The following is a 121896-nucleotide window of genomic DNA, read 5'->3' on the forward strand; positions in this document are numbered from 1 at the left end:
CTATGTATTTCTTTACAAGGTCAAAGAGGGAGGCGTTAATGAGGGTAAGTAACATGAATTGTACTCTGGAGGGAGTGGGGAGCCAATGGAGGATTGTGCAGAGAGGCAAAGCGGAAGAGGAACGTCAGGAGAGGAAGATTAGTCGCGATGCTGTAATTGTTATTAATTAATGTCATTGTTTAATTATTGTAACCGCAGAAATAGGTATTGTGGGAGCTTCTGTAAATCCTAATAGCAGTTTTGTGAGTCTTGTCATAATACAGATCAAGTGGGAGCAGCTTGTCACAGCAGTGTGCAATGATTGTGGTAGTAACTTACAATGCACATAGTTATTTACAACCATACATCCAATAACTGCACTAAACACTATGGAGGTGTGCCACTGGCCAGGGGCAGGGTGTTTCTAGCTTAGCAGTCGCAGTAGTTTTGCAAGGCAGGGCAGGAACGAAATATCGTTTTGTGGAGAGAGACTATTGGAATTCAAAACAGGGGTGAAGAAGGAGCATTATGGGTGATCCTATGCGGAAAGATTCATTTTTTATAAAGTTTATATGGAAAAGAAAGAAAAGTGCATAATAATGCAATAATGCAAATATATTGAACACCAAACAATATTATAGATGCATCTGATTAATTCAATATGGTGAAAGTGTTTATCTCATTCTCTTTAGGTCAGAGATTAGGGTCAATTTGATAGCAGCCAATTAACCTACTATATTAGTGTCCTAAAAGAGATATTTTAAAGGCTTTAACTTTTGTGACCTGCTATAACTGGACAAGGTGCTCATCCTACCCATGGGTATGGTTTTTTTATCTGCAAGCACCATCTGGGGAGGACAGAGAAGTTTAACATAATCAAAGGGACACATTGATTTAGTTTCAGTTTCAAAGTTATAACCCCTGAGCCATATCAAGCTATTACTAGGAATTAATTCACAAACACATATTTGCAATTGTATATGCCTATAAATTAACTTTCACATGACAGTCTTCTATACGGGATGGTCTTACATGCTCCTCTATAGAGGATGGTCTTACATGCTCCTCTATAGAGGATGGTCTTACATGCCCTCTATACGGGATGGTCTTACATGCTCCTCTATAGAGGATGGTTTTACATGCCCTCTATACGGGATGGTCTTACATGCTCCTCTATAGAGGATGGTCTTACATGCTCCTCTATAGAGGATGGTCTTACATGCCCTCTATACGGGATGGTCTTACATGCTCCTCTATAGAGGATGGTCTTACATGCTCCTCTATAGAGGATGGTCTTACATGCCCTCTATACGGGATGGTCTTACATGCTCCTCTATAGAGGATGGTCTTACATGCCCTCAATACGGGATGGTCTTACATGCTCCTCTATAGAGGATGGTCTTACATGCCCTCTATACGGGATGGTCTTACATGCTCCTCTATAGAGGATGGTCTTACATGCCCTCTATAGAGGATGGTCTTACATGCCCTCTATACGGGATGGTCTTACATGCTCCTCTATAGAGGATGGTCTTACATGCTCCTCTATAGAGAATGATCTTACATGCTCCTCTATACGAGATGGTCTTACATGCTCTTCTATATGGGATGGTCTTACATGCTCCTCTATAGAGGATGGTCTCACATGCTCCTCTATACAGGATGGTCTCATATGCTCCTCTATACAGGATGGTCTTACATGCTCCTCTATACGGGATGGTCTCACATGCTCCTCTATACGTGATGGTCATATATGCTCCTCTATACGAGATGGTCTTACATGCTCTTCTATATGGGATGGTCTTACATGCTCCTCTATAGAGGATGGTCTTACATGCTCCTCTATAGAGGATGGTCTTAAATGCTCCTCTATAGAGGATGGTCTTACATGCCCTCTATACGGGATGGTCTTACATGCTCCTCTATAGAGGATGGTCTTACATGCCCTCAATACGGGATGGTCTTACATGCTCCTCTATAGAGGATGGTCTTAAATGCTCCTCTATAGAGGATGGTCTTACATGCCCTCTATACGGGATGGTCTTAAATGCTCCTCTATAGAGGATGGTCTTACATGCCCTCTATACGGGATGGTCTTACATGCTCCTCTATAGAGGATGGTCTCACATGCTCCTCTATACGGGATGGTCTCACATGCTCCTCTATAGAGGATGGTCTTACATGCTCCTCTATAGAGAATGATCTTACATGCTCCTCTATACGAGATGGTCTTACATGCTCTTCTATATGGGATGGTCTTACATGCTCCTCTATAGAGGATGGTCTCACATGCTCCTCTATACAGGATGGTCTCATATGCTCCTCTATACAGGATGGTCTTACATGCTCCTCTATAGAGGATGGTCTTACATGCTCCTCTATACGGGATGGTCTCACATGCTCCTCTATACGTGATGGTCATATATGCTCCTCTATACAGGATGGTCTTACATGTTCCCCTATACGGGATAGTCTCACATGTTCCTGCTCAGCAACAAAACTGAATATTACATTAGATGTAAACCCCTATACCTGGGAGGTGAGTTCATCTGATTTTAACTGCATTTTAATAGTATTTAAAGCACATAGGTCAGTGTAGGACCTGCATATAATGAGGTGCCCTTGACGTTGAGATGAAGGCTTAAGTCTTTTGATCAAAATATGAACTAATACCTCATGTTTTCATTTTGCTAGACACACACAGATATGCAGTTTAAAGGATAAGCACTGACAACTTTCTTTTTGTTTCATTATATTAAATGTTTTGCAACTATGAAACTTCCATGTTCCAGTGAATAAATGTTTAGTACTTCCTGGTGATTTAAAACCATAGATATAATGTGGCAAATTAAGAAGAGGTAATGTCAAGTATCTATTTCAGATACTAGGAGGTGGTAAATTAAAATTGAGCTGTTGCTACAGATCTCTGTCCTAAGAGAGGCCCATCAGCATCCAGAATATAAGTTAAAGCGGAAAAAGAATCCGCCCTTCCCAGTAACAGGGACAATTCAGCCCTAAAATGGAATCTACAGAACCATGAAGGTTTATCGTCTGGAGCTGATGCTGAGCAGGACACATGATTGGCGCAATTTACCCTGCGCATATTGCAAGATGAGTCCAGCTCTGCACCTGTAGCATATGCACAAGTGTTACGTCCCGCGTACATACCCCCACGTACGTATACACCAGGTCATAAGCACAAGAAAGGTTTAATAATATATGTACGATGAATGCAGGAAGCACCTATCAGCTTCAGAGGTGTATTCCCAATCAGCCAATCAGAAGCGGGAACAAGTGCTCGTGTCTGTCATCATCATCAGTGCGTATTAACACCTGTTCTCTAGCACCCGCAATATATATGGCTCGTATATATATACATCTTCATGCTGGTCTGAATTAACCACATTTGTGCCCTTACTGTACTCGGCCTATGTTAGAGCGCCTCTACCCTACCACATTGCGCCTCTCCATAATAAGAGAGAGGCGGAACTGGGGAGAGAGTAATGCGCATATATTCTTTGTGGGCATGCGCTGTGCAAAGTTGCATAGTTTTATCCCTTGCAAACTGGCGTTAAGTTTAACTCAGCAGCAGTCTCAATTTTCTGTTTTATTTCACGTTTTTTTGAGCAAAAATTACACTCAACTTGCGTCAAACTCCACGCCAGGCCCATTGTGTTCAGAGACGGTTTACAGACACAACAACACACTGGAAGAATTAGATACAAGTGTAAGAAAATCTATCTTAGTGCATCTGTAGGAAATTTCTGAGGGATGAAAGTTATTGCTATTCAAACCTTTCACATGTTAATGCCTAATCCCGGCCATGCTGCCCATGGAAGGATTTGCCTAGAGTGATGTGAATTTGATCTCTGGGTGAGAATGAAAGGTCACTGGGTCGCTGTGACAGGTCAGTGCAGTGTAAGACTGAGTGGGACCAGAACTGTCAATCACCGTACTGCCCGCCTCGGACGTAACGGAGCAGTACAAGTGCATACAGAGGGCCCTACAGCCGCTGATGTACAGACAGTGATTAGACCAATATATTCTCAGAAAAAGTGTTTGGCAAAAACATAATGAGACTGACAGCCATTAGGTGTTTTTTTTCCGCTTCATTTTATATAAAGATATATATTTTTGTACTAAAATATTATAATACAAAATATAGGGGCAGTTACAGTTCTCCTGTCCCCTACATACAGTGGAAGCAGCCTGAACCAATATTCAAGCAAATAGTAAATGATAAATATTCATGCACATGGACCAGGAGGGGCAGTGCCTGATAGCAGGATAGAAGATCACAACATTGGACTGTTGGAGCCTTTGGGGGTGATATTACAGATTGGGGTAACACAGGAGTGAAGGTAAGCGAAATTTTCCATTTGCTCTTATCGCCACTAAGAAGTAAATGTATTTTTTAAGTGGAAATGAGCTCAGTGATTATGTGTAAAGGGAAAGTGGTGGTCCCGCTGCTCCAAGTGACGTTAAAACTGCATTCGCCAGCTGAACGCAGATAAGACTGGATGCAGCACGGTACCCAAGTAACCGTTCATGTGTACACAGCTTTAGATTGTAAGCTCCGGGGAGCAGTGCGCTCCTATCTTCAATTTTATATGTTACTTGTGGCTGTGTCCCCCTCAAGCCCACGTGTTGAGAATGGTCATGAATTTATTTCAAAATGTATATTTCAAAATGTATAGATAATAAAATAAAGTATTCTTGCCTTGCCCTGGTGGTCCAGTGGGCATTGTGGCTCCACCAGCGGAGTTGTGGCCATCTCTGGTGGTCCAATTATTCTAGCGGTGGCAGATAGCCGACTCACTGTCACGCCCGTCGGCCGTCGCAGTACAGTGACTTGTGATAGTGCCTTCTAGATTCAAATGAGTCTCAGGAGGCAAGGAGTCATACTTGAGCTCAACGGGCTTGACCAGCGGCAGTCCGGGGACTGCTGGCCCGGGGATTGGGACACTCACCCTTTGGAGCGGATTTCGGCTTGAGGGGCGGCACCAGACCCCCAGTGCTGGTTGCCTAGAAGTATTTTAAGAGGAAGATTTAAAAAGAAATCTCCCATCCTAGACTCAGTAGCAACAGGGATGGAGAGCTGACAGAGCCTCCCTCCCTCTGCCAGTTCATGGACCAGGAGGACATACACCCTCCCACCCTCCCTGCCGTCACTAACAACACTGTCAGCCAGGGGTCAGGGAACTTTTTTACCTTTTACCCCCAAATATATTTAGATACGCCGACATTACCCCCTTGATTTGAAAGGAAGGAAATCATATATTATTAATTATTGGAATTCAAAATTTTATTAAATCTATTGAAAATTTCTTTGAAAGCTTCAACTTCAAAACTTCAGGTTTTGGAGAAATGATGTTGCTTCATTTTTGATACGAGAGCATCAATATTGGGGCATTTTGAGGTCAGAGCAATTTGGATACGGTCTTCAGCGTCCAATCGATTTCTCTGCTTTGTTTTTTTGTTCGTTAGAGTGGAAAATCCTTGTTCGCAAAGGTAGGTTGTTGCAAAAGGCAGCAACTTTTTGACTGCCTCCTCATGTGCAATTCTGAATGTCTTTGTTGCTGTTGACATCCAAAAATATGACAGATCTGCTTTGTTTTCAAATGCAATACGTGCTTCATTATTGCATCGAAGCTCAAGAAGTGCCTCTGCCAACCCTTGAGGCTCTTCTGGTACAACAGCAATTTCACATTTAAAGGGGTCTAAAATCCAACTGACAGCATGTGAATCAGCCGCATTACCCCCAGAAATTTCATTTTTACCCCATTTGGAGTAATTTACTCCTGTTCCCTGACCACTGCTGTAAGCAAATGTGTAACTCTTCCAGGCTGATTCATGTGCTAGCTGGATTGGTTAAATGGACAGTAGGCTGGATTCCTTCTGCCAGATTGTGGGTGCAAAATTGTTTAAAAAGCAGTATTGTCCATGTAATGGGTTATCCCAGTGTGTACTCCACCTGTACTTCTGGCTGGTCACCAGTACCTCTAAGCATCCTATAAGCAGGGCTGTCTTTCCCCCTGGGCACGTTGGGCAGTGGCCTGGAGGCCCCACGAGCATAGGGGCCCCATAGGCAGGGCCCAATAGAAAAAAAAAAATCTATTCACCCATGTATCAAGGCACAGCTGCACAGCATGTTTCTTAATGTTTAAACATTGATTTTTGTTGCAGGTACCAATAAATATAAACTTAATTTTATTGATAATTTACATTTTTATTCCTGTGAGTGGATGTGTAGGTAGGGGCCCAAGTGCACTGATATGCCCGGGGGCCCATAGTGTTGTTAAGCTACCCAGAACTAAGAGGTTCCAGGTGCCGGTGGAGGAGACTGGTGGAGGCAGCTACTGCTCTCCTACAACTAGTGCGCAGTTGCCCTGGCTGGTGGCAGGTGACACCAGTAGGAGATGTCAGTAATGATGGGTTACTGGCGTAAGAGGGAACATCAAATAAACTCATGAGAGATAAAGGACAAGATCTCAGCGTGAGCCCAACTTGTCACATTACTGATTTATATGGCTATATTCTATTGTCTCCCTTTCTGGATTGAGCAGCTGCATATGCTGTTACCATATACATTATAATAATGACAACCGTGTTTAGAATCCAAGAGAACCAAATCCATTATTCTATACTGTGTTTTATTGCTCTGATCTCTCTTTTGCTGAAATCGCTGTGAGATCGTTCGATGTGAGATCGCTCGATAGATAAAGCTGTCAGGAGTGACTGCACTGCTGAGTGTGGCCAGCAGGTGGCGCTCCGGAGCTGGATGCCTCAGTGCTGCAGTGTTGGAGCCTCCTCCTCTCCCTCTTGTTATTGCCCCTTCCCCTCACTCCTCCTATTACAAGCTGGCTGCCCCCTCCCCCATCACTGCCTATTCCTCCCCCACCTCCCCCTGGCCGTGTGTCTGTGCCCAGTCTCCAGTCTGTCGGCCCTTCATGGAGCCCCCCGGACTCCTGCGCTCCCCTCACTGCTCCTGACACAAAGCCGGGACCCCGCCAGCTGCCCTCCGCCTCCTCCTGTCCGGCACCCGAGCTGGAGGAGCCTGGGGAAGGAGGGAGGCTGCCCCCCGGACACCCCCCAGCACCCCGGGGATTTATGGTTGTTTCTCGGCCCTCCTCCGGCAACATGCAGCCCCCCCCCGAGAAAGGTGAGGGGGAGATGGGGGGCACATAGAGGGGTGGGGGGCTCTCCGGTCCCACCCCCTGGATGCATGCGGAATGTAGATGCATTGTTCTGTGGCCGTCATGTAATACATATTCTGCAGATCACACATGGTGCTGATACATTGTAACACCCTGCTGGTACTGAGTGTATGTTCTGTGTGTCCTCAGTACATGTGTGTGCTGTCTACCTGCATGTTCTGTGTCCCCTGCCCACTACATGTGTGTGCTGTCTACCTGCATGTTCTGTGTGTCCTCAGTACATGTGTGTGTACTTTGTACCTGCATGTTCTGTGTGTGCTGTCTACCTGCATGTTCTGTGTGTCCTCAGTACATGTGTGTGTACTTTGTACCTGCATGTTCTGTGTGTCCTCAGTACATCTATGTGCTGTCTACCTGCATGTTCTGTGTGTCCCCTGCCCAGTACATGTGTGTGCTGTCTACCTGCATGTTCTGTGTGTCCCCTGCCCAGTACATGTGTGTGCTGTCTACCTGCATGTTCTGTGTGTCCCCTGCCCAGTACATGTGTGTGCTGTCTACCTGCATGTTCTGTGTGTCCCCTGCCCAGTACATGTGTGTGCTGTCTACCTGCATGTTCTGTGTGTCCCCTGCCCAGTACATGTGTGTGCTGTCTACCTGCATGTTCTGTGTGTCCCCTGCCCAGTACATGTGTGTGTGCTGTCTACCTGCATGTTCTGTGTGTCCCCTGCCCAGTACATGTGTGTGTGTGCTGTCTACCTGCATGTTCTGTGTGTCCCCTGCCCAGTACATGTGTGTGTGTGCTGTCTACCTGCATGTTCTGTGTGTCCCCTGCCCAGTACATGTGTGTGTGTGCTGTCTACCTGCATGTTCTGTGTGTCCCCTGCCCAGTACATGTGTGTGTGTGCTGTCTACCTGCATGTTCTGTGTGTCCCCTGCCCAGTACATGTGTGTGTGTGCTGTCTACCTGCATGTTCTGTGTGTCCCCTGCCCAGTACATGTGTGTGTGTGCTGTCTACCTGCATGTTCTGTGTGTCCCCTGCCCAGTACATGTGTGTGTGTGCTGTCTACCTGCATGTTCTGTGTGTCCCCTGCCCAGTACATGTGTGTGTGTGCTGTCTACCTGCATGTTCTGTGTGTCCCCTGCCCAGTACATGTGTGTGTGTGCTGTCTACCTGCATGTTCTGTGTGTCCCCTGCCCAGTACATGTGTGTGCTGTCTACCTGCATGTTCTGTGTGTCCCCTGCCCAGTACATGTGTGTGCTGTCTACCTGCATGTTCTGTGTGTCCCCTGCCCAGTACATGTGTGTGCTGTCTACCTGCATGTTCTGTGTGTCCCCTGCCCAGTACATGTGTGTGTGCTGTCTACCTGCATGTTCTGTGTGTCCCCTGCCCAGTACATGTGTGTGTGCTGTCTACCTGCATGTTCTGTGTGTCCCCTGCCCAGTACATGTGTGTGTGCTGTCTACCTGCATGTTCTGTGTGTCCCCTGCCCAGTACATGTGTGTGTGCTGTCTACCTGCATGTTCTGTGTGTCCCCTGCCCAGTACATGTGTGTGCTGTCTACCTGCATGTTCTGTGTGTCCCCTGCCCAGTACATGTGTGTGTGCTGTCTACCTGCATGTTCTGTGTGTCCCCTGCCCAGTACATGTGTGTGTGCTGTCTACCTGCATGTTCTGTGTGTCCCCTGCCCAGTACATGTGTGTGTGCTGTCTACCTGCATGTTCTGTGTGTCCCCTGCCCAGTACATGTGTGTGTGTGCTGTCTACCTGCATGTTCTGTGTGTCCCCTGCCCAGTACATGTGTGTGTGTGCTGTCTACCTGCATGTTCTGTGTGTCCCCTGCCCAGTACATGTGTGTGTGTGCTGTCTACCCTGCATGTTCTGTGTGTCCCCTGCCCAGTACATGTGTGTGTGTGCTGTCTACCCTGCATGTTCTGGGTGTCTCCTGCCCAGTACATGTGTGTGTGTGTGTGTGCTGTCTACCCTGCATGTTCTGGGTGTCTCCTGCCCAGTACATGTGTGTGTGTGTGCTGTCTACCCTGCATGTTCTGTGTGTCCCCTGCCCAGTACATGTGTGTGTGTGTGTGTGTGTGTGTGCTGTCTACCCTGCATGTTCTGTGTGTCCCCTGCCCAGTACATGTGTGTGTGTGTGTGCTGTCTACCCTGCATGTTCTGGGTGTCTCCTGCCCAGTACATGTGTGTGTGTGTGTGTGTGTGCTGTCTACCCTGCATGTTCTGGGTGTCTCCTGCCAAGTACATGTGTGTGTGCTGTCTACCTGCATGTTCTGGGTGTCTCCTGCCCAGTACATGTGTGTGTGCTGTCTACCTGCATGTTCTGTGTGCCCCCTGCCAAGTACACGTGTGTGTGCTGTCTACCTGCATGTTCTGGGTGCCCCCTGCCAAGTACACGTGTGTGTGTGTGTGTGTGTGTGTGTTGTCTACCTGTAGACATTATTCTGCCTGTGTTACAGGTATAATATGCAAGTGTGTGTTACCTGGCAGCAGACAATGACCTGTCAGTATGATATGCTGCAGATTGGTTTCACAATATAAATGTATATTTTGTCTGGTTTATATTGCGCAGCACCTGACAGTGGAGGTTACATATATCACTAATATATTCCTCTCCCTGCAGCTTCTATTACATATCTTACTTCTTGCACCTGAGTGCTGTGACGTGTGTGAGCGCAGGGTGGAGATTTGTATATTTAGATTACAGTAATGGTTATTGGTGTGAGATATACTTATCACCCCAGCAGCAGAGCTGTGCAGCCCTGGCTGATGTTAGCAGAGGATGTATGGGCTCCACGTCATTAATATTGGAGATATACGTTGCCTGGATGCTGAGTTTGTTTTGTCAATAAGGGACTGAAAACTTCTCATTGATTGTCAGTGTTTGGTCAGAAAGCTCCTTAGATCATCAGTGAGACAGTGGTGTATACAATATATATATTGCATGTATTGTGATTTTCTTTTTTCTTTTTTTTTTTTTTTATGAGAATACTCTGTCTGATATCACACTAAATGTCTTGTGTTCTGATACACAAATCCAAACTGCGCTGTCTTTGTATTGGGTTTTTTAGATGGCAAGCTCTTCTGACTCAAACTATCAATTTATCATTCATTGCCGAGTGTTGAAATGACAGCGATCAAACGTTGTACACGCCTTACCTGTGTGTGTGATCCAGACACATTCCAGATGGTACATGGGATGAGTGACTATATGTGCTGGGCACCAGATGTGTGCCCGATAGGTGCCTTACACGCTGTGTGCATTATACCTGATTCAGCAGATATATGTGTGAATGTACCGTGGGTCCTTATATCTGTATATGTCATACCTGCAACTCTGTTAGAGATTCATAATTTGTGGTGCACTCTGTGTATACCAATTTAATATAATGTTCAGTGTAAGGATTGCACGCGTGCCGGTCACTTACATACAGCAGACATTGGGCATGCAGTGTGCTTGGTGTAGGAACGTACACGGTATATTCTGCGCAGGTGCTAAGTGTCCAGTTGTTTGGGTTCTTTAAACCAGGTTGTGAGACGCTCACTGTAATTGTCATGCTGGTGTTTTTCCAGGATGTGTTACAGGATAGTGTGATGTTTGCAGCACTGGAGTATATACTGCTCAGCTTCCTGCTTTAATAAGGCTAGGTGGATTTGTTTCCACTGGCAACCAATCAGAACCGAGCTATCATTTTTCTAGCATGTACTAGATAAATGACAGCTAGAATGTGATTGGTTGCTATGGGCAACACCTCCACTATTCCTTGTTAGAAGCTTTAGAAAAGCTGCCCCTTGGTCTTTGCAGAAATACTGACTGTTCTCCCAGTTACACCTTGAGTGATCTATCCTGTGTTTTATGACCTTGCATAGTACAGGCAGGTCTCGCCCACCACGCTGTTTACAACCGCGTGCTCACACCTTCTTGTCTGACACAAGCAGTAGCCTGGTGTAATTTATTGCTTCAAATTAAGTACGACGCTTGTATTACATTGTTTTGTTTTTTTTGTTTCCTATAGAGTGCCAATTCTCCTGTTAAGCATGCTCGATGCAATTCCTTTTCTGTTTGTATAAATGCACATTGCTACTACTGGGCATTTACTTTTTATGATTAGCCGGCTGGTTTTTAGCGCTGCGATCTGTTTCCATTATACTTCTGGGCACGGTGTAATTCTCAGTATCTGTTACGTTGTAGAGCAGGCCTGGTAAACCTGCGGATCTCCAGGGGTTGTGAAACTACAAGTCCCAGCATGCATTGCCAGGTGAAAGCCAGACTATAGCTGACAGGGCATGCTGGGACTTGTAGTTTAACAGCACCTGGAGAGCCACAGGCCTGTCGTAGAGCTTTTCTAGTCAAGAAGAGTATTTGAAAAACACTAATGTGGGTCCTGACGGTGACTGGATAGTGCCTGGTTTATAGCATAGTACAAACTTACAGTAACCGTAGCGTCCATTCCCAGCTTAGGTCCAATATCTGGTTTCCATGACGTCTACAGTGTGCTGTTATGTCCTTGGAAGTTGGGATCTGCTACCCCTGAGATCTGAAGCTGGTAACTTGGTATATCTGAATACTTCATGTCTATTTCACACCCCGTATCTGTCTGTTATCCATACCTGTGCTGGTTGTACACAATTCCAGTTATTCCAAAGTAAGAGAGCAGCACAGTGGCTCAGTGGTTAGCACTTCTGCCTCACAGCGCTGGGGTCATGAGTTCAGTTCCTAACCATGGCCTTACGTGTGTGGAGTTTGTATGTTCTCACCGTGTTTGCGTGGGTTTTCCTCCGGGTGCTCCGGTTTCCTCCCACACTCCAAAAACATACTAGTAGGTTAATTGGCTGATAACAAAATTAACCCTTGTCTCCCTCTCCCTCCCCCTCCAATGGGGCAGGGACTGATGTGAGTGAGTTCTCTGTACAGCGCTGCGGAATCAGTGGCGCTATATAAATAGATGATGATGATGAAGAGAGCGATAATCCAACAATTCTTTAATAGCAATAATCACAGCAATTTTCTCCTAGTTTTACAGCTCCTGGTAACAGGTACGATATAACCTAAGGCCGGCGAGGGGGCAACGTTAAAGAGGTGTAGAGACCAATGTGTGGCCCTCTAGTCTTCAAAGAGGCCACACAGAGGAAGGAGGGAAGAGCACAGTGCACTTACCGCCTCCATGTGTGCCGCGTGACATCCCTGTACTGTGCAGAGAGGTCACGTGATGCGGAATTCAGGGATAAGATCCGGCTGGGAAATCGTAGGCGAGATCTCGGCGGGTTGTTGGCGGGCCATCCGTTGCCCACTGTTGCCCTTGGCTGCCCGTACACGGTTTCATCAGCTGAATCCAGGGGCTACGGCCATACATGTATAAACACAATTACTGCAGGTGGACGGTGGCCACACAAGCGTTCTTCACCCTCTGCCCCAACATACACATAGTGGACCCTATTGGGATCTGCCATGTTTTTGGGCCAATAAACGCTACAATTTGATGCCAGCTGGGTCCTAATTGGATGACAAAATGGGCACTATATTATATTCTATGAAAGCTAAAATCTGATTGACTTGCATTAGAGGTTATTGTCTCCTGTGTGTTTTATATACCTTTTGTAGGAGTTTGGAAGTGAATTCGTAGGTCAATCCCTTCCTTGTGTGCCTCAATGTAGCCTATTTGTGGTACCTTATAGCGACCACTCATTACCCGAAGTTCCCATGATTATAATCTGCGGTGACTGTCCCGGCCTCGCTGCGACAAAACAGCCCCGGAGAAATGTTTTGTGTTGTACGTGTCTCGTCCTTTCATGATCCTTAGATGTAGATGAGACGTTGGCTGCCTTTGAAGTAGCATACAGCACGGACATCGGATAGCTCTTCCATGTAGATGGTTTGATTGTAGTGTTGACAATAGGTGAAAAAAAATAAAGATTCAAACCCAAATGGGGATTCTCTCCTACTGTATAATTGTTTTTGGGTCTGTAGGGATTACCTCTCTGTTACACTTAGGACCTGTTTACTCTTATTAGAATCTAGGAAACTCGTGTAAGAGTATAGTGTGGTCCGAGGGCGACCGATACTGAACACTCTACCTGTGGATGTCTGTTCCCCCGTTGTTGTGTGGATACATCCTCTATCTCGGTGATGGCCGGCAGAAATATTCTCTGTGTAGTAATTGGAGTGTTTATACTTGACTATATATATCCACCCGGCTCCCTTTTGCCCCTCTGCTGCTATTTTAGGAGAGAAGAGCTTCTGTAACGGAGCAGGCAGAGCATGACTGACAGGCTTGCAGTCTTCCTCTGCAAAAATGCGCTGAGTGTATTGGTGGATTCATAAATACAGCAAGGCCAGTGATGTCTCAGCAGCTGAAATGACTGCACTCTCCTTTGACCCATCTGTGCGCTGACCTAAAGACGTAGAAGACGTGTCGGCTGGAGTAGGGAGGAAATTATTTTGTTTTTAATAAAGATGAGGTGGTATATCCTTGTGACACTGCACAGTGTAATTTTACTGTAGGGTTAATGGAAAGTTTTGATTGTGTACATTTAGAGGTCATTTATTCCATGTCTGATCTGCATTTACCACCATCGTAAACACATAACTTAATGTTATTTATTAATACTGATGTCCACAATTGGAGCATCCTAAGATTACAGTATGACTTGAGCATTACAGCATTGACTCCCTGAGAGGAGCACGATTTTGGGGTCCAGTTGCCGCAGTTCCCTGTGGTACAACGTGTCTGAGGGATCGGAATGTTTGTATTCTGTGAGATGTGAAACTGTGGTTTTTAAGGAACCTCTAACCACAAGCTGTGACATGCTGCCATTGTGTATTGAAGTAAACTTTAGGGATTTTTGTTTCTTATTTGCTCATACTCCTGTACAAAAGCTCCAATTGTGTCTTCCTAGAGAATTAAGAAGTTTCTACATTTCCAAGCAGTAGTAGCACGTGTGCTCTTTTCCTGTCACTTTTAGAAATGTTGATTAATACACTTTGTTACATTCGAACAGTCTTCAGTTCTGTGATCATTCCTCGATCTTCGGTTCCATCCTGTAGTTGTATCTTTTATGGCGTTCTTTGTCTCCTGGCAGCGGATTGCTGAGGTAGGTGCGGACGGTTGTGGTATTGTCATATCTCTTTGATGGAATTAACTCTTATGCAGAAGTGGTTACTGTTTCCAAGTGAAAGTGCACTTAATTACTAATATAACGTCTTTCATGCTGTCGCTCTGTTTCACTGCTATGGAAATTAATTATTTAATTGCGTCTCGTTGCCGTTGGATACGTCCGGGGTGTCTCCTGCCTGTGAGACGGCCACCAGAAGCATTTATAAACGGGGTAAGCAGAGGAGAGCGCTAGGAATTCTGGGAGATGTAGTCCAGCAGTCAGGTGCAGACAACAGATTGGCTGCTGGAGTTTCCCACCTCAAAGGCTCACAATTTGTGTTGTAGGTATGCAGCAGGCTGGTTCATGTAAGTGAATTTCACTAATAATAAAACCCAGGGAGCCAGATGTTTAAGACCTACCTCTATCCAGCAAGTTTTTTTTTTTTATTTATTTTTCTTTAATGGAACTGTAAAACCCCTTTTATAAAGGAGTTTCCTACCTTCAGACACCTGATCCTTGCAAGCGATCCCATCTCCCCCTCTCGTCAATACATACTTTGCATATATAACCTTCAAATGAAATGAAATTGTATTTTCTTAGTATTAAATGTCTCACCGGTTCATCGAGTTTTAAAATCCGGGTGAGTTTGGTTTACGTGAACGGTTAAGGGTTTGGAACACTTGCTACAAACTTCATTGGCAAACTACTGTCCCGTCTGAGAGCCGTGTGGGTGAGCACATTGAAAAGAATCCGCTATATTCTGTTTCCACGGAGACTGGACTCTTCCCCGAGGCAATAATACTGAAATAATCCCATCACTAGTGATAGTCGGCTCAGGTGACTTCTGTAGTCTCGGAAGTACATAAATGTTTCACATCACAAAGGCTGCTCTGCAGTAGTCTTAATGTGTGCGTCTGTTTGCCGCAATGGGGGCAGACATTTTTTTCCAGGTGGAACAGACCTTTTTCCTTTTAAAGGCACAGTATCCGTTTTTAACGGAGTGGTGACCTCATTGCTATACTGGGCAGTAGAGGTGCCGGAATCGGTTTCATACTGTTTAAAGTGCAGTAATTTAGTCAGCCAGTCCCAGCTCTAGACAGATGGGGTAATGGACAAGATTTGAACCTTTGGGGTACCAACTTTGCTGCCCTGGTGGTCGCAGTACCCAATGTCTATGGTTGCACCTTTTCGCTAATGCCCCTCTTGCCTAGTGCTCCATATTTAAACATTTCAATGATGTGGTTTACTGGCCCTTTAAGCGCCGTCTGTTCACTTTAAAATCCGCTATGAGATCCACAGTGAGGACACCGGCTGACTTCCAGTTCTTAGAAGTAATGGTTTTGTTTTCCACTTTTCCGCCTGGCTGCGTGTGCAGCGTTTGTGTGTGTGTGTGTGTGTGTGTGTGTGTGTGTGCCTTGCCTTGCGCATCAGACTTAAGGCTTTACACTCATCACGGTAGTTTGCTTAGAAGGATTACGGTGTATTAATGTGAGATGAAGAATTCACCATATTGTTGAAGTCCCGTGTGATAACGGGTCTGAGAATCGACAATAACTAGACGGCACTAAGTAATCCACCAGATTTACCTAATGGTCTGCTTGTGGGCTGCAAAATATTTAATCTTTAGTAGATTTAATGGACTTCTTTTTATAGTGGTAAATGTTTATGGGCATATTCAATTACGTGCGTAGTGCTTTCGCGTCTGGAACGGGCGTGGAGACACTCCGCGTTGCTGCAACTTTGTGTGTTCCCCTTTGCCCCTCCACATAGGGTTGCGAAGGGAAATCCGCGATGTTATAGTACTGTATTACCTCAAGAAAAGTGCAGCCGTGACGTTCATCCGAACATTGTGGATAATTGAATATTTTTTTTTTCTATGGCCTGTTAAGAGTTCATAGGAGCTGTCCATCCTAATGAGAGATGTATCTTCAACTCTCCTCGAACAAGCAAAAAAAAAGGGTCCCTGTATCAGGAAACAGTTGGAGTGGATGAAGGTCATTTTGTTAAGGCATTTTGATGTTTTGGGGTCTATTACCTTAAGGTTTCCTGATATTCTATGAAAATATTAATGGCCCATAGAGATCCAGAGCCCCAAAAAAATTCTTAGTAAGGGAAAGATCAGTGAAGCTGGAGTACCGCCTAACCGATGATGGAGACGTAGACTAGGCCGTGCGTACGCTCCTCCAGCGAGCTGCCAGTCATTGTGTCTGATCTCTCCTGTAGCTGAAGCTTGATAGAGGTTACGTGTATTCCTGCCCGGACTAAACACTACTAATGGTGGGCTTCTCTTGGGTGTCACCCTAACTTGCAAACATACTGGTATTGGGAAGGTTTTGAAGTGAGTAAACTATTTGAGTAAGAGCTATTACGTTGTAGGTAATTGTATTTTACATAGTACTTTTTTTGTCATACGTTCCATTGAATGGAGGCAGCATAGAACATAACACATTTATAGCCCCCAAGCTACTTTTTGAAACTGAGCGTTAACTACAATATGACGGATTCTCATTAAGATGTGTGATGTTTGTTTAACATGAGGGTTGGATAGAGTCATAGAGTAGGCGGAGGTGGGGGGCAGATAAGTACTGATAGTTGCAGCATACGCTTTAGTGTTTGCACTAATGATTGGCAGGTTATTAGGTTATTTATTTTAAGCCCCTGTAGAGTCCTGCATGACATTGCTGTGCTCCGCTCCAGCTACCACCTGCTAAACATATACTGAGACGTTTTACAGATATCTCTTGTTTTACCCCTGAAAAAACGCGTTTGGGAACTGTTATTCAGAAACTGAGGCTTAGTTCCTAGATATAGTAACATGTTTAAATGTTTTATTTTTCCCAGTTTTCATTTCATATCTTATAGTTTCGTTTCTCTCCCTTCTACATATCCTGAGTTAATTGCAGTCCTTTGATCCAGCCGCATCTCCTGACATCAGCCGGGGTGAGGTACACGGATGACGTTAGACTTTACTACGAACCTTGGAAACATGCAAGCCGCGTGCTTGATCCTGCAGATAATGGGGATTAGGAAATGTTTTCAGCTCTCGCTCAGAATTTGCATTTACCTCTTTGATTTAAAGGATCTTGACAAGCTTCCCAGGTGCAAAAAAAAAAAAAACAACAAAAAACTTTGGCCTGGGGACAGAATGAGGGAGATAAGTATTTACTGTTCAGGCTGTCATGTTAAAGCCTCTATAATATAATAGGCACCGTTCCTGTTAACGTAATATTGCATCTTTTTTCTTATATATTTCTGTTGAATTTGGAAATTGGTGATGAGAACATTAATGATCAATAATTAAATAGATTAAGTAATTATGCAGTTTTCAGTGTTCTTGTAAGGATTTTGGGAAGGTGTTTTTGGACACAGGCGGTTCTTTTAAAACTGCCAGTAATTCCTTTCATTGCTCAGAATTGATCGGCGGAGAGGCTATGGCAAACTGGGACAGCCGTTCTCCGTTGATGAACTACATGTCCCAGCCTGCTTTGATTCACGCTACAATACTGGACTCTCAGTAATTCCAGCACCGTGCTAAGCATGCTGTTAATCCCTGTGGATGTCATATATAAAATAAAATTAAAAATGTTTAATCTCTGCTCTGTAATTTTAGGTGAAAGTTACACAAGAGCTGAAAAACATTCAAGTTGAACAGATGACGAAACTGCAATCCAAACACCAGGCAGAATGTGATCTGCTCGAAGACATGAGGTAAGAGACCGTTCTCCAGCACATACCGAATTCCTGTCCTGTTCCCACCACCGCCTCCTCTCTCTTTCTATATTTTGGAAGAACAGTTGGTTTTTAGCAAAAGTCCAGGAACTGTCAGTGGAATTTCCTCCTGCACTTCCTGCAGAGCTGTCGCACAGCTGGAAACTGTGGACGTAATGTGTAGGGGTGGCCATTAAAGCAATATCCCCGTTTTATTCTTTCCAAATGCAATTGACGTCTTACAGCCCCGTCTGCCGGGCGGCTGAGAGGTCCCAGTTGGTTTCCCTACTGTATAAACTTGCTGTGGACACATGATAATGGGCATAGATTATTGAAACTTATTCTAAACCAGTGTGTGAATCATGTAGGTGCTCCTTGCACAGTTAGAGAAGATAGCGGCGAGGCACCGTGTCACAAAGTGATATGAGATTTAAGCTGGCCGCTATACACAAATGTTGGGGTCTGAGAGCGGAGTGGCCTCGCGTGTAGTGGATGAGCCAGCTGATCTCTGGTTTGGACGGTGCCATAAATTTGTTACAGAAGTTTTCTACCTGAGGCAGGTTATGATACCTTTACAGGACGAGATAGGAGAGTCTGATCATTCTATAGGCACCTGAGGCTCCTGTCTAGGGCTCGGTGCGTACTGCTCCCACAACTTAATACAAACTGAGGGGTAGAAAGAGGTCCAAATGGGTATCCTACGTAGGACAGGATAATATTCAAAATTCATCTTTGCCGGGTAATATTGCGCACGGGGGATCTGTAAAATATAAATCATAAGGATGTAGACAACCCAACCTACAGGCTTCCTCCCCCTACCCTGCGGCCTATAGATAGGACTCCTCTACGACCCCTGTCGGCTCGCCGGGCAGACTGGCTCAATCTATCCAGCCCGATAGGTTAGTGCTTTATTCTGGTGATTACATTTTAAGAGTTCGTACATCATAACTATATAGTAAAATAATTATTCTTTCAGGGGCTCCTTGTTTATGGTGCTCACAGTGGGAGCCATGTATTTGTCACACATCGACATATAATGCTAATTCTCCTAGTAGAGGAATCTGGCCAATGTCAGCATCCGGGGGAGGGGGAGAGGGGAAAGGGGGGTGACATGACTTGCAGGCTGTCCAGAAACTTTTCGGGCAGATTACTACCTGTCCTTGGGGCGAGGGGACAAGGATCGTGTGGGCTTGTAGTTTTTATGACTAGTAGTAAAAACTTATCTCCTGTATATTCCTCTCATACCTAGAATTATCGTTTCTTTACTTAAGTATTGGGCTGATACAACAGGTTAATAATGAACTTCACAGAAATGCCGCTTTCATGGCCAGGATGCGTTTGTAGAACACTTTGACCTTGGCGGAGGTTGTCGGCCTCCAGGAAAAATATTTCCATAGGATAGTTATTGTCCTTGCGGTTGTTTTCTGCCCATACACGTTGCCATATTGCAGGCGTGTGACCAGCTTTTGACTAATAAAAGCCATTGGATGCAGCGGATCGCAGCGTATTTGTCTCATAGTCTTATAGTTGTTACCGTGTGTCACCGTGTCACCTGTTCGTACGGACCTCCAGATTACAGTACGTATATATAGGGCTCTTGTGATTAGATAATTTCACCAGGACCGATGCTTATTTCTGGATACCGGGCTGAGAAACTCCAGCTGCTGAACACATCAGGGCCGTCTGCTCGGATTTGGATGTTCGCTCGGAACTTTGACACTGGAAGCGGATGTAAAGCAAACACGAGAGACTATGCAAACAGTTAGTGCAGGAATGCAAAGTATTTCCAGCAGCCGGAGCGGGAGCCAAGCTACATACAATGTCAGATCTCAGGTTTTACACAGTCACAGTCTGCGCTATAACGTGGCCATTAATGCTGATTAATTCCAGGAATAGATGGATATAAAGTGAGCATTTCGCTCATCCAAAACACTGTACAAACTATAATTGTTCTGCAATTGCAAAGATGAGCCGCGGCGTTAGGATGTAAGCGCGAATCCTCTGTTAATACTATATTACGCTATGTGGAGGCAGGGGGACACGTGACAGAAGGGGTAATTGCGGGGATAGAAGGTATTCATTTCTACACTTGCCACGGTACAGTTAAGGGATCGTTGTAGATGGTATCATCTGTAAGAGAATAGGTTTTAAATGTATCCCGGTTTTGATGCCAACATGCCAGACCGTTAAACCTCTGTCTGACCATTAAACCTCTGTCTGTGTTCTTCATTAGATACAGGATGGAAGTCTGTTCCGCATAGGATAACATCTTTCCCCGCAGTCACAACTTTATCTTCCTTACTTCTCGGCCCTTGAATATTTTACGCATACCGTATATACTCGAGTATAAGTCGACCCGAATATAAGCCGAGGCACCTAATTTTACCACAAAAAACTGGGAAAACTTATTGACTCAAGTATAAGTCTAGGGTGGGAAATGCAGCAGCTACTGGTAAATTTCAAAGTACATGCGACAAAAACAATCACAGTAATAGCAATAATGATAGGCAGATAGAGCAGTATAGTGTCATCAATAGTCATCTATAGTGTCATCTATAGCAGTATAGATCATCAATAGTCTGTATGTAGGCAGACAGTTGGCTGTAATGTCTTAATACACAAAGCAGTCACTGGTGGATGTCAGAAGGAAATATGATTATGGATGCTGCTCTTGTTGTCCTCTGTATGTGTACAGCGATGTTGTGCAATTACCTTGGTATGGTAGTTAATGAGCTTTAACTGCCATAATCGAGAATGCTGCAGCTCCCAGATCTGGTTTCAGTGTCCTTATGCGCACCTCTGCCCGCTGTTGGCGGTGACATGGTGCAGCGTGTCGACGGTTAACGCGATGTTTAGGGCAGCTATGGATGTGCTCGGGACCACTGTGTGGCTGCTGTAAATCCCGATCATGTGGTGGTATTCCCCTGTGTAAGCGCTGTGCGCTCCGTGTCTGGCTCTGTTGCCGGATGTCCTGCTGCTGCAACCCGCGCATGCGCGGTAACCGGTGCTGGGAGTCCTGGAGCATCCCCCGAGTATAAGCCGAGGGGGGGCTTTTTCAGCACAAAAAAATGTGCTGAAAAACTCTGCTTATACTCAAGTATATACGGTATATTTGTGAAGGTTATTAGTAAATGTTTTACGCAGGGCTGGTCCTGGGATCCTGAAACCTTCTCGGTATGTAACTGGTTAAATCTGAGCGTCCTACTTAGTCGCAATCTAAAGTGGAATTGGCGTATGTTGTAACAATAACTCCCACTAGATTTATCATGAGTTTTACCGGATTGTCATGTCCGCCAGCTTGTTTTTCTGGTCAGTCACACGTGTCTGGTGAGAGCTCCATGGGGGAGTACTGAGTCATTTAATGCAATTTTTAAATCCATTTTTCTCTCTCTGGACGGCTTGACCCTTGCAGAATTTAATGAGTAAAGAAAAGTAGAATATCTTGTGTAAGTTGCCCCGCACATCCTGTGGCTACAGTGACCGACGTTGATGAATCTTCTAAAATAAAAACTGTTTTTTGATTGCATTTAAAACCTGTTAATACCTGGCAAAATAGCATATTTAAGAGGGAATTAATATATGATGCTAACTTGTAAAATAGCCAGAGAACTTATTTAATATACATAACCTGATATGTGACTTCGACACCAGTATAGCTATATTTTTTTGTGTGATTTGGAAGTATAATCTGTGTGTGGCACAATCCACTATGGATGTGGTCTCCTTGGTTTTCTTAGAAACTGTCCCAGGCAAAGGATTCTGGGAAACTGTGCAGATGTCCATGCAGCTTCCACATGTTCTCCTGAGCGAGTTACACATAAGTAATCTAACTGCGTTTCTTCACATGCCAAGCTATAAAATAAAGATTTTGTGCCGATATGTCTAAAATTTACCTTTTTTTATGTGGTATTTTTGGCCACGGTTCCACTCCAAACGATTGCCAGCAGAAACACCTGAAGAAACGGCCCTCGCCCGCTCTGCACGGTGATGTAAAGGTCACATTCACTCGTCGCAACTCTTGTTTACGTTCTTTATATCTGTTTTCCAAAACCCCTAGACATCGCTGTTTGTTAAACACGTCTGAAATGAACGGTATGTTCTGGAAGTGTGAATCGGTGTCGTGTGGGTGACGGATCGCTGCATTTTTGTCAACATTACAAGAGGAAATGGGAGTACGTGTCTCCACTCGCTGAGCCTTTTAAATGGTGTTTCTTGCAGTTACTTCTAAATGAGGCACGGATGCCATAGAGCCATGAAGTGTGGATTAGGAATCATGTTGCGCTCCGGCTGTTGTTGAACTACAAGTTAAAGAAAGTCCTGGGAGTATTGCATTTATGGGTGTTGTCGAACCTCTAAATTCAGGATTTCGCTACACATTCGCACAGTGGTTAGCATTGCTACCTCACAGTTCTGGGTTGTGGCTTTGATTATGACTAGGGCCCTATATTTATGATATTTATGTTCTCTCCATATCCGCTTTCCACCCACACTCCAAAAAAAACATACTGGTATGTTAGTTGGCTGCTGACAACATGGACGTGCGTTTGTGTTAGGGAAATTAGATTGTAAGCTCCTGTGGGGGCAGTTACTGAGGTGAAAAAGTATTTTCTCTGCACAGTGCTGCATCATATTATAGGCACTATATAAATAATAATGTTCTGAAGGCAGAGATAACGTAGTATAACACCTGTCGCCTACACACGTGGCAGGCGGCCATTTTGTTTGCTGAAACAATGGCTGGTGACATCCCTGAGGCATTAAGTGGCTCTCTATGGTTGGCTGTATCTTCATGAATGTTGGCTTATCCTACAAAATGGCTGCCTCTCTGTTCCGACGGGTATACGGAGCCCTAAAACAACCTTTTCTGGTCACTCCCAGGGATGTTATGAAGTAATAAAATGAGTGACGCTCGAGCACTTGTGAAATGTCATCCTTCTGAGTAATTGCGTTCCAAAAAAAGTTTAAACTGAGGACTTTTATGTAGTAGGAACATCTGTGAAAACAGAGCATGTTTATTTTGGATTCACAATGTTAAGAAGACTTTTCGAAAGCCCCCCATGTCAGCGTTTCTCAAAGTTTCTTGTTGGGTTTTTTTTTTGGTTTTTTTTAGGCTGCATTTCCATGAAGGTTGGTACACTAGGGCTGTGTGAGAGGGGAAATAAATACTTAATTTGGGTAGGGGCATTGGTGGGTGTCTGTCTTTTCTCCCCCAAGCGCTAGCATTTCCAATCCCTGCTCGGAGCCGCCGCTGTGCGTGGGGTCTCTTCTTCATAATTGTATGTCATGAGATATCTAACGTTGCTGTGAGATATAAAATGTTTTAAACTTATCTCCCCCCAGCTCCTGATTTCCCCCCCCTCCATCCCTGCCGTCTTTAGTTTTCATGTGCCCCGGATCTGCATGCTACAGTCAAGGTCACTGTGCAGGCTTCCTATCCCGGTGGCCGTGTATTTTGTTTGCTGACTCTGTGGAAAGGCTTCCAGCTTGTTATTCCAGCACAGACCCTGGTGCTTCTGGGCAGCTCTTGCTCTTCAAATGCCCCTCCTGCTAAGTCTTATAAATGTTTAGTTAGAGAACTTATACAAGACCTCTCCGCTGTAACCTGCTGGTTGTGTACAGCCTGATATGTGGCTCATTCCACCCACTGTGAGGGCGTGTTGGATTAGGACGTTGGCGATTATCGCTGGTCACGTCTGTTATTTTGCCCTTTAAACTGAAATCTCGTTTTTGCGCCGCTGCATAAAATGTAGCGCATTGTCGTGCCAACTTGGTACTTCACCTGGAGCCGCTTCTCAAATGCTCCTTTCTCTGTGCGCCAAGACGCAGGTGGTGGCGCATAGTGAATCCAAAGGCGCTTTTGCTGTACAGAGCTCTCGTTTTGCACTTTGTAAGTCACTTCCAGTGAGGTTTCTGTCACTAAATAAACCGCTATGTAGCAATGCAGCTGTATAGGTTCATGGGGCCTGTCTATAGCAGCATATGCCGTCACAATGCTCCGAGTCGGAGAACCCATGATCCACCGCTGATCTCCATACTTCCATTAACAAGTAACAATGGTGCTGGCTGATTCACTTTAGAGCTGTTTCATTTCAGTATTGAGCATATACTATCTCATACTTGACAACTTTTCCTCATTAGCTTCAGGGAGATCCCGGGGGAGGGGGGTGTGCAGTGGCGGGGCTTGACGAATCGCATCATTTCGGCCCCGCCCCTAAACAATTGTCACAATTTTGCCCAACTACAGCGGGACAGTGTCAGTCTTTGATTAAATCTTGGTCTCCATGAAAATGGCCACCTCCATAGGCATCAATACATGGACATAGGACACAACTTCTGAACTGTCATCATGACACAGATAGTGAAGCCAACCACGTCTTGTACTGGCTCAGCATCAGGGAGAATGCCAGACTCTTCAGGGAGGGAGGGAGATCACCCCTATTTCAGGGAGTCTCCCTGACATTCAGGGAGAGTTGGCAGTATGCACTATCTGTGTACTGGATAAATAATCGCAGCCTTAAATGTCATGACTGGATTGTGGGGTTTTGTTTTTTTGTTTTTTTTGTCAGGTGCTCTGTGTGATTTTGACTTTGGTCACCGTTCAACACAGTCCTCGGCCATGTTGACAGCTGGTAGGACAGGGACTACAGGCGGGCTTTGGCCCCGCCCACAAAAATGGCTGCCACCATTGTCTATAGGTGACCCATACACTTCACGTTTTGTATGTATGAGACGCCTCCATGAAATATGGGTCAGAATCCCCCCGCCCTCCCTTCTGTCCTCACTTCTCAGCTGAACTGGGAACAAAGTGAGATTTTATTTGGAGAAAACCAAAATTCTTCAGCTGCAGTTTTTGAACTCTGGGAACTTAATTTATTTTCCGCTGAGACGAACGGTAGATGGATTATGTCTGAATGTGCTGACTTGTGTAACTCGGGAAGTATTAGAACCTTTAGTGTCGGTCGTAAACCATGTTTATATGTGGGTTATTGACTACGAAGTGTGAAAGCAAAGGAGTGAGGAGCCATAAACGGCGCAATGTTAAGGCAACTTTCCACTGCACAATACACCTCTTATATCACGTTAAACTTATCACTCCAATAATGAAATAAACACACGGACACAGATATGAATTTGGCAAAAAAGGGTCGAAGTTTTTATTATAATTGAAACGGGTGGCGGAAAACGTAAAATGCTATGGATATCATCCCTTAACTGAATGACCGGCATCAGAGAACCAACACCACCTCTGGAATCACAGTGATATGTGGCTCAGTGGTTAGCACTTCTGCCTCACAGCACTGGGGTCATGAGTTCAATTCCCGACCATGGCATTATCTGTGAGGAGTTTGTATGTTCTCCCCGTGATTGCGTGGGGTTCCTCCGGGTGCTCCGGTTTCCTCCCACATTCCAAAAACATACTGGTAGGTTAATTGGCTGCTAACACATTGACCCTAGTCTGTGTCTGTCTGTGTGTCTGTGTGTGTATGTGTATGTTAGGGAATTTAGACTGTAAGCTCCAATGGGGCAGGGACTGATGTGAGTGAGTTCTCTCTACAGCGCTGAGGCATTCCCAGCAGCACTGTGACTTTCTAACAAGATAATGAGGGTGACTTGGAGACCGTACGGTTCAGAAAGGTATTACACTAGTTTGTCATTATCCTGCGTCCCAGATAGTAATACCCCGAGTGGGACTCACACAAAGCTGTGAGGGTATTGGTGGCAGCCTGTCAATACCTGTGTGATCTGTACACAGTTTTCAGCTGCTACTATTTATGAGGTATATGAATGTGCTCCAATGATCAAAGGCTTCATGTAAGCGGAGGAACACACCTCATATCCAGAAATAGCATTCCAGCTGTGTTCTCACCTTTTATTATTCCACTTGTTGACACAATGAAAACTTTGCTCTGCGATCTCGCTTGTGTAGCCACAAGACAAACACTGAAATGTCACAGTGATGTGTTCTATTATTGTACGGTTTCCCACACAAAGACAGTGGAATGCGGATTGAAATGGACGGGTTCATTTAGAACTCTGCGTTTGTCTTATTTTCTTCTACAATTAGTCCTCATCTCTCCAACTATCGAAAAAGAGGGGGGGGGGGCATGTTTGGGATCCCCAAGGTCTGAGATAACGTCGCTGCGGCCTACTAACAGACCTCAGTGACGCGGGACGCGCTGAGTGGTCCCTTCTACAATATAATTTAGCCTCCCATGTGTGCAAACAAATCGGGCAGTATCGCCATCACCTGATTCCTGGACCAAGCAGTGGGATCGGAGCACGTTCAGCCAACTAAACAATCTTTACAAGCTGTCTGCACAGGGAACCCTTCAATACTCTTTGACCATTTATATGTACCAGAGCTTACTAACCAAATTCTTAGCAAGTTTGGAGGAGGTGCACATCCATCAGATGCAGACCGTTTTTTGTTTTGCAGAAAGTGTAAACAGGCTGCTTATTTAAAGGGATTGTTTCAGTATCGGACAATCCATTACTAAACTAATCTTCTCTCCACGTATCTTTTACCGAAGAGCCACAAGGTGCTGAATAGCGCTAATTTTTGCATTTTTGTTTAGCGGAGTCCGTTCTGACATCTAGTATATAAAGCAAGTCCCAATCTGGTATATACTAGAGAAGTTCCGCAGCAGTCTGGTGGTTGGTGTGTCATACAGACTCCTGTGCGATGGCTGGTGTAAAACATAGACCGCACCCCTGATGGGCATTCAAATTCATGTAAATGCAGCCAATGAATTCACTGGGAACTAGTGACTGAGGCATAAGGCATAATGAACCTCATGCCTTCGTGATGTAAGGAGGTTCATTTTGTATGTGCTTCTTGTTTGTGACTACAAGAGGCCTCGTTACTCACTGGATAATATTTTATCTTCCACTGAGACTGTGGAAATTTGATTATTACAGCTCATCTTAATGTTTTTGTGCCCAGCCAAGAAGGGTTGGGCGATCTGTTGGTAGTGTTTGACCTACAGCAGCCATCTGCCGGTCTGTGTGTCCGCAGTGTTTGCTCAGTAATTTGTATTATCAGCGCACTCTGATAGTGAGTTACATGCTGCTTGTGTTGCATTTTCGGATCATGATCATGTGACTTTAGACCCCTCTGGCGGTCCATTGGTGTCCGTGTGTGTCCCTTAGGAGGGGGCTGCCTTGTATCCTCCTCTAGTTGGTTGTCTTTGGGGCTGCTCCCTCTTCCCACCTTTCGTCTTATGCTTCGGAGGATATTTTATTCCTGATCCTTCCTCCGGCTGTCCTGTGTTAAGCTCTGCATCCTGAGACAATGCTCTATCCGCTGCCCACAGTCCTGATCTGAAGTAAGGGGCCAGGATAAGCCAGCGGTGGCAGCAGCTACGCACCGCCCAGAAGCCAGCGGTCCCAGGTGCCGGTGAGGGAGCCTGGTGGTGGTGGTGGTGACTGCTCTCCTACCACTAGGGGGCTCCACTGTGGTGCGCAGTTGACATCTAGTTGGCGTTTGTCTGGTTTGGCCATCCCGCGAAAGCAGGAGTGATCCCTAATGCCCCCAAACAGGGTGGTAAAGTGACTGCTCAGAAGTGCAAAACCAAAGGAATGGACTGGATCCTGACTATTCATGTGGGATATTGGACACGTATAATTACCAAGGCCGACCGTAATCTATGTATCCACAAGGCATAATTGCAATCCAGTCCTTTTTAATGCAAAACAAAGGAAGAATAATTATTTTATCACCTACCAGCTACTAGATTGAGAGGGGAAGGGCTGATAACTCACTTTCTCAATCACAGGTAAAGATCCACAGCCGACTGGTGATTGGCCCCCAAGAACCTTTACGAGAAAAGTAGAAGTAATTTTGCAGTGATCACTCGTCTCCCGAACCCCCTCTTTCTCCTTGGTCTTCCTGACAACAAAATGTCTGATCCTTCCCATGTGTATCCTCACTCAGCCCCTGACCAGAACTGGCAACACAGGTGTTTTGTGGCTTTTATGTGACTTATGTCATATTATTCATATTTCATTAAAAAAAAAAAAAAAAAAAAAAGAAAAGCTAGTACAATATTTAGAAGGACTCTGGTATATTTGGGCTTCCACCATAACCAATTTATTCATCGGTGATGTCACTATATCTTAGTGAGCTGATAGAGACAGAAATCTCCTGGGCTGAGCCTATTTGTAGCAATGGGTAGACTTTTTTTAAAGAACCTTATACTGAAAAGAAGAAAAAAAAAAATAGTTGGTGTTAAAGAGCCCCCCCCATTGCTACAGAGCTTTCAAAAAAATTTTTTGTCCCTTACGAACCGGTGGATGCCAGTAGACAATGTATCTTGCATAGTTGAGAGGAATCAATAGACAGATATCGAACGACACCTACAAGTGTTTTGTTCTGCACTGTTAAAGGTTCTATATATTTGGATACTGTGGTTATACTATAAATTCTTAGATTCCGTGACAGATTACTGTGGTTTGTGGGAGAGTAGAAATGGTCTCGCAGTGTGGTCGGTACCACTGTGAGCTGGACTCGTAGCACCTTAGGATCGTAACTGTTGGTCTTTGAGTTCTGAACAATACTGGTCATGGAGATGGTGGTTTTGAGGAACTGGTGCTGAAGTCTCTGAGACTAGGGGAGGACGATACTTGTACATATGGAGATATTCCCAGGCTCAGAGGCGAGACAACCTATTTTGAACATTTTAGGGGGAAAAATGCAGGTAGTCCTATATGGGAGCGCACTGGGGTCCCCTCTGCCCCATCAGGAGTTGGTGATAATGGATTTCAGCAGATGGTTTGTTTTTGAGCAACCTGTGGTACTTGTAGTTCTACGACATCTTCAAACTCCCTCCGCTGAGCAGTATAGAGGAAGCTGTTCTGGTGTCCTTGGAGCTGTATGTGTTGTGGCTTTGAACACACTGGGTCGCTCTCCCGGCATCTGGGGGCCACAGAGAGCACTTTTTTAGTGCACTAAGTCCCCCTGGAGATACGTTCTCTTCTATCCATATGAATTATTCTGTATGTGATGTTTTAGTATAATGACCTGTTGAGGAACGGCATCCTCTGTGCTGTGTTCTCCCAGGTTCCTGCACTTCTGACGTTCCTCGTTTTAATATCCTGTCCCTCTCAGAGGAAGCTCTGACTGCTGGATGACCCCCGGGCCGGTAACTTCCAGACCATGTGTTGTGCTAGGATGTAAGGGAAGGCCGTAATACTTTTATATAGGTGTTACTTTTGGGTACGTTAGAACAAGCCGCCCCATCACCTCCTGTCAACACTTACTCTTTTCTTTTTCTTTAATCTTTTGGATACTAGGTGTACACTAACATCTGTGTGAATATCCTAACCCTTATGACCCAAAGGTAGCGTTCACCGGCACAGATCTGTTAGGTTTGTGGAATGTGGGGCGAGAGGGGTCTGGGTTTACAGCTGCAGTTTGGCTTATCCGGCCTCCTTCACTTGTTAACGGTTTATTCACTGGACAGAACACGTTTAAACGCTAGAAATTTGCGCAACAAACTCCAGCTACACTTGATGCGTCCTGTCGCTTTCCCCAGGATGCTGCACTTCTGCCCGGTGGTCAGAGAGACTGGCCGACACGGACTAGGAAATTTGGCTCCTAGAGGACCTGAGGTTCCTCTTCTTACCCCAAGGATCTTTAACAAAGTACCCTATGGTAGCATGATCCACAGTCGTGGCAATATAGCTAGTGTAAAATCGGTCTGTCTTTTTAATGATGTAACTGTTTGTTATTCAAAAGCAAGATCTTAGTGTATTTAAAGTAAGAGGTCTCAAGATATCGGAAATCCTCTTGGGATAACGCTGGCTGCAGCTTTTTTAAATGTCTGCTCCAAGCATCTACTACTTTTTGTTTTATTAAAAAAAAAAATAGTTTTTGTAACATTTTAGGTAGCACAGAGGAGCACTGTAAATCAGGCCTGGACAACCTGTGGCTCTAGGTGTTTGGGAAACTATAATGACCAGCATACCCAGCTATTTGGCTGGCAAAGCTTGCTGGGACTTGTAGTTTCACAACACCCGGAGATCCACAGGTTGTCCCGTCCTGCTCTAAATCTCCTGGATTCGCTGTGTTGATCACACACTGACATTTTATGTGACAGAACACGATTGTTGCAACACTAAATATTCTTTTTCTTCCACAGGACGTTCAGTCAGAAGAAAGCAGCGGTGGAGAGAGAGTACGCACAGGTAAGAGCAGAAACCAGTGTCTGTAAAATATTTGAAACCATGTCTGCCCCCTTTAAATGTATAATTTTTGCATAGTCGGGGAACACTGCCTGGATTACATTACAGTTGTATCTGTGGCTATTTAACTGCTGTGGCACTACAAGTCCTAGCATATCAACTGATATGACATTCTAAGGCTCGAATTCTAACAGCCTGTGGTTGTTAATCTCTGGATACATTGTGCAGCTTTCTCTTCATTCCACAAATATAAACCAGATCTGTATGTTTGTAGTGTCTGGTAAAATTGATGTGAAGTGAGTGCTTCAGATTGCTCTGGTTTGGAGATCTTGTCTCTGTGCCACGCTACCCGGCAGATGTTTGTTTGAGCTCTGGCTACATTCATCCGAGTTGGCTGGCGTTCCTCGGCTGGTGCACGAGCCCTTCATAAAGGGAAGCGTTGTTGACCTGCACTGCAGGGGAAACTGCTTCCTGAATTCTGCAATGAATACCTATGAGCCGGCTGAAATTAAGCCTTTGTGTACTGGATCAGAGCAGCGATTGTCTCTCCGCATCCTGATGGCTCCATGAGAAAGTGACAGCGCTGCAGGCCAGGAAATCGCTGCCAATGTCATGTGCCAGTTATAGATGTTACGAGACGGGTACGATGCGTGTACGTGGCGTCCGCACAATCATTTTGGTTCTTCGGCACACTATAGGGTTTATTTAAGAACGTTGCATTTGGCTTAGTTGCCAATTTAACCTAGTTTCCAGAACCCATTTGCTGCAGACCCAGAAATGATCTTAATCTGCTCCGTCGCCACCTCTAGGTCTGCTCTATGTCGCAGCTTTTCCCTGGTCTGTTCTTCTTTTTTCTTTTTTTTTTTGTTGTTGTTTTGTTTGCCCTGACCGAAAGTCATAGCAGTGGGAGGACTAATCCGGGGCCTCAAGCACAAAGATTGTTGCATGTGATTGGTCCCCCTGCTTACACTTCCCACCCCCGTCTGCAGCCGTTTTAGAGTGGTGAGCGTAGATGTTTTGCCTGCCAATTGGTGATGTAGTTTTCCACTTTTCAAACTGGTGGTTTCCATTATATATACAAGGCTTAAACATCTAATACATCATGGTTCCTGTAAACTATAGTTTTGAAGATCCAGTGATGCCTGGCCTCCTGTGGATTAATATTATTTAGTTTGGTTTGGCTTCCTGGTCCAGTCCCACTATAACAGTGTTGGCTAACCTGTGACACTCCAGGTGTTGTGAAACTACAAGTCCCAGCATACCCTTCCAGCAATAAGCTGCTATATATTGGCAAAGCATGCTGGGACTTGTAGTTTCACAACACCTGGAGTATCACAGGTTAGCCAACACGGCACTAGAACATCAATTTGTTGTTACCTTCTCTGCAGGTATCGGCTCAGTACCTGAATTTGACTAGTTGATGCAACCAGGCAGCTTGGTGATGTCAGAGAGAAAAGACAGATCATGTTTAGTACTGTTATTTGATGCATGTTTGCAAATAACTGAATTATAGTTTACTAATTGTCCCTCTTATCCACACTTATTACCTGCTCCCATCCCAAGTGACAGGACTTTGTGGAAGTCCTTCCCTCCCACAGTAAGACTTTCCTATAGCCTCCAAACCATCAAGCTTTCTCTGAAAACCCACCTCTTCAGGCAAGCTTATTAAATTCCACAACCAGCCTCTTAAAATCCATATGTTACCCTATTTCCACCCTTTACATAATTCACACAAGTGTAACACTCCTAGAGCTGAGTGTTGTGAGGATCGTACCTTGGGTGGTCCATGGTCCCTGAATGCTCTTCTTTCAGTCACGGCAATGGGACGGAGAACCTCAGAGTCCCCAATACCAGTAGGGCACCAGATGAATGAAGTGACGTCAGATGTATTATGAGAAACAATACACACCAAGCAAAAGATATCACAGGTAATGAATCCCTTTTAATGAAGTTCATCCACAGCAGATATAATTAACTGTCTTCACTGGCCAGCTTTTATATAAGATTAGACATTAGAACAGGAGACCTTTGCAATTATGAGGCTTTGTTTTGGCTGCATGCCCCTGTGAACGATCTTAATGGCAGACTTGTTACTTTAGTACAATTATTAAGAACTTTAGGTTATTGTCTCCGGTATAACACAATGCAGTGTATTGACAGGGCAGTTAACACTGCTTTCATATCTTCTTGCAGGAAAAAGTCAGGAGTGATGCTGTCCTTTGAGTAGAATATTTAGGTTATGATGGGTTGCCGGATGTTTCAGATACCCAGGTTACTAATTACTATCAGAGTGGGCTCAGGTGATTAAATCTGTAATTTAGGTATACCTGGGGGTCATACTGCGTGGAGGAGGAGGAGGTTGGATAAAGCTTTCCACTTGTTGAGCAAATGTCTCTGTAAATTTAGCTTACAGCTCTTAAAATGTAGGGTATACTGTATAGTGAGCGAGAATACACAGTCCGTTTGATTACAGACCTGTTTCTTGTTGTGTAGATAGTTTTCAGCCCCATCTTCCCTATCACTGGTGTCAGCTCTTGTCTTCAGTCATGGCCTCTCTGTAGCCACTAATGAAGTCTTTGCACATGCAGTAGTCTGGATGGCAAGCACCTCAGCCCTCTGCAGCAGTCTATCTCTCAGCAACAACAGTGGCCTCACTTTTGCTCACAACAGCATCCGTGTCTCTTTTCATAATGTCTCTTTAGCACTCACTCATTCTCTGACCACCATTGCTGTGTGACCGGATCATATAGCCCCCTAAGCACTGTCTCTGCGTAATCTGTCTGCACCAATATGCAATATGTAGCACTTTACTCTCATGTATCAAACTCCCCATTGGCCCATAGATTGTAAGCTTGCGAGCAGTGCCCTCTTACGACTGTCTGTCTGTATTACCAAGTATTGTTTTAATATGGTTGGTTCCCAATTGTAAAGTGCTACATAATTTGCTGGTGTTTTATATAAATAAATATTTATTAGAGATGTATGACAAGGCAAAATTATTATTTAATGGTGCTTTAAGTAAGGAAAAAGGGGATGTTGTGGAAAAATGTTGTACAGAGGGGAAAAGGATTTAATTGGAGGTAAATGTGTGCTTCTTGTACCTACGTGAATAGGTATAGGAAGCCAGAGTTATGGTGTGTGTATAATATATTTATATTTAGACTTTATATTTCCTTGAGCGACAGTTGTTTATATAATATTGTGATTATAGCAGTTTATTTTCCTTCATGAATTGTTATTTTCAGTCCCCTCAACAGACATATGTTGAAAATCACCATTAAGAAAACCAATCTGTGTCAACACGTGGGCAGCGTCTGTTATAGAGACAGAACGTGTGAGGATGTGCAGGAACAGATGCGTTGGAGTAATTCTGTCTGTGCTATCTATGGGGGGGGGGGGGGGGGGGGTCATTTGTGTGCTAAGGATCTCTTGTTTAGTACCTGTTGGATTTCTACTCCCCCTTTTAATATGTGCCTGTATCCTAGTGACCTGATAGGCTGCGTTATCATGAATATTAGTCATGTGACCCTTACACTGATTATTTTATAATCCCTGTGCCCAGGTTTTGTGGTGTCCTATAGAGTCCTTATGATCAGCAGTGTAACGGTAGCTTGTATTAACCCCTTCATTTCCACACGCCTCATGCAGACCCCATATCATGTCTGACGTATACATTATGGATCTCAGTGCGAACTGAGTGCAAATTCTTTGTACATTATATTTACATAGAAGAATGCAGTTATGTGAGCCTCTTCTGATCGCTTCTTCTCTTTCCATTTTTATCTCCCGCTGACTACCTGGGATGTAAATATTTAAGGGAATGAGGAATTTGTTTTCTTTGTTTGATGCGTCACACTTTGTAATTGTTATTGAAGAATCGTCCACGGTCTGTTACAGTGCACCTATGCTGTGATATGTCTACAATCTTAGTCTTTCCTGGCTTCTCACCATTGTAAGTGCTGCAGCCTTATTCTGAGATCTTACTACTTCTACTAACAAGATCTGTTCTGAGCCGTAAATGTTCCTAATTCTGCCCCACATTGATGTATTGAAATACAAATCTATAATACTATACTGTACACTTGCCTTTAATAAAATTGATGACCGGCTGATAGAAGAAAAAAAAACACCTTCATGTTGCTCTATTGATCCACAATCTGTCATACAAAGGGACATTAATAGTACACCCTGAGTAAAATCTTAATTCTGTTATGAATACACATACCATGCTTGGGGGGGAATTGTCTCTAAAATTGTGCCCTTCCCTCTTTGCCTAGGACATTATTTCAATTGGCTGTTTGTGTGGGCGGGATTCCCTGTGACATCTGTTGCCATGTGATCATCCACAGCCAATGTAATGAAAGCTGGCAGCTTGGTGATGTCACAGGATGTTTCTCAGCAGCACATGGGCTGTTCACTTTCATTAATACTGGTGAATATTCTTTGTTACCCAGGAGATGGGTAGCACCATGCTGGCATGTGAAAAGGTCATTGATTGTCAAAGTCCACAAAACGCGCTGTAGCCAATGGCAGCCTGTCGCCTATTACATTTCTCGAGGTCAAGTAAAAATTAAATCAATGAAAGCAAATGTGTGTGGGTTACATCAGTGTTAAATGTTAATAATGTTTTCTATCGAATACCCTTTTTCTAAGCCTGCTCCTACTAGAAGGGTAAAATAACCACTGTTGCGTTTATTACCACTGTCATTACCGCAGCAGGCTCTGCCCTAGTGGCTTGTTGTGCCACCTGTACAGATGCCCTGGTGGCTTGTTGTGCCACCTGTACAGATGCCCTGGTGGCTTGTTTTGCCACCTGTACAGATGCCCTGGTGGCTTGTGCCACCTGTACAGATGCCCTGGTGGCTTGTGCCACCTGTACAGATGCCCTGGTGGCTTGTTGTGCCACCTGTACAGATGCCCTGGTGGCTTGTTGTGCCACCTGTACAGATGCCCTGGTGGCTTGTTGTGCCACCTGTACAGATGCCCTGGTGGCTTGTTGTGCCACCTGTACAGATGCCCTGGTGGCTTGTTGTGCCACCTGTACAGATGCCCTGGTGGCTTGTTGTGCCACCTGTACAGATGCCCTGGTGGCTTGTTGTGCCACCTGTACAGATGCCCTGGTGGCGTTCTGGGCTTCCGACCATTCTGTGCTTTCCGGTCTCTTGAATAACATGAAAAGTTCCATTATAGTTTAATGTACGGTATAAATCTAAGCACTTGTGTTTTATGAGCTCTGGCTGTTCTGTTAACCGCCAGTCTGTCACCTCTCAGAAGCTGGATGTCGGTGCAGCAGGTGTTCTTTCCAAGAACTTGTGTTCCCCGTGTGAGAAATGAAAGTGAAAGTCCCTGACAAAAGCTTGGTGTAGGGTTCTGTCTCTGGTGTAATTCTATATGACAACAAGCCGGAGGAGTATTGTAGACTGGCTAAATGGCATGTTTAAGTACCAGAATACATTCCCAGTAATTAGATACAGATATACATTCATATATTTGAAGAACTTGACCCAACGGTGGAATTAACTAAAATTTTGATTCCACCCTAAATGAAGGATGACGTTTTGGGTTTCAAAGCTCCATTTGACCTATTAAATGTCCTGAACGGAAAATCCTGTCCGTTTCTGGGGCGAGCTGATTTCCATCTGATAGTGGGGCTGACAAATTAATGGAAAGCTCACAGGAGACGGCCTTCGTCAACCCAGTTATCAGTCTGAGCGAGAGAGAGGGCGGTCTGGTCAGGACCTTTTATAAGACGCGTGGGGCCTGTCTGTTTTGGGGAAGTGCTGGTAAGCTAGCCATTAACTACGCCCTTTTCTGTATGTTGATAAGATAAATTAAAAATACACTATTTATCCATACAGGAGACTTTAAAAGTCAGTCCTAGCATAGGTCGTTGTGTCACCTATACTATTATATATTCTATTTCAGTGTATTATTAACATTTGGAAATAACTGTCTGAAAAGGAAAAGTGGAGACGTTGCCTATAGTAACCAATCAGATTCCAGCTATCATTTTGTAGAATGTACTAAATAAATGATAGCTAGAATCCGATTGGTTTTTCAAACCCACCAGAAAACTCTCAGCTTCTCAGACTGTCCCCAGTGAGGCTGGTAGTATATATGTTATGACACATCCCAGTCTTACTAGATTACATCAAAGTTAATGATACTCTTGTTATGAAGCAAGATGTGTTCAGGTGACTGTGTAACCTTGTACGGCTCAGCAGAAAGTGACACTAGAGATAGATTAGTCACGCTGCTTGTGCATTATATCACTCATCGCATGTTCACTTACAGTTGAGTGGAGCATGGTACCTTGTGTATAGTATAGAGTTTTCAGGGAAAATTTATTGCAAACTTTTGACTAGGTGTCATGTTGTTTTTTTTGTTTTTGTTTTTTAAATCCCTTCATGTTGTCTGACGCCCGACCTGTTTCCTCAGCCATTTCTACCTGCAGAGCCGGCTCATCTGATGATTTGGTTGTTGATTGTATTTTTCAACTTGCAGTTCCTGCTAGTAAAGTATCGCTGGCTGCCTTACCACTAGTTACTGCACGGTTCCTATCTGCTCTTGCGCTGGTTAAAAAAAAAATTGCCTGGGACACTGTGGTTACATGAGAATTGTCTATGAAAGAGGGACCTGTATGCCAGAAGATTGTTGTTTTTTTTTGGGGTTTTTTTGGGTGGTGGTTGGAGTGTATGTAAAAAGCACTTGTTGTATTTGGGGGGGGGGGGATAGCCATAACAAGTCATGTAGCTAACACGCAGCGCCGTGTTTTCTTTCGCTATTGCTTTTGCCGATGTAGAGAACGGCCCCCTGAACAAGGCATGAGCTGTGTGGCAACGAAGTGCTGTATACATTCTATAGTGGAAAACTTGCAGGTAGGCTACTGGTTATGTTTGCAAAATGAAACCCCTTAGGAAGCGAGAATGCAGAAGTGGTGTAAGACTATAAGTGTCAATGAAACAAATTGGCTGTAATTCACTTGGGTTTTTAATAAACTACAACTTTTTTCAGAATTCTGTTTTTTATTGCATTGCAATATTTTAATTAAAGATGCTCAGGCTCGGTTCCTCGAGAAACAAACACACCCGAACTTAGGGGATCCGAGTTCTGAGCCAGCTCGGTACTGTCGCGCGCCCTCGGAATTGAAAACGAGGGAAAACTTCATTGTGACGTCGTCGGATCTTGCGAGTTTTTAATTCCTTTTTAAGATCCAACATAGCGAGGGGAGGGGGAGGGCGGACCCCCATTTTTCTTTTCTGCCACTGCTGTGTGCCACTGTGTCCTAGATGTGGTAGGAACTGCCGTGTGTTTGTGTCATTGCTCTGTCGCTTACCATCCAGCCAGGTCGCTGCAGTATTTGTCCGAAAGTGTATGAAAATAATATTGTGACCTGTGAGGTGGTCTAAATTGACTGCAAATAACTTGAAATTGGTGTTAGTGAGGTTAATAATAATGTAGGAACAAAAATAAGAGCAAAATTATGTGATTTTAGGATTTTTCCTAAAAAATTCCAAAACACACGAGGGTGGTTTTGCCAAAACCAGTTCACGGGGGTCAGTGAGCATCTCTAATTTTAATATAGGGGTCACAGAAATATCTGTTATGTATGATCTACACGTCTGGTGTCACAATTCGAAAAGGTTGGGAACCACATCGTTGGGATGATGCTGGGCTTTGCCTGTCTGAGTTTGTATCATCTACTGAGCCTTCTGCGTGACATTAGGGCTTATATAATAAAATAGCGCAGTAAGGGACACCTACTAACCTATTTGTTTTCACTATTCCGAGTATACTGGAAGCTGGTCATTTAATTGGTTGCTTTGGGTCACAGCATGTAATCGCCTCCTTCTGTTATTATAATTGGCACAATGTAAATGTGTCTCTATCACTCGTGGTCGTCACTTACATTCGTATGAAAGTGCAGTGACCTCATGAAGACACGTTGCTATCACTGTGTGCAGGTGACAGACTCATCACTGGGGATTTTAGTACACTCTTTTCCAGTCATAAAATCATTGTCTGTAAACCGCATGTGACACTGAGCAGACTATACAATTACAGATGCATCCTCTCTTTGTCAGAACTGAAGTGAGAGAGACCACGGAGGTGGGACTGTATGAGGAAGTGTGTAACCGATGTATTGCTTGAGGTGACAGCTGGATGGTGCCTCTGACCTCGTCACAAAGCAGGGAAATTCTTGAAATTTCCAATATTGTGTGTGGTTTAGAGTTGGACGTAAGAGCAGATACAGTCCGCAGGCACAGATTTCACTTTTCAGATGCCCCTGCACAAGTGTTTCGGGTTGGCGATGCTGATTGCAGTGCATTTGCGCCAGGCACGGCTGTATGCAATATTTTAAGCTTTTACATTACTTAAGAGTTTGCGTAACTCAAAATGCAGATGAGGAAACGCAAGTGTGCAGACGCATGTTTTGCGCTTTCACAGACCGTCATTTTTTTTCCATTCAGCTCAGTCGCACCCATAGGGGCTGATGGAAAGTAGGATGGTACGCGGGGGCGTAACAAATCTTGCATTAAATCGCTCTTCGATTTCCCTTCCCTGCATCCTTACAAATGTACAAAAGCCAAAGGAGACGAATTGTCTGTTATTTTATATTACTGTTGAGTACATTTTGTTTCCTTTACAAATGAACAATTGGAAAAAACAAAAAACAGCGGTCACTCTGCACGCACTAAAAATGTGGCTGTACGCATGTGCGTCTGCAGATTTGCGTAGGTCTGGCACTTACGCCTGATTGTGCTTGGAAGCGAAGGGAATGCCGATTGGCGCTTTCTTCATGGCACATACATATAAATAAATGGTGATGATGACCTATATCTCATATGAACTCCATTTATACTTGCGGTTTGGGCGCAGTTGCAGCCAGCTCCACATCATCTGGCCCATGGTGTTTATTTGACCATCAATGTAGCAATCGCTCATTTTGACACTTACTCAAGAAAACTTGCATTGTTTTTGTTGTTGTTTGATTTGGTCTATTTTGTTGCTTTGTTCTGTCACACAACGGGAGCTATAAGAAAGCCCTGCTCCTTCATGTCTGGCTTTCTGATCTGCTCTGTTACTCTGCTGGTCTCCACAACGTCTGCTGCTGATACAGTCCAGCACTTTGTATTTTCATGTGTGTGTAACGTGACATCACGCACATGAATCAGTCACACTGACACAAAAGCACCGTTCTTTTTGAAAAAAGGGCCTTTTGAGTGACCAAGCTCTGAGATGGTAATCGTTTTCTGGGTCTTTAAACTGCAGCATAAAGTGAATCGCTCACGGACCTTTAAATCTGAGGCTGACAGTAGTTGGTTTGTTGTGTGGCACACTCGCAGGCTTGTACTAAGCGAGCCGGCCCTCCACCCAGCAAAAATATAGGAGTGTGCTGGTGCGCAAGAATGGAATCAGTATGATGTAGTCTCACTGGCTGACCACAGGAATGTTGACACATGCTGGAGTTTAGGTGAGTGACCCTCCGTACAGCGCCCCCCTTCCCTTTCATACCATCCAGAGAAGGGCGGCTTTCATTACTGCTTGGCAAGTGGACAGTTCTAAGCAGTAAGAGCCCATTGTAACCCAGCAGGTACCTGTAAACCTCTCCTGAGCAAATGGTGCAGTCCATTTAAAGGTTTATCCACGTTGGTGACGACGGAGGGGAGAGAGCAGGAACGCGGCACTTAGATGGCGTCAACGTTTCAGCTGTCGAATACATTTTATTTCCAACACTGACTTCACTTTTCAGTCCAGTTAGTCAGGAATGTGCTGTACTTTGTGCCACTAATATACATGTACTTGATGCTGTTAAAACTATAATACAGTCCGTTACTTGGCCAAACGGAGGTGTCAGAAGCTGGAACTTTAATGGTGTTTCATTTATTTTTCATTTTCTTAGTGACTTTGCACAGGGACATTGTTGTAGGGAAAGCATATAACATAAATATTTAATGGCTGACGCATGCAGGTTGTGGGGGGTATTTCTGGTATTGCAGTGTATAAGCTGCGTATAATACAATAAAGGCTCAGCTTTAATTTATCTGACCTAATGCATTTGTCTGTTGGGTTATAAAAGCAGATATGCAAATCTCCACGTGGAGAGAGAAGCGGATTAAGGGGACTATGGAGAGCGAGTTATTTTTAGGATTTTTTTTTTTGATTTTTTTTTTTTTTAACATTGATTTATTATTTTGTAAATGCACGCAGTAATGGGAGCAACACATTTGTAATTTAGGGCTGTGCTGTTAATTTAACGAGATTGTATCTCCCAATATAGATAATTTCCTATTAAGTCAAATTAGTTCCTATTTTCTGCTTTGTTTGTATATGTTCATTACAGCTGAGTCTGTCATATGAAACTGACCATCTGCACAGTATTCCTTTATGTATTCTCAATATCTGTCTAAATCCTCAGTGCCACCTTCTTCTCTTCCTGATGTGATTCCCACTGTCCTTACATGTTCTATATAATATCTCACCCTTTCCTTTGTGCTGGATGGCCTTTCTTAATATGTTTTTATTCTGCACGTTTGGACAAAGCACAGTACCACTTCTCTCGTTCCTAGTATCTGATCTGTATGAACGGATGAAACGCAGTACTGCTTCCCTACTCTGCATGCTGGATGTTATTCTTAGTAACTGGACTTGATGAGAATAAATGCACAATACTGCTTCTCTTGCTCTGTATGCTATTCTTAGTATCTGTACTTGATCTGTATAATGCACAGTACTGCCTCTCTTGCTATGTATGCTGTATGTTATTCTTCGTAACTGGACGTGATATGAATAAATGCACAATACTGCTTCTCTTGTTCTAGACGCTGGATGATATTAGTATCTCTGTATTTGAGCTGTATGAATGGACAATGCACAGTACTGCTTCTCTTGCCCTGTATGCTATTCTTAGTATTTGTACTTGATCTGTATAATGCACAGTACTGCTTTCCTACTCTGTACGCTGGATGTTATTCTTAGTATCTCTGTATTTGCGCTGTATAAATGGACAATGCACAGTACTGCTGCCTATTCTATGAGCCCCAGCCTGTTCGTACCACATCTGAAGCTCCATCCTTTAATAACTGTACCACCAGCCTCGCCCCATCTACTGCAGACTCTTGACGTGAAACATTTCTAACATACAACCGCAGAGAGATCACAACATGATGCCAGCTACGTCTTCCTCTTCCTAGCAGGCAAATATTTACAGTTGGTAACTGGAACGGCTTTGATGTGAGGGTCAGGAGGTGCTTTTACGGTGGTCCGTTCGTAGAGCTACCTCTTGGCTATAACCTGACACATTATAGCTGGTGTGTGCCAGGAATGAATCTCTTGCTTGGAACCTGAACCCAAGAAACGGACCACGGTGTCTGCACAGTGGGAAATATGTTCCCAAGAAGTGAGATTTGGCCGTGGTTCCAGCCTTACTGCACTTTGATGGATTCTAGGCTCGTCCCCGTCACGTAGATGGCTGTGCAGCATGAGAACTTTAGCCAAATGCCAAAAAAGTTGAGCAATTCAGAGACGTCCGAGCTAATAATAGCCGGCACATTCGTGTGCTGACCTCAGCAGGCTGTGAATTTGCAGCGGTTATGTTTGATAAGATCCACAGTCATTACTCTAAAGTTATTAGTTTCTCTTCTCTTGGGATAATCTTCTCCAAAATGGCAGAGGACTTCTGGAGTCGGTGCTCCACCCACTGGGCTTTTAGAGAATGATACTACTCCTTTATTTCATTATTTTTCTCTGAGTGCTGCCGGAAGGGTGTCCTATGATCCTTATTCTAGTGTGGCTCTGACCGCGTCTATTGGAGACCCGCTTTTTCCGTCACTGAGGGAAGCATAGGCCGCCTTCAGGGGGAAAGGGACCCACCTTTGGACTTGCGGTCAGGACAGGCCTAAAGATACTTGCCCACTAACTAAGGGGCCACGGGGATCCGATGGTCGGAGATTAAAGGCACTCCCAACCCCCAGCTTCACTGAAGGGGCCATAAGACTTCGGGGAACAGAAGCCTTAATTTAAGTGATTGACATTGATCAACTTTTTTGCCATTTGGGTAAAGTTCTCTCATGTGTAACATCTTGACCAACGATTTCTCTGCCCATGGAGTAAGTTCGTCTTCCACTGGCTGCACCACACTGATGTCACTGAGTCTTTAATGTCCCGTCTCTTGTAGATAGGAATATTTTGGCTACTTTGAGGTTTGATTAAAACTGAGCTTTGCCATGCGTTTACATATCCCTGTCTGGAAATGCAGGAGGAGACAGATGCAGCGTGCTTTCCAGTAGATTACAAAGAGCGCTCACTTTTGCTAACGTTCGAGGGTCATGACGACATTTGGCGCCATGTGGTTTCATTCGTGGATGATGGTTTCACATCCGGAAAGCTGTAATTAGTATGGCCTTTGGCAGAATTTTTAATCCCTGTCCATTATATTATCTATTTATAAGGAGTCACAAGGGTTTCGCGGGGCCGTATATAGGAAACATACAACATAATGCCAAAATAACACAAGTACAAAATAGCAAGATTACATAAATACTGACAACAAATTTACATAATTACAACTTGCAGAATTACATATTTGGGTAAGGAAAACACTGGAGGGCCCTGCTGGTGCTTACATTCTAGAGGGGAGGGGCGCATCCAGAGGGGGGGTATGTGGAGGTGGCAGAGTATGGCGATAACAACATTTAGGGGAGAGGAAAGCGATCTGACTTTGGGGGGGTAAATAAGTAAACTATTTGGGAAGGGGTGTTCATCTTATTTACAGAAAATTTAAATATTGTCTGAAATATTAGTCTCCTAGGTTATAAATCACCTTAAAGCCGCAGGGCAGGAACCACGAGGGTGTGCAGGGTACTGACGCATGTGCTTGAGTTAGGTGTTCCCTCTGTTGGCAAATGTGCTTACAATCTGAGCTTGTTTCAGTGCTCCGCTGCTTATTGACAGGGTCCAGGTGTCTGACAGATGCTCATAGTTTCGCTATGTTTCACGTCACCGGACTGTCAGTTCTGCGTCTCTGCAAAAATGTGGAATTCCTTCCAGACAATGTGTAAAGATTCTTCTTGTGATGTGTACACGTCTTACACTAAAATGCTGGAAACGTCCTGGTGAAAACACCACGTTCATGAGGTATCGCTGACACACACTGGATGATGTAGTGTGTGTGTGGTCTCTGAAGACCGTTATCCAGAGGTTCTGAACAGTAAGTGTTGCTGCTGCAGTCATACACCCAGACCTGATCACCTGGTGACTCCTCCTACAGACACCGTGAGGAGCGCTGCTAAGCTATTTCTGAGAAGGGGCCAGTGTGGAGCAGAGGAGGGGTAAATTGTAAAGAGGATCTGCATAGCTCTGTGTACATTATTGTCCCAGGAGAAAGCTTTTAATCCAGCGTTGTCTTTGCAGCATACTTACTCTGTACCACACGCCGGTAGAACTGAGCGGCACCCAGGGAGCCAGTATAGTGCAATCTGATTATTGGGTTAGAAAGGCAAGATGAGATAACCCAATAGAGCGTCAGCTCACTGGACTGCGTGAAGTATATCTCACCGCTCTCCTGTTGTGGATAAAGATAATGTTTTATGTGTTTGTTTTTTTGTTTTTCTTGCTTCAGTATGTTTGTTACTTGGAATCTTTTGTCCCATATTTTACCGTGCATGTTAATCTGTCTGACAGACGTCTAGTAAACCCTACAGGGCCAGCCCTGCTCTCCTCTCTCCTGCAGTTTTGAGGTTACCTGTCAGAGGCGGGCTATGTTGGGCCCTTTTGGGCTACCTGAATTTTTTTCCCTAGCCATCTCCTGTTACCTGTCATCTGTAATATAGATACATTTATATACTTACACATCGCTCTCTCCTGTGTGCTCTCAGACACTCCCATGCTCATTATACAAGGCACCTGTCATTATTTCGCTGGCTGAAACTACAGTCTGTCTGTCCCCCAGGGGCATTAGTAACACTGGCTCTAATGAACTGATATACTCATGAATATTGGCAGTGCCGTAACTAGACATTTTAGTGCCCCGGGCGAGACAGGGCGCCGATGCCCCCATCTAAATGGGAGCGACATTTGCCAAGTGGGTGTGGCCAGCCTAATGTGTGGGTGTGGCTAGCACTTTACTGAAAGAATTCTGTTACACATATTTGCAAATATATATATATATATATATATATATATATATATATATATATATATATATATATATAATACACACACACACACACACACACACACACACGATTAGGCAAGATATTTCTTCCTTGCTGTCCTCTTATAGACCCTCTGTCCATTAATCCACTAGTAAAGGAAGTGGGCAGCAGAGGTAACTTTTTAAAGGTACTCTATGTGTGGCTCCCCGTCATCCACCTGCCAGGCTCCCTTTCCGCTTGTCTCTTGTATTAATGAGGATAATAATTATTACTTATTATCTGACCCAGTGTGATAGAGGAGAGACAAGCTGCATGTCCTGCCTCCTTCCTCTCAGTGATCCTGCTCGGGTGTATGGGGTCTGCTGGGGGATCCCTCTTAATTCTACATGTCACACACTGGAGTTCACAGACTCTCTGACTGCTCATGCAGTGCCCTATAACTGCCTTGGAGGTCGCAGCGGGAGAGAAACAGCCGGCATAACTTTACACCCGAGAGAGACACTTTCCAGGTAGATAACCAGGGTCAGGTTTACAAAATTGCCCACAGCAAAAAAAATTAAGTCAGGTTTTATAATTATTTACCCTCCATATGAGGAACTGGTCAAACATCAGAGATGGAGAGTACAGACACGACACAGGTGGATGGCAGCGGAGCCTTTCAGGTAATACAGCAATTAAGCCATCATCACATGACTTCTATTTGCAATAGTTCGAGCTGCCTCACATCCTCGCCCCAACCCTCAGGATGATTCAAATGAGAATACTCTATATTTAGAGACACACACTTTGACTTCCGCAGTGAAACGCACGTGCGTTCCAAATGCCGAACTTCCTGTCTGCGGAAGTCAAAGGCTGTAGATATATAGAGCCAGGTAGCGGGCAGCACGGGCGGCTGCTGCACCCCTTTGGGCTTGCGCCCTGGGCGACGGCACCGCCCGCACCTGCCTAGTTACGGCTCTGAATATTGGATTCATCCATACATAGCGGTGTGTAGGTGACTGGTAAACTTCCAGTAGCTGTTTGCTACAAAATGTATATAGCTTATAATACTTCTCTGCCATCATTTTACTCCTTTCCGCTTGGGTGTACAGGGGCAAACGCAGGATTTGCAGAGGTTTCCACACCACGCCGTAGGTGGGCGTGACCAGCGTGCATGGGGGCGTGGCTATAATTTTAGACAGTGTTTGGCTGCTCTCCAACTCTTCCTATCCCCATAATATACATGGGCAATGTTGCATGCACTACTGTTAGGTGCACGCAGCTCTCCCTTTTCAAGCAGAGCTGTGTGAAACGGAAGCAGGATCCAGTCACCTCAATTATATAGTGCCCCAGGCTTGGAGAGGGGGGTTTTAGGCACTAGGAAACCACCCCCCCCCCCCCCGGTTTGCCTATGGTATACGCATGTGGTCCAGGCAAGTCGGACCTTTGTGCACTACAATACCCATCATGACATGAAATTGGTCCTAATGTGACTTATGTGCATTTTAATTCCTACACTGAGATCCGTATAAAGCTTGAAAACTGAAGTCAGACACTGACAATTGTATCCAATACTGTGAATCTCGCTGTGCAGCAGGTAAATACTGATGTATAGGGGCTATGTACTGGGACAGTTAACTATAATACACCAGTGAGATATATATACATTCCTGTAACTCATACACTGTCCAGTATTACAGCTATTATGGCCTGCAGTCTTGTGACTTTACATTATCACGGTTCCCTTGTGACATCTAATATTAGAACAACGTTTCAGTGTAATGTCCCTTTAACCGGATAAATAAGCTTCGGCGTTGCGTGCATGGAACATATTTTTCAATTAGCCCTATAAACGTTTTCATTTTTATTGAGTTTTTTTCTCTCTATGAATTGCCAGATGGGGATAATGTTATTTCAGAGACACAAATTAAAAACAGTATTTTTATTTTGTTTCTAATTAAATAAAAAGCATTTGGCAGCTTGCCTTGTGAGACAATGCGGGTGATTGTCCCCCCGCTCTGAGTCAGTGCGGTCAGCGACCGCTGAAGATCCCTGGATTACAATATTATTTATATGAGGTTACAGGCTCTGTTCATTCTGCATAGGTCAATGGAAAAAAAAAAGGCAATAATTAAATATTTAGCGTTTCAATATTTTTTATTTTTTTTATTTCTTTGGCCGTTAACCAAACTCTCTTTGGTTACTTGCGGATATTTATTTTTCTAAAAGCTTTATGGGCATGAACTCCTGTCCAAGAACTCTATAGCGTCACCTACATCCTGGGTGGCAGAGTGTAAGTTCTGGCAGGCACCGATCCTTCCAGGTAGACTTCCTCTAATCAGGGATACAAGAGCCAAAGTGGCATCAGTGCATTTCAGAATATAGGGTACTGGCAAAGAACGGATTTACCTGCCCTATTATCCGTTTTAATGACTTGTTACAATGTGTCCACTTTAGGAAATGGTAACATTCTATTCTTCCTCTGTGCGGCTTTCTGAGATTATCGTAGAGGTTTCACCCTTTATCCCCTGTGCACTTGGCTCGCCAGTAAAGACACAGAATCACTAATTGGCACTGATGACCTATTATTGCTTCACTGCCAAGGTTGTGATTGTGTCGTGCATCATAGAGGTATATTGTATAGAAGTAGATTAGGGAACACTTTGCGGAGGGATCTGTTGATAAATAGAAGAGATAAATTACTTGCATCACTTTGACAATCCTGATCTTGGCCTCCAAACTGTCCTGTTGTTATCGGGACGTCCCGAGTCTTAGGCTATGAGAGGGCTGGAGCTTTCTAGAAATTTGTGTATTTTGTGTGCAGCGTTTGGGCGTAAAAGAGATGGGTCTTTATTTTGTCCCGATTCCGTGATTCTAAGTGTTGGGCGGTATATAGATGCCATGATTTTTTTCTCACCGTTGCTATTTTTACACTAAATAAGATGAGATCAGTAGAGTTGGTGATTGCAGCAAGGGTGTGTGTGTGTGTAGGGGACAGACTTTCTGAGAAATGAGGAAGTGTCCAGTGAGAAACATCGTAACTGAATTCTGGGTAAACGATTCTGATATGCGTTGAAGGAAGAAACCGTGTACAGTCTGCAGCAAATCACATTATATTATATTTGGTCTCTTTTGAAATAGGATATGAACGCAGGGGCAAACGCAGAACTTGTAGAGGGGGTTTTCCACACCACGCCACCCGTGGGCGTAGCCAGCATGCATGGGGGCGTGGCTATAATTTTAGACAGTGCTTGGCTGCTCTCCAACTCTTCCTATCCCCATAATATACATGGGCAATGCTGCGTGCACTACTGTTAGGTGCACGCAGCTCTCCCTTTTCAAGCAGAGCCGTGTGAAGCGGAGGCAGGGTCCAGCCACCTCAATTATACAGTGCCCCAGGCTTGGAAGGGGTTTCCAGGCACTAGGAAACCCCCTCGATTTGCCTATGGAGCGTTGTTTTTTGTCATGCTTTGGGATATCTGGCATTTGGCCCTATATCACGATGTGTGGCCCCAGTCATCCCAAAGTGATATAGGCCAAAATGGCCACATTTGACCTATGTCTGTGTCCAAATTTTAGCTTTGATCCTGTGACGGCAGCAACGACCCATGTGTGGGCAGGTTAAGGTGATCACCTTCATGGTATACAGTCCTCCCTGACAGGAATAAGCATCAGAACACCTGTCTTGTGTGGTGAGGGATTGCTAGTCTGTAATTACATTCCCTGTAGGAGTACAAAGTTAAATTACAGCAGCTCTTGTGATATTCTGCTACCTTACAACTGAAATTCACTTTATCCTTTTCGGTGCTACAATAATTGAGCAGTGTTATGGATACAAAGACAATCGTTCCTTTTAGTAAAAATTAACCTAGAACCCTTCTGTATCTGTGGTTTGTGGAGGAGGATTTGGGAGAGGGAGGTTCAGGCTGATGAGTTTGTGGGTCATTAAGTGTTACTATGAGAAGCGGATTAGGATTAACCCTCATCCACGCTGGAAGGAACCGAAAATAACAGTAACAAAACTCTGCACTTGGGTTGTTGCAGCAAAAAGCCTTTTTGTTGCAATTTATTGTTTTATTTGTTTAATTGGGAACCTCACCCAATTCCCAGATATTTTATTCAACATTTATTGTAAGCAGCCTTAAAACCCTCTTAACCATTGTCCACACTCGTACATTCTTCGCCATAATTGAAACCTGTATATAATGCGTAAATGTAGAATGTAGTAAATGGAGTAAAGCTGACGTTTAACATTAATATGTAGCAAAGATTGTGTATTACTGAGCGGATTAACCTTCATGAAATAACTGAAGGTGGTGCTTTTATCTGAGCCAGCAGTGTGTGAGTGACAGCCTTGCAGACTTGCATTGTGTCAACGAGTGGATTTGTTACCAACTTCTAAATCTGCTTTATGTCCTGTATCCGATTCTATTAAGAGAGTGTGGCTTCAGCTTTCAACCTTGGGGTTTAGTGAGCCTTTATTTTTATTTTATTTTTATTAGTTTATAATCTATTCCTCCCCATTCCCCACCCCAATTTAGACCAGATGTCTGCATGTAGCCACAACACATGAACACGCCGCACAGCAGACTAGCTGGCTGTAACATTGTTACTCTTTGGTGCTTTTTTGGAATGTTACATAAATATATTATGTCTGTGTAACATTTGGCTATAAGATTTCTCTTTTATATAGATTATGTGAAATTAAATTGTTACTTTCTGCAAATTGCACGTGGTTATGTTCAGTTAAAAGGACTATTAACTTTTTAAATACAAGTTGATACAATATAAAAGAAGTAACATTGACAATTGTTTATGTAGCAGATCCCGTGCCGTGAGGTTACATTGTCTGTATTCCTGTATCACTGGCCCATACATCACATGGCTGGTGGTATTATTCTGAGATCTACAATGCAGCGTTTCATATCCACGGGCCTGAAACATGAAACAGAAGATTTTCTTGTCTTTTCTCCTCCTCCTGTCGCTGAGACAATTGCAGTTTCCACAGAGCAGTTCTTGGGAAGCTAGCAGGAAATACCAGGGTTTAGCATAATCTTATTTAAGTGCATTGTGGGCGGGCTTGGGATGCCAGGCAGACGGCCACCTGTCCATGAGAAGTGTTCCTCTGATTGTGAGACATTATCCGTGTGTCAGGGTTATTCGTTCATTAAACCCCTGGATGCTGCAGTAGTAAAGGGTGAATACTGGGGGCTTATTCTACAACCTGCTGCGGATAGACAGGAATATTCCCACGTGACTTATTAATGAACGTTACTTGTCGTGTATATGTCTCGCTAACCGTACAAAGTGTCATCGTCTCTGCCGTTGAATCTTACATCTGTAATCGCTATGTACTAACGGCACGGGTCATCGCTCTGTCTTCCCAGGGAAGGGGGGGGTTCCCCACCTTTGTTTGCTGACGCTGTTGTATTCTGTTAAGATTTAAAAGACCATCATGTGTGATCTGCCTGCTGTGCAGTGTCCTATTATATAGGCATGTTTGTGTATACTTGATAACCGGACACTAGCTTATATTTAACAGCATAAAATAATAAAAGCCTCTAGTGTTTGATTTATATATTGTCATACTAGGACATTAAATCCTGACTTACTATTGGTAATATGTGTTGACATTCGCGCACAAGGGGTGTGATTACTGCACGATCATTACACTCTGCAAATCTTTCCTAAAGGTTGATCTTCCTGTTCCACTTCCCCCAGGCATGTTCTCCTGGCCATCCTGGGAATTGCTGCCTGCGCTGTGGCATAGTGGCTCAGTGGTTAGCACTTCTGCCTCACAGCACTGGGGTCATGAGTTCGATTCCCGACCATGGCCTTATCTGTGAGGAGTTACTATGTTCTCCCAGTGTTTGCGTGGGTTTCCTCCAGGTGCTCTGGTTTCCTCCCACACACCAAAAACATACTGGTAGGTTAATTGGCTGCTATCAAAATTGACCCTAGTCTGTGTGTGTATGTTAGGGAATTTAGATTGTAAGCTCCAATGGGGCAGAGGCTGATGTGAGTGAGATCTCTGTACAGAGCCACAGAATTAGTGGTTCTATATAAATAGACAAGGACCAGAGCTGTATTACGGCCATAATCAGCTGATATGGAGCAGCTGCCTGTAATATAACTTCCTGGACCTGCTGCTGTGGCTGGCTACACCAACTCTGCTCCCGGTTGGCAATAAAGGTTGTGTACCAGGCTGGCATTGTCCCGGTGTCGGGGGCTTTCAGCGTAAGTTAACCAACATGAACTCTTAACAGCTGCTGTATTCGGAGGCGGGTAGTAGTGGCTCCAGATGATGGAATCTGTGACAGGAACACCTGCAATAAGTGATTGTATCACAGGCTCTCCCAGTCCATAGTTGTACTGGTCCCAGTACTCTCTTCCTCTAGACATTCCACAAACCACTAATGGGCCTTTGTTGTTCCATCCTCATGAATATTAATTAGGGTGTGGGAAGTGCAGAGGGGAAATAAACACAAGCAATTTGCATATGTCTGCCATGGACAATTAAGTTTGTCTGGAATGTGTCCCTTTTTAATCTGTCTGGGAAAGACATGAAGCCATTAATTATTGAGCAGCGTGTCTGAGGTTGGGGAACCCGGGTACAGGATTGGTTTTATGTACAGATTCTCAGAATTGTGGCTTTAAAGATAGATCCCCTTATATAAAAGGCTTACACAGAGTCCATGAGGTTTATTTAAAGGGTATCGGTCGCCTACACAAAACTAAATGGTCATCTGTCTGACTGCCACCCCCATAGTGACATCCTTGACTCACAAGTCCAAGTTCATCCTGTGATCAGTTCAGGTTGTGTTGGTCCAGAGAGCCAAAAAAAAAGACACACCCCCCCCCCCCCCCCCCAGTGAGGCAGCTGCCAGTTTTGAGAGAAAGTTACTTCCTTCAGCCAATAGGGATAGATACCATAACTAACACCACAAGTCCGAGGGAAGTGATGGCTGAACTGTTACCAATGTTGGTTCTGTCCAACATAAATCATGGCTGCCTCCACTGTATACAGGTAGAAGGTACTCCATAATAACAACCTGCGTATAGAGATGAGCTCTGACCCAGACCTACTCCCAACTGGGCATTCGTTTTACCAGGTAAGTACAAGTTAAATAAGGGAAAGGTATTGTCTGGCTGCCAATTATGCTAATTGCATCCTTGTAATGAATAAACTTGAGATGATACTGGTCAGTGGGTTGTCACTAATTCTTTGTTGATTCCAACTGGCGCGCATTTAACTCTTTCATTCCCAGGAGGGTTTGAGAGGCATTTTGTTTTGTTTTTGTTCCAGCTCCAGTTTCAGTTTGCACGCACACCTGCGGGTGTAAGGACAATAGGTCTGGGGGGAAGGGACAATACCATATTCAGGGTGACACTCGTACCACATAAGGTTTTGGCATGGTGTGCTAAGTGCAGGGTAGCAGTAAACGTTTTACGGTGATCTTCAGCTGTAGACTGTTGTGTGTCCGCATGTGATTGTCTTCTGCGTTGCAAACATCACATTACAATGTAGCACCTGTGGATGTATAATATGTTCTGTAGACCATCTACCTGGTGAGGAGGATTTAATGATAAAGCAGAGGACACACCATTGGGCACACTCTCATCTGGTCTATGGCTTTTTGTTTTTTTCATTTTCTTTTCTTGAAGTCCAATTGTATGACCCATATCCAGACAGATCAGGTTTGATTTCGTACTACAGGGAAGAAAATTGGGTTGGCGAAATCGGACATGGAGCCACACGAGAACAGTTTGATCTGGTCCTAATTCTGCTTTTGGTGTAAATGAAAGTGAAATGAAAGTTAATGTCTCTTATCTGTTAACACAGAAGTGTTTATGGCCCGGGGGGGGGGGGGGGGGGACTGGTGCCTCTGTGGCCCGCGGGGGGAGGACTGTGGCCCGCGGCGGGGGGGGGGGGGGGACGGACGACTGGTGCCTCTGTGGCCCGCGGGGGGAGGACTGTGGCCCGCGGGGGGGACGGACGACTGGTGCCTCTGTGGCCCGCGGGGGGAGGACTGTGGCCCGGGGGGGGGGGGGAGGGGAGACTGGTGCCTCTGTGGCCCGCAGGGGGGGGGGGGGGACTGGTGCCTCTGTGGCCCGCGGGGGGAGGACTGTGGCCCGGGGGGGGGACGGGACTGGTGCCTCTGTGGCCCGCGGGGGGAGGACTGTGGCCCGCGGGGGGGACGGGGACTGGTGCCTCTGTGGCCTGCGGGGGGAGGACTGTGGCCCGCAGGGGGGGGGGACTGGTGCCTCTGTGGCCCGCGGGGGAGGACTGTGGCCCCTACTGTTAATTACATGAGCGGTGGGAATAGCGGTTATATCCTACTCCTGACGTAGGTGCTCTGTCCATTCCACACTGTATACGGACACGCCTTGGCACTGCTCGTTCTCTGGCATTTATAATCGAACACAATGTGCAATAACCATCCGTCAACAAAGCCTTTTAAATGCTCTTCCGCAGGTGCGGACCCCCAGCATTTAGATTCATTTAGTGTTTCTCTGTCCCACTCGGCTTCTAGAACTGTCCCGCACTTGTAGTAATGGCTGTTTTTTCGCACTGCAGGGAAATGAGAGCAGAAAGGCATCAGATTGCTGTAATAACCACATCACGGCCTCTCTAGGAGGATTATATTCAGGCTTTATAAAGTAGACCGCAGATAGTTTGGTTTTAGCACAGCCGGTGGCACTGGTCTGCTTCAGATCTCAAGTGTATGTCTGTAGGGTGATGGGGTCATCAGAAGAGGGGACAGTAACAGGTGTTATCGATGTATCCAACATAAGCTGACCGGTAAATAGCGCACCCGTCGCCTGATGTCTATTGGGAACACTGAGGAACGTGTGAGCGCTCTACAGCGACCTCCAGAGGTCAATATGTGCAGCTGAACCTTGTAAGGTCTCTAACCCTCGGCCAAGTCAGATTTATAGATACGGGTCTACTATGTAGGGCTGTAGGGCCAAGTCTGAATAATTATTTTATTTATTTTTTTTAACGAAATTTCCCCATTTGAGTTGTGATTGAAACTATACAATTATGCTGTGTTTTTTTTCTTTTTCGCAGTAGTTGTGATTTTAAGTAGCATTTGGGTAATACTCTAAACGAGTGAACGTTATACTGTACCACCATAGGTGATAACATCCTGCAGAGATCGCTGGCCATGTATTACGCTAACTCATTCAGAGACAGGGATTAAGCACAATGGTTAGCATTGCTGCCTCACAGTACTGGGGTTATGAATTTGATTCCTGACCATGGCCTTATCTGTGTGGAGTTTGTATGTTCTCCCCGTGTTTGCGTGGGTTTCCTCTGGGTGTTCCGGTTTCCTCCCACAAATGGGAAATTTAGATTGTAAGCTTTAATGGTGTGAATGATTCCATGTTCTCTGTACTGCGCTGCGTGATATGATTGGCGCTATATAAACGATTATGCCAGCACTCTGCGGATTTTGGATCTTGACCACCCCAGATGCTGTAAATAACTTGTACTTAGAATGGTGTAACATAGGCATGTTAGACCCTGGCTCTTTACCAGCTAACGTACATAGCGTTGGGTCGCTTCTATGCGGAGAAAGTGAAGGAAGAACGTCGCTCCCCATCGCCACCAGTGTGGCTGAGCTCTATGGATGATGGCGCTTTTCTAGCTGGAAGGATTCGCCTTCCCGTCTGTCACCACCGTAAATCCCTGTACCCGTTATCGAAGCGCAGTGAGCACAGCCCCAGTTTGTGAGCTTGACATCTCTGAAACATGAAGGTTACTAGTTGATGGACTGAACACTGGGTTACAGAACGCCCGCCTCCGCCACGTGCAGGTGAGGGGTATACCGGCGTTCTGTTCTGTCCTGGACGAGATTCGTCTCTGAAGTTATGTAGCTGGCGTGACTGTCCACAGACTGCCGACTCTGCTGAAATTTCAGGCTGTGCAGCGTAGCTTTCCATCCCATTAAATCTGATGATGGTGTAGGTCATAGTATCCTACACACAGCTCTGCTCTTCTCGGTTATCCATAATAATAATGTTTAATGAGGACTTGGATGCGAATTTCCAGGTCTACTGTGAACAATGTTGATATAAATCGGTTCATATGAGACCAAGCCCTTGTTCCCTCGCTCTCATGATCAAATAAAGCCGTAAACAGTTGTGTAAATACAGACCTATAACAAGATCTGCGTACAGGCTGACATACTGCTGTTAATAACCACTTATAATACTGTAAAGCCAAAATAAACACCTCTTATTCTTCAGTTATATTATTGCATATGACAAATTATTGTATTTCTGCTGCCTGGACAGAACAGTATTTACACGTTTCCCTTTAAGGGTCATTGAGGTCTGTGCTGCAGAGTGAAAAAGTTGGGACTGTCGAGGTCTGTTGTACAAGTGTTATAGCTGCACTACCACCTGGAGCTATTTGGTGGCTCCTGATTGGTCTTCCTGCACACACCCCCCTCCTACAGCCATTTAAATATCCTGAACAAAAAATATTCACCCCTTCTTATGCTGGGTACACTACAGAATTTTCTGACCAATGTGTTACCTGTAAAAGTTTTACGGATGACTGGTGGGGGAAAAAAAGTCTGGATTAGCAGCCGATTCCTGTGCACACACTATACACGTTTTACATGATTTATCTTCAGATCTGTGCTCCTCATCTGTCATAACCACCGGCTGAAGAGATGGTGACTCTGCACACTCCATAGAGATCTATGGACACTGTTGGTCCTGAGTGTGTACACTCTGCAGGATTGGAAAGACATTGTTCCATAGCTGAGCGAGATTTATAGTTCTGCTGAACAATGAAAGCAAACGATGGTCTGTGCTTTGGAACGACTATCGCTCATCGTCTAATACAATATCAGGCTGAACGGTCGTTTATCGGGTGATTGGCCTGATAATTGGCTGAAAACCCTGTAGTGTGTACCCAGCCTTAGATGTTAATGCAGCTTTGTTAAGGAACAGTTTGTTTGGAGATTCACCTGGTTTAAGGTCCGCTGGATTTCCCTGCAGACAAAGGGATACGTTCAAAAAAAGGCGTTAAAAAGTGCAGTATTTGAACCATAAGGCTCTAGATCACTTGATAACAATAATTTGTTATTCATAATCTCTACAATTCCTGAAAAGTATATTTCACTCCTCCTCATGAATCATCATAATCATTATTTATATAGCGCCACTAATTCCGCAGCGCTGTACAGAGAACTCGTTCACATCAGTCCCTGCCCCATTTGGGCTTACAATCTAAATTCCCTAATGTGCACACAGACACAGACTAGGGCCAATTTGTCAGCAGCCAATTAACCTACCAGTATGTTTTTGGAGTGTGGGAGGAAACCAGAGCACCCGGAGGAAACCCACGCAAACACAGGGAGAACATACAAACTCCTCACAGATAAGGCCATGACCCCAGTGCTGTAAGACAGAAGTGCTAACCACTGAGCCACCGTTCTGCCCATTTCTTTTGTTGTGGGACTAGGCCTGAGGGCAAATGCCCACTTACCCCCCAGCCAACCCCTGCCAATATAATTGTTTAGCCTGTTCCTGGCTAGGTTTAAATTACTTTTTTATCCCTTTTAGCTTCATGGAAATAAGAGGGGGGGGGGGGGGGGATTGGATAAGAGGTGGATCAAAAGTCCAAAAGAGGGATTTTGGCAGTATGTGATGTGTTCAATGTGAGTTCCAAGGCGGTACTGCATCAACAAAACTACCCAAGTCTCAGTTTGTGGCCCGCAGTTACTGGAGAGGCTGTCACATGACTCATTGTGAAGGTGTCCGCATCGGAATGCGTACCTGTCGGTGATCACACGCGGACATGCGGATCCCCTTGTGCCGCCCTATTCTGTATAGACAGCTCTGCCATACTGCTGACATAAATCTGTCTTTGTTTTTTTAATTTTGTTTTTTATATATGATGACCCTATGTATAAAACCTGGGATAAATCTATGTGCATGACAAGTAACGTGATCCCAGCAGCGGGAACAGGAGCTCGTCTCAATGTAACCAGTTTGAAAATATGGCTTTAGAATGCGTCACTGGTTGAGGCAGTTTTTCCAGTATCTTCGCCACTCAAATTCCTTTTTTTTTTTTTTTTTTTTTTTTCTTGCATTTTTTATTTAATATTTGTATCCTCTCCATTTGTATTCTACATCTAGGTCCTTTGCAAAATGAGCAAGTTTTCAATATTTCGGGCCAATGTTACACTAACAAATATTCTGAATAAAAGGGCATTTTGCCAGTTGAGAAAGATTTCAGGAACCTTTGGTGTGTTCGACCCTCTATCCAGGAAAAAGGGGCGCGTTCCTGCTATGATATTAAGGTTAAACATGTGGTTGACAAATGGAGAATTTTTTGTAAAATTTACACAAACTATAAGTTCTCCTTTTATCAAAAGAAATGTGCTTTATTGATAGTGGTAAATAAAATAATAGAAAACACATTTTATTTATTTTTTTACACTTCCCAACTGTGCCGATTTCAGTAGGACAGTCACTCCATCGCACAGTTGACACATTGGAAGGTAAGTTCCCGGTAGCCATGGTGTCCACAGGCAGGTGTCTCTGGTGCCAGCGGCACTCAAGGGTTTATTTTAAGGAAGGGGTGACGGTGGGCTGCATAGTGATTTTGAAGCACTGGACACGCCCTAGTGACTGTTCACACCCAATGAGATGTGACCATGCCCATTAATGGGACTCTGACACGCCCCCTGTTTTTAGGAGGTACGGCCGTGTTCCAGTATTAGTAATTCTAAAAATGGGAGGCATCCTTGTGTGTTGGAGGGGCCCTGTTGGTGGTAGTAGTTAATAATTATTTAAATTCTGGCGTTGTCGCTAGTGGTTGTACAAACCTTTCTACTGTAAATTACTATTTTATTTTTTTAAGGCCTTGATTGGCTCCAGAACTTTGATAAGTGAAGGAGCATTCAGTATGGTCTGACTGTGGGCCTCTCAATGTGGTCACTGTATGGCCAAACAGGTAACAGACCCTGGTACTTGGTGCCCCGTTTCAGCCATTTGTATTCATGTATGGACAGACCTGCTCCATAAATTGTATTTTCATGTCGCAGCTGATTTACTGGTCATGTAAATCAGATTTGAATGCCTATTGTGAATGGCTTTTCTCTTCAAGGAGGGGATGAAATCGTCTCTAAGCTGCCGTGAAGTGGGAGAATTTGGAAATGGTTAAAAAATAATTGTCATTTACTAAATGGGTACCATGCTGTATTCTAGATTATTTTGGTTAATTGCGTCCGCCGGAGGTTGTGTCCAAGCGGGAAGACCAATCACAAGCCGCAATTCTATCTTTCAGGATTTCTTTTGTGTTTTTCAGCCTTTTATTTATATAATCCAGGCAGATTTGTTTATGCTCATCCCCTCTAGATAAGATGATCTGAAGTTACTATTGTGTTTTATAACCGGGCAAGAAAGAGGAACAGGGCCTAAATATCTAGGATATGACTGGTATTTTTTTAAAAAAAAGCATGCACAAGTCAGTAAGTTAAAGGGACTTTCTTCCTTCAAACTACATTTAAAGATCTGACAACTGATGTAAATCTTGGCCAAGCTTTGCCTTTCACTGGGGACTATTACATGCTCCAATGACTCCAAGCTCTCTGCTGAGTAGCGATAACACAGGTAACTATTTTGCAGGGAGAGTGGCAAGACCTCGATGCCGAGTAAAGCTACAGAGATGACTACTGCAGCTTCAATGTGTTTTCTTCAGTCAAAACCAAACTCTAGAGGCCAAATTGTGTTTTCGCAAAATGGATAGCTACATCTTTTAACGTTGTGTCTTGAATACGTGCGAAGAACAATATTGATGCTGGTGTCACTTTTATGGGTGGTTGTAATGCAGTTATTTGGGGAATTCGGTAATGTTTTCTAAATATTGTGTTTTTTTACTTTTCCTCCAGACAATTCAGAAGTTAGCCAGTCATTACCTGAAGAAAGAGTGGCCCGTACTGAAACCGGATGAAAGGAGCGAGTACAGGTAACATTTGTGGGTTTTTGTTTCCTGTTGAAGTGGATTGTCGTTTGCATGTGCAGTGTTCTGCTTAAAGGAGAACTCCGGTCTTCAGTAAAATGTTATCGGAAGCCCGCCGTATGTCTGATACCCCCGGTGGTAACTCTGAGTGGGCTACAGGATCGGAGGCAAGAGAGCAGGGGCTGGCATTGTGTGCTGGAACTGTTCTGTCTGCTCTTTGACCGATGAGCCGAGACCAGAGGAGAGGGGCTTTCGGGTGGGAATTTGGCAAATATTGGGGTATGTAGGTGCCAGAAACTTGGCGGGGTTGATGGTTTGGATAAAATGATTCATGGAGATCTGCTGTAAGTAAATGTTAATGCCAGCTTGTATATTTGGAAGGACTGTTTGGTTTTTCATGTGTTGTCTTATGCAGATTTGATGTGCCAGTGGCCACCTTTAGGGGTAAATTTACTAAACTGCGTGTTTGAAAATGCAGAGGTGTTGCCTATAGCAACCAATCAGATTCTAGCTGTCATTTATTTAGTGCATTCTACAAAATGACAGCTAGAATCTGATTGGTTGCTATAGGCAACATCTCCACTTTTTCAAACCCGCAGTTTAGTAAATATACCCCTTAATGCGTCTTAGGCCAGAAATTCGGTAGAAACTGTTCCTGTGATGTGCTCTGATAAGCTCAATAAATACGACCCGATCTGTGAAAGGTGTTTAGGCTCGGTCCTTTTAATATGGGCTGGCATCATGCAATTGGCGTTACCTGCTGTGGTAGTGATGCCCGACGATTTGATGCTCACTTTGGGGTTGTATAGACAGCGGCTTGTGGTGAGTTAGTTCTATAATGGCCTTAATGTACCGTCACTGTTGCTTCATGTATGACCTCTATACAGGAGATGATATTTGTTCTCAGATCAATGACACCATAAAACTGACATGATGTGATGTAAATGTAATGTCTGATAATTTGGCCTGTGGAGATATCATTGTTCAAAGACGGCATTGGAATGTTTCAAGCACTCAAATAACTAATTGTGTAATCTTGTAGCATCAGATATATTCCTACTTTAGCACCTGTCTGTACTTCCCGTGCGTTTTGTGCACCTGGGTTGAGCAAATACAACTCTCTGAATTGTATTTGATGCGTGGGTAGAAAGGGACCTTTAACATATTGTATTTGTTTGTAGGTTCTGGTTGATATTTTGGACATTTTGCTAGCTCTAAGTAGTTTAATTATATTTGTTTGTTATTTTAATTTCCATAGTGGCCATTGTTACCATTTGATCAGCCCAAATTAAATGGCATTATATGTGCAATATATTTTTGGGGTTTTTATTGAAACTTTCCCATCAGACATAACGGGGTGATTTTAAAACCTGCAACGAACCGCAATTAACTAGTGGTTTAATGGACGACTGCTTTTAATATGACAAGGATGTCTCTTTCCCAAGAATGGTCTCTTTTCATGATCGGGTAATATGCGGGACCTGTAAGGTTAGCAGAGCTCTCACACTGCAATCTGTAGATCTGAGTGTTTCCTGTAGAGATGGTAAAAGTAGCTGTTATATAATGCACGCTGGGCTGTAATCCCCTCCTTTTGCCGGATGTTGGAGCTGCTTTCATTTTTGTTTATAGTTTTCAAATCAATAACAATGTTTGATCGCAGATTGTAGGAATTGCTCTGCAAGTTTACAGCGCAGAGATTTTCTGATTTATCTTGGCAGAACTTATCCATCACGTTGAAAAACTGTACAATTGCAACACACACAACAATTCGATTGCATCGCATAAATTTCAAGCTAATCTAATAGGAATGCTATACAGTTTGTTTACATGTCTACCACCCAGTGAAACTATTATGTTCAATTTTATTAAAATCAATTAAATTATACGACTACATTGTAATGCGTGGTTACCCTAACTCTTGTTAATAAATTCAACCTTGGAGACCGAAGAGCTACTAATAACCTATAAATATGTCTAAGCGATTTCTCCATCCAAAATAAATATTTTAGTGCAAGTGTAAAGCATACAGAAAATACAGTCTATTCCACGCATGCACATGTGATTATTGCTGATCCTTTCCCATTCATTTCAGTAGTTTCTACCTGTAGTTTGCACAATGGAATCCCCATTGAAATGAATGGGCCATTTAAATGAATGTGAAAAGCTCTGTGTACTGCTTGCGTTCTCCACGCATGTAAACACATCAAGACCCTGTCAACTGCCTACGTATCCCCTATCAAGTTCTTATTGGCTGCGTCTGTAAACGCATTGAGTTTTATATTTATCTTCACATGTGGTTTTCACCTGGTTTTAATGGCTGGTGGTGTGTGGCAAAAAGCTTAAATAGCAAACCAATTCTCCAAGCTTTCTGCGACATCACTGGCCAAACAGGTGCCTTTTGAATCCACCGACCTTTGTAGAACCTTTGTTACCTAGGAGACTGCTAGTTAATCACTCAGACTAATGATACTTTAGCTTTGTATACACTTCCCCTCATTCTCATTCCAGATCATTGGATGACCAACCACAACTCTCTTAACTGTATTAAAATCATGCCCGCTTCCACCAAGGGGACAAGGTGGCATGCTGAATAAATATATTTATGGATAAATATATTTATATTATAAATATGTTCTATAGCTGGGTAACACACAGCCTTAAATCTATATATTAACATACAGCAGTGGATTCTCTTGTTTTGGTTTTTTTAGGAAAGCTACCCTGTGCTCTTTGCGCTCCACTTACCTCCAGTACAGTCTGTGTGGATGGGGGATTAGGGGGTGAATGATACATATTAAGTCTCCCTTCTCTCCTCCTCCTAGGAACATATACACCGTGTGGAAATCCTTCTTGGAAGGAACAATGCAGGTGGCCCAATCTCGCATCAACATCTGTGAGAACTACAAGAACCTGGTCTCTGAACCGGCCAGGACGGTGAAATTATACAAGGAACAGCAGCTGAGGAAGGTGCGTTATCCTGCGTGCGAGTAATCCGTCCCAACGGCTGGTTACATTGTAGCCAACTGCTTCCACCCAGACTGGGCAGAACTGTACGTGCTGTGACGGATTGTTCTGTATTTGTTGCCGACTGATTCGCTGCTTCCTCTCTTCTTTAGTTAGATAAACTAAACCTGTCTTCACACAGTTTTAAGCCAAAGTGTGTACTAGACCACAGCCGCTTTCATTTTATATTATTATGTGGCCAGATTCACCTGTGTGTAGGCAATGTGCACGTTACATATGACCTTTAGACAGGAGGTGCAGTGCCACCTAGTGGTTAATTTAGTGTAAAAAATAAAGCAAAACCTCTTTGTCATCTGTTCTCACTGCAATTGGCCACAGAAAACATTTTTTTCTAAATATTTGTTTTGTATACCTTCCCTTTAGTCACCTTGAAGCTTCTTCTTAAAGTGTACATGATGGAGGCAGACATTTTTTTTTTTTGGGTGGAACCAACCGTACTGAGAATGCATTGTATTAATTTAAAGGGACTAGTGACTGACTGGCTCTGATGTCACTAGTTAGGTTACAGGCTGCTTTCTCTTAGACATTGATTCAGGGTGACAAACAGTTGTGTAACAGACGGGAACACTTTTATTGTGTGTGTTAAAGTAGTTACTGGTGTTTCAACTTTAGGCAATTATAAAATTCACCACCTCAAATTTATTCCAGCTGACTCTGTGTCAAACTAATTTTATATCAAGGGTTCATCTATCCAAACTGCGGACTCCAGATCTTTCCATTTTCATTTTGCTGTCCTACAAGAGACTTCGTGTCTCCAAACACTTGGGAACAACCTCCTAAACATAACATTGCCTGTAGAGGTCCCCGATCCTGGGAACTGGGCATCCAACGTGTCCTGTGCGGTCAGATGCTACAACAATACACGTTCCTCTCTTTGTCTTGCAGTGTGTAGACCAGTTGACAAAGATCCAGACAGAACTCCAGGAGACAGTGAAGGATTTAGCGAAGGCCAAGAAGAAGTACTTTGAGGCCGAGCAGATGGCCCAAGCAATGCGAGAAAAAGCCGATATTGATGCCAAGTAAGTTCCTGGGGTCTAATATTAGCAGGAGATACAATAATTCATTCATTGCATCACTTGGCCGGGACGGGGGGGGGAGCGGAAGAGAGCTGGGACGGAACTCTGCAGTTGTATCCGTGTAGAGTCACTCGGGATCTAGTAATAAGTCAGTTGTCACATTTACCTGATGGGAGCACTAGCACAAGCATTTAATTTTAATAAATCCGTTTTTATATCTCTGTTACGGATGTACCAAATCCCTTTACAAAACCAGCCACCTCTTAGCCATGATTTGCTAAAATAATAAAAGTATTTTATTTAATATTCACTCATTGAATCAATAACTGTTTCCTGTGCGCTGTAAATTTGGGGTTATGGGGATTTGGTAGAAGCAGTCTCAACAAATTTCTGCAAAGTTCCTGTGAGTTTGATGGCTGAACAGATTCCAGGATCTGACACTTTAACCACAAGTTATTGTTTTTAAACTGTTAAATCCCCATGTAAAGCCAGTGGTGTTCCTTGATGATCTGTGTAATGTATGTGACCATGTTGATGGGATATCTCTTAAGTCATACATGTAAAAAGTGTGGTAGGAATATTGGCCTGAGGCTGTTCCTGTACTGAGATACAATGTTTCACTGGGTACATTTCTGAGACATTGTAATATCTGTGGAGTGATGATGTCACTCGGGGCGTGGCCACACCACTGCTATGTCGCAATACAAGCACCTGAAGGTCCAGTTTTCTGCTTTCTAATATATGGTAAAACAAGTGCTGGAATTACTTGGTATGTTGTATTCCCAACAATATCATCCATCGGATTTTTTTTATTTATTTATTTTTTAAATTATTATTTTATCTGCCTGTCCTGTCTTCCCCGCACCCTACATCCTCTTCCATCCGTTTTATACCGCACTCTCACAAGGACGTTATCCTGAAAATTCTCTTCATTTTGGAAGTTTAAATTCGCAGTATTTGAGTCACACCCAAGAACCTACTGGACTTGTACGTATATATCCTCCGTGTCCCCCACTTCACACTGTGCAGTCTCCCCTCTGCTGCTGGCTGTTTGGCTTATACCAGGGTTGTCCAGCCCGCGGGCCGCATGCGGCCCAGCACGTCTGTAAATGTGGCCCAGAAGGAGTTTTGGTTGTGGCAAGGGGGCAGCACTATCAATGGAAAAGAAAATCCTGCAAAAAAAAGAAAAGAAAATACTTACCTTGCGGTCACGCGGTCACGTCAGCTGGTACTCCGGCTCCCTCCCTTGTCTCCTCCTCCGTGCGGTGCTCACAGTGAATGTCGGGCGTGATGTCATCACGCCCAACATCCATTGCGGAGCGCAGCACAGAGGAGTCACCCGCGCGAGAAGAACAATCAGCAGCAGAGAATTGGAGAAAAGAAGAGAAGAGGACAGGAGAACAAGCCGATTAAAAGGTAAGTTAAGGGGGATTTTTTTTATTATTTCAAGGGACGCTGACCAGTGAATAAAAGTCACCTGTCCTGGAGCATCATGGACCTTATCTCCCTGCTACATACTTCTACTTGTATTACTAATGGGGCATTATATATTATTCTCTTTGGCCCATTATAAGTTGTTATCCCTTAACTAACATAGTGGTGTAATTAGCAAAACAGGTGACAATTTGGGGTCACAGTGATGTATATGTCAGGTACCGCAGGCCTGGTCAGGGCACCCTGATATACAATGCCTGGCATAAATGCACCTTATTGATATTGCATAGAAACAATACAAAAAGTGATTATAGTATAATAACTAGAGAGGATTTTTTTGAACAGGGCGATTGAAAGGTAAGTATAGGGGATTTGAAAAAAAAGTGAGATAGATATAGATATAGATATATAGATAGAGATAGAGATAGAGATATATATCTATATTATATATGTGTTTTCTATGGCTTTTTGGATGATCAGCTATCGTTGTTAGTGTATCTTATGTGCGGCCCAAACCAACTCGTCGTCTTCCAATGTGGCCCAGGGAAGCTAAAAGGTTGGACACCCCTGCCATACACGGTCTGTGATGTCATGGTGAATAATCAGAGCTATTTTAGCCTTCTCATTAGACCTGTAAGGATGTCTCCTCTGTGGATCTGTATGTGCAGAGTATTTCAGAGAGTGAGTCTGACGTCTGTAACTCTGCTCAGACCAATCGTCTCATTTCCTGTAATACAGTCTGATGCTGACTCAGGCCCCGATGGGAGAGCGCTGAGAACTTCTTTCTAAATAAAGATTACAAGTGTTTGTGGTCACAAGCAGAATATCCTGGTTGGTTTCCTCTGAAATGACGCCTGAAAAACAGTTAAAGGATAGATCAGTGCTAAAATCCTGCACCCTCATTATAGAGATTGTTTTTTTTTTTTTTTTTTTTTTTTTTTTTTCTCTTGTATTTGCACTTAGCCAGAGGGTAATTACTATACTGGCTGTATGGAAATATTCTGACCGGTCTGCGGAGACATAACGCTCCGCGCAGCGCTTCTGCCTCCCTGATGCGTTATAACGTGCTATAGGGAGTACTGTTTGCTTCCACTGTAATACGTTGTCACAGTATGTCAGACGTGAGCGCTGCAGGGAACCACGTGTCTATTATATAGGATCAGTCATTCCCAGAAGTACATTTATGTCACCTGTAGGGACTCCATACATTATACTACCATCTGTTATTCCACTGCAATACATAGAGGCCCTTATGGGAAATTAATTTTAAATACGATTTTATGGATTCCACCGCAGGGTGAGTTTTAGGTAATGTGAGCGCTGTAGTTGGTTAAAGACATTAAAGAGGAGGTTTAAAATACTGAAACAAGGAGAAAAGAGGCTGCATGTGGCCTACGTAGCCCCAGTTTGATGTGCCGGCTATAGTAGAATGTTATATTTGAAGAATATGTGAAGTATTTGTCCTCATCACCATTTATTTATATAGCGCCACTAATTCCGCAGCGCTGTACAGAGAACTCTCACATCAGTCCCTGCCTCATTGGAGCTTACAGTCTAAATTCCCTAATATATACACACACACACACACACACACACACACACACACACACACACACACACACACACACACACACACACACACACACACACAGACTAGGGTTAATTTTGTTAGCAGCCAATTGACCTACCAGTATGTTTTGGAGTGTGGAAGGAAACCAGAGCACCCAGAGGAAACCCACGCAAACACGGGGAGAACATACAAACCCCACACAGATAAGGCCATGTTTGAGGTTCTGACTCGTGATCCCTGCACTATGAGGCAGTAGTGGTAACCACTGAGCCACTGTGCTGCCCACCTGTCTGACGTGTTTAGCTTCCTCCCTATAGTTGTTGCCCAGTACAAGCTCCTGCTCTGCTAACAATACAGCAGGATGACATCGGAAATTTGCCTCCCAGAAGATGGGCACAACCTATAAATTGTCCTCAGCTCTGATTATTTGGCTGTTGGTAATAGAATAATATGGAGCGCTGATGGGAATTTTCTTACTTTCTATTAGTACTCAGCATAACGTGCTCTGTAGATGTGTTCTACGGATTGGAGAATAACGTGAATAGGAAGGGAATAGAGGCAGACTGCGGCTTGTCGCATTGTCTCCATTATGCAGCCATGGCACAGATTTAACTCGCTCCGTCATTGAACCCGTTGGGGATTAGTCTCTCCTATCTGAAACGCTGAGAGATTATCTGGGATTTGTGTGTCCTGCTTGTGTTGGCAGAGCCCCCTAGTGGAGATAGAAATATTGCATGAAAAGGAATCTGTGCTGGGGTAGGGGGGGGGGGGGGGGGATTACTAGGAAAAAGACTCTTGTCCCAGTTACCCGGATTTACAAGCAGGATTTGTCTATATATAATTCTGTGTTCTACACGTTGCTGTTCCTATGCTATGTCTACTTCTGAAACAACAACAGGTCTTTGTGAGATTCTGCTTTACAGAATATATAGCTCTCCATAAAACTTTGCTGTATATCAATATACCTAAAATATAGGAACAGCATCTTCGCTGGGCTCCAAGGGACTGAGCTAGAGGTGGACCTGACCGCTTCATGTCCTGCAATCAGTCCCCATCGCAGTCCCATTTTCCTCCTAGTTCTGTAATAAAAATTGCTCTGTTCCAGTTCCCTGGACTTCATCTTTTTCTCGCCAGTCGTGTTTTTACCCCAGTTTGGCTGAGTATTATCCCCTTTGTATCCACAGTAATATCATTGTTTTTTCTTGTTTCTTGCAGATCCAAACTTAGCTTGTTCCAATCGAGAATAAGTTTACAGAAGGCAAATGTGAAGGTAAGTTCTGGCCCAGTTGTTTAATCCATACCTGCTTTACATATCTACAAATATTGACCCTGTCTTCAGTTAGTTCCCCTTCTACACTCCGGGTATTAGTTTGGAAAGAGTTCATCTTGAGTTTCTAACATTTAGTGGTGGGAGGTGTGTGCTGAAAACACATCGCCTGATTGGATGGCTGTGATTGTTGATGCCCAATCAGGTTTGGCATTCACCCCACACACTGTTATTTGGAGAGATGTCCCCCTACCCCCTTCTCACGTTCACCTGACCCCTGATGTACAGTCTTGTTTGAAGTTTATAAAGAGAACAAGTAAAACCCCACTGTCCAAATAAAATGTGTAACCTGTGTCTGACCACGGCAGATCGCAATGACCTCAGAAGTTCAGCTTTTGCTGTCAAAATCGATTTTTCTTTAAAGTTTATAATCTGTGACAGAATCCTCCTTTTCCCTCTAAATCACATTGGAGGAATCTTAAGTTTAGCACAGATCTTTGGCTAAACTGCTTCTCCATCAATTTTCCCATCGTGATTTGGTAATATGGCGATAGATAGATATAGATATAGATATAGAGATATATATATATATATATATTATTTTTTTTTTATTTCATCCACACAAAAAATGTTGATTAAAGAAAACTATATATATTTTCAGTTTGTTTTAGCAACTATTTACCTAATTCAAGAAAAATCTTTTGTCTTTTATGTGTGTTGCTCGTTAGAATAAAAAAAGATATTGCTAGAGAAATAATCCGTCCTTTGTGATATTGTTACGCGCTCCGTTATAATAATGCTGCTTTGCTGATAGAACTAGTAAATGGTGAATAGGTTTGAAGAACAAAGATATTTTAGTGTGTGCTCGTTGTCCTAAACCAATTATATATATGTGACCTCCACTCATATTCTTCCATTCTGCATTCAGTTAAAAGCACGGAGACAAGAGTGTAACGCCAAAGCCACCCATGCCCGGAACGATTATCTCCTCACCCTGGCGGCTGCCAATGCCCATCAGGACCGCTACTACCAGACGGACTTGGCCAACACCATGAAGGTGAGTCCAGATTTCTGCTGCTCATGGGGAGAGGTGGCGCTGTTCTGGTGGTCCGTGCGGTCAGACTCTAGAGCCGTCTCTTGTCACGTAACTGTTCTGTTATTGTCAATTATGCATCTGTCATTTGTCAGGTTCTAGAGGGCCCAACTTTGATTGGCACCTGCGTTCCCTATCCCCCGACCCTTCCTGACATGAGCTGGTGGCAAGGGGGGCAGCATGTGTGGTAATTGGACCCTACAAAACCCGGTACTTTGGGTGAATCACCGTAGTTTGAGCTCGCTATTCATTTGGCGCTATGCCAAATGCATATCGCCACTTGATATCTGACCACATTATAATTGCAATTCTTGTTATTCCTTATGTTCGTCATAGTACTAGCCCCAATTCCATTAAACCTCACCCAGGCCCCTTTACCTGTCTGACTGCTCCCATACCCCTCTGTTCTAGAGCCGCGGGCACTTCTGTTAGTCATATGAATGTATAAAGATCCGAGATACTCGGTGCTGAAGGGTCCCGTCCCCCCCCGTGGGGTGAGATGAGGGTCTCCGTCTTTCCTCTGCTGGGGCCACGGTGCTACAAATGAGGCAGCCAAGTTAACTAGAAGCAAAGTGACCATACAGCGGCTATAGGAGCGTGGCCGTATTAATGCTGGCACTTGGCATTACTGTAACATGGCTTATTAATGGGAATTATTACTACTGTTTCCATCTTACTGGGCACTGCTACCGCCACAGCTGGCATTTTATTGGGCATTTCTGCTGATGATGACTTTGTACTAGGAATTATTTACCATTAATAATGGTGGCTTATCACTGGGCATTACTGTGGTTGTCAAATGGTTGCTGGGCGTTTCGGCTACTACTGGCACATTGCTGGGCAGTTCTACCACTGGTGGCTTATTGCTGGGTGTTACTGAAGGCATAAAAATATGACAACAAAATATAATAGTATATATATAATAGTATAATTTCCTTTTTAATCCTGGAGTCTGATTTAGTTTTGTCATTGTTTGTTTTTATTGAGTTTGATCTAATTTCCGTCTGCTTTTGTGTTTTAACGTTTGATAAAATGTCTTTGCACTTAGCCTTTGTTGTCCTCTGTATCATTTTGTAGCCTTTTTGTACTGATACATTCCAGACAATGGCCTCTTCTGTTACCATATTGTTGCAAATGAAAGGCCGGTGAAGTTTGTTTACACAATTTGTCTGATGTGACTTCCTCCGTCCTTTGTACCCGGAGGGTCGGAGACAGGCCAAGGGGCTAATTGCGATGACATAATTGGTTTTATTATATATTGTGTCCACCCAACATCATTGTTTGAGTACTGGCAAGTGATGTGTGTGAGACTTGGGCAGATCTGTAGCGTGTAACAAATATTTATTGCAGTCTGGATCCATAGAGTTTGGTTAATGGCGGAAATTCATGTCTCATAATGAAAGGGTTGAATAACTTATCTGGAATTGTGGTCCCAGGCTATTTTTTTTTTTTTTTTTTCCTACAGCATGCTGGGTTTTGTAGTTCCACAATAGCCAGAGAGAGCCCCAGAGTTGCCCAAGGTTGCTCTATTGGGACAATGCCCCCTAGTGGCGAGTTGATAGCAGATAAATTATTTTGTTACAACAAGCAATAACATTAGTACAAAGCTCTTCTCAGAGATGGAAATACAATGGTCATATTCTGTGGATTGCATAAAAAGTCAGCAAGTTGCACTGAATCAGATTAATACCTTTTAATAAGGTATAGAAGTTATACTACAATCTTCTCTCATCTGATAGCGGGCACACATTACTACTCTAATTCCAAACGCCAGGGAAACAGTTTGGCAAACACATTTTGTAATGTGGTCATTAACTAGCGTTTCTATTTGTGTTTCACTTCAATGCATTTAACTTGCTTTAAATGGAGCAAGAATAATTTGTGAAGCTACTAGTGAACGTGTGTAATTTAACACTCGTGGGTATTAAGGCGTAACTCTATCTCTGACTTCCTGCTTCCTTCATTCCCTTCCTCACAGCCCTGTCCTCACTGACACATCACTCATCTGATATACTCTGTGTTGCTGGGGGACCCTGCTCCTTCCACTATATAACACTCTGTCTGTGGCTTCTTGCTGCCTCAGTCCCCCTCTTCACAACATGTCACTGCCCCTGTCACATGCAGCCCTGTCCTCACTGACACATCACTCATCTCCTGATATACTCTGTGCTGCTGGAGGACCCTGCTCCTTCCACTATATAACCCTCAGTCTGTGACTTCCTGCTTCCTTCATTCCCCTCCTCACAGCCCTGTCCTCACTGACACATCACTCATCTGATATACTCTGTGTTGCTGGGGGACCCTGCTCCTTCCACTATATAACTCTCAGTCTGTGGCTTCCTGCTGCCTCCATTCCTCTCCTCACATCATGTCACTGCCCCTGTCACATGCAGCCCTGTCCTCACTGACACATCACTCATCTCCTGATATACTCTGTGCTGCTGGGGACCCTGCTTCTTCCACTATATAACTCTCAGTCTGTGGCTTCCTGCTGCCTCCATTCCCCTCCTCACATCATGTTGCTGCCCCTGTCACATGCAGCCCTGTCCTCACTAACACATCACTCATCTCCTGATATACTCTGTGCTGCTGGAGGACCCTGCTCCTTCCACTATATAACTCTGTCTGTGGCTTCCTGCTGCCTCCATTCCTCTCCTCACATCATGTCACTGCCCCTGTCACATGCAGCCCTGTCCTCACTAACACATCACTCATCTCCTGATATACTCTGTGCTGCTGGGGATCCTCTCCTTCCACTATATAACTCTGTCTGTGACCTCCTGCTGCCTCCATTCCCCTCCTCACATCATGTCACTAAACTCTGCCACTGGAACTATTTATGCAATCACCTGAAATTCAGGCGGTTATGAGCTGATCAATCTGCATGCCACACTCGTATCCGGGTATTCTCTCTCTCTAGACCATGCACATGAATCATTTACCATTCAGACTATAAAACCTTGTTTGGGTTTTGTCTTTATCCTCTGTAAAGGTTGGAAATAATGTATTTACTTTAGGATGTGTAATGTTGGAGAACGGCTGCCTTCCTTCCCCTGCTCCACCTGCATCCTGTACCCAGCGCGGCTGTGAGGTGTTCTCCTAAATATACCCCTGGCACAGGGATACTGTGCTCCCCCCGTCCTGGTGGGGTGTGGTGTACCGCGTGTCATACAGAGCATCGGGTCCAGCTGTCCCGTGTACACACCCTACTCGGGTGAAACAAGTGTCCGCTTATACTTGTGCTGGCTTGGACAGTCAGACGTAATACGGAGGTAGAGCGCTTTCTAGATGTACAGGAGAATAATACAGTGTATTCTGGAGTTCAGGTGACATATAAATGATGGGAATAATATTTCTTGATGACCGCTGATATTTCAGTATAATATGTATCTATACTGCCATGATATTCCATAGCGTTGTGGGGAGAGCCGTTTGAACATTATAGTAACTAACAATGTAAACGGATGATGAGAGGATCTTTCTCGCCAGAGCTTAAAATGTAAAGGACGAGGAAACTCCCAAATCAGAATAATTCTGTACGTTTCATGTCCTGTCATATGGTTGTAAGCATCCTCTCAACCTGCAGGATCCGGGATCCCTATCGTACTTCATTTACCAAACTGAGCCCCGGAAAACATTCCGCCGAGGAATGAGGTTGATCTGTAAAGATTCTTGGACACCAAGATTGGCGCAGTGGAAAGTACTATATAGGCCCTGAGACATGTGGCCACAAAGCAGCACATAGTTGTCCCCATTCCCAACTTTAAAGTTAGGAGGTATTCAGTCTAATCGTAAAAAAAGACAGTGTACTGAGATGTAACACTGGTGGAGGAGGGTTATGGGGTATCTACAAGGGTCTTACATGTTGATCTATTGTGGTTCTCATTACCTTACCCAGGGGCAAACGCAGGATTTGTAGAGGGGGGTTTCCACACCACGCCACCAGTGGGTGTGACCAGCATGCATGGGGGCGTGGCTATAATTTTAGACAGTGCTTGGCTGCTCTCCAACTCTTCCTAACCCCATAATATACATGGGCAATGCTGCGTGCACTACTGTTAGGTGCACGCAGCTCTCCCTTTTCAAGCAGAGCTGTGTGAAGCGGGGGCAGAGTCCAGCCACCTCAATTATACAGTGTCCCAGGCTTGGAGGGGGTTTCTAGGCACTAGGAACCCCCCTCCCCCACCCCCCCCCCCCCTCGGTTTGCCTATGTTACCCATCTGATTAATACAAGACCTATAGAAAGCTTAACTGCGCTGTGTTTTAGGAGAAAACCGTACAATGGGAATTGGGACGTTGTCCTTAGGAGGAGGTGGTTGGGATTTTTATTTTTTAACACCATTTTAACCCTATGCATTTTCTGGGGCATTCGCAGAAGCAGAATGATTTATGGGGGAAGTGGTACGTGCCTCCAATCGTGCTCAACAAACTTGGGAAAACGTCGGGGCAATGTTTTATGCACTTTGTAAATGACCCTTATTTTTTTTTATTGGGGGGATGAGGTTGTTTTGTTTTTTCCTAATGCAACTCTAAGGGAATTGTATATGCAATATGAGTGCCCCCCCCCCCACCCCCCTTCCTCTTCCATCTGTGTTACTGGTTATAAAGACTAGAGGTCATGAAGGAGGGACTTGCAGACTATAAAACCTAACATTCCATAGCGATCCTATGAACTGTCACTGCATTGTCCCTGTGTTACTGGTGAGAGGGGTGAGTGACAGGCTGCGCTGTCACAATCATGTATATTACACACACACTGACAGAGCAGACATTTCATGGGATCTACCGCGAACACACACAATCCTCTTAATGCATCCGATCCCATTACTGTGCAGGAATCATACTGTCTGTAGAGCTCCCTCTGCTGGTAGATCACACACACAGCGCCTCTAACCAGCTCCCTTACCTATGGGTCATGTCACATGGGAGTAAGTGATATCAGCAGGATTATAAGTGGTGATTGCGGAGGGGGCCTGAGCTCCTGCATCCTTTACCTTCCTCTCTCCCACTGATTCTTCTCCTGATGTATCCTGACAATGTTTTATGCACTAAATGACTCTTGGAACTCAAATATAAATGTTGTTGTTTTTTTTTTAATTCTAAAGACCGCTCCCTACTTATTGATAGGAACTTTTAATAACCCATGAATTATACCTTGAATTTAGTTAGAGGCTGTGTCCACTCTACATACTATTGTACTTGTGAAAGTTACTTGCACAGAAACCGTCTGCAAACTCCTCTTTGCTTACTAGTTGTGGGAGCCGTCCGATCGTGTTTTCTGGCTGTGGTGTAGCGAAATATTCCTACTATCCAATGTAACAGAGACCCAGGTATCTGACATATACTGACTTTGCATAAGAAACGGCAGTATAATATAGTAGTGATGCTGATCTCTTTATAAACACCTGTAAATGATGGCTGTATAAAGTGTTCTGATAACATTGCTCCAATATTTGTTAGGAAAACTTGTTTGTTACAAGGAATAATGCGCACCGTACATTATTATGGATAGTAGAAAACACTGCCACTGTCTTATAATATGCTTATAATCTACAAGACAGTATCCCTAATTGTGCATACAAAGGGTGGATTTTTGGGACTGTGGGATTACGTTGCTTTCGATGATGGCTTATGCAACAGCGCACGGTGCTAGTGGCCACACGTGGCAGATAGTGTTTCTGTAAAGTGTCCAGATGGTTGTGGATTGTTATCCCCCATCCAGCAATCCCTCCTGAATGTACCTTGCCGTCTGTGCTGCTCAGCAGTGTATTTATATCATCCAGCGTACTCTGTGCTCTCTGATTTGGATACAGTTCTATTTAGAGAAACACTTTCCTGGTCAGAGGTAATAAACGGATCTCTGACAACAGTGGCTGCAGTTAGTGATCACAAGCTGGATGTTATGTGGGTCGGTAACACAGCTGTTGTGCAGGACAAAGTGCCTCGTGCCTCCCTGGTGCCTCTAGTACGCAGTGAATGGATAAGGTCTCTTGAATATCTACCTCGCAGCATGCCTCCCATGCTTGTCTGCATGTGGCCACATTTATCAAAGTTGAATAAACTCAACTCTATCATATAACTTTATAACGTTACCACGAGTTTCTGAAACCTGAATTTTCTTTTATAATTCTCAATAGAGCGGGTGTCCTGTTTATTATTTACCGGTATATTTATATTTAAATAGAGGTGGTACGCCTTGAGTCATTTCATCATGAATCCCTGTATTTATCCCAGCATCTATCACTTGTACATAGTGGCTGCATGCGATTCCTCACCATGAAACACTATTTATGGTTCCCGTACATAGGGCGGTTTACTTATTGTTTACAGAGGCTGATCAGTTGGATAAGAGTCTGATCACCGTTATAATCTGTTCTATTCTGCGTTCGTTCCTTGTTTCTTGGTTTATCGCTGTTTATTAAAATTTCTAATGGAGTGAAATGTTTTTTCTAAATCGCTTTCCTCCGAGCTTTGCTGGTCTGAATTATTCTGGTATCAGACAGCAGAAGGCTTTGGTTGCAGATTTCTGGAGATATACCAGCGACCATCCGGAACCAAAGTTTGTCGCTGATTAAACCAGCCAATACCAGAATAATGATGTAATATGGGAGAGTACTAAAGGCTCGTTTATTTAAGGATATAGAAAGCTTGCAGTATATATTGGCTGTTTTATGAGTTGGAACCGGATCTAGAAGTGTCATTCCTAGTATCCGAGCGGTGTCCCTTTCGCCCCTTGCTGGGTGATGGGAGAACTTCATCCTAGTGTATAAAGCCTTCTCGGGTTAGATACCAGTGCTCTTGCCATGTTGGGGCTCTCTGGATTTGGTGGGGATGTCGATGTTCTGTGAAGAGAAGAGTTTTAGGTCTTTTTAAAACCTTTATAAAAATAACCAACTCAGCCAGCGGTGCCGCCGACATCTTTCATATTACTGGTCACTGTCCTGTCCATTTTTTTCAGGTGTTACCTCAAGTCATAAATATATCACTAAACATAACTTACACGTTGGGTTAGAAGGATATCTGAAGATGACATGTCTGTAGATGGGATTGTGTCTGCACCATCCTGACTGTTCACACTTATTAATACTCATCACTGTAGGATAGGGTTTGCTAGAAGGGTTATGTAATGGATATATCATCTGTAGGTTTGGATGTTTTATATAATTCTTTTTCTTTAAAATGACCTGATGCTGAGACTGTCTGACGTTGTCGCTCTTTTTTGTTAAATGCGCCTCTTTGTTTTCCATGCAGACGCTTGACGGGAATGTCTACGAGCACCTGAAGGACTATCTCATGGCGTTTAGCAGGACGGAGCTGGAGACGTGCCAGGCTGTGCAGAATACATTCCAGTATTTGTTAGAAACCTCCAGCCGGGTAAGTGTCTGCGGTCCTCATCTGTACTGTGAGTTCTGCCTTACCGCTGATGTTGGCCGATTCTTGTTTACCATCACGTATTGCTGAAGAAAGTCAGGGCGGCTGTTCGTTCTGGGCGCAGTTATCCCTTAGCCTCAAATGCAAACTGGTCGGTCACAAATATGATCTTTTAACATTGACAGATGTATATGTGAAAGTTCCCCATGTCAGGGCAGATACTTATGTACTCGGTTATTTAATCCGGTCTTTATACATGAAATATAAAATTTTCTCCTGCCAAAGCTCTATGACAGTCTCCTAAATACTTTCTGTAATTATGCCTAGTGGGTTTGTGTTAAGAATTCCTGTTATATTGTAAAATAAAACCGTTCTTCCAAGTGGGAACACAAAGCGCTCTGTCATCTTCAGTTCTGACCTGTCCCTAAAAACTCCCACGTGAAAATAAGATTCCTGATTGGAGAGTCAAAAATATTGAACCGACCCCTGATCTTCCAAACCCTATCAGTCTGCCTAAGCCACGCCCATTCTCAACTATAACGCCTTTTAAGTGGCAAAAATCTGACCTGTCCTGTGAAAAGTAGGGACTGTCGGCAGAGATGTATCTTCAGCTTATATTTCCGGTTTAGTGGGTGGGCAGTTTGGTTCCTGCGCACTCCAAACAGGGCACACGGCAACCAATCTTCCCAGAACTTGTGTGTGATGATTTTTTTGGGCCCTGGGGTCACAAGGAGCCCTCCCTTACTAACAAATTAATTTTTCTGCTGTTTGTTTCCTACCTTAACAACATAAAAACACTCCCTCCTATCTTTGCTATTCCAGGCGTTCATGCAGCTGAAGTTCCCGTTCTCGGTAAGATTTCCGCGGATCGCTCGGCTGACGCTTGCTTACATTTATTGTCCATTTGTACATCTCCGTGCATGCGTTATACTGTATGGCGGGCACTTCTGTTCTTTGTTCTTGTCCTGCTGGGTCATTGTTCAGTGGGTTTAATTTTGCACAGTTTTCTGGGTCACCGTCTACACGTCATAACGTTTATTTTCTAGTGTTCTGAAGTCGGTGAATTGTTACCCACTGGGTGTCGCAGCGCACAAGGTGGCTAAGGACTCTTTGTCGCAGGGTTGTAGATTGCGCACCAAGTGCATGGCCTGTTGATTGCGCTCTTATTCGTCTCTCTCTCTCATTCTAGGTGATGCGGGATTACAACCTCCAGTTGTTCGTTCAGGAGAACCCAGTATTTCACAAGGCTCAGTCCTTTCAGTTTCAGCCCAGCGACAGCGACACGGTAAGGACTGCGGTCATAGCGTGTAGTCTGGTACAGGTGCTTCACGCTCCTCGATTCGCATTCATTTTGTCATAATATTTAGCATTACTACATTAAGGGATGGTCGAGGTATAGTAAAGCAAAATAGCCATGTTGCTTTACCGTCAAATTTTATTACTGGTATATAACCCTAGCCCACCACAAACACTTTGGGGTTAAATGTCCAATAAATACAAATTTAAGTCTGTATGAAAAAGTGTTTTTGTTTTTATATTTTAACCTCCTAATAGCCTGTGAGATCTCCACACTTGACGTATGTATATGTGATGTACATGCTTAGAAATTTATTTATTTTTTTAGCCAATTAAAACAGTTTCTCCCTACAGTGCCGTTTTACAAGTCTGGTTTGCGTAGAAAAGTGCTACCGCAACGTAATAGAGGACCCGTCACTTACACACACACACACACACACACACACACACACACTGCAGGCAGCCATCTTGTGGGATGAACCAATATCCCTGAGAACGCAAGTGGCCTAAGTGATGTCAGTACCTCCTAGTGAGTTGGCGGGCCGGATATTGGTGCAGTCCACAAACTGGCCGCCTTCACTGTGGCTCGGTGAGGAGATCAGTATAATTGGGTTTTCCTGGATTTAAAAATGGAAAGCCATCGTAATTATCGTATTCCTGTGACTCATCATGTTGGTTGTGAATTTAGCAGTAAGTCTTTAATTTAGGCTTGGTCCTTCAAGTCTCCAATGTTCCCTGGTTTTCTGCATATAATGCAACTTAATGGAGCCGGTATGGCCATAAATGTTACCGTTCCTCAGCTTGGTGGCTGTAACGGCCTCGGTGAACTTGCTCACATATGGTGGTCCGGTTTTCTTTCTCCAAACTGAAGGACCACTATCGATCTGAAACTTCTGAGAAAGCTTCCACGGATCTTCTCTAGGTTCTATAGATGTTGGGTTGATTTTAATGTGGTTGATAGCATGGACTAACCCACCAGAGGTATCTGAGATACTTTGTGTCTTCTAACCTTGTGCTGTCTGTCTGTTTCTGTCCTTCTCCCGGCCTCGCCCAGAGCTTTAGCTCTGTCCCTCTGGTGGATGTTGAACCTTCTCCTGTCAGTGCTATGAGAATTACTTTAGCAAAGGTATACCCCATTCACTCCGTGTCCCGCTTCTCCATTGTGTGCATGCCCGTGCTCCTGTATTCCTCAACGCTATGCTCCATTACCCTTTTCTCTGTCATGTAAACCTCGATTGTTTGTGTTGTATAATTTTTAACTCTGTTGCTGGGTATTACAACCGACTGGATAAGCTCCTAATACTTGATAAGACTTCAGCCTGAAATCATCTGTTGAAACCTGTTGCTTCAGTTTGACAGGTAACCTGTGAATAACTGATCGGCCTTAGTAACATCTGTAACCATGGAAACAAACTGTGGACTGCACTGATTATTTCCTTGGTTACAAATGTTGCCGCGGCGGTTTCAGATATTCACAAGCTGTCAAATGGCAGCAAGGGGGTTGTTCTAGGGTTTAAACAGGAGATTTTAGGCAAAAGGTCATATTTTAAGTATCGGAAGTTATTCCACGAAGTTGTTAGTATACAACATAATTTACATGTGCCAGTTTGCTTTATGGTAACTAGGGTCCTGTAGACATACTAAACAGTCCATTATAACACAGGAGCGTTCCATTGGCTTACTTGCTCATTAAAGCTTACTATCTATAGGGAAGATGCTCGCAGATAATCTGCTATCAAGTTTCATAATAACACATTGGCCATAAATTGACCTTGAAGAGTCTTTTGTGTTCTAAAACTTATTTTACCTAAAAAAGAAAAAATGTTGTATTTCAACCCGCTTAAAGACTGTATAGTGTGCAGAAATTTTAAACGTTTGTTTTCTTTCCTAGCCTTAAATCTATAAGTCTAGAACAAGATCGTCATGTGAATTACAGGATCCCAGTATCTGACCGAAGATACTTGTTGGGTATCAAAAAATGTCCTGTAAGACCAAACTCAGCCCCATTCTGTGTACTTCCAACATGAATACTTAATGTTAAACATGGCGTGGCTTAACGGTACTTCATACAGTGTCTCACATGCCAACTCTTCAGAGCCGTGTTCTATGTGTGTATGGAGGACGTGTGTGCGGGTGAATTATATGAATGTGCTGCGCGATCAGACGTGTTCTCTCCTAGAAGGCTGTGAGAGCTACTTGCTGCTTCATTGTCATATAATTTTATAGAAGGAGACGTATCCACGTATAACCTTCTAAATAATGTGATAAAATAGTTTAAATTTAGCAGCCAAGTCTGTTGTTTGTGGCAGATTTGCTGTGAAGTCTCACAAGTAATTTCTCTGCTTCGGAAGTGTCAGCCGCTGTCGCAGTGCTGAGGTAATTAACATTTCTCTCTCCCTTGGGGTAATGTACTGATTCATGTCTGTTCTGTAAATGTGCATCAGATGTTCCTTTAATAGCGTTTTCTGAGGACATTTAATAGCGAGCTGTATCTTACTGTGCTCAGACAATGTCCTTCTGCACAGCGAGGGAGGGGGGGGGGGGTGTCCTATTCCTGAAAAGCGGCGTAACGAATACTGTGTTTAACCCATGGATGTCTGGCTTGCAGGGGCGATGGTGTACCTGCTGAATGCACACGGTAGAGGCAGACATTTTATGGAATGAGCCAATGATTTACGAGAAGGCGCTCTGGCTTGGACCCTGTGCCGTCAGACGTGCCTGGCTTCCAGTCACACTGCACCATATGGCTGCCTCCACTGTGTGTAAATGAACCATAGACTTTAAGACCTTGTTCTTCGGTGTAACAATACTGCGTGATATAGATTGTACCATTTGAGAGTCTTTAACCATCAAAAATTATGTTTAAAAGACACGGTGAACGGTAGGACAACAGCACATACGTACAGAGCGAACGACGAGAGGGACCTGGAAACAAGGCCGGGGCGCTGTGTGAGAGAGCTGCACCCTAGCAGACATGTTCTTTGTATGTATTTAATCTCAATCGTGAGATTTATAAAAACGTCACACGTCTGAGTTTTGTGATGTAGATTTTAGGATTAAGATTTATCGCTCCCAGGTGGCCGAGATCTTATAATGTGGAACATTCGTTTTATTAATATTCTAACAAAGTTGACATTAATAGTTATTAGGTACAGACTAACCTAATCCAATATATTTTAAACATAGTGCAATGAGGTTTGATAATAATTATATTGTGTGTGTATATTCTATATAGTGTGTGTGTGCGTGTATATTATATATATATAGTGTGTGTGTGTGTGTATATTCTATATAGTGTGTGTGTGCGTGTATATTATATATATAGTGTGTGTGTATATTATATAGTGTGTGTGTTGATGTATATTATATAGTGTGTGTGTGTATTATATATATATATATATATATATATATATGTGTGTGTGTGTGTATTCTATATAGTGTGTGTGTGTATTCTATATAGTGTGTGTGTGTGTATTCTATAGTGTGTGTGTGTGTGTATTCTATAGTGTGTGTGTGTATTCTATATAGTGTGTGTGTGTGTGTGTGTGTATTCTATATAGTGTGTGTGTGTGTGTGTATTCTATATAGTGTGTGTGTGTGTATTCTATATAGTGTGTGTGTGTGTGTATTCTATATAGTGTGTGTGTGTGTGTGTGTGTGTATTCTATATAGTGTGTGTGTGTGTATTCTATATAGTGTGTGTGTGTGTGTGTATTCTATATAGTGTGTGTGTGTATTCTATATAGTGTGTGTGTGTATTCTATATAGTGTGTGTGTGTATTCTATATTGTGTGTGTGTGTGTGTGTGTGTATTCTATATAGTGTGTGTGTGTGTGTATTCTATATAGTGTGTGTGTGTGTGTGTGTATTCTATATAGTGTGTGTGTATTCTATATAGTGTGTGTGTGTGTGTATTCTATATAGTGTGTGTGTGTGTGTATTCTATATAGTGTGTGTGTGTGTATTCTATATAGTGTGTGCGTTTGCATACTCTATATAGTGTGTGTGTGTGTGTTTGCATACTCTATATAGTGTGTGTGTGTGTTTGCATACTCTATATAGTGTGTGTGTGTGTGTGTGTTTGCATACTCTATATAGTGTGTGTGGTTGCATACTCTATATAGTGTGTGTGTGTGTATTCTATATAGTGTGTGTGTGTGTATTCTATATAGTGTGTGTGTGTGTGTATTCTATATAGTGTGTGTGTGTGTGTGTATTCTATATAGTGTGTGTGTGTGTGTATTCTATATAGTGTGTGTGTGTGTGTGTGTATTCTATATAGTGTGTGTGTGTGTGTGTATTCTATATAGTGTGTGTGTGTGTATTCTATATAGTGTGTGTGTGTATTCTATATAGTGTGTGTGTGTGTATTCTATATAGTGTGTGTGTGTGTATTCTATATAGTGTGTGTGTGTGTATTCTATATAGTGTGTGTGTGTGTATTCTATATAGTGTGTGTGTGTGTATTCTATATAGTGTGTGTGTGTGTGTGTATTCTATATAGTGTGTGTGTGTGTGTGTATTCTATATAGTGTGTGTGTGTGTATTCTATATAGTGTGTGTGTGTGTGTATTCTATATAGTGTGTGTGTGTGTGTGTATTCTATATAGTGTGTGTGTGTGTGTATTCTATATAGTGTGTGTGTGTATTCTATATAGTGTGTGTGTGTGTATTCTATATAGTGTGTGTGTGTGTATTCTATATAGTGTGTGTGTGTGTATTCTATATAGTGTGTGTGTGTGTGTGTGTATTCTATATAGTGTGTGTGTATTCTATATAGTGTGTGTGTGTGTGTATTCTATATAGTGTGTGTGTGTGTGTATTCTATATAGTGTGTGTGTGTGTATTCTATATAGTGTGTGTGTGTGTATTCTATATAGTGTGTGTGTGCGGTTGCATACTCTATATAGTGTGTGTGTGTGTATTGTATATAGTGTGTGTGTGTGTATTGTATATAGTGTGTGTGTGTGTATTGTATATAGTGTGTGTGTGTGTATTCTATATAGTGTGTGTGTGTGTATTCTATATAGTGTGTGTGTGTATTCTATATAGTGTGTGTGTGTGTGTATTCTATATAGTGTGTGTGTGTGTGTATTCTATATAGTGTGTGTGTGTGTATTCTATATAGTGTGTGTGTGTGTGTATTCTATATAGTGTGTGTGTGTGTGTATTCTATATAGTGTGTGTGTGTGTGTATTCTATATAGTGTGTGTGTGTGTGTGTGTATTCTATATAGTGTGTGTGTGTATTCTATATAGTGTGTGTGTGTATTCTATATAGTGTGTGTGTGTGTGTTTGCATACTCTATATAGTGTGTGTGTGTTTGCATACTCTATATAGTGTGTGTGTGTTTGCATACTCTATATAGTGTGTGTGTGTTTGCATACTCTATATAGTGTGTGTGTGTTTGCATACTCTATATAGTGTGTGTGTGTTTGCATACTCTATATAGTGTGTGTGTGTTTGCATACTCTATATAGTGTGTGTGTTTGCATACTCTATATAGTGTGTGTGTGTGTATTCTATATAGTGTGTGTGTGTTTGCATACTCTATATAGTGTGTGTGTGTTTGCATACTCTATATAGTGTGTGTGTGTGTGTGTATTCTATATAGTGTGTGTGTGTGTGTGTATTCTATATAGTGTGTGTGTGTGTGTGTATTCTATATAGTGTGTGTGTGTGTGTATTCTATATAGTGTGTGTGTGTGTGTATTCTATATAGTGTGTGTGTGTGTGTATTCTATATAGTGTGTGTGTGTATTCTATATAGTGTGTGTGTGTGTGTATTCTATATAGTGTGTGTGTATTCTATATAGTGTGTGTGTATTCTATATAGTGTGTGTGTGTGTATTCTATATAGTGTGTGTGTGTGTGTGTATTCTATATAGTGTGTGTGTGTGTGTGTGTGTATTCTATATAGTGTGTGTATTCTATATAGTGTGTGTATTCTATATAGTGTGTGTGTGTGTGTGTATTCTATATAGTGTGTGTGTGTGTGTATTCTATATAGTGTGTGTGTGTGTGTATTCTATATAGTGTGTGTGTGTGTGTGTGTATTCTATATAGTGTGTGTGTGTGTGTGTGTATTCTATATAGTGTGTGTGTGTGTGTGTGTGTGTATTCTATATAGTGTGTGTGTGTGTATTCTATATAGTGTGTGTGTGTATTCTATATAGTGTGTGTGTGTGTGTGTGTATTCTATATAGTGTGTGTGCGTGTGCGGTTGCATACTCTATATAGTGTGTGTGTGTGTTTGCATACTCTATATAGTGTGTGTGTGTGTGTGTTTGCATACTCTATATAGTGTGTGTGTGTGTGTTTGCATACTCTATATAGTGTGTGTGTGTGTGTGTGTGTTTGCATACTCTATATAGTGTGTGTGTGTGTTTGCATACTCTATATAGTGTGTGTGTGTGTTTGCATACTCTATATAGTGTGTGTGTGTGTGTGTGTTTGCATACTCTATATAGTGTGTGTGTGTTTGCATACTCTATATAGTGTGTGTGTGTGTGCGGTTGCATACTCTATATAGTGTGCGCGTAATATATATATATAGAGATAGATAGAGATAGATAGAGTTAGTGTGTGTTTGCATATTATATATTATTGATAGTGACACTTTGCACATCGCTGTGCAGGTCAGCACCGTTGTGCAGTGTTATTGCTGTCACACATCCGAGAGGATTTCCAGGGTCCCCGTCAGCTATTTCTCCCCTGGCTCACGAGATGCGTCTTCCTCTCTGCAGATACCGGCATTGTCCCAGAACGCTGATGCAGCCAGTTCTGCTCCAAGAGGAAGACTATCCGTTGTCTTCCTGTTTATTCACATGCTGGGACTTTCTGTACCCGGCCGCTGATAGAGCTCTGCCGAGTACAGCGAGAGGGCAATAACTTAGGGTGAAAGGGCAGCTCGTGCTCTATGGATAACAACCTCATCACTAATAGGATTTGCAGCTGTTATATTCCAGGACTATGGACTTCTAGCTATTTTGTATCTTAACAATCATAACCTGCTATAACATTAAGTCTTATACGAATAGCTGGCTGAGCATCCTGTGACTTGTAGTTCTACCACGGCTGATGTAGAGGCAGCTCTGCAGGCACAGTCTGATTCTAGCACCACAGTCACTGCCGAGCGCACGATCAATCATCCATTTAATTAAATGTCCGACTTGGACAAAATGCCAGGTGTGCCACGTTTATTTTACATAATTCATTGTGCCCTAAAAATATCATCTTCTGTAACCCTGTCCTAGAAATACCTGGAGCAAACTCGCATACATATAAATTCTCTTTATTGTGACTCTCTGCTGCCCCTGATCTTGCTGATCCCTAGTTTGTTCCATGTTTCAGTACCTTTTGTATAACAATATATTACAGTCCACGGTCTAAGGTTTGTGTTTTAAGATTGGCACATTCTCAGCCAGTGAGGGTCCAGATTGGGGGGGACAGGGGGGTTGCTAATCTGTTAAAGGTCCATGGCCTTCATGTTATATCGGTGTAAGAAATGTTCTATAGCTGCCAGCCCCTATGGTGGTTATAAAGACAAGTCCTTTATAATAAGACAAGTCGTCTCGCTGCAGCCTGGAAGCTGCTCTCCGCAGCTAACTATGTGCCACCATTAGTCACTGCTTTACACAGGTTATTAAACTGTTCCACTTTCCTCCGTTATTTCTCAAGGCCCTTTATAGGCAGTGAGAAAAGAAAATCATTAAATCCGCGTCCTCTGGCAAGAAACGGAGCCGATTGTTTGCCAAGACTTTAAGGAATGTGGCGATAAACGTCACTCAGTAATCCGGCGGTGATGGAGGGCTGTTTTATTCTCTCCAGGGATTTTGCTTTCTTTGACCCTGCGCCAGTCTTCTACAGTTTACCTCTATATTTGGGGGGTAGGGGGAGGACTCTCCCCCCACTCACAGGTACATAAATGATTCAGGATCGGCTGAAGCTAAGCTCTCCTATATTACTATCACGGCGACTACACTATAGGACGCTGTACTGATCTGTGGAAGTGACAGGGCGATGAGGGAATAAACATCACCAGCAGTTTGCTGGCTTGAGGCAATATACGTTACTGAGGCATGAGGCACTTGGTGCCTCACTGACGTTCCTTGTGAATTTTTAGACTGATCCTTGGCTCAGCCCACAATATAGCTGCTTCCGCTCTGACTTTAGGCAACAGGTTGATTGTGTAAGACTTGTCATTCCAAAGGATGTGACCATCATTAACCTGTAGGACCTACGGGTCGGGCAGAATTAAACTACGCAACGTAGACAAAGAGCGACTGAACTCCAATTACTTTGAATGTATAGTAATACAATATACGTACTTCCTGTTCATTGTGCCCGAAATATGTAATCTTGCCGAGTGATCTGTTGAAAAGTATTTTTCCATGTTGGATAGAGGGAGTGGATCTTAAAATTCACCTAAGATTATCTTGTGCGTGGGTCAGTGAACAATCAATCTGTCGTGTGAAAAGCAGCTTGGGTCAGATTAGATCACTGATTGGCCAATGACCTGTTGCTGTACAACCAAACTAGGATGTATTAATCCCCTACCACCAGATTTACACCTCTGTGTCCACGGATCTGGCCAATCAATGAACGGACAAAATCACAACACTGCACAATTGCAGTGTAATATATTTCCTTGACACAAGCTGCCGGGATTATGCTCTTTGAGAGAGAAGTGTATTACGTTGTATCTTATTATGATTAGACAAATGACCCCCTATGGCACAGGTTTTTTTGTTGTGGGTCACTCTGAACCTAAGGGGTATGGTAATCTCACATAGCCGGGTTGTGGAAGGGGAAGAGATAATGTGAAATGTAAGATAGATATATATATATATATTGCTGTAACAGAAGAACAAGCAGGGCGCCTGAGTGTATTATCAATTGTATAGTGTGGAATAGAGCAATAACTTGCATACCATGAAGTTGTAGATGATAAACTTTACAGAAGATAATGGAGTAATCTGTGCTTTGCCTTTAGTCCTCCAGATCTCCACCGATCCATACAAAATACAGGAAAACAGCAAACATAGTGTAATACTGCAAAAATCACAGCAATATCACCAGGTTCCCCACAATACTATAGGGTATATGGGATAACTATCCCATATATATATATAATATTTGTATATGTAATACTACAAAGCCTGCATCTGTACTACAATTCACTATAAATTTATTTATTTTACAGCCTTTATCTTCTGCTTAATTTTTATTTCCGACCATCCCTTTTTTGGGGGGCGGGGGTAGTAATTGTTCATTTTTAATGTGGAATGCCCTCCCTCTCAGGTCAATAACCGCCCATTACTACCCCCACACCCAAAAAGTTGACTGAAGGGTTAAAGATCTGTTCCGATCCGCGTATGTAGGAGAATTCACTGATGATGGTCGTGTGATGCGTCACAGCCGGTGTTGGCGACATCGTCCATCCAACAGTGCATCTTTCTGCATGCCCCGACTCAGATTTACTAAATCTAAAATTGTAGGTCCACGTTTCGGCAGCTAGGGTGCCTCGGTAGTAAGATCTCTTGGTAATAGGGTAGAGGTACATCTCATATCAAAAGTATATCCACATAGTCCCGCATCGATGCAGTGTGTAATGCCCCTCCCTGCTCTGTGTTCTCCCCATCGCAGTAACTCGCAGCTCGTTCTCTTGCTGGTTAATGTGACCTGGTGACTTCTGTTGGAAGTCGTTGGGCGCTCGTGTTAAATAGACAACCTGTGTGTTTTGTCCTGCAGAGCCGACAGCTGGAATCTGAGACTGGCACCACGGAAGAACACAGCCTGAACAAGGAGGCGCGGAAGTGGGCCACGCGGGTGGCACGAGAGCATAAGAACATCATCCACAGCCAGCGTGTAGGTATAGCCGCGGAAATGGCGTCCGGCCGCCACAATGTCCTCCTGTAAATCCTACGGTGTTTGTATTGTATTACTGGAGATTAAGTGTGGGAAAAAAAAACGTGCACAAGACGAACACTAGTTACACAACGGAAAATTAATCCAACCCTTCCACGATACTGTAGTAACGCTCTGTAGAGGCCACTCCAGGGGGTGCTGGATCGTGTGGTTCGTTCAGTCGTGGTCCATCTGCACAGTTTTGTTATATTCACGCCTACGTGCTGCTGACATTCTCAGCAGACGTGGGCTGTTCTAGAGTTTCAGTGGTTTAACTTGTAAAAAATCATGCAGGGAAGGTTCCAAGACCCAAAACACTAGAGAATCTGCTAGGAAAGTGGGTACCCAGAATCCTCTGGTTTCCTTGCAGATGAAATTAGCATATTTTGTATTTACAGGGATTGACACAAGAGAGCGACTGTTCATTGTAAGCATCTCGCAGAGGAGCGATTCATTTTAACGCTGCCATGACTTATAAAAGTGCAGTTTGCAAGTCTGGTTGTTTTTTTTTTTGTTTTGTTTTCCATTTGAATAATTGAATCTTTAATTCATCCTTCGGGACTGAAAGGACATGGAGTCTGGTGTATCAGTCAAACCAGTGGTTTATACCTCCATTGCCTCCCATGGGCTTTTAGGGGATATACTAAGAATGTCTTTTAGATGCTGCACCCTTTAAAGCCAATTTGTCACCTAGTTTGTGACAAGTACTCAGTCTTAAACACTGCAGCATTATGCTGGGCTTGCTGGCTGTAATGAAGCTCTACCCTGTACACACGTGACGATATTCTAGCCTTTTCCCCGTCTAAACATTTGAATCCATAACTTTTTTCAGTATAATTTGCTGGGGGCTCCAGTGTTATCCCTGTCGAATTCAGCCTGAATACTCCATACTATAAGCAATTGCCTCTTTACTATACTATATTGTGGCAATACAAAGACTGAACAGACCCAGATAAGAACCCTTTGCAGAAGATGTGAAAGTGATTGACGGCTATATTTTTAAAGAGCTTCTGCAGCAGCTGATTACATTCTTTTGCATATGCTCTAGCCGTAGGTAGAAATGATATGTTCTAGGACTTGGGTCATAAGTCTGCTTTCCATATACAGGTACACAGGGTGTTTTTTAGATTGTAAAATTATAAAATGCAGGATTATTGTGAGGCCTGCAATCGGCAAATTGTATACGATGCAGTGGGAAGATCTGTGTGGGGCTGGGCAGGTCCATGCTGTAAAAACAGGACTGGTGTTATAGTCATGGTCCATTCTCCTACTAGCTGATGTCTAAGACATTATTGTACGGTGGTATTGTACGATCTATCCACTGGGCGGCTGGCTGTGTGCGAATCCCCACGCCCTGGGCATGTCGTCTGTTAAACACAAGTTCGTATGTCCAATCTGCTGTAGGTAACTGAAATACCCCTCTGTTAATCTCTGTACCTTCCTCTGTGCAGGCGCTGGATGAGTTGGAATGCCAAAGCACGCCGGCTTCAGAACAAGGCCGGACGGACCTGGAACAGAGGATTGAAGAAGCGAAAGAGAGCATTCGCAAAGCGGAGGTAGCCCGTAATATCTATATATACTAACCTATAACACTGTTTGCGGGTTTGTGTGTGGCTCGCTCTATTCCTTGTACAGATCTGCCAGTAATGTGCACAGTTGTCACAGCCACGCTATGTAATTGTAGTAACTATTTTTTTTTTTTTTAACTGGTGCAGAATTTGGGGAAATTAAATGTGAGATCCTGGTAATTTTCAGTCCCCACAAGGTTAACTCTTAATAAGAGTCGACTACAAAGCGGCTGTCTCCTTTCTGAGGCCACACTGGTAAATTTAAATAAACCTATAGAGCTGGATACATCAGCAGGGACAAATGGTGCACGTGCAGTAACCCACTACAACCACTAGTTGGCGTCATATCCAGGTATTGGCGCTGCATTGGGTCCGTGGGTGCCCCTTGCCACTCCGATGATAGGGGCATCGCCGTCACTGCACGACAGGAAACCAGGTGTAATGAGAGCCAGTGTACATTACCTCTGCTATCCCGCACATCGAGCTGTTTTCAGTGCACTATAGGAGAGGTTTCTGTAGAATACTATAACTCAGAGCTTTAAGTAGTAATTATATTATTTTCTATGCAGCCCACTCTGGAGCCATAAACGTGTTATTAGAATCATTGCTTTTCTATTACAATAAAGCTTTCTTTCTGTAATGTGTGGTCTGGCTGTGCACGTTTCCTTGTATTTACCCTCTTCTCCGCTCTGCCTAAACACACAAGCGAGCCTTGCCAGCGCGTTTCCAGCTTACATGTATACTTATACATGTATACTTATACATGTATACTTGGCTTTAATTAGGCTTTAATTGGTACTGTTACAAATAGAAGTAATTATAACCTGGTGTTGCAGACGTATTCATTTTGCAGCGAGCTGTAGCAGTTACTGTAGATGGTTATATGCAGCGGGCGGCTCGGCTGACGGACCGGGAGCTCCAGTAACAAATCGGAACGTTGAGGGTTGCAGTAAATGACGGAACACTGAGTGTAGCAGCCCGTTCATCTGACAGTATACAGTGATTGGAGGGTGAGGTTTGCAGTGTATTAATACACTCAGGCTGAGGGGCTTGCTGAGCGCGTCCTAATGAAAATGTCCATTAAGAGACTTAAGCGTCCGTTTTGCAGATATAACCCTTGTCCTATCTGTGACTCTTTGCTATCTAATATCTCTAGTACAATGCATGCACACAAGCTGTCATCCTTGCAACATAGAATCCCAGCTATTGAACTATGAACTGCAATGCAGCTGTCTCTCCCTAGAATTAGTCTCCGGAGATTAATGCAGTGTTTTTAATTAATTTACATTAACATTTTTTGCATACTCATGGGAAACACTTCTGCGCTGTGTTCAGTCCTCTAGGAGGAATCATTTGATAGATCAGATATTTATGTTGGAAGCAGTCACGCAATGTGTGTCTCTTTCCATTGTGCCCAGACTCTGGGGAGCTTGGGAAAAAAAGCAAACAGTATTGTGGGCAAAGCATTCTGGGAGTTGTAGTTTAAAAAATATTTTTAAAATGTGTTCACAACCGTCTTGCGAAAGATATTCTCTCCATTCTTTATAATCTCCTTATCACCACTAAACCGGCTGCTGCCCCTGTACATGAATTCACTTGTGAAGCTGATTTGGGGAGACCACCCGAGGATACCTGGACCACAATGAGCGAGGGATTCTCTAAGACTTCAGTCTCTTCCCTGGTTAAAGAGGAGAAATATACTTTAGGTGGTATCTGGTTCCAGCATGGTTGAAATGGACCTACAGTACGACCTCTGAGCAATGTTGGAGAGGTGGTGGCAAGGTGGGGTCCTTCCTCCTTATTTGGTGGTCCTGCCCAAAGATTGCTCAGTTTTGGGATGATGTGACCACCCTCATTAGTGACATCACCAAAATTCAGATTTCTAAGTGTCCCTGGTCTCTTCTCCTCAGCTCCCCGCTGGAGGGGCTTGATAAAAACTTTGATAAACTCTCTGTGCAGATCCTTAATGCAGTCAGATGTCTTGTTCCTCAACAAGAGACAGTATCTCCTTAATAATAAAATTTGGTATCCATGGAAACAATCTCTGCATATTTAAAGACCTACAAATTTTCCCAAATCTGGTGTCACTGGTTTATCTATAACATTCTCTCTGCCCCCAGTGATCCTTCACAAGACATTTCGGACATTTTTCCTTTAATCCTAGCCTTTAGTTTGGGTTCATTGTTGTATAGCATCATTTTTGATTTGCTGGGGGTACCGCCTCTGGTCTCCGTCTTCTCCAGTCCCCCCATCCTCCTCCCAGTTCCCTCCCTCCCCTTGCCAAAATTACGTTGTTGCGAGTTTCACTCCTATTTAAAATTTGGGTGCTTCGCTTTCACTATGGCCAGTTGTCTGTAAGCACCGCTGTTTCCTTGCACTGTATATTTGGCCTGTGACTTCTCTTTAATCACCATATAAAATAGTATCTTATTTTTGTGTCTTATTTTTATATATTGTTCTTGAAAATAAAAGGTTTCATGAAGCTGGGGTGGTGTAGATTTTCCTTTACAGATGTCTTACACACTTTTTTGTACAGTTTCAGTTTTATATTTGTTTTCATTGATAAAGTGTACAGAAATTGTTGATTTTAAGCAATTACACATGGCATGGACGAACAAGACTTGAGAAACTTTTGCAGATGGGGGACCACAAGCCCCAGCATGCCCTTCTGACTTTGGGCAATATGATGTCACTTGCGACCATACTCTCTCCTCTTGGGGAGCATTTCTGCAGGAAACGTAGGTGGATCTAGTTACATCTCGTTACTAGAAGCACCAAACCAGCATCTCGATCGGTCACATGTTCATCTCCGTACATAGGGAGATCTTGTATCTTCGTCACACCAGCTGGTGTCTGGGAAAGTGGATGATATGGGGGAGGTAAATAGCACAGCTGAGTGGACATGGCCCTTGTACCTGCCAGATATTTCTGTCTGACACTTGTAAATTAATCTTCGTGGTTGACTGGACAGTGGATTTTCCCAAGGAAAACCCATCACCTCTTCACCCCTCTAAATGACACGGCCATAAAACACATTTTGCATCCTCTGAATGAGATAATAGAAGTATTAAGTTACTTATTGTTTGTATCGTTTTACACTTTGCTTTTTATTTGTAAGCGAATTGCCTCTGGCGCGGCGTCTGTGTCTGTGACACTGGTGCGGAAGATTGTGTTTCTGGCCTTGCATGTGACCTGGGCTCTGATATTGTCTGTGAGAGATTTTGTGTATCGCTTTCTGTAAAAAGAATTAACTAAAAAAACTTGATAAAGACTGTTCAGCCCAAACTGCAGCCAAGACAAGGTTGAATAGAAACGTCCCTTGTCGGTACAAGGAGATGATAATCAAGTCGGTATCATGACGGGCTGAGACTCAACTTTTTTTTTTTTTGTAGAAGGGTGACATTGACGATCACCTTGACTGCTTTTCATGTTCATGTAGCCGTTGTATGTTTACAGCTTTTAGCTGCTGATGTAGAGTCTTAAAATAAAGATCCGTTCTCCAAACCCATCTGCGGTGACCCCATACGGTTAAGGAGCCCGTAGACCTAACCAAGTTACCTGCTGCGGTATATCTCCGTGCTTGCGCAGTTTGCCAACTGCTTTCCAGTAGTGATTCCATCTTCTCGTGAGGGCCCAGATTTCCAAATGCACTTCCAAACACTGTCCTGATGAGTCACCTCTCTGTGCTGGGCAGTATATAATCCACACATCTATACAAGCTGCTACTCCTGTCTGTTTTGTGCCGCGCAGGTCCTATCTTCTGTAGGAACACACAGAGCTTTATTGAAAATCTATATCGCCCTGTTTCATTTCCCCTAACAGCTGGTTTGAGAATATACTGTTGAAGAATCTTTATTTTTAGCAAATTATCTGTGTTGAGCCGAATACTGTGTCCTGCGCATACTCGCACAATAACTGAACCTTTATTTGATCACTCCAACAGCATCTCCATATAAAAATTTGAATTATTATGAATATATAATTAGTAATAGTTTTATGCATCTGTTTATGGTAAAGCCACTTCCTCGGATTAAGTTGTCCTAACAGAACATCACGAATGCTGGGTGTAAAAAGAACTTTCTCTGATTGGTGGGCAGGGCAAAGAGTTTTATTATCTTTAAAAATAAATCATTAGGGCCTCCTACCCACTGGTGTAGAAGTAAAATGCATGAAATTAGCGCTGATATATCACACATCAAACACAGGTCTGTTTTCAGTAACATACACACTTATAGTTTTACCATCGTTTAGGGTTTTTTTGGGGGGGGTTTTTGCATCATCAATTCAATGCTTTTAAGTTAAGTGCACAGAGGACCTCAAAATGCTGATCACAACGCATGTAGCAGGAGCCAAGACAACGCCGGTGTACAAGGACTTAGTATGTATTACAATTAACTTCCGGATTTGCATGTTTGCTGGAGGAGGTTCTTGGCTGCTGCAGATTTGTATTAAATAGTTCTCCAGCTGTGATGTTTTGGGTCGTAACACGTGTTTAACAGCGTAAACCATACGTATCGTTCTCTCGTCTTTGGTTTTATAGAGTTGTTCCCGCTGATTTTGTCTCCTATTGCTTTGCCTCATAAAATAAAGCATAGCTGGCATTTGTCCTTATTGTTATTGCATAGTTCCATATTATATCCTGATAATCCTGCAGACTTTCAGGCGTCTTTGTTTATTAAATGTTGTTTCTAGTTAATCCAAATAACGTACAGAGGGAAAAAAACAAAGTATAATTCTTATTTTTAAATATATATAGTATGTCTTTGAGTGTACCTTTTAGGGGAATATTCAATTCCCCCATGTTGTTCTGAAGAACAACGCGGGGTGCGCATCATTACAGTTACTACGGTAATTGATGCACAATATTACGGTAATTTCAACGCTGTCTTTTGCTCAAAGCTCCCTGAGCCGCAAGCAGAAATTTACGTTAGTACGGTAATTTTATCGGTGATTGGTACCCCGTGTGGGTCTTCAGAACAAGGTGGGGGAATTGAATCTCCCCTTTACAGATCTGCAGTATTGCCATATAGTCCATATAATTTCAAGGAAGCCTCAAGCTGAATGGACAATTTTAGCATTATCTAATCAGAACGTCCAGCTTTAGGTACAATGGCTACATGTCTTGTTCTCTAATGCTAAACATCATACATTAATATTTCCCCTGGCCGACATGAAGATGCCGCGGAACATGGTCCGTTGTCTGACTCATGGGAGGTAGAAGAAAGAGTTCAATGAGCAATGTTCTCCTGGTCTCGCCGCTCGCGGGAAGTCTGACTGTTTTGGGTTCATCTTTAACTTTTGATCTGTAACATTTATTACAAAATTCTGATTATCGCTGTTCTTCTCTCTCTCGTGACAGATTACGAAGCTGAAGGCCGAATCCCGTCTTGACCTCTTAAGACAGACTGGTGTCTCCGTGGACACGTGGCTGAAGAGTGCGATGAACCAGGTGATGGAAGAACTGGAGAACGAGCGATGGGCGACACTTCCCACCATGATCAATAATGGCTCCTCTCACTTGGTACAGTCACTCTTCCTGTCTAGTGATACAATGTCCGACAGGGTCCTCCAATGAGCTGTATAAAGTGGAGCTTTGCGAAGTATTTTGGTGTCCATGTTGGACCAAGGGATGTTTTTGCAGAACATTTGGACTGTTTGTTTGAATTCGTTTTAGTGTTTGCTATGTTACAGCGGGTGTTTTGGCAAGTTTACGGGTTTGACAATATCTCTGCAGCAAAAGGTCAACGTAACATTAATATAACGTACATCAACGTCCTAAATAGTTTTGAGCTGTTTTCTCCAATTTGCTAGTGTGGGGGTAAGAAGATTCTCAGACATTATTCTCCTTCTGGATAAAAAAAATAAAAATCTATGCAACATCTGTTGCATTAAAAAAATGGTGTTTTCCTTTAAGCACTCGATCTCTCAATTTTAAAGGTTAGAAAACGTTACCCCTTAGCCAAGAACACATAGATACCAGATACTTCAGATCTAAATGCAGTATAAGCCACTAGTATATTTTATACCAGTTTTACAATGGTATTTTATATTCGGTGTCATGTCTGTCAGTTCTCGCACACCGTTGTCCCTCGCACACTGCCGTGTCTCCGTCTCTCTGTAGTGATGCCAGCACTGAGCACCAGACAAATACGCACAATTATTCCAGGACGACAGCGGATCTGCTTTAGTGCAGGAGGTGCCCGTAGTGAGAGCCATTTTTGGCTGTATTTTACCATCTGGTCATCGGGGTGAATTCTGGCAATTTTAAAGCCACTTTCAAGGTTCTGCCTACGGAGAGGGTCACTTTTTAAAAAGACCAAACTTACTAGGTCGTAGTGGAGCTTTAATTTTGTAAACCAACGTATATATTGGCAGAGACTGGTGGTGTGAGCAGGAGGACCAATCACAAGCCACAATGTTTTGAACCTGTTTTTGACCTGGGTTGTAAGGGGGAGGGGAGCACCCGGGGGCCCCGCTGGGAGGGGAGAAGGCTGCACGACCACCTTTAAAGAGATTACTCGCGGTTTCATGACCGCAATCTAATGTCTATTCTTTCACAGTGTGCCACAAAATACAAAACAATCACATTTCTCCCATTGTCGAACATCACGTGTCATATTATATCCTCTAAGTCCATGAAACAGCGCCACCCTGTGGACGTATTTCTGTGAAATGTGGCATAAAGTTTGCTTGGCAATCTAACTTTTTGGGAAGGCTAAATCTTTGTTACTTTCTGATACCTACATTGTGATGGCGATATCCAATTTAGCGGATGGGTTTATCAAAATGATTTCTTGTCATTTTATTTGTTTCGCTGAAGCTGATGGCTCAGGCTTCAGAAACTAAGGATGTCTAGAAGATACAGTGTGTGTATTGTGATTATATGGTGCTGGGTCTGTAGATAGATTGTCTTGCTTTGGTTTAGCGACACAGCGGGAGGTCACATTGATTAAGCAGTAAGGTTTTTCTAAGCTGTTGAGTCTGTGTGCTCTAATAACATTAGGAGTTTTATCTTTTACAAGTTAATGGTCCAACCAGTGAATATGTACAAGGTAATGGTGTGCGGTTCAGAAGTACCGGTCAATTAACCAGCTCATCTGTGGAAATGTAAATAAATCACCAACACGAGAGTCCTGGGAGTAGGCGAGTTTGCTTGTGTGGGATGAGAGGTTTGGAAGCCTACACTTTGCTTTGTCATTAACTTTTACATTAAACGGGAATTCTTTAATTACCTGAGCTAAATTTGCCACTTTTTAAATGATGGTCTCCTAAATAGCAACTGCAAACACGGCAACTTCTGTTGAACCAAACTTATGTCTTTGAAGCTGCTCCGACTCCACGGAGCCTGCGGCACATGACATTTAAAAGAACGATTGTTGTGACCTAAAGGTTGTCCGAAAATATCTCCTTTTGAACAGACCAGAGGTGGTCCAGTGACGCCTGAGGAGCTGTATAGAGTTGAGATATTAGATTTACATTTATTTGCAATTAACTTTTGGAGGCTGCTCCTACCGTTAAATGTCCTCATGTGTTGTATATTATAAAAATAATGGCTTTGCCATTTTTGGTTTGTTTCATTGAAGCATGAAAACCTACTGTATTTTGTTTCTCGTTGAACTATGTGTAAGTAACGTTGAAATGGGTGGGGCTAGAAGTTACCCATATCCAATCAGAACATTCACAGAACTAGACCAACCTGCATCCAATCAGATGATTGGAACATTCACAGAACTAGACCAACCTGCAGCCAATCAGATGATTGGAACATTCACAGAACTAGACCAACCTGCAGCCAATCAGATCATTAGAACATTCACAGAACTAGGCCAACCTGCAGCCAATTGGCGCTTTCAGAGCACAGACTGTAAGAGGCAGCTGTATAATGTGTGTGAGACACACAGATCATCCATCTTGTTTTGATGCCTGTTACTTATTTTCTTTGTGGTTTGGTTTTCTAACTTTTCCAGAAATGTTTGACTCTCCCGGCAGCTGCATATTTCTGGGATTAGTGCACGCCAAGAAGTATGGAGTTTGGCGTGTCTTAGGAAATGTGAGATATTTATAGCCAAGGTGAACAAACCTTCCTGACACTTTGTACATTTTTTTGCAGCCAATTATGTGTTTTGGAAATCTGTGTAAATAGGAATTAACGAAAATACCCACAAAATGCCAGAACCAATGCTGTGCAGCTGAATGCTGAGGTTAGGTGTCATCCCAGCTTACATGAAGCGCTTTTAGGTTTAATTTGCCAAAGACATTTTACTCCGAACTGTCTGTCTGGATGTAATCAATAAACAGGCTCTGCCCCCCCGATCCTCTCCTCTCCTGCCATACTACTCATATAATGTGTGATGTCGTCGTAGCTCCAGAAACCTAATTATTTTCTGTTTCCTGTGCATGGATTTGCTGTTTATTCATTAATGAGTTTCTCCTTTTGCGGCACAGGGAAACGCGGATGTGGATAGAGACGACAGCGAGGAGCTGGAGGACAGCATGGATGCTTATGATGACAGTAGCTCAAGTCCTTCTGGAACGTTGAGGAATTATCCGCTGACCTGCAAAGTCATCTACTCCTACCAGGTCTGTGCTTCATGCCCATGTGTCCTGCGTACGTCGCCCACCGGCGCCCTGCAGATCTCTAGTTGTTGTTCTGCAAGTGCTAGTGGGTGGCAAGGTCTAGCCTACAACAGGCTTGTGACACTGTAATTGCTGTGGAACTACAAAGCTCAGCTTGCCCTGATAGTTCCTGGTTGGCCAGCTCCTGCCTAGAACGTTTATCACGTGACCCAATAGATCACATTCTTGTACTGAATAGATTGCTGGATGTTCTAAAGAACTTGCTGTGTGGGTCACTCCGGCATCTGTCCAACATTGCTTGGAATCTATACCGTGTGTTCTCCTCTGCAGACCGCTTGGCTCCGACTGTCTCTATGCTTTGTATATTCTGGCATACAGAGGTGCAACAGCTTTTAGAATGTCTCTGCAATTCTCAAACATACACCCACCTCCTTCTTAATGACGGAATCCCAAAAAATGACATTTGTATTAAGAATTATCTCTCACTTTTGGGGTCCAATGTCTGGCGCTTGTCTGTTAGCAGTTTTGCAGGCTGTCTGTTTGGTTTGTTTTCTTCTTTCCAACGGGTGTCCCAGACTGCCAGTTACTGAAGGGCCCCCCTACTCAGGGCTTAGTTTGGGGAGATCTACCTCTACTGACGGATACATGATACCCAACAATAGATATTGATGGGACGTTAGGAAGTAAAGCTTTGTCTCGTGACTTCATATTATCAGACAGGAAAGGGGACGGATAAGGTTCTCGGCATAAAGTCTCCTCTCTGTGTTCCAGGCGTCCCAGCCAGATGAGCTGACTATCGAGGAACATGAGATGCTGGAAGTGATCGAAGACGGAGACATGGAAGATTGGGTCAAGGTATGAATGATGTATTCTAAACTCTTTATGGGATTCTTCTGTAAGTGTTTGTGAGATGTTCTCGTTTCTCAAGGTTGCTCAGAATCGAATACATTGAATGATAAACTGTTTTAGTTTATATAGCGCAAATCATATTACACAGCGCTATACAGAGAATATGTGGACATCAGTCCCTGCCCGTTGGATTAACCAGTTAACCAATCTGTATGTTTTTGTATGTTCTTCCTGTGTTTGCGTGGGTTTCCTTCCACATGCCAAGCTCCACACAGGTAGTTCCCTGGTTGGAATCAAACTAATCTCCCCACCAATGTGAGGAAACAATACTAACCACTGTGCTACCCAAATCACAGGCACCCAGCAAATGCAACGGGAAACTTTTGGTTAATTGCGGCTGGTATTTAACTGTGAAAATGCATTAAAAATTGAGAACGGGGGTCGTCACGCAGACATCACTGTGTCCTCAAAGAGCTGAAATAAGAGACAATAAGTTATTTTGAAGCCGTTGTCTGTTCCCCTTGCTGTAAATGTCTATGGCTGGGAATGTTCTGGAGCAATTTGGGGGGTTGATCTGTGCCACGTAGGTGGTATTATATTGAATTCAGTGTGGCGGGGGGTAAGCCCATCTGTTTATGGATGGGTGCAGATAGAAGCAGCAGTCGCTGTATAGCGCAGACATAAAAGTATTATGTAAGTATTTTACATATCCGTTGTAGTGACTTTGTATATCGTTAGGGAGCATCGGTGATGGTACCTGGAAGCGAGGTATCTGGTGCTAGAGGGCCTTATCGCTCTGTGTGAGTCAGTGATTGGGAGGAGATTCTGGGTAACCTGTAGAACTTGGGGTGCACGTGGTGTATTACTGTGTAATGTAATTGGGATGAGGTGATGAAAATGTAACGTGGTCTGGAGTAGATCTATGTTTTTATGTCTCTTCCTTGTCACTAATATCGCTGCTGCTTCATCGTTGTCTGTTCCCCGCCAGGCACGGAATAAATCTGGGCAGGTGGGATACGTCCCGGAGAAGTATCTCCAGTTCCCCACGTCTAACAGCCTGCTGAGCATGCTGCAGTCCCTGGCCGCCCTGGACAGCCGCTCTCACACCTCCAGCAATTCTAACGATGCCGAGATGGTCTCGGGAAGCCTGAACGGAGACTCCAGCGGTAACTGATTTACTAACCTCAGCCGGGTGTAATAACAGATCAGCAGCGGCTTATACTAGGGTCACACGATATAACAAACATATCTGACAGTGAAGCAGGAGGGGCTGGGGGTCTCAGCACCAGTCAGGGGGCTGAACGTCATCTCTGTATCTCGCCCCACCACCCTGTCTAACAGCAAAGGGTTAAATGCTGATAGTACGCCACAGGCAGTGAAGGGGTTAATGGTGTGTACTGTAACACGGTACGTTATAGAACAGAGGTGTATGTTATATGTTAATACCCCAAAATTGAAAACTTACCCTGCCCTATGCAGGGTACAGTGACCTGTCAACTGGGTGCTGCTTAAATCTGAAATTATTTAGGAAGGAATATAAGGTGTTTGGGGGTACTGGGGCGTAGATGCCACCTGAGAGTCTCCTGCATTATCTATTGGTAATTTCTCAATTTCATTTCTACATGTGACCATTATATGATGTATAAATGTCTGTCCTCTCTCCGTGTGTCTGCAGTCTGTTTTGTGAAAGCACTTTATGATTACGACGGACAGACGGAAGACGAGCTGTCGTTCCCGGAAGGGGCCATCATACGCATCCTCAACAAGGAGAATCAGGACGATGACGGTTTCTGGGAAGGGGAGTTCAACGGCCGCGTCGGAGTTTTCCCATCCGTGTTGGTGGAAGAATTAGCCGGGTCTGAGAACGGCGACTCTCAGTGGATGGAAGATATTCAGGTAGAGCCCATTGTTCTCCCTCTTCGGACAGTCACACGTGGGGGTCACAGCGCCGTGGCGGGCGGCTCCCATTTACAAGCGGACGGTGCTGTTATTTTTACCGCTGGGAAAACTGGTTAAAGGGAATTTTGAGGAGCTTTTAAAAATTGTTTTTCTGTAGCCAAACTTTAAATTTACTTAATCTTCTTTCCCCCCACATACCTGGTCTTAAATTTATGAATCACTGACATTTGAATTACAGGGAAAACAAATGTTACATTAACTATTTTCAGATCATCTGAAGCTGGGGATGTGCGAGGGGGAAACTATGATACCTGGGATCGTTCTGTTATACACCCAGCTCTGAGAGTACAATCACTAGTAAGGTCAGGGGTTAGTTAGTGATATATTATAATGGGGCACTCCGCCATCACAGTAATTACTGCACCCTGCCATATAACAGTCAGTAATGGCACGAGGATCCGTCACCTGTGGAGACGTCCGTCTGGGAGATTTGTTACTCGGACAGACAGCAGTAATGTCCTTTTCCGTCAGAATTCCATGTCCGCAGCTGTAGTTGGAGCAGCTGTCGTCCTATGATAAGTAGCAGCTTCCTTCCGCGGAATGCCCAATACTGGGAATATTTCGGATGTTTTTGAGGGTCATCGTTGCTACCATAAATATAACCTAGTCCTCATGGGGGGTGAGGTCGGGATGCCCCTTTAACATGGTGTATAAGGGTTAGTTGACCTATAATATTATACTAATAAACTTCCTCCTCTTCACAGGTATCTCCTACCCCCAAACCGCAGACCTCTCTCCCCGCGCTTCCACTGTATGACCAGCCTCCCACCAGTCCGCTATACAGTCCGGACAAGAGCGGCCCCCTGTACTTCCCTCGCTCCCCATCCATGGCTGGTAAGGACAGGATATAATGTCACTTGTTTATTCTGTCTGTCTCTATTTCTCGGTGGGCTCCACTGGTGGGCTCGTGTACAATCAGTGCACACGGGTACTAATAGGGGGTATTCCTGGTACCCGAGTGGTAGAACAACCATTACTAGTGACTTATAGATGTGTATATAATGTTTTCTGCTATATAAGTTTTTTGCGTCTGCAAATACAGACAACGGTATATTTGTGAATGGAGGAGAAGATGTCTTATTAAGTGTGATATATTTATACAGGTAAAGCAGATGAACACTCTGCATACAATCCGTCTGGTGTAAACCTGCGTTTGCTCAGATTCAGGGAGTGGGACATGGTATTGGGTATTGGATTTTGGCACTTTTGACATCCTAAATAGTTTTTTTCTTTTTTTGAATTTTTTTCATTCCCTTAGAAAATAACGTAGCTTTGGAATCCCCTCCAGCACCCCAGCCTCCGCGGACCACCCCTGACGGGTTTCACGGCAAGTTACGCCCTGTAAGTCTGCGTTTGTTTGTTTTAATTAAAAGAAGTTGAAACTTGCAATGTAATTTAATTTCTTGTTGACAGACGTTCACTTTCAATGTGGCCCTTTGACATTTCACATCTCACAAGGTCTGTTACACAGAGGAGAATGGGTGTGGGGTATTTTATTACAGATCTCCATAGGGGCCCTCGTCTTAGTTGTAAGGATATTACTACTGATAACTTTCTGCCTTTTGCAGAATCCTAAAACCTCCGTCTTTATACATTTTGGATACTGAAGTGATCAGGGTGTAAATTATTAGATATTATGTACAGGAGATGTAAAACCTGTTACTTGTGTACTATAATTAGATCTGTGCTTGGCCTATAGCCTAGCGCTGGTCTGGCCAACCGGTGGCTCACCAGGTGTTGTGAAACTACAAGTCCCAGCATGCCCTGACAGCTGTGAGCTGGCTATGTACTGGCAAGGCATGCTGGGCATTGTAGTTTCACAACACCTGAAGAGCCATCGGTTGGCCAGGCCTTCTCTAGTGCCTTTATTTAGTCACGTGACTCCTTGGTATAATTTACGGTAGGACCTGCCTTATAGGTGTTGCTCCTTAATTGCAGGTGCGAGCAGCACCCCCGCCCCCCACACAGTCTCACCGGAGACCCCCGGAGAAGACAGAAGATGTGGAGATTACGTTGGTTTAACAATGGCTCCTGGAAACTCCGCTGCAATCACGGCCCAAATGAGTCATTTGGTCCTGGGCGTTTCAGGCACCTTCTGCATGTCGAAAAGCCGAGCGACGGACGCAAGGATGTGTTGGACATTCGCCTGGCACAGAGAACGTGTTCATGGACTGTTGTGAAGCTGCTCACGGTGCGTGGGCACGCTGGGTTAACCGGTCTCTGAGCGGGACTGCGGTATCCGTACTTGCTGTAACATCCCGGTAGCTACACCTTTATCATGATGGGACTGTGCTATCCGTACTCGCTATAACATCCCGGTAGCTACACCTTTATCATGACGGGACTGTGCTATCCGTACTCACTGTAACACCCTAGTAGCTACACCTTTATCATGACGGGACTGTGCTATCCGTACTCACTGTAACATCCCGGTAGCTACACCTATATCATGACGGGACTGTGCTATCCGTACTCGCTGTAACATCCCAGTAGCTGCACCTTTATCATGACGGGACTGTGCTATCCGTACTCGCTGTAACATCCCGGTAGCTACACCTTTATCATGACGGGACTGTGCTATCCGTACTCGCTGTAACACCCCAGTAGCTACACCTTTATCATGACGGGACTGTGCTATCCGTACTCGCTGTAACACCCCAGTAGCTACACCTTTATCATGATGGGACTGTGCTATCTGTACTCACTGTAACATCCCGGTAGCTACACCTATATCATGACGGGACTGTGCTATCCGTACTCGCTGTAACATCCCGGTAGCTACACCTTTATCATGACGGGACTGCGCTATCCGTACTCGCTGTAACATCCCGGTAGCTACACCTTTATCATGACTGGACTGTGCTATCCGTACTCGCTGTAACACCCCAGTAGCTACAGCTTTATCATGACGGGACTGTGCTATCCGTACTCGCTGTAACACCCCAGTAGCTACACCTATATCATGACGGGACTGGGCTATCCGTACTCGCTGTAACATCCCGGTAACTGCACCTTTATCATGACGGGACTGTGCTATCCGTACTCGCTGTAACATCCCAGTAGCTGCACCTTTATCATGACGGGACTGTGCTATCCGTACTCGCTGTAACATCCCGGTAGCTACACCTTTATCATGACGGGACTGTGCTATCCGTACTCGCTGTAACACCCCAGTAGCTACACCTTTATCATGACGGGACTGTGCTATCCGTACTCGCTGTAACACCCCAGTAGCTACACCTTTATCATGATGGGACTGTGCTATCTGTACTCACTGTAACATCCCGGTAGCTACACCTATATCATGACGGGACTGTGCTATCCGTACTCGCTGTAACATCCCGGTAGCTACACCTTTATCATGACGGGACTGTGCTATCCGTACTCGCTGTAACACCCCAGTAGCTACACCTTTATCATGACGGGACTGTGCTATCTGTACTCACTGTAACATCCCGGTAGCTACACCTATATCATGACGGGACTGTGCTATCCGTACTCGCTGTAACACCCCAGTAGCTACACCTTTATCATGATGGGACTGCGCTATCCGTACTCACTGTAACATCCCGGTAGCTACACCTATATCAGGGCAGGACTGCGCTATCCGTACTCAGTTTTCTTTTCCTTCCCTCTAAATTTTGAAGTCCGTATCGTATTTACACACTGTGCGGTCACTATTTTGAGGTCCATTCATGATGCATGAAACCTTCCAGTGAATGTAGCGCAGAGCAGCCGTACATCTGTCCATGAAAATGTGTTTTTTAAATGCCAAAGATTGGACAAAACCATTTGTTGAGCGCGTCTGTACGGTATTACCGTGTAATAACTAGGCTACGAGCGTGGGGTTCTTTTGTCGGCAAGCTGGTGTTTTTTCCTATCCAATCTGAGTAGGCCTTTTAGGTCAAAGCTTATGTAATGCAAGTTAATGTTAATACTGTATATTTCTGTTAAACATATCACTGCTGTGATTGCACCAATCGGGGGGCTGGTCTGAGGCACCTCCCATCTCCTGTACGGAGGCTCGTAGAAGGTCCTCATAGAATACTTCTATTATGTGTGTTAGTACAGTATATTACTGTGTTCATAGGAATGTGATACAATGATCCTGTTTCTCTAGTCATCTGTATATTGATAAGAAGCGATCCGTTGGAACACAATTCTGCCAAACAGAACATTGGTGCGTTGCAGAGCAATACGTCGGTGACTGGTGTTGGCCATAGGAGTGGTGACATAAAGGGAATTAAGGGGCTGGCTCCTCTCGTTACTACCCCGAAAAAAAAAAATATTGGGAAAAAAAAATAAAAATAATAAAGATATATAAATATATATAGAATATGCTGTAAAGACATATGGCTGAGCACCTCTCTCCAATAATTAATCATCCAGAATCAGTGTAACTAACTTTTTGTATTAATATTTACGCAGCTCATTTCGTCTAGGATCTGCAGTGGCCATCCCAGATTCTCATGTCCAAGCGGCAGCCATTTTGTTTAGCTGCGCCGATATTTAGCCCGTCCGTTTACTAAGAACTAACGACATCGCTGATGCGTGAGGTAAAAGTGTCTCCTGTCTCAGTGATGATGTTAGATCTTGGTGAATGGACAGGCTGGATTCTCTTGAATATTGGTCCAGCATGCAAAATGGCTGCCTCCGGTTGTATGTGATGGGTACACTTTGAAGGGGGGGGGGGGTTTCAATTGTTAGCTTGTTTACTTTCTTCATTGAAGAGCTACAAAGCTTCTAAAACTGAATGTAAAGACCGCTATACTTTGAGGTCATCAGTGACGCATATCGGAAAATTCAGTTATACACAAATCCTACGCAAGCTGTGTTTTTATCCTTTTTCCATTTGTGGGGGGTGTAGCTACCAATTGCTGGTTTTATTGCCTATATCCAAACGCTAAAACCCAAATGTGGAGATTCATTTCACCGCACAATGTGGAAGCGGCCATTTTGTGAGGTGAACCAATGTTCCTAGTCATGGACTCTGTCCCACAAAATGGCTTCCACAACTGTGTGCATGGCAGAAGGCAGACTTAAATCTCTTAAATCACTGCTCTCCGGCTGTAGTAAATGCATGCCTGTAGGCCTTAACCAATTGGGGAAAAAAAAATATTATCTGATGATAAAACACCTTTAACTAAAATGAGCTTAAATGGTGCCGAGTTTATAAAGAATTTTGCGGTAGCCCCAGCGTTTCATGCATATGGAATTCTGTTTTAATGTGTACTGCAACAGACAGGGAAGAGGGGGACATATTGTGAGCTGAATTAACCTTCAAGAGAACTTGCTTGGAGACGGTAACTTCACTGAGGGAAGAGGAACTTTGTTCCTCCGTGGTGTCTCCCGTTCCAAGTGAATTTGTAGGCAGCGTGTTCATTATCGGTTCGGTCTGTGTAATGTTTGCCCCCTCCCCGTGTGTAAGTATACATTAATCAGAGACTTCCTATGCAGGCTGTACTCTTAATGCTCTATATGTACAGTATATTTGAATTAGAGCAATATGTACATTTAACTGATTTTAAAAAATCTCTCATATTGTCCAGCTATAAATATAAATTCTTTTCCTGAGCACATTCAGCCGATTGTGGTAAGAACAAGTTTTATTCTGTGGGTCGATAGATCTTGAGGGAAAACGGTTAGTATACGATAAACAGGCAAGATTTAATTTAGCTATTCTGTAATCTGATAAGCATCAAAGTGGCTGGAAAATAAATAAAAATAACAAGCAATTAGCAGATCATTAAGCATCATCTTATGCAATAAGTATGTTCCATACTTTTCCTATTCACGTTGCATGTGTTCTATATACATGGTGGCAGTTTTATTCTGTGGAGTTATAGATGCTATTAGAAAGAGAGAGAAAATTAAATGCATTAATAGGAGTTTCTGCAAAACTGGGCATCAAATGCATTGTGATTCCTACATGCAAAGGGATAGCAAATTAATGGTTGAACGCTGTTCAAATGCTTGTATCTTGTATCTTCTTTGAAGATTTTGTTTTAAACACCCCCCACCCCCTGTTACCCCTGTCTGCTTAAATTGCCTGTTCTTAATCTTCCTTTGAATTATCATGGGCAAATATTATTTAGCTTTTTATAAAAGAAAAAAATAATTAGTCATTTATTTGCTCAGCAAGGGGTTGTTTTACAAACCTGCAGGCAAAAGTGTACCAGACGCCTATACGCGGTGGAGGCAGCCATCTTGTCTGTGAGAGCAATGCTGATCAGTTCACTTGACCTAGTGACCTTACAGAAACACTAGACGGATGCCTTGTGCCTCGGCACTGTAGCTCCTAGTGAATTGACTATTGGGTTAGCGCACAAAATGGCCGCCTCCAGGATGTGTAGGCACAATGTACGTTTTTGAGAATTTATGACCCCTCCATTTGTTGGCCAGTTTTTTTTTGTTTTTTTTTTCTCCTTTCCGTTTTTCATACATTTTAAAATAAAGTGTTATTCGAAAGTCTGTTAAATAAAATATATATATATTTTCGGTAGGTATGAGCTGCTAATTTTATTTAACAGAACATTGTACAAAAAAAAAAAAAAAGAATCCTCTTTGTATCGTCATATTGCACATGATTCCATATATCACGTTGTACAGTGTCAATGCAGATAAAGCAGCATCGTGCTTCTTTGTATTGGCTGTAAAAAGTTTGTATTTATTATGTATAAATTGTTGAATAATAAAAAAAGAAAAAGTGGATATAGTGATGTCTGATTTGTTGTTTTTTTGCTGACAGAAGAAGGGATCATCATTTATAAGTCAGGACTGACAAAGGGTACAGAGGAACCTGCCTGTGAGTGCTTATATTTTAAAGACAGAACGTTCAATGGAGTTTAATATGACGAAGAAAGGCGCATTTTTCAACGTACAAAATAAAAGTATAATAAAATGACATACAGAAATAAAATTGCAAACAAGTGTCTTAAGGACAAACGAGAATAAAACAGAAAACTCATATTTTGCATGGAATCTGTGCCGGGGAAGGTTGGAAAATGGATACATAACCAGTGCAGAGGTGGTTTATATAACTGTAATATATTAAAATATATACATAGCCATTAAGAAGATAACACAAAATGTGAGTGTTTGCAGTATGACTTTGATAATGCGGAGGTCTTCATTCTGTTGTACACAGTAGACATCCTCTCTGTATATCTGTTAAAACAAGAGGCATGGTACCTCTGTGAGCCAATACTGGCATAATAATGTAGGGGACAGCATCTTCTCAGCCAAATAATACAGATTATGTACGGTTTCATATGCTTTAATGTACACCTATCGCCAACACACAATGAAGTCGACCATTTTGGGGATATTTTTCTGACAACACAGACTGTCCTGTCCGTTCACTAGAACCCTGTAACATTGGGGGACACATTGGAAACAGCAGTTTTGTGGCCTGAACCAATATATTTAAGAATACAGGTGATCAATTGACAAGGTGGTGAATCACTGAGACAATAAATGATCAAGTAATAGGGATTGGGTCTCGGTAAATTGAAAGCGGCATTCTTATGAATATTTAAATCCTAAAGCTTTGTACAGTTGGTGTAATAAATTGTATTAAAAGAAAATAAATCATTCATATAAGCAATACACGGGCAGCGGAGAAGGTGCAGCCATGGTAAATAGAGCATGCTCAGGGGGTGCTTGTACTTTGAAAGGAGAAGACAATGCTGAGACAATAGGACGTAGATGAATGATAGCTGGTAGGGAGGGGGTAGTGTCAGGAACAGGTCTGTGAGGTTACTGCAGAGAGGTTGGTTTTGAGAGCACTTGAAAGATTGTAGGTCGGGTGACTGGACGGACATGGTTAAGGAGTGACAAAAAGGAGGCAGCCCAGGAGAGGTTTAGGAGGTGGTAATCAGAGGCAGATCTAACAGGGTTAACCTCTTGTGACGAGGTCAGATATATGAGGGGTAGGTGATGGGTGAGGTTCAGTAACTTGAATTGGATTCTGGAGGTTATGTGGAGCCACAGATGGGGAACGGTGAGATAGGAAGGTTAATCTTGTGGCATTTAGGAGGGATTGGAGTGGGTATAGGCCTGTGAGGAGAGGCCAGATAGGATGAGGTTGCCTTAGAGAATGGTTTTCGTCCTGCGAGAGAGGGGGAAGCCACAAGACAGTGCAAGGGACTGGATATGTGGAGTGAAACTGAGGGTAGAGTCAAGTATGACACAGACAACAAGCATGGGGGGGGGGGGCGACTGGGGAGTGTGTTGTGTTGTCAACAGACAAGACATGGGGTAAATGAAACTTTGAGGAGGATAGATGAGCTCTGCATTGGGCATGTTGAGCATTAAGAAGCGTTTGGATAGTTTAGTGGAGACTGTGGACAGGCAGTTGGATATGTGGGATAAAAATGGTGAGGGGAGGAGACGTTGACTGCATAAAGGTGGCAGTGGAGGGTGAAGGAGCGAATTGGAGAAAAATGGAGGGTCAAGGGTCTTGAGGGATCCCTAACAGATGATGGGAGTGGAGGGGACAATGTGCCAGAAGTAGACACTGAAGGAGTGTTCAGGAGGGTTAGGAGTTGAACCAGGAAAGCACTGTGCTTCAAAGGCTAAGGGAGTGAAGGAAGTGCGTAAGAATAAGGTTGACTGCATTGAAAGTAGCAGAGAGAAGTCCATGTTTATGGAAAAGTAACCCTTTGACTTAGCTGTGAGCTGATCATTGGTCATTTTAATAAGTCTTTGTGGAATATAAAGGGCAGATGCCCTGGGTCGGCAGGAGAGAGAGAGGTTAAGCAGTTGTATAAATAAAAAAAAAAAAAAACAATCAAATAGTTTAGAAGCAAAGAGGAGAGGAACAAGGTGGTAGCTGGAGAGTGGGTCGGGTGGTTGTTTCTTGAGCATAGGGATGTTTTAAGCATGTTTGAAGACCGAAGGGAACGCGCCAGTGGAGAGGGGCAGGTGGACGGCTAGATATGGGAACATGTAAATGTGAAGAGGACAGGATGAGAGGAGTGCAAGGAATATGGTTTCAGTAAAGGAGAGAGAAGGGAGTGGAGGAGACGGTGGGTGTGAGGAGTGTTGGATCTGCCAGGAGATTGCTTGACTCCGTCTGTAGGTGATAGATGCACTTGAAGCTCTGACATGATTTAGAAACTGCTTATTTTTGTGTCTGTTACATATTGTTTAGGTGCTTTAAAAAAAGACAGCCCCAAAGTATATGATCAGGGCTAGAAGCTAGATAGCCCAGGGGTGCTGCGGTTGGGTAAGCAGCTACACCTGTTTTTTGCAATGGTTTGTAATCCATCATGATAGTCCTGTCATTCCCAATGTAACCTTCAGTTCCAGTAAACTGTAATTACATAACCCTAAAAATACAGTCCCAGGAGCTCCATAGTAAAGCTCTCATCTAAGTGTCTCTTACATATATTTATCTTCAGATCTTATGTATTTCTTTAAGGTTTTCACTGATTAATATACAGCATATGGTGTTTAGTCCTCTCTAGTTCCACCATATCCTGCTTAGATACTTAAATTAATCTGTTAGAAAACATTGGGCAACACTTCTGTGTCCACCAAACAATGATAATAAGATCTTCTCATCAGTAGATTTTGGGAGTCTATTACATTGGCCAATCGGAGGTGATGAGTAACATTAAAGTATTTTACAGCACCCTTGGGGTTGTGGTTATTGTCGTAATGTCTACGAGCCGCCTCTTTTGGGTGCGGTAATCTGTCGCACTGATTGTCCAGTGTAATATACTTATCAGGTAATAAGTTCTCACATATCCCGATAACTATTACTTGTAGTACATCTTCTCGGCATGCTCTGCAAACAGCAGCTCCACAGATTACCTAAATTGCTGTACTGTGTTTTGGGAGGGTCTCCTACCTCCAGCGATGTTATTTTGAGTTAGATAAGCCCCCAGAGATGTTATATAGCAGAGTTGCTCAGGAGATACTAACAGTTCATGTTTTCAGGATTTCTTTATTCATGCACAGGCGAGTTAATCTATTTTTATGGGACTGTAATTTATCTCACCTGTTTCTACAGACAGAAATCCTGAAAAATGACCCATTGGTAGCTCTTAAGGACTGGGTTTGAGCACTGCATAGTATATAGATAAGCAGGATGGTAAATACCCCAGGTATACTGTGTATGGGTGGTATAGTCATGAGTTCAATTCCAACCAGGGCTTTATCTGTGTGGAGTTTGTATGTTCTCCCCGTGTTTGCTCCGGTTTCCTCCCACACTCCAAACACTTAATTAGTAAGGTAATTGACTTCTGACTAAATTGGACCCTAGTCTGTCTGCGTGTGTTAGGAAATTTAGACTGTAAGCTCCTGGGGGCAGGGACGGATGTGAATGATAAATATTCTCTGTCCAGCATTGTGTATTATTGCAGCGCTCTATAAATGAACAATAATGATACATGGTCCAGGGAGGGACCCCACAGAGTTGCTCATAGAGTACAAATTGGCAGGACAGAAATCCCGTCAGAGATGTAATATACAATGTAGTGCGCTGACAGTTGTGTGGATATAACAGGTGATCACTTGTACAGCAGCAGCAGACGGCAGATTAGAAGAATAACTGTTGTTATGAACACATGAAAAATTCAGCAAACCTGAGGGTCTCTGTTCTGCACAAAACAATTTACAATGTCCCTGCAGCCTGGGGGAGGTGACCTGTCAGCTGATGTGTAATTATAGGACCTGAGTAATGGCCGCATGACTCTAAGTGTTGTGTGTCTGTATAACTAAGAATATCCCCCATACACCACAATTGTGATTATTACCCTGAATTATGAATGAACGAGGCGTGACCCATCACACTATTGTCTGTGGACGGTTTGCTGTCTATTAACTAAAGTGTGTGTGTGTGGGGGGGGGGTCCAGTCTTTGGATTGTGATTGTGTCACCCTTCCAGGAATTTTAAAGGAGCACTATCAACAAAATACAGTTTTTAAAACAATTGGGTGACATGACGTAGACGTGAAAGCTGCAATTAATGTAATTGCTGTCCTTGTTTTGACATCCTGGTATATCGCTACCTGCGGGGACTCTTGGTCATAGTCTAAACAAGCTCTATTCACAACTGTACACGACAGTGACACCTACAGGTCGTTATAAGCAACAGGCTAAAATACTAAACACCACAAAAGTGAACACAACACACTGCAGCTTACAGAAATATCTAGGAAATCTTGTTTCTCTTTACTGTACCCTAATAATGTAACTCATAAGTGCAGATGTATGCCCTAGCAGGAGAGCCCACATGTAAACATTTAGAAAAAAACATTTATGGAAATGTGAAGTTATTTTATGACACATTCCAAGACAGACATTCTTATAAAGTGCCAGGTTCTGTATTAGCTACAACATGTTCAAACTAAATACAATTGTTTTCTGTTGTCGATCTTGAACTCACATTGCCACACACCTTCCTAGGCACTACTTGACTGCATTAAGCTTTAATAAATATATATATATAGGTAATGTTGTGAAGATGTAAATATAGAATTCACAAAACACAACAATGCATTAATAACCTATTGTTATTTTTTTTTTTATTAGAACAACTAACACACTCTGCATATTGTATAGTTATAACCTAAAAGTAAATATTTAACTTGTAACATTGTGGAGGGAAACAAACGTTCAATTCCTTTTATTATAATACCGTTCACATGGCCAGGACCTGATTAAGGGTTCGGCCCGATCTAGTCTAATAACCTTGTAGTGTCCGCTCACCTTCCACATCAGTCTAATACACTTGTAGGGCCTGAGTCATTAAGGAGAGTAAAGCAAAAATGAGTAAGTTTGTTCCTGGACAAACCATGTTACAGTACAAGGGGTACAAATTAGTTGTATTATTTTGCACATAAGATACATACTGGCTGTTTTTTCATGTAGTACACACATACTTGAAAGTTTTATTTTTGCATTGAAAATGAAATTTTATCGAAGACATATCCTACCCCAACTATAAATCTGTCCCCACATTTTAAATTTACCTCCCCCTCCAATGCAACATGGTTTTGCCCAAGTGCAAAGTTACTCCTTTATAAGCTTTGCTCTCCTTAATGACTCGGGCCGGTTGTGTCCCATCAAATTCCACATCAGGCTAATATACAGTTGGTAAAAACGAACTCATCCGTAAAGTTCGGTGTGAAGATGTGAAGGGGGGACTGTCACGCCTGCGTCTGTTGTCATTCTGGTCTCTCCTACGCGCTTATCCTCAAGCTCCCGTCCAAGGATGACTCCTTGTCTTCAGCCTTTACCATGTGAATACATCAAGATTAAATCTTACTGCATTGTTCTTTAATGTTTTCTTTTTACTTTGGAGAACAACTATTCTCTTATTTTAAAATTAATTTCAGTTTATAACTCTCCCTGTCACAATTTTACACAAAAAAACAAAAATCACCTTCTACAACCATGTAAGATATTGAACAATAAAATACTCAGTTAGGTACATGCTTTACTATAAGAAAGACATATTTACATTAAAATCAAGTAAATTAAATTGCATTGACATGTAATCCTTTTTTTTAAAAAAAAAATAAAAAACACACACAAGCCATCATGTTGATTAATCGGGTACATTACAGTATATATATTAGATCTAGTTATGTCATCTTTAAGAATGATCATATTCCTAAAACGTGGTTTGTAGTTCAACTTCTTCATTGACATCAGAAACCTGACGCACTGTTAAATGATTGGCCTAATATGTAACATTTGTACAGTAATAACGACTGATGACAATAAGGTAAACATGATTCAACAGCACACATTTCACAAATAACATTATATTAACATGGGGAACTAATTAAAATTAAATTAGCATTGCAATTGATGATCCAAATAAATAGATGATTTGAATAGCAATTTGGAATCTAGGACCCATCCAATGGAACTCACAACTTGCCCCATGTCCACGGGATTAAACATTTAATCACTATCAATGGACTCTTCTATATTTCCATCTCAATAATATCAGACTACATAACACTTTATGTTCTGTATGTCCCTTCAGAAACAGGTTGGTTCTGGGTTTTTATAAAATGTGATCTATGAAAGATATATTGCAGTCTAGACGTCTTCAACAAATCTTATTGTTTGTTGGGCTCTTTACAAACTTTAACCTTGAATGCAAAATCAGGAAGTTATCTGTATTCACACGTTGCCTCAGTGTTAAAGTTCAGGATCAGATACACCCAGGGGCCACATTATTAGGTACATCTTTCTAGTACTGGCTAGGACCACTTTTGTCACCAGAATAGCCAGAATTTTTCATGACATGGATTCAACAAGGTGATGGAAACATCCCTGAGAGATTCTGGTCCATGGTGACATGATAACATCACGCAGCTGCTGCAGATTTGTCGGATGACATTCATGCTGGGAATCTCCCATTGTACCACGTCCCAAAAGGTGCTCTGTTGGATTGAGATCTGGTGACTGTGGACACCATTGGAGTACATTAAACTCATTGTCATGTTTGCGGTCATGTCACACACCTGTGCTTTGTGACATAAAACATTACCTGCTGGAAGTAGCCATTAGATGGGTAGACTGTGGCCATAACGGGATGCACATGGTCAGTAACAATACTCCGGTACTCTGTGGCATTTAAACAATGCTCAATGGGAACTAAGGAGTCTAATGTGTGCCAAGAAAACATTCCCCGCACCATTACCCCACCGCCGGCACCAGTCTGCACCGCTGTCACAAGGAGGATTAATTCATGGTGTGTACGCCAAATTCTGATCCTACCATCCGAATGTTGCAGCAGACATTGGCGGTCGTCAGACCAGGAGACATTTGTCCCGATCTTCAACTGTCCGGTTTGGTGAGTCTGTGCCCAATGTAGTGCGGACGTGGTTCTTACCCTAGATGTCCCTACAGGTACTGTCCCAAGCACTGCTCATTTTGGTGTCCCGTAGCTGTTTTCACCTTTGGTGTATCCGAAGAGATGTAAATCTTCCCTGTATTCAGTGCATCCAGAGTGTGAGACCGTCTTATCAGCATGTATACGCGGAAGTGCCGTTACGTCCTCACTACGGTGTCCTGAATGGGTAAAATGTTAACCAACGTGTTTCGTTCACCATGTGAACTTTTTCAAGGTTCACGGACTCTGCCTTTCTCCTGCTGATTATTACTAAAATATGCAAAAGGAGCTTTAAACATTGCATGTGTTTTAATAGTGTACTTTAGATATTTCTTACTGCATGTCCAGCAACTCATTTACACTACACAAATATTTACATACTATCTCAGCGCCCTCTATTCTACTATAACATTGAAGATATTTTGATGAGGTGCAGCAGTGCTAACACAAGAGCGCCCGGCCCTATTGATGTATAGGTGTACAGGTGTATCTAATGGAGTGGCCAATAAGAGTATACGAAGATAAATGATTTAAAAAAAAGAATATATATATATATAATTAAGGTCATACTAATTGGGCAACTATGTAACTTGTAAAAATTAGCTTCATCGGTCATACCAGACATGGGAAAGTCCAATAGATTCCTGTCTAATCCCACAACTCTAATATGGACTGAGTATCACAGACAGGCAGAGGGGTTCGGGAAAGTTCCTAGTTAGTCTATCTGGTCAATCCTCATTGGTCCCCTACATCCGGCAGCTCACAGTGAACAGTAACAGACATAAAAGATGCATTGGCAGCTGTACCAGATATCCACCATCACATACACAGATTGACAGCTTCCAATATTGACTCCAAATAGCTTTTGGGACCATGCGCTCGTGGCAGCTGAGTTCTCCTTTCCCCATAATGATACATATTAGTGGTCCTGGAGGCTTAGTGTTGTCGATCTTAGAGGATACGACCGTGTCAGACAGCAGAAAGCGAGACCACTGGCAACGATACGCCAGACATATGGGCCACAACTATCTGGGAGCCACATCAATGTGATGTAGGATGGTACAATTACCTACTATAACTAGTACTTACCTTACTGACCCTCTTGCTGGAATTAAGCAGCCATAGAGAGAATTGGTGGATGCATATACTTCCCCGCTAACAATTCTTTAGTCTTTTATACCTGTCACTAATAAGAACATGGCAGCAGATGTGAGCATCTACCAGCTGATGCCCTGAGGGCGAGAAAGGCGAAAGCACTTATAGAGTCCATCTCTAGCTCCAGGAACACATGACATTATCTCTCCTTCTACCACCTGCCTCAGCAGCCCCTTCCCCTCACTTTCAGAGGAGCCAGGTCCTTGGAAACTGCTTTATCTGAAGTTGAGCTCCACTAGGTGGTCTCACAAAGCCACCAGGGTAAAAGTCCGTGCTGACCTCACCAAATAATACTATAAATCTACTATTGCCATCTGGACTTCTCTCTCCTGAAGGCCCTTAGTTGGTGGTACTACGTCTCATCAGTGTTCAGTGCTGCTATCTACACCGTAAGTGCCTACTCTTCTAGAATGTCCAAGAGTCTCATGTTTTTCGGGTAGTTATCCCAGACCCCAGGAGAGCAGGCCGTTCTCCCGGGTCCCGCACACTTCTTTGTGGACAAGGACCTCATTGTCTTATTTTGGTCCTGTCCCTTGTGGTTCGATTACGCAATTGTGGTGTTTCACAGCAGGGGGTGGGGCCAAAATAGCACTATTAGTGGCACCACACCCGCACTTGCCACTAAAATCTCCTCTCCAGGGTCTCCCAGGGGGGGGCGGTTTTTAAAGTTGGCAAGTATGGTGATATTGTAATTATCTATATAAAGTTTAATGTATTTTCATCTAGTTGCTCCTGTATGCCTGTTTATTTACATTTACAGATATTTATTATTAACCATTATTCATATAGCACCAACATATTAGGTATCGTTGTACAGAGAATGTTTAACTACTTGCATCAGTTCCTGCCCCCAGCAGAATGTACAGTGTTTTTTTCCTGTTGGTACATGCACACACTACGGGCAATTTAATCCAAAGCCAATTAACCTACCAGTCTGTTTTTTTGGGAGGGTGGAAGGGAGCCCAGGAGAACGAGCGGAGAACTTATAAACTCTATGCGAAGAGTGCCCTGGATGAAACCAAACATTGCAAGACTGCAATGCTAACCATAGTGCTACCAGGGCTAGTGCTATCACTAGTCACTCTGCGGAGGTCACCAGGGTCGCTGCACCCCCCCCCCCCCCCCACACACACACACACACACACAAACACACAAACACACAAAGCGTAGGCCGGTGTTGCAGAGGAGAACCAGCTGTTAGCTTGGTAATGAACTGGGAATGTGGCGCTGGGTTATGATGTCATAGAAAGAACCAAACTCCAAAGAAGTGAAGATTCCGCTTTCTCGTAAGTGTTCTTCTTTCAGCCGTAACATTTGCAACAGCTACAGATCAGGTGTAAGTGCCGACTGATAGTGATGACGAACACGGCATAGTCTTACATATATCTAGGGTTCGCATCCGTCCCTTCCTCTCTCAGGATGCCACCAAAACCATCATCCATGCACTCATCATCTCCCGCCTGGATTATTGCAACCTTCTCCTCACTGGCCTCCCCCACTCCCATCTCTCCCCCCTCCGCTCTATACTCAACGTGGCTGCAAGACTCATCTTCCTCTCACGCCGCTCCTCCTCTGCCTCCCCTCTCTGCCTCGCCCTACACTGGCTCCCCTTCCCCTATAGAATCCTCTTCAAACTCCTCACCACTACTTACAAGGCTCTCTCCTACTCTACTGCCCCCTATATCTCTAGCCTCCTCTCCATTCACACTCCTGCCCGCTCCCTGCGCTCAGCCAATGACCGCCGCCTCTCCTCCTCTCTTATCACTTCTTCACACTCCAGAATCCAAGACTTTTCCCGTGCTGCCCCCCTTCACTGGAACGACCTCCCTCGCTCCATTCGTCTCTCACCCAATCTGTGCTCCTTCAAACGTGCACTGAAAACTCACCTCTTTCACAAAGCCTACCAACCATCTACTTAACCACCTCACCTCCTCCACTCGCTCTCCCTTCTCTCTTCTGGCTCCCCTTGTACCTGGTTCTGTCTACCCTCCTTTAGGATGTAAGCTCACATGAGCAGGGCCCTCTTCCCTCCTGTCTCCTCACCTGTTCTTCTGCTCCATGCTTATTGCATCAGCCTGCCTGGAGTTTCTGAAGTATTGGTATTTTTGTTTATTGTTCTGTACTGTTTCACCCTGTATAGTCTACTGTTTGTACTATGTGCGGCGCTGCAGAAATCTTGTGGCGCCTAACAAATAAATTATAATAATAATAATAATAATATCTGTGCCACTAGGTAGAATGTGTGTATGCAACAAATTAGACAATAAAAACGTATTGTGTATGCACTGCACTCATTAACACCGGGATTTATTTATATATTGATTTTCACTTGTTCTGATAGGACTTTATATTGCACATACACCTGTGCGTATCAGTTCTATCTGTCTACATACGGCAAGTAACGCTTAGGCAGAGTGCACTTACACCCAGATCCAAAACAAAACGTATCTTAAGGTTCACACTGATTACTATACGGGCGGAATTATACTCAAGTCCCGTGCCTTTTTTTTTTTTTAATGCACGTTTCAATCGAATATGAATCAGGCCATTTATACACAAATGAAATGCAACAGCAAGATGCAAAATATTACGAATGTCTGCGTTCCAGCAATCACCTGCCGTGTTGTTCGCTTGTATAAACATATAGTTGCTCAAGTGTGAACACAACTGGGGGTGTGAATGTTAGGGAATCACCCAAATCTTACTGGTTGAAAGGACAATTTCCCTGCCGGTCCCGAAGGTCAAAATTCTATGTTTACATCAGTTATCACCCTGGTAATTGTATTATTCCTAACTAAAGATTGTGATCGGGATTCAGCCAACGTCCATCCACAAATCATTTCCAAATAATATCATTCACATTGTCTGGACCAGGTAGGCTGTTGCACAGGGAAGGGGGGCAATTACTTTTACCCTATATAAAGCAGCCACAATTTTATTTTTTTAAGTGCAAAGACGGCCAAGATAGTTTCTAGATTGCACTGGTGAAGTCCTTTCCCCATTTTCTATGTAGATGGCGGATGGGGTCCATTGTACCAGCCGTGGGACCCTCCGTCCATACAGTATTCTATTGTGCGGGAGACAAAGAGATATCTGGTCGCATTAAATTCAGACCTTTAGAAGCCACAATGGCTCACAGTCCCCTCCAGCCATAAATAGGATGGGCTGGAATGTTCATCCTTTGGGTTACTGAGCCATCTGCTGACATCAATCACCCCCTGCAAGACGTCGCTTTGTTTTCTGCCTAATTAAAAGGGTGTTTTGCTCCTTTGCAGCCTCCTTGTTACAGACTTTCCATTCAAACCAACACAAAGGGACATAAAATTAAAAAAAAATTGGAGTCAGGCTGAGCCTCTAAACTCGGCGGATGCATCCTTCGGTCGCATTTTTCAGGGAGTTAAGTCGATCATATGTGGAAGAGACTTTTTTATGGGTGGAAGGAAGAATGTGGGGGGGCTCGGAGTAAAACATTCTTCTAAGACCCCCCCTAATCCTGGCTACATACTGGCTGTTCAGGCAGCGATTGCAACAGAAGGAATGTATGAGTGTGTAGCACCACTAATAACATCATCTATATCTCAATCAACAATAAGTTAAGACAAACATCTTTTTTTTTTGCAAATATTATATAGAAATCTGCTGATTTTAACAAACTGAATAATAATTATTATTATTATTATTATTATTATTATTATAAGTGAATTTGGCTAAAGTTTGAAACCGTTCTTGTCGGGGTACGGAAGCGAATTTTAGTGGCACAATTTTGTGCAATTAATGAATTATACAGAAATAATAATATTTCTTATTTAGTGCTTTTTGCATATAAAGTATAATAAAAACTAAATTGAAAATTAGCTAAAATATTCACCAGGCATATGATATACAATTCCATGTAATTGCGCCACATTTTGTGATGTGAGTAGTCACTTGTGATTTCATTGTACGATCACTGGTGTCTTCCTGCTGGTTCAATACTACATTTTAAAAAGTTTTTTCTAATAGAGCCTGAAAAGTTGACTTGTTAGGTTCAGTTAATCTGGTGAACACGTCAGAGTTGATTGTGCACTTTGAGGCTCCTAATCTCGAATTCAGTCCATAGACGCTGGGATACCGCAGTCAATATTGGGCAATTGGCCCAATATCACCGATATGGGGCCCTACACTCAGGGCCATCTTTTCCATTGGGCACAATGGGCAGCTGCCCGGGGGCCCCACAGGCAAGGGGGCCCCATAGGCAGGGCTCTTAATGAGAATAAATAATCCTGCAAAAGAAAAAAACCTTCAAAAAAAACCTTCAAGAGTCACTGAGCAAGTACATCTATCTATCTCTATATATCTATATCTATATCTGTATCTGTATACATCTATATATCTATATCTAGGGGCCCCGGTGCACTGCTTTGCCTGGGGGCCCATAATGTTGTTAAGATGGCCCTGACTACACTGTCTGGAAGCTCCTTATCAATAACATCATTATCGTCCAGATCAGTAAATGTAATCAGAGCAAATCATCCTACGTGTATAATCATCGTCTGACCCTTCTGATACCGGAGGTGGTCGGACTACTCGCCGCAAACTCAATTTAGCCACCCGCAGGTGGGGGGCAGGTCGGACCGTGAACCTGTTTCTCCGTCAACTCCTCTAAGCTGCCGAGTAAATCAAAATCAAAACAATTAACTACCTTACAAAGCAAGAGAAGCCATAAAGAAACAATAAATAAATATATTCACATGGGGATGCATTGGACAACACAATCTCTCTGAACCAACGCACAAGTCGGCAGGTTGCTGTCTCCCACAAGGCCAACACCCCCCTGAAACACTCTGTGCTGCTGTGCTAATTCCAATGTTCTGTAACCTTCTAAAATGGCAGCCAATCAGATTCTAGCTATCACTTACTATAATGTATAAACTAAATGATAACTAGAATCTGATTGGTTGTTACGAGCAACACCTCAACTTTTCCTTATAAGTAGGGTTGATAAATCTATCCTTTAGTTCACGCAGTATATGTCTGCCAACTTCTTACTTGAACCCCCGTCTCTCTTAGATGTTACTTTCACATTTTGGTAACTTAATATGGGAGAGAAAATACTTTATTTTCTGTCAAAGAATCTTCAGTAAAATAAGTTGAGGGTTAGGGACCCTGAGAAGTGAGACAGGAAAGACTTTGTAACGCAAACAATTGTCTTCAGCAATTAACAGCATTCACATAACAAACACTTATCGGTGTTTAGTGAAACCAAAGTGGTCTTGTTGTAGTTCAGGGGGATGTGAGGATTAACATTTCCTGACCTCTGGAGGAATTTCCCGTTGGGAGTTTGAGAAACATCCTTATTATGCCAGGGAGCAAGAGAGGAACATATATATATATATATACATAGGATCCAAACATGGACCCCGGCACACGTAGGGAAGAGTACGGTACTCTAGATTTGGTGATCTAAGTCTACCCCACGATGGAGGAGGAAGGCGCCCTCCACCAAGCTATATTACGTGGGGACTTTGACCACATCCCTACGGAGGACGACAGAAGGAGTGTGAAGGTTTTCCTGTGTGCGGACCCACTGGGTAAGTCTCCTTTACTGAAGACCACACAGAATGGTACACACTATAACTGAGTTGTGTCTTGGTCATTAGGACACCCATCATGGTCAACGTCAGTGTTAAATATTAGTGCACCTGTCACCACGGCCTAATGTCTCACCCGTATATAGAAAACAACAGATACAGCTGTATGTCACAGACGTAGTTGTGTAATAATAAGATATTATATGTAGCGGTATGTTGCTGGTGTTATTCTGTTGGCTTCTCTACACCACTGAAAGTGAGGAGAGAGATTCAGTGGCATGTGAAACAAAAATGGCTGCCGACCAGGGTAAGCGCTACCATTAGATGAACCTAGGCGTTTGCATTACCTAAGTAATGGTTAGAGTGCGCCAAATACACTGATTGTCACTTATTCAGTGATTTTAATGCCCCTGCAGCACCCCACGTGCGGTACATGAATTAGAAGCAGCGTCGGATATGGAACTGTTGGTTGCGGCTCCGCTATATTGGTGTCGTACCTCCAAAAATTTGGGAATCTGGCTTTAGGACAGGGGGTGTCGCCACATCACTATGGAGGTTTGAACAAAACCCTGGTGGGGGCTAGTGCTAGGCTGCCCTGTCCTCTCCTCCCCTCCAAACACCTCCATTGTCGTGCACACTAGGGGGTCTATTTATGACCCTTCTTTTTTTTCACTTGATACTTTTCAATCCTTATCTCCTTGATAAGGATTGAAAAGTAACGGCTATGTATTAAAAAACTTCTCAGGGACAGCAGTGCCGATAGACTGCTGTCCCTGAGAAGTGACTCACCTGATCATCGCAGTCTTTTCTCAAGTTTAAAGGCTGCAGTGATCTTCTCTTTTTTTTTTTTCTCTTTTTTTTTCCTTTTTTGTTAGTGCGCATGCGCCGACTGAAAAAGTTGGTGCATGCGCACTAGCATACTGGACGGCAAACTGTAGGATGAGTGACAGGGAGGGATCACATGATCCCTCCACACATGCGCTGTCCAGCTCTGCTCTTCAGAACAGAGCTGGACAGCGCGAAAGTTTTCAAAAATATTAATGTACGCCAGCTTCAGATGGCGCCAGCTTCAGATGGAGTACATTAACATGTAAAAAAAGAGAAAAGTTTTTCTAAATAGACTTTCATACATAGCGGTTCTGAGCACTTCCCATACACTGTTATGGGGAGTGCTCAGAAAAACGATAGCAAATGCAAAGCAGCAGATATCTGAGATATCTGCTGCGATGCTTCAATAATACATAGTAATTTCACGGTAAACACCCGAAAACTGTTGTTTTCGGGTATTTAACACAGGAAAAATCCTTCATAAATAGACCCCTAGTACTCCTCATACCTCCCAAATAACCCACACCCGCGGGACAAAGCTGTCCTAATTGGCATGGCGGAACTGTCCCACCCAAATCGGGACTTTTGGGAGGGAGTTATGCTGGGAGTTTGGCGATGGACAATGATGTCACAGCCAAGCACCACACTCCCAGCCTGAGGAGCCAAGTACCCACCTCCTGCCCGTCCAGGTAAGAAGCAGAACTGGGGTTCTGTATCCGAGATGAGGTGGCACCACTTCTTATGGAGGGGGGGGGGCACCTAGGGTGTCCCAGGGCATGCACCAGCCCTGCTGCTGACACAGTAATTTTGGTGATAGCTAGGGATATAACTAGATATGTCTGGGCCCCATAGCAAGATGTTGATGTGGCTCCATCATAAAGTCCATGGTGTCTGCTTCACCTCCAGTCAGGACAGGGTACTAATTGCTTTGGCACATTAGGCAGAATTAAATATAGATTCGTTGTGTCCTCATTATTTTCCAAGTTATATAATAGCCCGCCAACTAGACAAATGATTAAAGGCTGTTTCTGATTTCGACGCCCCGTCTCTTTAAACAGTACCCACCAGTACTTTGTAGGGGTCTATCCTCTTCAGTCTCTGACATCACCTATTTACAGCAGCCATAACAATGAGGAGGAGATAGACCGACCCGGTCTCCACGTGACTGATTACTGCCACTCATGAATGGACAGGAGCTGCACCAAATCAGTCCGGTGCCACCTTATCCCTGCACCTCCCGTCCATAGCACCAATTGCGGCTACTTCCCCTGTGACTGTGGCTCCTATCCTATAA

General features: G+C 43.4%; 1 protein-coding gene across 4 annotated transcripts; it reads left to right on the top strand.

Moving 5' to 3' along the window:
* The first annotated feature begins 7061 nt into the window (after positions 1–7061).
* Positions 7062–102116, top strand: FCHSD2 (FCH and double SH3 domains 2). Of its 4 annotated transcripts, none has more exons than XM_075198538.1 (22): positions 7062–7141; positions 17853–17950; positions 30091–30136; positions 58185–58261; positions 61078–61222; positions 62165–62298; positions 66515–66569; positions 67495–67623; positions 74911–75033; positions 75853–75882; positions 76220–76315; positions 77381–77452; positions 86080–86196; positions 87687–87791; positions 93163–93324; positions 96249–96383; positions 97152–97235; positions 98218–98395; positions 98905–99125; positions 99893–100022; positions 100447–100529; positions 101127–102116. In XM_075198538.1, the coding sequence occupies exons 2-22, from the start codon at positions 17895–17897 to the stop codon at positions 101208–101210; spliced, it is 2262 nt and encodes a 753-aa protein (XP_075054639.1). In that variant the 5' UTR covers positions 7062–7141; positions 17853–17894; the 3' UTR covers positions 101211–102116. The 4 variants fall into 4 exon arrangements, with proteins under 4 accessions (XP_075054639.1, XP_075054637.1, XP_075054638.1 ...); XM_075198536.1 differs by lacking the exon at positions 7062–7141 and adding an exon at positions 14171–14239; XM_075198537.1 differs by lacking the exons at positions 7062–7141; positions 77381–77452 and adding an exon at positions 14173–14239.
* The last annotated feature ends 19780 nt before the right edge of the window (positions 102117–121896 follow it).

The sequence above is a fragment of the Mixophyes fleayi genome, chromosome 2 (assembly GCF_038048845.1).
Source record: "Mixophyes fleayi isolate aMixFle1 chromosome 2, aMixFle1.hap1, whole genome shotgun sequence".
In the NCBI taxonomy this organism is placed as follows: Eukaryota; Metazoa; Chordata; class Amphibia; order Anura; family Limnodynastidae; genus Mixophyes; species Mixophyes fleayi.

Excerpts from the sequence above, each read along its gene's own strand:
- FCHSD2 (XM_075198536.1), top strand. The coding sequence starts at position 14,204 with ATGGCGTTCTTTGTCTCCTGGCAGCGGATTGCTGAG. Across the intron at positions 86,197-87,686 it reads ACATCATCCACAGCCAGCGT|GCGCTGGATGAGTTGGAATG; the intron begins GTAGGTATAGCC and ends TCCTCTGTGCAG. Across the intron at positions 97,236-98,217 it reads ACATGGAAGATTGGGTCAAG|GCACGGAATAAATCTGGGCA; the intron begins GTATGAATGATG and ends GTTCCCCGCCAG.